Genomic DNA, 144,179 nt, shown 5'->3' on the forward strand with positions numbered 1-144,179 from the left:
TTTTGTTGGAGATGAATTTGGCATAATTATACTTGACAGCAGGGGGTTGTCCTGGGCTAAATGCAGACAGCATGACTAGTATAGTTTCATCAATGTGCTCACTTGTTTTGAAACCTAGTACATAGGATATCATGTCAACTAGTAACTTGCCCACCTCATTGAAGCACACATAGAGAAAAGGAGGTGGCCCTGTTGGCTGGCGATCTGCTCTCATGAATACTTTGGCAATTCGGGCTATCTCTGAGCTGGAGAGTTTAGGACCTTCATCAAGCAAGAATTTCATAGAGAGAGGGACCAGAAGCTTACTTTGCTTGAAGTTTAGCATTTGGTTGATTGAGTTAGGAGTTATATGGAAGAGAATGCTCCCGGATGGAGACTTGACTACCCTTTGAGTTGGGCCATAGTTTTCACAGTAGAGGCGAATAATTTCAGGGAAAATATTGACAGAAGGGAGGAAGTAGATAGGCAGGTTTGATTCCCAAATGCCATAAATGTCACTGTTGTTCAGGTAACTATTCCTCAGCTGATAGAAGGTCTGCAAATGATTTCTGTCCCCAACCAAATCTTGAATTAAGTGGTCCCTATCAGCCAAAGGCAATGCTTCAAGTTCCTTGTGAGGTGCATTGAGAGGAGTGATGTTCAAGGTTGTTGGAGTGGCCATTCTGGAATTCTAAGTGTTTATGACCTAAAACTTAGCTTGAGTGCAACCACTAACAATAGAACAGGGATTATGAAAGTTTCCCCAAGGAATCTCTGGATTGAATTTTGATATGAAACGGGTTCACTGGGTAAAAATTATCAGGAAGAACAGATTGTGCAGAGACAGCTTAGGAGACTGGTTTATACAGAGAAAAGGGACTCTTGGCAAAGAAATTTGACCAATGCACTTAGTTGATGGGCAGCTTGGAGACTCTGCCGGCAAAAACGAGCTGAAAAACGCGTTTTACTAGTGAATTTGCAGAGGAGGGCAAGTTTGTCGGGTTACTCTTGAACAGGGGGTCAACAAGTGAATTAACAGGTGGAATTTCAGGTGCTGGAGTGCTTTTTGGTTTGAATTTGCAGATGTTCAAACAACTTTAATGGAGAAACTGCGAAAAAACAGGGTTTGGAGGCAAACAGATGGGTAAATACCTGTTTTAATGGTGCAGAAGGCAATTGACAGGCGCAATGTTGAGCTGAGGGACCGAATCTGCGGGAGGAACTCGCTTGGTTGACAAAATTTGGAGTTCTGGCGGCAATTCGTCGTAAACGGCATGCAGAGCACTTCACCAATGAACCAATAGAATTAAAACAAAACGGTCATTTTGCGCTTTTTAACGAAATTTGGACATTTCGGTGCCTTTTGGCGCGTTTAGATGATGACATCAGCATGACGTATTTTGGCGCGTAGCGGGTACGGAGATTGACGTGGCAGCTGACGCGGATGGTGATGTGGAATGTGACACGGCGGCAGGGCGGTGACGTCGGCGGATGATGTGGCAGCACTGCAGAGGGCTGGGGATTGACGTGGACGCGTGGTCATGCGGTGACGTGGGCCTAACGTCAGCGAAAGGAGGCGGGCGGTTTCTGGTTTTCCCCGCACCGCTTTTGGCCCGGGGCGGTTTTACAAGGGGGGGCTCCGATCACGCTGGGAGATTGACGCGTGGCGGGGGTATGGCAGCAATACTGCCAATCCCCCGGACGTTAATCTTCGATGGATAAGGGGCTCCGATATGGCCACCAACCGTTGGATTGCGAGCATTGGATCGTATGGCGGTCGGGAAGCGATGGGCGGCGAGCAACTTTGGCGCGGGATCTGCTGATTATTTATAATATAGTTTAACGCGGCGGGGTTTAATACTTTGGAAAAATGGGTTTAATGTGATTTTGAACAGGCGGAACGGGTTATTAGTTTAACCAAATATTAAACCAACCCCTTACATACATGGGCGCCAGGGTTAGGAATGGTTTAGATGGAGGGTTTAGAATAGTTATTAATTTAACCAGGCATTAAATTAATCCCAGGTAATTGGACGCGGAAGGGTTAATCATAGGTTCCAAATGAACCAATGTTTCCCGAACTTTAGGTTATATAGCTATAGTGCTATGGGGTAGGAATATTTACACTTTTTGGGTTTTGTTTTATATGGCTTTTGTACTATAGGGATAGGAAAATGATTAAGGGAGATAAATAATAGAGTTAGAGGTTAATATGACCTTATGAATTGAAATTGCATGGGTGAATGCTAAGTATATAGAGTGAAAACTTTGGCATAGGGAAGTGAAAGGAATATGGAATGATCATTTTTACACAAGAAATGTGGCTTCTTTTCACTAAGTGGAGTCAAGATTCAACTCAGCATTTGTCATGAAATGAAGTGAAACAGGACCCTTGGGCAGATCCGAAGGTCCTTGAGGGAATGTTAGTAAATGATCTTTTGGGGAATGAAGGGGGAAATTAGTCAAGCTTCCACTGTTATGCAACCAGACAACTGCCATGGTACCAATGTCATTGATGAGATGATTTTTCCTTGACAAGGAAAAGTGATCACAACCTTGTTTCTGCAACCTCAAACTGCCTACCCAGCCTAATACACCTAGCATTTTTTCTTCCTTTGGATTGGGTGCATTTGGACTAGCAAACCCTGATTGTCCTCTTTTCTTTTGACTGCCCTCCTATCTAAGTCTACCCTTATCTCCTCCAAGGGCCCAAATTAAGCAGTTGGGCTCCTTTGTTTCTCTACCTATCTACTCATCTGCCAAGCTTGAACTGTTTGGACAGGTATTCATTCTCTATTCTACAACAGCAAATTTAAATGAAACATGAAAAATGAAACCTATTGGTATAGGAACCTAACAGAAGCTACGGCAAAGGCTTTGTGGGACAAGTTAGGGACTTTATACCAATCTAAGTCTCTGGTGAATAAACTGTTCCTATGGAAAAAGTTGTATAACCTGAGGATGAAAGATGGAGACTCGGTGACAGAACATATGAACGCATTTAATACTGTGGTAAGTAAGTTATTATCTGTTGATATTAAAATTTCAGATGAAGATAAGTGCATTAGTTTGTTGTGTTCTCTACCAGATTCGTGGGATAGTCTGGTTATTGAAATAGGTAGCAATGCAACTGCCTTGCAGTTTGATGAAATAGTCTCATCCTTGCTGACGGAGGAGATGAGACGGAAAAATATGGAGAGCCAAAATGGTGATGCCTTGTCTATACGAGGACGGTCCCAGAACAGAAACAAAAATAAGTCATCGAGTGGGAGATCTACATCTAGAGGTAGATCTAAATCTCTAGGAAAACCTGTAAAGGTGGTGTGCTGGAAATGTGGAAAGGAAGGGCACTACAAAAGGGAATGTAAATCTAAAGCTCCTGACAAAGGAAAGGGATCTGATGATACTCCTTCTGCAGAGGCGAAAACCACCTCAGATGAAGGTGGGGATGTGTACTTGGCTTCTTCAAGTACACATGTAGATCATGAAGCATCGTTGATTGACTCAGGTGCATCCTTTCACTTCACTCACCATAGAGAGTGGTTCTGCGAGTATGAGAAATATGATGGTGGTGATGTCTTCTTGGGGGATGACAGGAAGGCTAGAATCATTGGTCGCAGAAAAGTAAAGTTGAAGCTGCAAGGTTGAAGGGTTAGAACACTTCCGGGTATTCTGCATATTCCTGCATTGGCCAAAAATATGATTTTTGTAAGCAAGTTGGATGATGCAGGTGTAAAAACAGTGTTCGAGAAGGATACCTGCAAGATGGTTCGGGGAGCACTGGTATTGATGCCGGGAGTTCGGATTGGAACTCTGTACAAGCTACAAGGTAGCAATGTTGTTGATGGGTGCAACAGTTTTTTGGTTCCTGAAAGTGGAGCAGAAAATCTAGTGGTCTCTGGAGAGAAGACCATGTTGTGGCATTAAAGGCTTGGACATATTGGAGAGAAGGGCCTTCGAATACTTCATGGTAAACGTATGGTAGAAGGTATGAGTAATAGCTCTCTGGATTTTGATCTCTGAGAAAATTGTGTATATGGGAAGCAGAATTGGGTGAGTTTCTTGGTGGTAATAGGGTGAAACATATATTAGAACTTATGCACAGTGATGTGTTTGGACCTGTGAAGGTTCCATCACTGGGTAAGTCTGTGTACTATGTATCATTTATAGATGACTTCTCAAGGAATACATGGATATATTTCCTTAAGAAGAAATCTGAAGTCTTTTACAGGTTTAAAGAATTTAAGGCTCTGGTGGAAAACCAGATAGAGAAGAAGATAAAGGTGTTGAGGACAAATAACGGTGGAGAGTTTTGCAGTAAGGAATTTGAAGAATTCTGTAAGAAGTGTGGTATAGCATGGCAGAAGACTACTCCATATACACCTCAGCAAAATTGAGTTGCAGAAAGAATGAACAACACGTTGATGGAAATGGCAAGAAGCATGCTCAGTGGTGTTGGGTTACGACAAGAATTCTAGGCAGAGGTGGTGGAGACTGCATGTTACCTGGTCAATATATCACCTTCATCAGCATTGGAAGATAAGACTCCACAAGAGTTATGGACTGGTAAGAAACCTTCTCTTTCACATCTGAGGGTATTTGGATGTGACGCATATGTACATGTTCCAAAGGAGAAAAGAACCAAGTTGGATAGTAAATCTGAAAAGTGCATCTTTATTGGGTATAAAGATGGTTTAAAGGTTTATGAGCTTTGGAACCCAGTAACAAGGAAGGTTGTGTATAGTCGAGATGTGGTGTTCAGAGAAGTGAAAGATGTTACAGAACATGAAGTCCAACCAAAGGAACCTGAGAAGATAGAGTTTGAGCTAAAGGAGGAAGAATCAGACTCTACAGCAGAGGAGGAATCAGAAGATAAAGAGCCACAAACTCCGGGTGTGAGAAGATCGGTTCGAGAAAGAAGGCAGCCAAAAAGGTATAGTCCATCTGCTTTCTATTCAAATTTTGCTTTATCTATTACTGATGATGATCCCAGAACTGTGAAAGAAGCAGTAGATTCAGAGGATGGAAAACTCTGGAAAGAGGCCATGGTTGATGACATGGCATCTTTGCACAAAAATGAGGCTTGGGATCTGGTGGAGTTGTCGGCTGGAAGGAAACACATTGGCAGCAAATGGGTGTTCAAGAAGAAGACAAATGTAGAAGGAGAGGTGGAGAAATACAAAGCTCAGTTGGTAGCAAAAGGTTATTCCCACGTGTCGGGAATTGATTTTGGTGATATTTTTTCTCCTGTTGCCAAGGTAACTTCTATTATATTACTTTTATCTGTTGCTGCTACCTTTGATTTTGAGGTAGAATAGATGGATGTGAAGACAGCATTTCTTCACGGGGATCTCGAAGAGGAGATCTACATGAAGCAACCTGAAGGCTTTGTGGTGAATGGTAAGAAAGAACTGGTATGCAAGTTAAAGAAGTCTCTGTATGGGTTAAAACAGTCACCAAGGATGTGGTATCATAAATTTGATACATTTATACTGGGACTTGGCTTCACCAGAAGTAAAGCAGATCACTGTGTGTATTTTAAATTAATTGGTGACCGTGTTATTTATCTAGTCTTGTATGTGGATGATATGTTGCTGGTTGGAAATGACAAAGAAATTATCCAGGATTTGAAGACCCAATTTTCCTCCAAATTTGACATGAAATATCTTGGTGCTGCAAACTATGTTTTGGGCATGGAAATTAAAAGAGATTGGACAAAGAGGAAGCTCTGGTTAAACTAGAGGAAGTATGTCGAGACAATATTGCAGAGGTTTAATATGCAGGATAGTAAACCGGTGAAGGTTCCTATTCATGTAGGTGTAAAGTTATCTGCTGAATAGTGTCCCGAGACACAAGAAGAGGAAGAGGACATGTCTCGTGTTCCATATGCAAGTGCAGTCGGTAGCCTGATGTATGTGATGGTCTGTACTAGACCAGAAATTGCACATGCAATGGAAGTATTGAGCAGGTTTATGTCAAAACCAGGGAAGGAGCATTGGACAGCAGTGAAGCGGGTTTTCAAGTATTTGCGTGGCACTAGTGATTATGGTTTGTGCTACCAAGGAAGACGAGTATTGGACAGAGTGTTGGGTATTCGTGGCTTTGTTGATGCAGACTGGGCTGGAGATCTAGATCAGAGAAGATCTACAAGTGGGTATGTGTTTAACCTATTTGGAGGTGCAGTCAGTTGGATGAGTAAGAAACAATCTGTAGTGGCACTATCAACTTCAGAGGAATAATACATGGCAGCCACTCATGCAAGTAAGGAAGAAGTTTGGTTGCAAAGATTGTGTTCAAGTATGGGGTTAGTACAAGGAGCTATAAGGATAGACTGTGACAGCCAAAGTGCAATTTTCTTGGAAAAGAACCCTGCATATCATTCAAAGACAAAGCACATTGATTTTCAGTATCACTTTGTGAGGGATATGATAGAAGGCAAAAAGGTGTTGCTGGTAAAGGTGGACACTTTAAAGAATATTGTAGATGCATTGACAAAATTTGTGAGCTCTGAGAAGTTATCTTGGTGTAGAGAAACAATGGGCGTTGCAGGGCTGGATAAATGACTAAGCTCTCTTGTGGCCCCCTGTGGAAAAAAAAACAAGTGGGAGAATGTTGGGTTGTGTAATATTCTTTCCACGACTAGCCCACGTAGTTAACCAAGGGGTTAGTAGGGGGGCAGAGCCCCCCCTTCGTTGCGCCGATTGTGTAACGAGGGGGGGTCACAGGGGGTTTGAGGGGTGCGGGTAACCCCACTCTATGGGGTCCAGGGCAGCGCCCCGGAAAATTTTGGTTTTGGACGCGATGGTTTTTGGTCCATGGTATCGGATGCTTCAGCATGTATAAATATGTATTGTAACATTGAAAGGAAAATAATGAAAAATCAATATGGTAGTCCCGGTTTTGGGATCCAGGGGAAAATCTTTGTGTATATGTGTTTTATGTGTTATGCTCTCGCATTGTTTATTTTCTGTGTTTTAGAATTCGTATGCAGGTGATTTCTGTACGGGGTTAAAACCTACAAGAATCTCGAAGGTGGTGGTACATTCCCAGGGTCCCTATGAGCCCCCTCATGCTCATAGGTAGTAGGTACGTCCCCTGTCGGTACCATAAAAATGAGATTCGGTATCAGTGTACTTTGGCATCATATGAAACGCAAACTTTGCATATAAATTATTAACAAAATAAAAAACCACCTTGTCATGGTTGGGGAACTTTCCCCAAGCTCCAATGAATATATCATACATAAAGGGGGTTTCATGAACATTACTAAAATATTTCAGTGGGATCAGACCTTTATGTCTAGCAAGGAGATCCAGAGGGATCGATGCTGCACTCTGGTCCTCAGCTTCGACTTGCTAAGAACCTGTAAATCGTAAACATAATTTAACGTAGATATAATTAATAAAATAGAAGAATAATAACATAACTATTAAATTCAAACACATCAATTGAAGCATCAATTGAAGACAATTTAAAAATTAAAGACAATTTCAAGACATAAACACATCAAGTTTAAAGATGATTTAAACACGCACAAGGTGTACCTAAAATGGGCGAAGAAGGTCCCCTGGATGTACAAGCATGGTCATCAATAGAGACAGAAACACTCCCTCTGACATTTTGACTAGCGTCTAAGGCAAGATCTACTAGGGGAACATGAACTCTCAGTGGGCTATGTGATTTATCACGAGCCCAACCATGTACAATAGACCCACTCACACTACGATGGCCTACAGTTGAGGTGAGTATATGGGATGCCTCAACATATTACATATAATTCATATAAAATAATCTAAGAAAAAAAATGTTCACAAAAACACCATTTCTAAACTCAAGCAGAATAATCTAGCTTGAAGTCCTAAACTTTAGAGTCAAGTTTTTGATAATATATCAACCAAAGTACATCGAGTTCCATGTAAACACAATCAAAAGAAGTGATCAAATCTACCCTCACACTTTTTCTCATTTTTTAATAATGCATTTTATTCATAGTGCATAAATATGTAAATATATATGTAAAAATTTGAAATAAACCTATTTAAAAAACAATAAAATTTCATAACATATTTTTACAAATTTCATTCGAGTTACTCTGAAACTCTCGATAGAGCTCATGTGGTTTGTGCAAATGGAGCACATAGACCGAAAGAATGGTATATATTAAAAAAACGGCTCGATCGAGGGTTAGTTTTTAAACTTCGATCAAGCTACCGTTTTAGCGCCCAAGGAGCTCAATCGAGCGCTTAAAAAAGGATTGATCGAGCCATTGTTTTTTCCACCCAAACGCACCCTCTCTCACCAAAAAGTGTAACCGAGCTCCATGCTTTTTGCCTACTATTCCATGATTTTATAAATCAAAATCTTATGAAAATATATGTAGTATCATATAAAGTACATGGTTTTCGTGGATGATTTCTCCGTGGAGACTATATGTTGTTGGTGCATTAACTACTTTGGAGGATTCAACAAATAAAACGCTTACAAACAACTTGAAAATAGTTGACAAAAATTTGAAAAACAACTTGAAAGACAATCCACATATAATGGAACGCAAATAAATCGTCATAGTATGGAGAAGATAATCCTTGGACAACATACTCATTACTTATTTATGTTCTCATGGATTCCAATGTGTTCTAAAAAAACATGAAATTCCATTAATGATTATAAGATCCACGACTGGATAGTTTTTTGTCAACTTTTTGAAACCCATAGTCCAATCTTCATGATGAGAAATCAAATGATAGGGAAATGGATCAAGATAAATATTAAATGATTTAAAGACAACAATAGATCCAAGTGGTCGAACTTCTATTGAGAAAGCTCGCAATGAGCCTCAACCCACCAACAACCATAGACTTGGAAAGATTGCTTATCTACCTTACATCCAAGGGGTCATCAGTCAAAATTTCTAAAAATAAAAGTGATCCGAACTTAAACAGGAACGCAAAAAATTATGGATATAACCATAAATACAGAGATGCAGCAGAAATAACACTTCATTTCATTAATATCAAAATACTGAAATATGCTTACAAACAGAATGGAAATAAACTAGCTCGAGTGATGGTAGCTTATCTCTGAGAAGAGATGTGGCGGCTACATGCCTCTGAATTGTGTTACAATGAGGCTAAAGGGCCTATTTATTATTGAACAATAAGAGAAAACCCTAAACAACCAAAACGCTAACCCCAAGATATGTAACACCAATAGTTTGTGAGCCTCGTTGGGGTTAGTTGGCCAGCCAACTTCCCAGGGTCGTAACTTGGTCAGATACCTTGTTGGAAAGGTCTCTCTGAGTAATATAGGATTTGCAGTAGACCCTTGCCAATGGCTACGGTCCTGCAGCAAACCTCAAAAAAACGACGTTTAGGGGGTTAAAACTGATCCAGAAATTCAGGACCCGAAAAGCTGCTAAAAATAGTAAATGTTGAAATAAACAAAGAAATAGATGAAACCAACTGGAGGTCTAAGTGGAATTGTAGGTTTTAACCCCATATAGAAATTAACTGCATGCGAATTCTAAAAATAGAAAATAAACAATAGCGAGAGAATAACACATAAAACAAATATACACAGATATTTCCCCAAAATCCCAAAACCATGACTACCAGCTTGAATTTTTATTATGTTCCTTTCAATGTTACAATACATATATATACATGCCGAAGCATCCAATACCATCGACCGAAAACCATCGCACCCAAAACCATGTGCGAAAACCATGCACAAAACCATAGGTAGGTTCGCCCCACCTAATATAGGGTCCAAAAAAAAATTCCCCGAGGCACTGCCCCAGACCCCGTAGAGGGGGGCTACTCGCCCCCCTTCTAACCCCCTGGTTTACTAGTCATGGAAATAATATAACACAACCCAACATTCTCCCTCTTTTTGTTTTCCTTCCACAAGGGGCTACAGGAGAGCTTAGTCATTTATCCAGCCCTGCAACGCCCATTGTTTCTTTACACCAAGAGAACTTCTCAGAGCTCACAGATTTTGTCAATGCATCTGCAGTATTCTTCAAAGTGTCCACCTTTACTAGAAACACCTTTTTTTCTTCTATCATATCCCTCACAAAGTGATACTGAACATCAATGTGCTTTGTCTTTGAATGGTAGGCAGGATTCTTTGCCAAAAAAATTGCACTTTGGCTATCACAATATATCCTTATAGCTCCCTGTACTAACCCCATACTTGAACACAATCTCTGCAACCAAACTGCTTCCTTGCTTGCATGAGTGACTGCCATGTATTCTGCCTCTGAAGTTGAAAGTGCCACTACAGATTGTTTCTTACTCATCCAACTGACTGCACCTCCAAATAGGTTAAACACATACCCACTTGTAGATCTTCTCTGATCTAGATCTCCAGCCCAGTCTGCATCAACAAAGCCATGAATATCCAACACTCTGTCCAATCCTGGTCTTCCTTAGTAGCATAAACCATAATCACTAGTGCCACGCAAATACCTAAAAACCCACTTCACTATTGTCCAATGCTCCTTCCCTAGTTTTGACATAAACCTGCTCAATACTCCCACTGCATGTGCAATGTCTGGTCTAGTACAGACCATTGCATACATCAGGCTACCGACTGCACTTGCATATGGAACATGGGACATGTCCTCTTCCTCTTCTTGTATCTTGGGACACTGTTCAACAGATAACTTTACACCTACGGGAATAGGAACCTTCACCGGTTTAATATCCTGCATATAAACCTCTGCAATATTTTCTCGACATACATCCTCTAGTTTAACCAGAGCTTCCTCTTTGCCCGATCTCTTTTAATTTCCATGCCCAAAATATAGTTTGCAGCACCAAGATCTTTCATGTCGAATTTGGAGGAAAATTGGGTCTTCAAATCCTCGATAATTTCTTTGTCATTTCCAACCAGCAACATGTCATCCACATACAAGACCAGATAAATAACACAATCACCAATTAATTTAAAATACACACAATGATTTTCTTTGCTTCTAGTGAAGCCAAGTCCCCATATAAATGTATCAAATTTCTGATACCACATCCTTGGTGACTGTTTTAGCCCATACAGAGACTTATTTAACTTGCATACGAGTTCTTTCTTACCCTTCACCGTAAAGCCTTCAGGTTGCTTCATGTAGATATCCTCTTCCAGATCCCCGTGAATAAATGTTGTCTTCACATCCATCTTCTCTACCTAAAAATCAAAAGTAGCAGCAACAGATAAAAGTAATCTAATAGAAGCTACCTTGGCAACAGGAGAAAAAATATCACCAAAATCAATTCCCGGCACCTGGGAATAGACTTTTGCTACCAACCAAGCTTTGTTTCTCCACCTTTCCTTCTGCATTTGTCTTCTTCTTGAACACCCATTTGCTGCTAATGGGTTTCCTTCTAGTCGGCAACTCCACTAGATCCCAAGCTTCATTTTTGTGCAAAGATGCCATTTCATCAACCATGGCCTCTTTCCAGAGTTTTCCATCCTCTGAATCTACTGCTTCCTTCACAGTTATGGGATCATCATCAGTAACAGATAAATAAAAATTTGAACAGAAATCAGATGAGCTACACCTTTCTGGCTTCATTCTTTCTCGAACTGATCTTCTCACAACCGGAGTTTGTGGCTCTTCATCTTCTGATTCCTCTTCTGTTGTAGAGTCTGATTCTTCCTCCTTTATCTCAAACTCTATCTTCTTAGGTTCCTTTGATGGGACTTCATTTTTAATAACATCTTTAACCTCTCTGAACACCATATCTCGGCTATACACAACCTTCCTTGTTACTGGGTTCCAAAGCTTATAACCCTTTAAACCATCCCTATACCCAATAAAGATGCATTTTTCATATTTACTATCCAACTTTGTTCTTTTCTCCTTTGGAACATGTACATATGCATCACATCCAAATACCCTAAAATGTGAAAGAGAGGGTTTCTTTCCAGTCCATACCTCTTGTGGAGTCTTATCCTCCAACGATGATGAAGGTGACATGTTGACCAGGTAACATGTAGTCTCCACCGCCTCTACCCAGAATTCCTGTCCTAACCCGGCACCACTGAGCATGCTTCTTGCCCTTTCCATCAACATCTTATTCATTCTTTCTGCAACCCCATTTTTCTCAAGTGTATATGGAGTATTCTTCTGTCGTGCTATACCACACTTCTTACAGAATTCTTCAAATTCCTTACTGCAAAACTTTCCACCGTTATCTGTCCTCAGCACCTTTATCTTCTTCTCTATCTGGTTTTCCACCAGAGCCCTAAGTTATTTAAACCTGTGAAAGACTTCAGATTTCTTCTTAAGGAAATATATCCATGTATTCCTTGAGAAGTCATCTATAAATGATACATAGTACACAAACTTACCCAGTGATGGAACCTTCACAGATCCAAACACATCACTATGCACAAGCTCTAATATCTGTTTTGCACTCTTACCACCAGAGGGGAAACTCACCCGATTCTGCTTCCCATATACACAATTTTCACATAAATCAAAATCCAGAGAGATATTAGTCATACCTTCTACCATACCTTTACCATGAAGTATTTGAAAGCCCTTCTCTCCAATATGTCCAAGCCTTTGATGCCATAGCATGGTCTTTTCTCCACAGACCACTAGATTTTCTGCTCCACTTTCAGGAACCATAGAACTGTTGCACCCATCAATAACAGTGCTACCTTGCAGCTTGTAAAGAGTTCCAATCCAAACTCCCTGTATCAATACCAGTGCTCCCCGAACCATCTTACAAGTATCTTTCTCGAACACTGTTTTTACACCTGCATCATCCATCTTGCTTACAGAAATCAGATTTCTGGCCAATGCATGAATATGCAAAACACCCAAAAGTGTTCTAACCCTTCCACCTTGCAACTTCAACTTTACTTTTCCGCGACCAACGATTCTAGCCTTCCTATTATCCCCTAAGAAGACATCACCACCATCATATTTCTCATACTCGCAGAACCACTCTCTATGGGGAGTGAAGTGAAAGGATGCGCCTGAGTCAACCAACCATGCCTCATGATCTACATGTATACTTGAAGAAGCCAAGTACACATCCCCACCTTCATCTGAGGTGGTTTTTGCCTCTACAGAAGGAGCATCATCAGATCCCTTTCCTTTGTCAGGAGCTTTAGATTTACAGTCCCTTTTGTAGTTCCCTTCCTTTCCGCATTTCCAGCACACCACCTTTACAAAATTTCCCGGAGATTTAGATCTCCCACTCGATGACTTATTTTTGTTTCTGTTCTGGGACCGTCCTCATACAGACAAGGCATCACCATTCTGGCTCTCCATATTTTTCCGTCTCATCTCCTCCGTCAGCAAGGATGAGACTATTTCATCAAACTACAAGGCAGTTGCATTGCTACCTATTGCAATAACCAGACTATCCCACGAATCTGGTAGAGAACACAACAAACTAATGCACTTATCTTCATCTGAAATTTTAATATCAACAGACAATAACTGACTTACCACAGTATTAAATGCATTCAGATGCTCTGTCACCGAGTCTCCATCTTTCATCCTCAGGTTATACAACTTTTTCTGTAGGAACAGTTTATTCACTAGAGACTTAAATTGGTACAAAGACCCTAACTTGTCCCACAAATCCTTTGTCATAGCTTCCCCTGATACATTCAACAACACTGAATCTGAGACACACAATCGTATTGTGCTCTTTGCCTTCCGATCCAACTTCTTCCATTCTTCATCGGACACTCCCGTCAGTTTACTACCTGGATCTACCGCGATCCACTGATCTTTATCTACCAACATATCCTCCATCTTGAGTTTCCATAACTCAAAACTCTGACCATTAAATTTCTCGATCTCTATCTTTCCACTGCTCGCCATCTTCTTTCACCACCAGAATCGATCCCGTAGATCTCCCACTGAATAGGGTCTACCACAGGCCCGAGCGAAACCCCTTAGCAACAAAGGCATCCCCTTGAAGCCAAAACAACTCTGATACCAAATGTAGGTTTTAACCCCGTACATAAATTAACTACATACGAATTCTAAAAACAGAAAATAAACAATAGCGAGAGAATAACACATAAAAAAAATATACACAGAGATTTTCCCCTGGATCCCAAAACCGGGACTACCAGCTTGATTTTTCATTATGTTCCTTTCAATGTTACAATACATATATATACATGTTGAAGCATCCAATACCATGGACCGAAAACCATCGCGCCCAAAACCATGTGCGAAAACCATGCACAAAACCATAGGTAGGTTCGCCCCACCTAATATAGGGTCCAACAAAAAAAAAATCCCCGGGGCGCTGCCCTGAACCCCGTAGAGGGGACTACCCGCCCCTCTCAAACCCCCTAGACAGGGGGGGCTCCGCCCCCCCTCTAACCCCCCAGTTTACTAGGTGTTCTAGTCGTGGAAAGAATATAACACAACCCAACAAGAATAGGTGGGTGGTCACCAATATCCACCTGGATCATTCCTTCCCCCTTAGGAAGCAATGGTCGCCATTGCAAGAAGAGTCTCCATGAGGTGAGGAAATTTTTGTTGAACCTGGTCCCTGGTGAACCACTTGCCCTGGTGAAGGATTTGGTCTGATTTGTCAACTAAATGTAGTTGGATTCTCTATTGGCGAGTTTTCTTGATCTATGTGTCCATGAGATGATCAGTTTGTGGCATATTCCATGCAGTCTCGGTTGAGCTCTGTTGGGGTGAGTTGTTATTCAATGTCGGATGTGTCCAATAATGGTGGAAACTATGGCCGAAGGCGGTCTACATTGAACACTCGGTGTAGACCAAGGAATGGTGGGATGTTGAGTTCAAAGGCATTGCCACCGATAGCCTTGGTGATGGTGTATGGCCCATATAAGAGTGGTTGAATCTTGTGGTGGGGTTGCCCACCTAGAACTTGTGCGGCACTCGATGTTGATCATGGTGTTGCTTGTACTTAGCATTGGCTCTGTCCAATATATCATAGACCTGTTGGCAGATGTGTTTAATGCGCTCAATGAAGTTGGTAGCCTTGTCGACTTCGAACTGGACGTGAGTCGAATCTGCCTGAGTGGTTGCATATGGTATGGCCACATCAATGGGACATAATGGCTAAAATCCCAACCCTACCTGAAAGGGGTTGTGGCTCGTTGAGCTGTGAAGAGCTCTATTGTAATTGTGTTGGACATAGGGGAGAATTTCATCCCATGTGTGTGGATGATTCGAATTGTACATGCACAAAATGTGTACGATCATCATGTTGATAACCTCTATTTGGCCATTAGTTTGGGAATGGAAAGTCGTGGACTTAGTAAGTTTTGTAGCCACCATCGACTAGAGACTTGACCAAAATGCACTCAAGTAACTTGTGTCCCGATCTAAGATAATGGACTGTGGGATCCCAAAGTGTATCCACACTCGCTCAAAGAAGAGCTTAGTAGTGACTGTTGTTGTGATACTCTTATTACAGGACGTCATGATGGCCATCTTAGAGAATATGTCAATGACCAAGAAAAAGCGGTCGTGTCGTGCTTAGTAGAAGGAAGGCCCGACATGTAATCCATGGAGATAGATTTCCAAGGTCGACTAGGAGTAGGTAGAGGATTATATAGGCCTTGCTTCTTGATGGTTGGTTTGGCAATGGTGCAGGCGGTGCAAGATCTAATGTACTTCCCAACATCCTGACGAAGTTTTGGCCAATAAAAATACTTCTGCAATACTGCCACTGTTTTCTCTACTCCAAAATGTCCAACGACCCAACTATAGTGCGCCTCCCAAATCATCTTGGCATGCTCGCTTGAACACAGATGTGTCCCAGGTGGAATAATAGTCCATCCTGAGGTGAAAATTTGGAACTTTCTTACCTTCCAAGAGTGTCTGGTATGTGTTACCGAATTCTGGATCGCTCTGGTAGAGATGTGGCCACCCTGAAGTCTCGTGCCTAGAGGAGTCGAGCACAATGATCAGCACCATGACTGGTGGTCGGTTGAGGCAGTCTGCAACATTATTTGTGTTTCCCTTCTTATACTTAATGTTCAAATGGAACTGTTGCAGGTAGGTGGACCGTTTATGATGGTGATCGTTATGCAACTTTCCTTGTGTCTGTATGAACTGCAGAGGTCGATGATCTGTTTGGATGATCGTTTCCTCCCCCATAATGTAATGCTTCCATTGATGACATGCCTGCACAATAGAATACATTTCTTTGTCATAAGTGGGATACTTTTAGACTGTGTTTGAAAGTGTCTCACTGTGGTAAGCCACTGGATTCCCATGCTGACTAAGAATTACGCCAATAACACAATCAAAGGCGTTTGTCTTAATCTCAAATAGTTGTTGCAGGTCTAGTAATGTGAGCACTAGTGCAAAGCAGAGGCGATGCTTCAACTCAGAAAACGCCTTCTGTTGGGTTTCAGACCAAAAAAACTTTGTTTTCGCTCTGCCCTTGGTGACTTGACTTAAAGGCCAAGAGATATGAGAGAACCCCAACACGAACCTATGGTAGAAATTGGCAAGGCCCAGAAAGTTGTGTAGCTCTATTAGAGTGGTTGGGGCTAGCCAATCCCGAATGACTTGTATCTTGGAGGGGTCCACATGCACGCCCTTCTCATCAATGATGTACCCCACTTATTGAACCTGGGTCATGCCAAAAGTGCATTCTTCCAAATTAGCACACAACTTGTGTTGTCATAGGGTTTAAAGGACCTGTCGAATATGGTGGACATGCTCTTCCCAACTCTGGCTAAAGATCAAGATGTCATCTAAATACACCAACATGAATGCATTGGTGAAGGGTTGCAAGATGTCATCCATCAATCTCATGAAGGTGTTGGGAGCATTCGTCAACCCGAAAGGCATGACCAACCATTCGAAAAGGCCCTCCTTGGATTTGAAGGCAATCTTCCACACATCATAGGCTTCGATAGGCATCCGGTGATAACCGGACTTCAAGTTAATCTTGCTAAAATATTTGTCCCCCTTGAGCTAGTCCAAAAGATCATCAATCCATGGGATTGGGTACCTATTCTGGACAGTGATCTTGTTCAACGCCCGATAGTTAATACAGAGTCTCCAGGTCTCGTCCTTCTTCTGTACCAATACAATCGAGCTCCCACTAGGTGATGAGCTTGGCCTGATGTGCCCGTTCTACAACAGCTCCTGAATCTACCTCTTGATCTCATCATTCTCCATAACAGATCGATCCATTAGGTAGTGGCACGCCTGGGGTCAGATCAATGGAGTGCTTGGCCTGACATTGTAGAGGTACCCCTGTAGGTGAGGCGAAGATGTCCTTGTACTCCTCCACGACCTTGTCCATCTACTATTGTTGTGCGAAGGAGCCTTGTCCGAAAGTCTTGTCTGCAATCTTCTCCTTGACCTGAGGGAAAATCATAAAGAAAACAAATTTCCTAGTCTAGGAAATGATCTTACTACATTGCTTTGCAGTTATCAAAGAGATGGCGGTAGGTGGGGCTACCTCTGGTATCCTGTACAACTTATTACCCAAATTAATAATCATGGAGCGAAGTCTAGACTCATATATAGCATGTCACTTCCACAAGTATGGTTATCCTAATAATACATCACAAACTTAAAGAGGAGCAACATCACGCAATACCTCGTTCGTGAAGGGCTTGATGTTGTAGGGAAGGCGACAATGTTGGATGACATGGAGATCTCGTCCTTGGTGAAGCCACCCAATGGTGTACGACTATGGATGTGTTGTCATCGGTAGGCCCAGCCGCTTCACAACCTCTACTGAAATGAGGTTCTTTTGACTCTCGTTGTCGACAATGAATTGTAGCGGAGAACCCTTCACCCACATCTATGAGTGGAAGAGGCATTCCCCCCCCCTCTAGATCTTCAAGCTCATTCTCCTAGATCTTGGTGGTGTCCATGGTGGAACTAGGCTCCGCGTCAATTATCTTCTTCCCTTTATCGTTCCCCTTGTCGGGTTCTGACTCAGAGTCAGAACATGCATCTGAATCGGAACCCTTCAGCTCAGCTATCAGTGACTGCTTGGCCCGATGCTCACTTGTGTTGTGAGTGGAACTCTTATGGAACTCACACCATTTTCTCATGTCCTTCTTTGTCTTCATGGTGTTGTTCTTTCCTTGCAGCTTCGATGGGTTATCCTGTGTCTCTCTACCTTGGCTTTGGCCTTTGCTCTATGGTTTGGGGGCGCATTTTCCTTGCTTTAGATTCGCATATCCAAAGTCTTGCTTCTTCTGTTTAAACTTATGCTCAATCTTGAAACCGTATCGGTATGTCGTGCTGAGCGAGGAGATGTCCAGGAACTCCATCTCGTCCTAGATGTACTTGTGTAGACAGTTGCAGTACTTGAGTACCAAATGTCGCTAATAATCCTTGACACCCAACTTTGTGTGGAGGGTATGGAAAATGTTTGTGAACTCTGGCACATCTTGGTCCCTCCCCTGTCGTAGCGTGGTCCAATTTATGTATTTATCTTCATAGCTCCCGACAGGGTAATATTTTTCCTTGATAGCATCTCAGAAAGAATCCCAAGTGGGTGCGGCTAAAAACAGTGAGGGTTCCTTCTCGTCCTTTTCCTCGCAGTAGGTTTCCCACCAGTCCTTGATGTGTGGGGTGGCTTTGAGAAGTGAAAAAGTAATATTTTCCCAACTGAAAAATATCCTTCCAACAAATACAACCATTTATCTACAGCGTCTGGATCTATCTGGCCCTCAAATATGGGAATATCAAAGTTAACTTGTACCTTAAAAGGAGTGGCGCCTCCAGAGTGGCTGCTGGATGAAGATGCGTCGCATGTGGGTAGCTGTTGGAGGATCTTGGCAAAGTTATCCATCATCGCGTTCCTCTGTCGCTCGAGAGATTCCTCAAGTAATATTTTGAAAGGATCTCCCGCCCCTTCGTTTTTCTTTTCTTCCACCATGGGAGGCCATCGGGGTTTGCAAGGTTGGTCTTGCAAAGGTTCAACCAGTTCGAGCCCTAAATCCTTATACCCAGACCTCGTTGGGGACATGCAAAGAAAAACATAGAAAGAGCAGACTGCTCTGATACCCTTGATCCAAAATTAAATAGGAACACAACAAATTACAAATATAACCATAAATACAGAGATGCAGTAGCAATAACACTTTATTTCATTAATATCAAAATACTATAATATGCTTACAAACAGAATGGAAATAAACTAACTCGGGCGATGGTAGCTTATCTCTTAAAAGAGATGTGGTAGCTACATGCCTTTGAACTGTGTTACAATGAGGCTCAAGGGCCTATTTATTATTGAACAACAAGAGAAAACCCTAACCCCAAGAGATGTAACACCAAAAGTTTGTGGGCCCCATTGGGGATAGTTGGGCAGATAACTTGGTCATATTATCTTCATTTTGCGCGTACAATACCTTGTTGGAAAGGTCTCTCTAAGTGCTCCAGGATTTGCATCAGGCCCTTGCCTTTGGATATGGGCCTGCAATGGACCTCAAAAAAACGTCGTTTAGGTGGTCAAAACTGCTCTGGAAGTTCAGGATCCGAAAAATTGTAAAAAATTGTAAATGCATAAATAAACAAGGAAATAGATGAAACTAAATGGAGGTGTAGGTGGAATAGGTGAGTGGTCACCAATATCCACCTAGATCAAAAAGAGATCAAATCATATTGCAAACCACTAGATGCCATCAAGCAAAAAATGAGGTATGTGAAAGAAAACTCTATCCATCACCAATACAAAGGAGTTCACATGGTTGAATGTTCATGTGGAAAATGTTACCTTGAGGAAGAAAGTGTTGTTTTTATGTAGCATAGTGTTGATATTAGGTATGAATGTACATGTATCTAAACACTTGCCAAACTCTTCCTAACCACCAAGCACTAAGTATGACTAGAAAACACAAAAATCCTTACTAGAGAAGACCATTATTTTAAATGTTATATTAAAGAAACAATGGAAATTTGAAAGCACACCAACAACATCAACAAATATGGGAGTGTGGAGATGAGTGAGAAATAGCTCCCTCTAATCCACTCCGAGGGAATAAGGCAAATTTTAATAGATTTTTTCTTTCCCTTCTTTGTCTCTTTCTATTGTCTTCTACATTTATTCTTTTAGGATTGTGTCTTTCCATCTTTATTTATACTCTTTGTTTGCTCCCTTGGCTTGATCCCTATATTTTTTATGGTCTCTTATAGCATTTTTGTTTTGTCTATGTCTCTCCCTCTAATTCCTTCTCCATTATGTCCATTATGTCCATTATGTCTTCCTACCCTTACTTCTTATTCCTTTCTTTCCTAAGTTTCCCTTGTTTCTCTTGTTTGCTTATTGTTCTTGTCCTTTTAATGCCCTCCTTCATTTCTTTGGTTCCTCGTTTTTACTTGCTCTTACCTTGTTTGTCTTTGACTTTGATCTTGATTGGCTTCCCTTTTTCTCTTCCTATTGGACCTTTTATTATCTTTCTCCCCCTTTTCTTCCCCCCTATTTTATCCTTTTTTTATTTTGTTCCATTTTTTTTATTAGTCCCTATTTCACCAAGGATTAAAGCATTCATCTCACGGTCAAAGTATGTTGACTCAATATTATTGTGTTGGCTTTTTGCAATTTTAACCAAAATTTCAGGGAAAATGTTGAATATTTCCATTTTCTATAAATTCAAAAATAAATTTCTAATTTCTACTTTCCTGGAAACCTTATTTCTAATTTTTTATTCGCTCAATGAACTCTGATGGGATATAATTCCCCTTGTGGAAGGTGTTTTATTTTCTATATTTTTCAATGGCTGACAATTCATTAAAAAAAAACCTAATTTTGTGAGTGACCATTCCGTAGGTGAGTGCTCTTACACTGTTATGCTACTACTCTGCCCAACGGCGCCTGAACTGACACGGTTGTAGGTCGTTTACGTAGGCGAGGGAGGGTTGAACAAATATCCAATTAATATTATTATGTTTCATTATGGGGAGCTTTCACTATGCAGAGGAATCTTCCTCCACACAAGTAAAGATCTGTGTAGTGCTAAGATTCACTCCTTCATTTCTAAGGCAGTGGAATAATAGAGGAAATGTCAGAGATTGTCAAGAATCAACTCTGTGGTTTTTATTTGCTTCTTGAATTTTTAGACACTACCATACAGTGCTATGACCTTCACTACATTGGATGGAACTTTGGAGGAAGCACAGGAAAATGTATTTTCTATCTATCTCTGACCGAAAATCTTCAACATTATTTTGATTTTAATAATTTCCTTGAATTTTGACTAGATCATTGTGACACTTTCCCCCAGTGACTTTGCTAACACTGCTTATTTGCACATTGTCCGGTGTCATTTTCAGTGGTTCAAATGATTAAGCAGATTCAAATATGCTATGTACTTGTCAACTCACAATATTCGTCTATGAAAAGGTGAATTAAGATAGGACTATGAGTAATTGGGGCCTACAACTGCAATTTCCATATTTGGCTATAAGAATCAAAAGAAAAATTGTGCCTCCACACAGGAACAAATGATCGAATCCCAAGATCCCAAGATTCACGAGGTCACAATCAAAGAAGAAGGATCAACACGTCTTGTCTCTGGTTTTATTCTCTATCCCTGGCTAGTGACCAAATATACCTATATAATGTAGAATGGAGAAGTTAAGCTATCCATAGCTCTAGCTCATATTTCTCTTTTGTATGTGATGGATGTTTTGAAGCTTGATTGATTCTAGTAGTGTGTGTCACTAGTAGTGAAGGGTGAAATGGGTGTGCATGCTTGTATCTAGTGATGCATCATGGCTCACATCTGCGATCTTCCCATATCAATTTAGGCAATATCGATCTGACATCGTCAGTACAATTACAGTAGGCGGGTTCCATTATAAACAGTTGCAATGCTGCAAGAGAAGAAGTGATAACAAGAAATCGTTTAAAATTCACCATTGAAATTTGGATAATTAGAATAGTGTTCCAATTATATAGAATTTTAACACTACGTTCCAATTTCGTCCTAAAAATATTATATGTCGTAGATATCATTATCACATAGTTATAATTTTGTATTATTCAACCCGTATTAATGTTCATTCTATTTTTTTCTTCTTAAATTGATAAGAATATATTAAAAACATTGTGCATAAGTTCATTGTATGAAGGTCCTTATGCGGAGGACCCTCGCACAATGAAGTTCATTAAAAACATTATGTCGAAGTTCATTGAAAACATTATGTCAAAGTTCATTGTGTAGAGGCAGAGGTTCTCCGCACAATGAACTTCCACACAACGACCTCTGCACAATTATGGACCTCACTAAAATGGCGGTCGTTTTGAAACAAAATGCTTTGTCATGAAACTAGCGGCCTGGAACCTCTGTTTTTGTCGCATATTCGATTTGGAGTTCATTTCATGCTTCAATACAATCCATGGATAAACGTGAAGCTTTAGCTAGGCCCTTCTTGGGTGTCGTGAACACCTAACCCTAGCAACAAATATGGTGCCATTATAATATTTGTGTGGATGGCTTTGTTGTAATGTGACTTTGGTAGTTGGGTAGTGATCCTCAAACTTAGCCCCCTTTCCCACCCTTACCTAACTTTCTCATTAATGGTTGCAATGTCTTTATATATTGTAGTATAGACTATAAAACTTCATTTTTATGTGCTTTGGTTGCGTAGAACTTAATCAAACCCTGTTTTGGATTGAGCTTAAACAAACCCTATTTAGTTTAGTGTACTTCATTTTCTAAGCAAACCCTATTTTGACTCTATCGTTAATTTACTACATCCAACGTCCAAGTGAATTTGTGATGTCAGTAGCCAATGCCCAAGCTCTAGTAATTGGGAAATAGGCTTATGATATTAAGGTGTCGAAGTAGCTTGCCAAAGTAAGTGGCTTCTCATATAAAATTCTATAGCGTCCCCTCTCCTTTAAGGAAAGTCGATATTGGACCACTCCTTTTTAGATCGACAGAAAGGATGAAATAATGTGTAACATATTTTGATTACCCGTGAGATTATATGCATTTTAGTTCTGACCAGGGATTAAATTTGATGGGTCACCCTACCCATCATGAAATTTTTTTTGACATATTTATTTTTAAATTACCCTTCATATGAATTTTAATATATTCTTTAACGTGGGTAATATTTTTCCTATTAAACCATAATCAATAAAAATTCATCATTTTTTTTTTTCAAGACTTTTTTATATAGAATATTTATATAATAAAAATAAATTATTGTTGGGCATTGGATAACCCAATGCTCCCCGTGTGTTTTGTGACATGGACTAACTGCCTCTCGTGGATCCTTATCTCTGGCAATGCAATCATTGACTAACACCTGCGGGTTTTGGTCTAACGGCAATCATGATTCCCAACAAGTGGTATCAGAGCCAGTACCTTCACTCAAAGCCTAACAGCTTGAAGGTTGATCCTTAGAACACAAATGGAAAAGCCAAGGAAGAAAGCCTCCAATCCTCCTAAATATGTCTCTTCCTCAATCGTGAAAACTAAAGACAATCAAATTGGGAAGGTTCCATTGTTCAATGGAAACTTTGATGTATGGAAGGTAAGAATGAGAAATTTCTTAATGGCTCAAGGTGTTGAAGTATGGGAATCAGTGATTACTGATAACTTGATGAATGGAGAATCCAAGGAGTACAATGCAAAAGCGATGAAGACAATCTTGAATGGGCTACCAAATTCTATAAAGGCCAATTTGGAAAAATGTTTGTCAGCAAAGGGTATATGGGACAAACTTCATGACCTTCACTCAAAAGGAGCATTGACCATGACCACTAGTAAAGAAGATGATGGAAAGAAAGAAGGAAATCCAGAACGCATTAAGGAAGCTGAAAATAAAAATGATGGCATCAAGGCCAAAGAATACATAGAAGAAGAAGAAAGCAAAGAAGACTTTGACGAAGATCTCCTGACTAAACTTATAGCTACCATGGAAGAGACTAACAATTTGAAAAAGGAAAATGAAGAACTTAAGAAAGTGCAAGATGGTAACCAGGATAAGACAAGGAAGGAAGTCAACCTTTTCAAGCGTCAAGTACAAGAAAGAAATGAGGAGCTCACCAAACTTAAGGAGTAATTTCATCAAAACAAAAGAAAGCATCATGAAGAAGTCATATCCATGACAAATCAATTAAATAAGGCAAAGAAAAGGGAATAAAATGTGTCAAGCCACCTTGAACAAACTTGAAGCAGAGATTGGTCAATACAAGAAAAATGTCTCCTCCCTTAGATCTCAACTAGAAGGAGCAAGGAAACAAGGACAAGGAGCTGAGAAGGTGATGGAAGCTTTGGCATTCATAGAAGGACAAGCTGATGAAGCAAAAAATGAGAGAAACACCATGATATGCCAACTAGAAGAAAAGGATGATGACGTCACCAAGTTAAGATCAAAAATCACTTCTCTTAAGGCCCAATCATGTGAAGCAACCAAGATGAAGGAAGAAATGGAGATCATTTATCAAAGAAGGATGAATAATGCAAGGAAATGAGAGAAGATTTTGTCTTTCTTAAAAGGGAAGTTGACTTGCTGAATAAGAACTTGAAAAGTTCTCAACCCCTAGATGACATCCTAAGTCATCAAATGTATCCCCTTGATAACTCAGGTCTTGGCTATGCAGGTGAATCCTCAAGCAAGAATGATAATGCTTCAAACATCAAGGATGTGAGAAAGCCTAGAAGAAATGTTGATGCTCCCAGTTCCAGCAAAGGAAAGGAGAAGAATCAAGACAACATTAGAAGAAATCCTACTCCAAGAAGACTTGCAGATGGTGTCAAAAATACAAAAGGCAATGAATATCACCAAAGAATCTCAAGGCAAAAAGACTTCAGAAGTACATCAAGGAAATCTTAATCTCCCAGGTACCAAAGTAGATTTATTGGTTATTGTTATTCTTGTACAAACTTTGGGCACATGGAAAAAGATTATAGAGCATATCACAAAGACAAATATAATGGTCCCCGTCAATCTCCTAGAAGCAATTTTGCAAGAAGAAGTCATGATTCCTCATTCATGAATAAGATGGAGTGCTTCAATTTCCATAAAATTGGACATATGGCTTGTGATTGTAACTTGACTTGGGTCCCTAAAAAGCGAAAACTATAACATCCAAGCTAGAGAAGAAAGTTACACAAGTATGGAGAAGGAAGCAAATTGGATCCGAAAATCTCTTGATCACTCCATACAACAACACATGTTGTTGATCTGATGAAGTCATCCTTGATATTCCAAATGTTTGATAATAAGACTCTGCCAAAGGATACCATGCATATTGTTAGGGGGAGCTTATGATTCTTAATCATTCTTGCAAAAGCTAGCTATGAATGGGCCCTATGAAATTCTTGACGAGTCACACATGTACAATCATATTTTGATAGATCATCTCTTGGGAGAAACTCCATTGAAGAACATGATTCCTAACTTATTGGATTGACTATTGTTGAAGATTTCTTCCACTTGATCACAAGGAAGAAATATTTCTTGTCTAAAGAAGCTACTAGATTTTATGCAGGCAGGGGGAGTTGGTTCATCAAATGAATAAATGTAAACACATCTATCATGGACCACAATTCCATAAGGTAGATCACCATGACTGGGGGAGTAACATACCTATGAAGAACTACTATTGATGAAAAAAGAAGCAGCTTGAAAAGGGGAGTACTTGGGCATCCCATTTTCCATTGATGTCAAAGGGGGAGAGAATTTTGGAAGGGCAAGAATATTGCCATCAATGACAAAGGGGGAGATTGTTAATCAAGGTTGTCATTGATGTTGTTATCACTAGGCTAGAAAAGGTTAGGATGTGTCAACCTCCAACCAAGTGTAACTATTTCAGACCACTTGAACTGGAATTTAATCCTTCCAATCTGAGAGGGCTCTCTCAAAATATTTATAAAATCACTGTAATAAACTCAAAATTCAGATGACTAACTCTGATCTCTTTTTGTGGTTTTGTAGGTGAAGAAAAATGTGATGACTGCCACCATTGGGCATGGAGTCAAATTAAAACAAATTATGATCAACAATAGTGTTTAATGGAAGATGAGGCATCTATGGCTTTGAAACTAATACAAATGAACACTCACAATCATATATAGTAAATGAAGGAAATTGGAGTAGTTTGACAAGATTTCCAAGTAATCAAGATACTATGTAAAACTTGAAACAATATGATAAAAACCCATAAAATCCATGACATGAATCTCAGGTACAAAAACAGAGTTGCTGCAAATTTTCTATTAAAAGATCAAAATATTACAGAAGGTCAATTCTTCACATTCTCCATCCATCCTTCTCAGAGTCGAAAATCTACTTATTTATAGAGAAAAGATCTCTTTACATATCTTACCACCTGGGCCAAATTTGATTCATTGTTCTAGAGACATGTTTCTACTTTTCTTCTAACTAATAGAGTTTTCATAGGGATTTTCTGTTTTAACAGAGTTTAAATACAAATAGGAGTCACATCTAAACATAATTTATCTAATTGTTACAATAATTTAGGAAAATTGCAATTATTTGTAGTGTTGGCACTGTATTTGTGGAAATTCAGAACATCTGGCCTTTTGAATCATGTTGTGTTGTTTCTGGGCCTTCAAATGAGCAATGTTATTTGTCTTGGTGGTAGACGTGTTGTTTGTTTATAAAATCGTGTTTAAAAGTGTCTTCACTGTCCTCTGTGTCTCACTATCCTCTTTTCTCTACATTTTGTTTGATGATTATGCTGCTGGATATACGCCGAAAAATACCCTCGTCATCCCACTGAGCGGAAGCGAAATAGACATTTTAATGTTTGTTGATCTGGGCTGTTGATTCGGGCCGATTTAATCTGGGTCGTTGATCCGAGCCTGTTGGTATCGCAATCGCAATACATGAGAGGGTATTTTTACCATATTTCATAGTGCTTGTCGATTGTCCGGACACGAAACTTCAATAAAGCATGATACATAAAATATCGCATCTGTAACCAGGACTTGCATATCGCCATAGGAAAGGGAAAATGGGCTTTAACACTAATTTATGGTGATTTCCCAATATGTCGGACTTGAAATTTCTCAAAACCATAATACATAACTTTTCGGGTCCATCGCAATCACAAGTTGGAAGGGAGTTCAGCGGAAAAGGGATTTATGATTTGTGTGATCCCTGATTGCGATATTGCAATCAGCGAGGGGAGGAGTTATCGCAATGGCGAGGGGGAGAGAACTTTGTGATATCAGCGGAGGGACTTTGCAATATGTGGTATCGCAATCGCAAAAGTTAAAAAGGGAGACGGGAGGATATATTTCACAAAAAGGGAAGGGGCCGATAGCGATTATGGTTTGTGGGTCCCGATGCTTAAAAAGGGGTTCGGCATGATTTTTTAATGTTTTAAAACATTTCAAAGGGGAATGAGAAATACCACTAGAGTTGGATATACAAAGGGATTTCGGCTAGAGTTAAAAATGGGTCACTGCGGCTAGAGTTTTAAAAAACAAACGAAAAAATGAGGTTTGTGAAAAAAATGGGTTTTAGAGAATATGTGAATTTCTACAAAACAATTTAAACAGGACATGTTCTTCCTCCCTTAATCTCCAATTTGCAAAGCACAACAAGCTCTTTCAGAAAAATAGTAGATAGATGCAAATGATTAATCAAACTAAAAATTATTTATAGGGGTTATCATGGATAACAGATGTCAATATGGCATTATTGGGATAACAAATATTCTTGTGATGCATAATATGATGTCCTTGCTCATGATGACAAGTCCCTCTTATTTGATAAGGATGACATTAATGAAGATGTCAAGCTATTAATGATGGCATTATGATGTCAAGCCACTAAGAAGATGTCTTGTCCTAGATGCTTGAACTAACCATGAAAACACCATAACATCATGTATCCTTGCTCTTGATGAAGAAGCCCTAGAAATCATGATGATGTTCTTACTCTTAATGAAAAAAGCCTAAAACCCGGATGATGTCCTTACCCTTGATGGACACTGCACTATTGGAGGACTATACATGAATGACCACACATGATATTGATGACATACATGATGACACACTATGATGAAGAGCTTGGAGTCATAACAATAAAAAAGCCCTAATGATCTTGATATTTGAAAAGAAATATTGATTCATCCCCCCTCCCTCAATGTTTCCAACAATTGGTATTAGAGCGTAGGTCACGAGTTCGATACACACCCCGCTCGTGTTGAGGGGGAGATTGTTGGACATTGGATAAACCAATGCTCTCCATGTGCTTCGTGACATGGACCAACTGCCTCTCATGGATCCTTATCTCTGGCGATGCGATCATTGACAAATACCTGTGGGTTTTGGTCTAACGACAATCATGATTCCCAACAATTTAGATATATATGAAATTTACTTTAAGCCAATGTGTCCAGATCCATAAGACATGATTGTTAAGTAATAGTTGTTAAAGTTGGAAAGTCAAATCAACTTCACCATTTTACTTTCACTGGTAGCCTATGTCCCAGAATTTAGAATATTCCAAACATTTTAACTAAATTTTTTATTAAAAAACAAAAACAAAAACAAACAAACAAAACAAAAGAAAAACCTTCTTTTTTAATTAAACATAAAAAAGAAATATAAACAATTCAAGAAAAAATGAAAAAAATACTTCCCTTATTACCTTTGCCATCAAAGTTGTCTTACCAAAACAATATTCTTTTTTAATTAAACATAAAAAAAATATAAACAATTCAAGAAAAAATGAAAAGAATACTTCCCTTATTACCTTTGCCATCAAAGTTGTCTTACCAAAACAATATTTAATAAAGGTTTTTTTCCTTGAAATTCAGGTTAAAAAGTAATATTTCAGAAATTCAGAAATTAAACAAATTTGAAGATAAAGAGGGAAAAAACATAGAGATAGGAAATATGACGTTTCCAAAACTTTTATGTGAGTTGCTTTTATACTCAATCATCATCACTATTTCTATATTCACTTAGCAAGAAATTTAGAATAAATTTTATATTTTTAATTACACATTTTTAAAATTACAAAACAAATTCCTCGAATATTATTATCAGATTGTAAGTAACAAGAAGATATTGAAAAGCACTGCACTGTGGGTTACCTTCGGAATATTGCTCCATAACAGACATGTTCACTTTGACGAATTGTGAAATCCTAAGCCGTATATCAGCTATCGATTACATTAGCGTCTTCACAGTCATTGTGAATTGTTTCATTCTCTAGTCGCTGGAATTGGCGAACATGGCGAGAATGATGCAGTTCAACAGGAAAAACAAATATGGCGGGTTGGCCAACTGGTCTCCGTAACGACCACTGCAATGTCAGCGTGGCCGAGGGCCTCCATGGGCAGAGAACAGGGCATTCATGGTGGAATATTAGTCTCAAAACTCAATATGACGACGAGGACATATCAATATGCACTGGTATGGCCTTCTTTCTCTCACGGGACTTTGTAGGAATAGTGGGTTTTCCTAATTAAGGTTATAAGAGTGGGACTACTTGCAAATAGATTTTAAACACTAAAATTCCATATGCCGGATTTAGTGATGGGATTTGCATTCATATTTTTTGTATCTTTAGGGTTTGCATTCATATTTATTGTATCTTTTTACACTACATGCGTGGATGACGCCTTCAGAGATTTGAACACAGGTGGTACGCGTAGTCGATCAAATTTAATAATAATAATGTTATTTCATTTGGAATTTTAATGTAGAGGATCGAAAATACGGAGGTGTTGAGTGTAGAGAAAGTTTATTGTAAGGAGTACTTAAAATTTTCATATTTTTTATAATAATATTTTTAACATTCTAAATATTGAACACGAGTAAGAATACGATCAATTGAACGAACAAATTAAATAAAATGATATATTAATATTGTGCGGGGAGTGTGGAACTCTGCACAATAAAAACTAAATTTATTATGGAACTCTGCACAATAAAAACTAAATTTATTATGCGTGTCTCCATACTCCCACACACAATAAATATACACTAAAACATAAATAACAACATTGCAATTGCTTAATGTTACACTCATTTAATGTTACTTATATTCTTATTCATTATTATCATTTAATATTATTTATATATTTTTTTAGTATTTATTATATCTATTATATATTTTTATTGAGATTCATTATTATTTTTCAATATTATTTATATATTTATTATTACTGTATTTTTTAAATTATTTTTATAATTATAATAGAATTAAACAGATAAAATATTTTATCTATTTTTTTATTTAATTTTAAAATTATAGCAAAATTAAATAAGATAGAAATTGAACTATTTTATTTATGAGGAACATTGATATTTTTTTATTTATTAGTGAGCATTAATTTATTATTTTTAAATGGAGTTGATAAAAATTAGTCCTTAACTGAGCAAAATAAAAAATTTAACTCTCTAGGACATATTTGGTCTCTATGTATGTTTTTAGTTGATGTTTATAAGTGGCATTAAACACTTCAATATAGTATTTTTTCTTTCTTCCTAGTTCCTTGTCCCAAGTACACTTGTGGAACTTATCCATAACAAAAAAATTTATCTCTTTGTTATTTATGAAACATATGTTCAAGCAAATGCAACCTCATACTAAAAAAACATAAAACATCATCAGTTAACAATATTATGCTAATAACACCAATAAAACTACTACGTTGCTAATAATGCCGATAAAACAAAACACAACCAGTGTTGAGGCTCCTTATAGTGAGCAATACTTTGCTAATAATACCAATAAAACTACGTTGCTAATAATGCCGATAAAACAAAAAACAACCAGTGTTGAGGCTCCTTATATACTACAGGCCCATTTGTCCACCAAGCTTCTCTTTCCAATTATTTATTTTCTACAAAGCCTCAGTTTTTTTTTTTTTTTTTGGTTAATCTTCAATATTGCTGTCATACTGATGAGTTTTTGTGTCACCGCTGCTTTAAATTTTTGTTTTCGTAAACACGGAATCTAGATTTGTACTTTTTTTTTTTTCAGAGGGAAAATCAATATGGAGGAAGCCCGCAGATAATTACATATGGCCGAAGCCCACAAATAAGCAGAATTTTGGTCGAAGCCAGCAAATGAGCAGAATTACAACATAGCCGTCACAAATACACCATAACGCGGGGCCTCAACCACCGCCGCAGGAGTCGATCCTGGCTGGGGAAGCGAAAGCCATCCGCCCCAGCCATCATGTTTTAAACCTTGACTTTCTAATTTTGAATCGACAAAACGTGGAAAAGAATGGTAACCAATCTATAATAGGAATGGTAACCAATCTAGGATAAAATGCGAATGCGAACGGCTAGAGATGGTTGTGTAATAGGAATAATGTTCAATCGACAACCTCAAGAAATTGAATTTAGCCTGGTCCCATCCTATCAAGAATATACTGCTCGTTTACACAGTAAATCGCTGGAATCCAAGTGGATTGCATATCATGGGAAAGAGGAGAGAGAGCAACAAAGTATCCACGTGTAAATCATAAAACAGTTAAATAAAAATAACATGTATTCTCAATATTGTTTCTTATATTGTTGAGGCCCTCAAAGTGACCAGTAATTTTCTGAATTATATTGAAATTACAATGTGACTATTTCATCTAGACTGACCAAAGTTTATATTTCAGGTGCAATGCAAGAAGAAGAAGATAGTTTATATTTCAGGGGCAATGCAAGAAGAAGAAGATAGTTTATATTTCAGGGGCAATGCAAGAAGAAGATAGATAAGATATTTGAAATAACAAGCATTAGTCACTTCCTTTAACGAACGATCACATAGTAGCATTACAGACTCGCTTCTTTTAATGAACAATCACATAGTTTCCATCTTCAGAAATCATGCAACAAGCATTACAGACTCTCTTCTTTAATTGAACAGTCACATAGTTTCCATCTTCAGGATCCATGCAACAAGAAAATCATTATATCAAAAACAGTTATTTTTTCATTTCAAAGTAAATTCTTTAAGTGGTAGTTCTTAAGATTCTAGTTCATCCAAAAGACACACAAGCTTTTTAAACACAGCTAGTTGAATTTCTTCACCTTCCCTGCCTCCATTGTATCCAAACCAGAAAATCATTATGTCAAAAACAGTTACTTTTTCCTTTCAAAGTAAATTCTTGAAGTGGTAGTTCTTAAGATTCTAGTTCATCCAAAAGACACACAAGCTTTTTAAACACAGCTAGTTGAATTTCATTATCTTCCCTACCTCCATTGTATCCAAACCATCCAAACCATCACAATTGAGGATTAGATTTTTCAATTTTAAACAATACTGCATATAATTTAAAATCAGGAAAATATTAGTACTAAAGGAAACATCCAAGACACTACAATCCATTAACATTGTCTTGTTTGTCCATCCCAATAAAGGAAATATCCAAGACACTACAATCCATTAAACATTGTCTTGTCTATCCATCCAAAAGACACAAGATTTTTAAACACAGCTAGTTGAATTTTATTGTATTTCATTATCTTAGAGACAAGATTTTTAAACACAGCTAGTTGAATTTCATTATCTTCCCTACCTCCATTGTATCTAAACCATCCAAACCATCACAATTGAGGATTAGATTTTTCTTGTCTATCCATCCAAAAGACACAAGATTTTTAAACACAGCTAGTTGAATTTTATTGTATTTCATTATCTTAGAGACAAGATTTTTAAACACAGCTAGTTGAATTTCATTATCTTCCCTACCTCCATTGTATCTAAACCATCCAAACCATCACAATTGAGGATTAGATTTTTCAATTTCAAACAATACTGCATATAATTTAAAATAGGAAAATATTAGTACTAAAGGAAACATCCAAGACACTACAATCCATTAAACATTGTCTTGTCTATCCATCCAAATAAAGGAAACATCCAAGACACTACAATCCATTAAACATTGTCTTGTCTATCCATCCAAAAGACACAAGATTTTTAAACACAGCTAGTTGAATTTTATTGTATTTCATTATCTTACCGTCACAATTGAGGATTATATTTTTCAATTTCAAACAATACTGCATATAATTTATAATTTAAAATCAATTGTATTTCATTATCTTCCATGCATCCATTGTATCCAAACTGTCACAATTGAGTATTAGATTTTTTCAATTTCAAACAATACTGCATATAATTTAAAATCAAGAAAATATTAGTAATAAAGGAAACATCCAAAATATTCCTAATAAATGAAACATCCAAGACACTACAATCCATTAAACATTGTCTTGTCTATGACATATCCAAACTGATCAACACTAAATATAGCCTCTTAGTATTCTTGGCCAACATTTACTCTGAGAACATGCCTGAACATAAGCATTAATATCCCTCAATCTAATATACTGTGCTGTACCAAAACTGGGTTGTAATGACAATTAGTCACCCGGTGAAGTCCCTAAGCTCCCTAAAATCTTTGAATATTTCCTGCAAAAGAAAAATACACGCTTAGAACTTAACACTTAACTGACATTAAAGTTTTTTCTTCATTAAAAACTTGAGGCCGTTCCAGAATTCACAAAAACAGATTTCTGATAAAAAGTAGCTTGATCTTGGCATGCAAAGAGATGTTGAATTTCAGAAAAAGCAGCCATCTCCATGATCGCTTTCAAAGGGAAAATTGATAAAGGTAATCCTATATACCTTTTATCAAAAATAATGATTTATTTTTAACTGTGTGGAATTTACATGGTGCGTGACCCTAAGGGTACTCCAACCGTGGCACGTGGATCATTAACTTGTAACCTAGGCAAAACATACTAAACCTCTACTATAGAGCAATGTTAGTATTCGCACAATACATTCTTGATAGTTACTCACAAGCCGTTGCAGTCCTCTAACAGAAAATGGTAGAAGATGTAATGGCTGTATGTATCTCACACATTTATTTTCTGGGAATTTCTTTACCTGCATATTGGCAGGCAGCATACCCTGCAGCTCCAGAGCAGATAAAGTTATATCATGTTCTAAAGGTGTGCCAGCGGATAATGTTATCACTGATCATCAGTTAGTATTGGACAATAATTCTTTGCGACGCAAGTATTCAGTATTGAACAAATGCAGAAGAAAGCAAAACAAAAGATACAAAAAGGTATTTGCACTAGTCTCTAGACAAATTTAGCCCCCTATCATCTCATGAGTGCATCATCTTCTTAGCAGTATACCTTGTTGCAACAGGACGATATGTGATGGCACTTGTGAATATGCACTTCGTTAAAAGGAATAATGAATTGAGTTGACATTATGGGGCAATACTAGCAACTTGCATGTATACGGGGCAATGCTAGCAAAGTGTATAGTGACCCCTGTTATATCAATTTACATCACTATTCCTTTTATAAGTTGAAATGCATTTGAGACCATCCTTGTGCAATTATATTAAGAGATATGATTAAGATTCTGCCACAGTAAAAATATATAAAGACTAATTGGAAGGAAATTACCTATGTATCATAATTTCAAACTGCCTGCAATAATATCTTTGAGTATCCACAGCTAAAAACATCGAATAAAAAATATGTAACATTTGAAAGCAAAATGTATCAAACCACAAAGTACTTTTCAGAGGGGAAAATAGAGGGCTAGAATTTCTTAACAGTGCATTCACATAAGATGATTGCAGAGACTGCAGATATGATACAGCAGAGAATGTGGAGCCTACAAATCATGTTTTAATCAAAAAATAAAGCTTAAATAAATACTTCAATTCCATCCCTTTAAAATGAATTAAACATCACTGAATATTTTAACAGAAATGCTAACATGCATTGATGTGTACTTTTGACGTGATGCATTTTATCATGTTTACACATGCAGACTTACCTGCACAATAACATTTAGTGTGTATATCTATTCGCTTACCAGCATAATAATATCTAGAGCATATGCATTTTGTTAAGACTGCATATCAAAACAGATTAATGCTAACATGCATTGCCGCATCCTACTCAATTCCTAATCAACTCAATCTCAGTTTCATAGAGAACAACAAATTTAAATGAGCAGGACTAAATGAAAAATATAGCTGAAACGATTGAAAAAAGGATCATAATTTATGAATTCCGCAAAAGTGATAAACATGCCTTAAATATCTGATTGTATGCTATGCCGTCTCTGAACAAGTTTTTAAGAAGTAACAATGAAAAAGTTTTCAAGTAACAATGAAAGACAGAGACTCTAAACGCTGAGAGACACAAAATGACGGCACTCAGAATACCAACTGTTCGCCACACTGACACATCTACTAGAGGTCACTAATACTCCATCAAAGGAGTCGTCAAGTTTATCACTCCATCAAAGGAGTAGTCAAGTTTATCAAGTTGTTACAGGAGCTAAGATGATAGAATATTGTATGCCATATTAAGCAGCATGAAAGATCTAAAGACAAGCCACATTTATGAAAATCAGTGAAATTAGCTTAGCAAAATTAGATATGCAATAGAATGGAGATTCAACCAGAAAAAACTTCTATTGAAAGCAACATTTAAGGTATAAGTAGCAGCCTTTGCATGTGCTCGTGCCAGAAGTAGCAGCAAAGATCACGCAGTGAGAGAAACTGGTACCATTTTCCAGCCCATAAACACACAATTTCAACGCCATGAACCAAGGAAGGACCCTGAATCCTTAATATCAAAAAACAAATATGGGGTACATTTCGAGCAGAAAAAATGGATTCAGCAGTTTCTATTTCTTTCACAAGAGAATTGAGAAACCATTATGGGCAGCATAATTCCGGTACAATTAATTACTGTAAAACTATAAGGAGATTACAACAAATTTGCAGTATCAAATAAAAAAGAACTGAATTTATTTCCCTTTGATTTCTTCTTTCTTTAGACTCGAAGAAAGGGTTAACGAAATTACAGGTGCTGGACAATTCAAATCCTGTCATTGATTGGGCTTCCAGAAAAGGCAGTGAATTGTGTCCACCTGCATCCTCCGCTACAGGAGGGAGGCAATTACTTCTTTCAAATGGCTTTCTTTCAGTCATGTTCTCAGGAACTCAAACAAAAGGCCGATGAGCTGTCTAAAGAAACTCTCTTGTTGCCAGTTGGTTCTTTTGGTATTTATGAGTTCATGGTTGGTAAGGAGCTCGATGCTATGGAATTTCTGCTATAGTCATCTACTTGTTTTTTCAATTATTTTTCTTTGACTGTAAATGTTTAATTGGACTGTTTAGTTTTGATGTCCCTCTTTTTGTAGGGCAGGGGTATGTATCTGAAATATTTTGAACAACGAGGTAAGAGTGATGTAAATTCCGTAGTAAAGGTGGAGCGGATTGTTGTCAGTTTTTTTGTTATGCTCTTGGAAGCCAGATCAGTCACATTCAGGACCAGAATATGTATATTCACTTCTCATGAATATAATAGATTTTTTCCTTTGGGATTAAATTACAAGTATGTGTGTATGTGAGAATTGGGGTTATCCCAGGTCGTTGGGAGGAATGAATGGAACGGCTCCCACCCAGGTTCAATTCTCCTAGGTGACATGCTGAACGAAGAGGTTCAATTCTCCTAGGTGATACGAAGTTTGATGTAATGATGAACGAAGTTTGACGTAATATGGAATATGTATATTTCATATTGATGTAATAGACGGAATATGTATATTCCATATTTATGTAATAGACAGGAAACGTATATTCCATATATGAAATATAAGAAAACAAAAAAACAATAGCAAATAAATTTGAAAATAACTGGGAGGGAAAATACCTGTGTATCCCTATTTTCATACCATCTGCAATAATACCTTTAAGAGCAGTCTGCATACACAAGACAAATGATTTCATCAAATAAAACAAACAACGACAAATGAAATCAGTATATAAATCAAACAACGACAGTACACAGAGATATGTGAATGCAAGCATGGGCCCTGCATGGCAGAACATACGAAACAATTACTATTTCGTTAGGGGTAAGACATGGCCAACAATTTCACAAAAGGAAAACACAGCAAAAGACTACAGTTATGACACATCATAGAATGCAATGCCAAGCCAAGGGAACATGGTTTGTTGCACAGATAAAGAGACTTATAAAGTTATTGACTTTACATCCTTCTAAATTGCAGATCAATTCTGGCCTCTTTTACCTGTCTATGTACCTATCAGTATCGGAAGTGAACGCATTATCATGAATATTAATCAGATTAGTATAATAAGAGTAAAAAACCAAAACCTTGTTAAGTATGGCACGAAACCTCTCTGTAGCCTCCTGAACGACATGTACTTCTTAGGTTCCTTATTTACGGTACATCTCTCAAGTAATTACATGATAACAGAAAATATAAAATTTGACATTTCAAAAGTCAAAACCATTCATCTGAATGTCAATAGCATTCATCAGAATCAGCAACATTGATCAAAAACATAAACTGAGACATCCCTTTATTTGAGATTATAAACTGAACAGCAGACACGTGATTAAAAAAATGAGAGAACATGCATGGCAGCACATCTCAAGGTTATCAGAAACTCATGGCTGCAAAAGATAGTATAAATTAACTCCCTAAACAAAATCCAATGAAAATCTCTTTCAAGAAACTCGTGGCCTGTTCTTATCATCTGCATACCTCGTGGCATGTATGTACCAACTGAATCTAATCAAAAACTACTAAACACAATCACTATCCGTGCTTTTGAAAAACATATTGCATTGTGTCTAGCTTCTGCACAACTGGGATAGTAAACAAAATTCTGCCAACTTCATCTAAGAGAAGTACAGAGTTCAGCTCACTAACAAGAGTGTGCTGACCATGAAAACTGGAACTGGAAATATTAGCTGCTTTACCAGACCAATATCAATATATAAATTTGAACTCACAAACGACTCTGCAGATTACTTAAATAAACAAGATCCTAAAATGGCGAAAAAGTATAGTGAAGTTTATAACTGACCTTAAAATTGAGAAGAAACACCTTCAGATTAAAGCTGCAACATTAGGCTTCAGACTAGTTGCTAAATTCTCAAAGCTTCGAGCTAGCTGCACTTCATCAAGACTATGTTGGAAAGAGCCATTACCAATTCGTGCCATTTTCTGCAAAATAGCGACTGTAGGATCTGTTCCAAACATGATTGTATGGAATATCATCCCTGGTTCTATCGTATTCAGTCTATTCACAAACTCAAGGGGATCTCTCCGATCATTGTTTCCACCATCACTCAAAAAAATAACTGTTGGCTTCTTCTTGACCACATTAGGATGCTTGGATCCTCGATAAATTACCTCCTCTGCCAGTTTCAGACCACAAGAATAACTGGTTCCACCTGCTGCGACATATTGAATAAGACTGTCCACTCTATCTTCCTTCATCTCTTGCATTTCTAGAGCAACTATTGTTGTATTGTCAAAGAGAACCACAGATAAAGAATCATCACTACTAGTTCTACGCCTGGCAGTAATGAATCGAACGATAGCCTCATACACACAGCCCAGCCTACAATTGTGTCGAGATATAAATTTGGCCATGGTTGGTTTTATATCAGGACTGGACATTGAACCAGACTTGTCAATAACAAAAACCACATGATGTGGTGTGTTCTTGGAATGATCACAGTCAAAAACATGACCATCTGCAGTTATGTGACCTGTAGAGGATGCCATTGAGGCAGTTTTCTTCACTGGAGCATGCCATAATTTCTCTGTGCAGTAAGACCTCGTGGAACTAGCATCAATTTCATTATGCTCTTCTGACCTGCAAAGGTGATTACACAGAGCAAACTCTTTCTGATCTTCTTCAGTACAAGGATCTTCAAACCGCATTTGCTTCCAATAAGTCTCATGGGTAAGTTCATCTTTAGGCACATCCTCATCAGGGCCATATTTTCTTGTCTCATGCCGAGAGCCATCATAGATACGACTTGTGCAATTATCACGCATAGGGCAGTAAATTAAATGAATGTGTCCCCGGCCTTGCGCTTTACAATGCATGTTACACATCTCTGCCACACCAGATTCCCCCCAAGTATATTTCCTACCCTGGATATCAAACTCTTCCTGATCTGATGCAAATTGGACACTCCTCATATTCCCATGAACCGTATTATGTAAACCAGAATGATTGATGGGTCGTTGACAAAAATATCCACAAGCTTGACATCTAACCTTGCAATAATGCACAACATCTGGATTTAGTGTGTGAAGATGGGCACCATCATGGTATTTTTTAAAAGGTGGAATGGCAATGCAACAATCCTTTTGCAGACCATTTTGTTCAGAGACATGTTCATACTCAAAGGAGCCTCTTCTACCCTGAAATGAACGTGTTTGTCTCACTAGTTCAGTGAAGATTTCACAAATTCCATCTGCTTCACATTTCTTATGACAAGCATGCTCATTACCACAGAGATGTTCAGCACTTGTCATTGCATGGAAATGATCTTTGTAACCGCAGCTTCTAGGACACCCCTCCATGATGCATTTTTTGGGACAATACCTTTCATGACAAGCATGTTTTTCATGATCCCCAAGCTCAATTTGTATCGTACAAGGATTTTTGCAGCATGGAAGAGAACACTTCATCTTGCACATGTGCTGTGGTGAATTGCACTTATGAAGACCTTCATGCCCAACCTTCAAGCAACAGGATTTGCTGCAATTGGATGATTTGTCAAATAAGGAACAAATCTCCATACACGTATGATTTTTCTTTTTGCAATCATGACTCCCATCATGACCTGCAAAATTCTGACATTCCTCCACTTCATTTCCTGGATCTATTTCGTGAGAACAATATGTGCACTTCTCAACACAAACATGGTTACTCATACAAGAGTGATCGGAGGAATGGCCTTTCTCTAGAACACATCGCCAAAAACATACTGAACATTTACAACCACATACAGAAAGTCCCTGCTTCAATTCAGCTAGGGCTAAAATTGCCTCCAGTTGCAACTTTTGTATATCATTATTGCCAGAAAATTCTGCGGTGTTGCTGCAAAGCCACTTCTGAACACGATCATGCCGTCTATCAGTCAATGCCTCTAAGAAGTCTTGAAATTTAGAGTGCCATAGATCACCATTTTTTCCTCTTCTTTCCAAGACACTTTCTAGTCTTGATCTGAGACAACACAAAATTTTATCATTTGATGTAGTTTCATCTAGAGCTGCAAGCTCAAGACCTGTGTCCTGGAGATCAATGTAGAGATCCCCAAGTTCTATTGGAGCATCCCCCACCACTTCCTGAGTGTCAAAATTCATAAGCACCTTGTTGGTACCTGGCACAGAAAGGCATCCTGCCTTAACAGCAGAAACCAAGTTCCTGCGAAGGATATCAACCTTCATAGCAACACGCTTCAAATCTACAGGGGTCCAATCCTTCGCTGCTATCTGGGCAATAACAAGTTTCAAATCCCTCAAGAAGGCATGGCCACTCTCATAACTATGTCCCAGCTCTTCCTCTACAGCCAAAGCTATATCATACAGACTTTCTTGATGATATTCTCGTCGAGTAAAAGGAGGCATTGCAGCCAGTTCAACCATTCCTCCATACATCTTTGTCAGGAAGTTTTCACGAGATCTTTTACAAATTTGTAGAAGTTTTACACGGAATTCATCTTTTAATTCCTCTACATCAGAAACATCCACATCCTTAATAGCGATGTAAAATAGTCCCTTGAATAGCTTTTCATCATTCTTCACCAAGTTCACCCCACTTTGGAAACGCTGGAAGATAGCCTCTGTCTCCTTGTCAAGATGAAAATCCTGATTAAGGAAAAAAAATATCAGAAATGGTAATTAATCTTTAAGTAGCCATCACATTTAAAGGAAAGAGCTGAGGCCACTAAAATATGTGAAAATCAACAAGAAAAAGCAAAACAAATATGACCACTTGCAAAACAAACCTTCTTGTTGAATATTGTTAAATTACTCAAGGCAGCATTTAGGACTGAGAGTAGCATATCTTCTTGTTCCGTTCTCTCAAAACTCCCCAATCCCTCAAAGTCCATCAGTACATAGAGGCAATTTGAATCCATCCGCACTGTCATCCACACTCCATCAGTGCATCTGCCCCCTGCTACATCAAGAAGGGAGCCGGACAGATGGTTTAATAAGTAAGACTTGCCGCTACTTTGCTTTCCCATTGATGAGACCACCATGATTTTACCATCCCACTGACTCAACACAGCGTCATATAAGCCAAAACGGAGCAAGTTTGCTAGAGATATGCTATCTGCATAAGTGTGATGGGGAGGTATCTGAAGCCCATCAAGCAAAGGATGTAGTCCATTGTTTTCAGCCCGAGCTATTTGGATGGGTACAAGACAAATAAGTTGACAGATCCAGTTTCCCAAAGGCCTCTTTTTATAAGAAGAGAACAAGACATCTACAACATTTGAGTCCCAGCTTTCAGACATGATAACTTGAAACTGAATCCTGAGATTTGAAAAATCCTTTCCTTTTTCTTTCTCTAACTGCTCAATCAGAAGCTGCAAGTATTCTTTACATTTTCTTCGTCCATCATCTTCTCCAATCGTATTTCTTGAGTTCAACAAAACATGGAAGGTAAGATCCCTAATACTTCCGCTACAGAGTGCAGAACTAACAGCATACTTATCAAAAATGTGATAGATGTAATCTAATGTAGCACAAGTCTTCTGAGAGCCATGGTCCTTGGAATATTTACAATCTCCCTCTGAATTTGACTTGTGCTTTGGTAATTCTTTAAACTCCAGAACTTCTGTGGCTGAAACTAGACTCAATATGTTAGAAGAAAGAAAGCTAGCAACAACATTGGAGTACACAAGATGAATCTGACAACCATAATATACAAGCTTAACCTGGAAATCACCAACATCTTCAGCGATTTTATCCAAGGAAATGTTCTTCAAAAAGGACATGGCATCACCTAGCATGTAAACTTTGAGCTCAAATTCTGATGAAGCCTTGCTTAGTTGAGAATTTTTTTGAGCAGTTTCTCGAGAAGAACATGAGATGCATTCCTCTTTGTGATCTGAACACACTGTAGATGTCTGGAAAACAAAGAGAAAGGAACCATCTCCCGAAATGCTTGCATTTAGAAAACCTGAAGAGAGAATAATGTGCTTAGGTTTCATCAAAGGCTGATGATGAAGTTCTACCACCCTAACCCTGTTCATGTCATCAACTAGAAGCAATTCTGCTTTCCCAGGAATACACTGCATCCATATTATACTTGTACTCCCAGAAAACAATTCCAACATAATTTCAACACCTGTCCAGTCTATATTCCGGAATGATTCATCAAACCTGTATATTAAAACCTTGGATACTTGTGCATCATATAAAGCCAGGAATCGGGTACATTCATCAAAAGCTATCAAATCAAAACCCCGTTTAAATGTGCGAATAGGATTGCTCCCACGCAGAAATGGTCCTAGCTTTGGGGACATGTACAAGTTTAGCCAATTACGTACTTTGTCATGGATAAAAATCAGCAACTCACCAGATCTCAGAAATGCCACCTTTTTAATATCTTCTATCTCAGGATCGCAGCACACTAATTCAAATGGATCCGAAAAAGACGGGACAATGCAATGCATGGAATTTGAATTTAACTCATCCAAGTCTTTTTGCTTTGGTGCCATCTCTACAATCAACCATTGTATACTGGGCTTTTCCTCTTCTTCACTTGAAATTTTCAAGCTTGCCTCCGAAGATCGTAGACCCATCCATCTTCCAGTTGCAACAGAACAGCTTTCAATATACGCACGTCTTCCAAGAACTCTTTTTTGGGACAGATTTTCCTTCGTTTGAGTAAGAAAAATTTCTCGTTCATTTTTGAACTGCTGCTCCTGAAGCCTTTCCGCTGCTTCCCTTTCGGATTCAATATTTTTCATCAGCCAGGGTAGCATCTCTTTCCTAATCACTGACAGGACACTCTGGCTGAATTCTTCTTTACCATCTCTGTAGATGGATGAACAAAGCTCTTTCAATGTGCCAATGGTAAAAACAACACTGCTCGAGGTCGAATCAAGGTTAAAATTAGAGAACTTTCTTTGCCATTCCAGATATGAATCTTGCAACTCTGGTGAAAGGTCTGCTTTCACAGATTCTAATTCAGACAAAATAATATCAAGGCTAGCAGATGTCAGAAAATTCTTCATCTCAGAAATACCAAAATTCTTTACTTGATCGAAAGTATCATCGCTCATGAGTAAAGCCAACAGAATCTGTTTTTCAATGAAATCTCTTTCTGTGTTCAAAAGCTTCTCAATAATAGGCTGACCAAAGCTCTTCATTTGCTCCAAAATACCGTTGCTCATAAGGAAAGCCAGGAAAACAATATTCTGTGTTACATTTTGTAATTTTTTAGAAACTAAAGATTTTATCCAATCATGAACTGCATTGTCCGAAACACGGATGACTTCTACAACCCGTTCTAACAGCGTGCTGTTGCTTCCAAATTGAAGAAAAAGCTGCTCACCTGATACTACTGGGCGTTTCCTTATAGATCCATCTTTTATAATAGGCAAAATCTTTGCCTTCTGTTTTGTATTGTTTGTATTGTCAACTTCACCTATGGGCCTCAATATAATCTCTTCTTCATATAAAATCAGGTGGCCAGACTTTTCAGATTTTTCAATTATAAACTCTGATTCCATCCCAGTCGAGGGTTGAAATTTAATCTCCGCGCCACTGAAAACCAGTTTCTTCTTACCCGAGTTGCCACCCAAAATAGCAGCCAGCTGATGTTCCAATTGTTGGAACCTATTTATTTCAAAATGAATCTCATCATCTCCAATATGTTCCCTGTCATCAGATGTTGAGTCAGCGATATATCGAATGAATCTGCAGTACTCAGGTAGAACCTGGAGAAAATCCTGCAAGAGTTGCTGCTCTAATTCATTAAGCTTTGATTGGATGTTGCACTTCCGACTTTCCCTGCGGCGATCTTTGATAGAATTCTCCAAATCTGTATAACCCTGGAACTCTGGCAATGCAGAATGCTTTAAAAGAGAAACAAATTCTTCATTACTGAGCCGAGTGAAATCAAGATCATAGTCCTTGGACAGCTTCTCGAACTCAGACCGAAGGGAACTGACATTAACCTTTTTGAATTGAGGACTAAAATACTTTCTGGACTGTTTATATTTAGCAGTGAGAAAAGCACATCTGTGATATCCTTCAGCAAAGAACAATGTATGTTTCGGTATTGTCAGACCTTCAGGAGGGGTCGTACTGATATACTTTCCTATGTTTACGTTGAACCCGGGCGAAACCCTGACATCATTTTCAGAATTCTGGACATGACTTATCTTGAGCCTCTGAGTTCGTTTCAATCTACGAGAAGTGGTTGTGACAGAAGCAGACATAGATCCCAGAAGGTTATGCTCTTCAACGCACACAATAACATCATCACACAAATCCACTACATAACGTATGAAATTGCAAGAAACCTGTTTCCTTGATGCATCTTTGAGATGGCTACCTTGATGCCAATAGAAAACAATTATGTAACGCTTCAAAAGACCAACATACAAACCTGGTTCAAATTTGTCTTCCTCCATTTGCGCATGAACGGAATGATCTATAACACCCATCTCCTTCAATATTCTACCCATCGTTCGCTTGTCCCCATAGAAGCCAATTGTCGGCAAAGATTGTTGATTCAAGGAGTTGAAACTGATTCTGATATCAGGGTACTGATTTTCTGCAGAATTAGGTACAATTCCATTACAGAGACGAAGAATCTGCTCTTCTGGAAGATTAACCTTCTCTACAAAGCTCAAATCCTGCTTGTCAGATACAATTTTCATAACTTGAAAGAGAGAGACCTCCGAATCCTTGCTTGAGGCTTGATCAGTGGCAGTCTGGTTCGGTAACTCAGGTTGAGGGCCTTCAGAATTCATAAATGCGATTGGGGATTGGTTACTGGTGGTAACCGTTTGTACTAGTGAACCCAGCGTCTCATCTGGAATCAATTCTGTAGGGCTTTCAAATACCGAATTTATCAATGCACTTGGGTTTTGGTTATTGATAAAAACTGTATGAGGTGGTGAATACAGTGTCTCATCTGGAATGGCTTTTGGGTAGCTTTCCATTGCAGATTCTATCACGTTACAATAATCATGCTGTAAGGACGTCGAGTCCTCCAGCATCTCTTCATTCCCCACCCATATAGTATCATCAGAAGTAAAAAATTCAGGCCCAGAGAACATTTCTTCTTTATTTGTAGGTGAAACAGGGCTATTCTCTGCTTCCTCTGTGATTCCGGTGTCTAAGACCTCAGGTGAACTGAGAATTGCCTCCTCCTCCATTTCATTAGGAAAGGGATACCCACCACCCATTTTAAGTAAAGATAATCTGCAGAGAACAATAATAAAATTGCTCAAAAAAATTTCTCATCTAACAAACACCCACAAATGCACTTATATTTTATAGAACAACGCAGAAATGATTCCATTCAAATATGGCGAAGGCGAATATATTGAAGCATAGCGATTAGAAAAAAAATACAAAACTCAACAGCAAGTTTCAGTTGATTAAGCCTGGTCGCAATTACACCATTGATACAAAATGTATTGACGACTGGTAATTTAACTGCATGACAAACAAGAAAGAAAACCCTGGCAGAGGAGCGGTTGCATGACCAACTAGAAGAAAAGAGCCTCATAGAGGAATCGTTGCATGGCCAACTTGAAGAAAAGCACGCTAGTGAAGGACCAATAAATAAAACCAGACGAGCAGAATCTGAAAACAAAGTAATTATTTTATCCGCGAAGCATACCTTACAGCTTCTTGATACCTTCGGAGAAGCGACGAACCAGAGTTGGTAACATAAGGCAAGGCAGTACACCAATTCAACGAAGATAGTGCGTGTGATTTTATAGTGTGTATAGCGTATTCGTGAAGAGAAAAATCCTTTTGGCGCCAAGAGCATGTCCTGGCTTTTCTCGAGAAAGGAGAATATTTAATGAAACAAAAGGTGCCACCTCTTACAAATTTAATTTAAAAGATGCCACGTCATACCTAATTAGGTATAGTTACTATTATTAATGACCACGCGTACAAAATCTTCGTTCTCATTGAGCGAGTGATATAGTCCATTAATATTCTCGGCATTCATTACGTGGGTATTAATACCCGATAGTTAGTTCCATAAAGTATGTTATTACTGTTGGTAAAAAATTTTACTAGAAATATGTATGTTATTACTGTTGGTAAAAAATTTTATTAGAAATATTTTTTATTGGGATAATATCTACGGAGTTGTTTTTAATGTGATTTTTTGAAGATTTTGGTGTCGGAATCCGACGGAAAAATTTGAGGTGAAATCTTATTTGTGTTATTTACATTGGTCTTTTAACTGTATATTTAGATTCAGTACCCTCAAAAACCTCTAGGACACTTTGATTGTGAAGGGATTACCCATCAAACTTGTGATTTCAATAAATTGTGGCCGGATTTTAGAGAAATTTGACCAGAAAAACCCATTGAAAAAGCCTCCAAAAAGTCGCACTAAACACAACTCTAATATTTACGACTTAATAATCAGAATAGGCTGTAATTAATAATTAATTACCCAAATTATTAATTAAGAAAATAATTAAGTTGCGAATCCCAAAAAAGACCCTATCAGGGTAATTAATAATAACCATGATTGAAATAATTAATTAAAAAATAATTAAAACCTATGATTGAAATAATTAATTAAAAAATAATTAAAACCTAATTATTAATGACCACGATTGAAATAATTAATTAAAAAAATAATTAAGTTGTGAATCCCAAAAAAACCCTATCGAAGTAATTATTAATGACCACGATTGAAATAATTAATTAAAAAAATGATTAAGTTGCGAACCCAAAAGGGAGACCCTATCGCCATAATTATTAATGACCACGCGTGCAAAATCTTCGTTCCCATTTAGCGAGTGATATAGTCCATTAATATTCTCGGGATTCATCACGTGGGTATTAATACCCCATAGTTAGTTCCATAAAGTATGTTATTACTGTTGGTAAATTTTTTTATTAGAAATATTTCTTATTTCTTATTTCTTGGGATAACATTGACCGCTCAATGATCAGAATGGGGTGTAGCGCGAAAGCCAAATAGAGTTCAGTGCGAAAGCCAATTTTACAGGTTTAGTTTAGGTACCTTAATGTAGATTTATTTTAATTTTTTTATTTATTGAGTGTTAAAAATTTGTGTTAAATGTCAATTTATTTTTATTTGTAAAATTTAAAAAACTTGTGGATATTTTTAGAAATTAATTAGTTTTAATGTTTAATAAATATAAAATTAAGATAGAGGTATATGGTAAAAAAGAAAGAGAATGAGAGAAGAGACTAGACCAGCTTAGTTGTACAAAGGCAGACACAGGGAGGTCCCATCGACTCCCACTTTGCATCATGTATTTTACTGTATCTATTAATATAAAGTTTCGCTGAACCTTACAAAAAAAAAAGATAGAGGTATATGGGTTTCTAATTTTATATATATAGAAAAAAAAAAAAAAAAAGAAATTATTTTAACGTTCATGAGGCTAAAGATAGCCTATGGGACAGATTGCTTTTTCATCTGCTTGATGTATTCTGCCCATTTTTTATGAAGCTTCACAATAAATGCTCCGAGCTTCTCGACAAACCCCTCGCTAAATAGATTATCCCAATAGCTAGCTGCTAGGGTATCTGCATAACTTTCCTTGTTGTCTTTGAAAGCCTCACATTCTAAAATAAAACGTTTTTCTGTTTCCACTTTTCCGGAAAAACAAAAAATGCATACCCTTTCCTCCCACACTTCCTTTGGCCTTTTCCAGCGCCATGTTTCACAACGGAGTTGATGAGAATTAGTCCTTAACTGAGCAATAAAAATTTTGGCTCTCCAAGAGATATTGGCCTTTATGTATGCTTTTCGTTGATGATTATGAGTGGGATTAAACACTTCAATATAGTAATTTTTATTTCTTCCTAGCTCCTTATCCCAAGTACGTTTGTGGAATTTTTCCATAACAAAAGCTTTTATCTCTTTGTTGTTTATGGGACACACGTTCAAGCAAATACCCCATTTATTAAACCATTTGTTATTTTGTTGCATCCAAGTTTTTTGCTCTTGCACAATCTATCATTAAAGACAACCTTAGGCCATCTACCCTCTTCCATTTGCTCAATTTTTTTTAAATACCTTGACTCGCACCATAGCAATTGCTTCAATACTAGCAGTCCCTGTTTCACTTAACAAGATATCATAAGGAACTGCACTTTTAATCTTAAATTTGTTTGTAATCAAATGCTTCTGAATTTTCTCAATTTGTCTCCACTGCATGTCAAAGGTACTGCTAGCCCACAGTTCACAACCATAGAGAATCACCGGAATCACTAGAAGCCCAAAAAGAGTTTGAGTGGTCTTCTAGTCCCATAACTCTGCTTCTCTACACCTATTTTGAAAAGCATAAAATGCTTTCCAACCCCCCAAAGTTCTTTTCTTTCTACAACCATTCCAGCTTAGATTTTTGTTGAAGTCAATTTCGAGGTATTTGTAATCCGCAACTTCTTCCAGAATGTTACCTTCAAAGTAGAACTTATGCTGGTTATGTTTTCTTTTGTTAAAGAAGACCACTACTTTCATTTTGCTGATATTGACTTGCATCCCCACACTTCTGCAAAAATGCTCAAGGGATAGTAAATGCTCTTGCAAACCAAGAGTTGATTTAGCAATCAAAATAAGGTCATCTGCATACAAAAGAAGCCTTATAACAAACTTGCACAAATAGATACCATCACCCCCTTGCGAATTTAACCACTCCTCAAGCTTGTCGATATATAAACCAAAAAGGGTAGGACACAGTGGGAAACCTTGCTTGACCCCAATATCGCTTCTAAAACTTTCACGAAGTTCTAATTTTGACTTTTACCTCTTCATACAACCTATGCACAACTGCTCTCAAATGTTTAGGAACCCCAAGTTCCTCCATTCTCTGCCAAAGTTCATCCCTATGAACCGAGTCAAACACTTTTCTGAAATCAACAAAGCAACAAAAGACTTTTTCCTTTTTCTCCCAAACTTTTTCAATGATGTGCCTTAAAGTTATGCAATGATCAACTGTGAAATTATTAGGTCTAAAACCTACTTGCCCTTTAGCACGCTTATCTCTTTATTCTACCCACTTGCTAATTTTGTTTTCTAGCATGCTTCCAAATAGCTTTGCAAACAAAGGGTTTATCATGATGGTCCTATAATTAGAGGGATTATTGACATCACCGCTCTTGAAAAGAGGTATTGCCAGACTAGTTGTCCAATATGTGGGGAGCCCTTGTTGTATGATGTTGTTGAAGATTTTTGTAATATGAAGTGCAAGAATCTTTGAGCCCCACTTTAGATATTGTGCTTGGAGTTCAGCTAAGTCTTTTGCTTTTTCAACACCCAACTTCTTGATACCCATCTCTACCTCTTGTACCGTGAAGAGTTCAGTATCAGCGTTGACCAAGGGGGGAGGGTCAACCATAGGAACCTGCTCATATATTTGTCTTGCATAGTCAAACTATTTAGAAGCTGTAATATTATTTCCAATTTGTATCTTTTTCGGTTGGAGCTCCTTCCAAAATAATTTGGGATTATTTTTCCCAAGGAAGATTAGTTCTTCCCTCCTTGAGACCATGAAATCAGCCTTTTTCTTGTTTAATAACTGCTTGTAAGATTTGAGCTTTATGTTATCCTTGTTTGACTTTTTCCACATTCTCCTTGCCTTTTTGCATTCCTCATCAAACCAAGCATTAACTCGAAAGCAATTTGTTTCAAACTTCTTAATTTTTGTTATTTTGCACTTTGCAAGTGCACATTGAATTAAATGTGTTAATTCATGACTATGAAGGTTGTGAATTGTAATTTTCTCCTTCTCAAAGAGCCTCTCTAGTGTCATTTTGAAGGTATTGCAATTTTCTGGGGTCAAAAGAATTTTGCCTTGTGGGAGATTTTGTTGGACATGCTGAATTTTTTACTCTAATTGTTTCTTTCCAATCCAAGAGAAACATAAATAAATTGGTTTGTGATTTGATTTCAAATCCCACAACTGATCTCCAACCAAAACTTCTTCCATTTTTCACACAGACCATGCGAGCAAATTACATAATCTACCACACTTGCTCCATTGTAAGTATTGCAAGTGAAATTACCGGATTTTTCCCATGTAGTCAAGCCATTACAAATGATTAAATCAAAGGCCCCACATAGAGTAAGCAATTGTTCACCAAAGAGATTGCAACCCTTGTCCTCTGAAATTCTTTCCACTGATGATTACTTTCTTCTGTAAGCCAAATAGGGTCACAATCATCTTTACAACAAAGAATGCTAGCTTGCTCACTTGCAGTCCTAGCATTGAAATCAACCACTATAAGGACTTCACCTAACTGCGAATATGTTGCAATATCCGCTTTTAAAGCTGCAAATGGATCTTTGTGGTCAAGCCCTCTACCTTTGTAGATTTTTGAAACCTGTGGCGCAAAATAACATGTTGCAATTCTAATGTGGTTTCCATTTTCTGATATTTTAAACCAAATGAATTGCTTATTTGAGTCTTCTTTTTCTAACTGAATGAGACGGCCTTCTTTCTCCCTTACTAAAACCATGATACCCCCATGCCCTTTTCCATTCCCTGCTGCCTTGTTCCACGCTGCCATCTTCTAGTATCCTTCAAACAAAGGTGTCTTGCACCCTTCATGCTCATGTGTTTCTATGAGGCAAATTATGTCTCTATTTTCCGCAATAGGCCCTAACCCAGGTCCTCGTCTCCATGGGTAACCTCTGCAGTTCCAACAAACTAATCTTAAGGAAACCTGGGTATGATTTGATTTCTATTTATTTTGACATGTACGACTCACATTTGAGTCTTTGTCCCTGTTTTCCCATACCGACCTTGCTTTCTGATTTCCTATTGAAGAGTTTGTTGCCTCTTCTTTATTACCATCTTGCTGCTCTGTTCTAGAAGGAGGTCCAAATTGCACTATCACATCTTTGCCTTTATAAATCCATGCTCTCTTTCCTTCATCTCTTGCTGTCCTAACCTTTAAAGTTTCCTCCCTTCTTTCCTCTTGTTGTTTTACAATTAAATCTTCTTCTAGGAAAAAACGAGAACCCCTCAAGAGATGTTTCTTGCTTAGAATAATATATTTATCACGCAAGCTAGGCATAATGACTTTTATGGGCCTGGCTCTCTCCCCGTTAAACTTACCCACCCTCCATGCTTGGCATATTTGTCCTTGTCACAACAACTTGTCTTTCAAGAAGTCTCTTGCAAGGTCAAAAGTACATTCATTTTTCCCATAGTCTTTCACCCCTTTAATAATTATGTTTGCTGCCCTATTTTGTCTTTCCTTACCTTCGCTATCTTGCATGTTGTCAACCTGAATATTTGTTTCTCTTTCCTTGTCGGGAACCACACTTGTCAGCCAAAAAATTTTCTCATGTGATTTCTACCGAAAGACTTTGTTTAATTATTTGTCTTTTTTTTAATATAATTTATAATTTATTTAATTTATTTTTTATTATGGCATATATAGCATATTTTATAGTTGTAATCTAAATGGATTTAGCACCTTACAAATTTTGTTGGGTATTGTATTTCTACATATTAAATAACTTAAACTCAAGTTTTCGTAAACAGTACTCTACAGACTAGAATGGGAGAGATGTTGTCACGTAACATTAGATTTAGAAATAGTAAAATCATAATTTAAATTAAAAAACCTCGATCGGGGTGTGTGCCGGAGGATGGCAGGGACTACAGACAGTTATGAAGACTAAAGGCAAGGTATGCCCCACGGCCCCCCACAAGCTCGAGGCAATGGGTGTGATGGCCCTTCGCATGAGTACATGCAAGGGTGGTGGGAAAAGTGGCAGGCACGACAGGGACGAGGTGAGAGGTATAGCAGTTAAGGCAAGACAAGTGAGGGTGAATTGTATTATGGTTTGCAGAGTTTGGCGCTGGAGCATCAACGCAAGAAGGCGTCAGCACCAACGACAACATCTTTGGAGCAAAAATGGGTATGTATCCTGGCCCTGCGTCTCCCTTGCAATGTCGACATGGTTTGATTTTTGCTAGGGGGGATGGGAGAAACCTGGGAAGGGAAATTGGGGGCAATGCTGGGGAAAAGGGTGAAGGCATCGCGTGGTTGTAGTATGGCTCTGTGTTTTAGCTTTGAGGCAGTCAGGAACTAATCTGGACAGTGGTTGTGAGGTCCTTCCTTAGGGTAGCATTGAGACCCCGAGCTTTACTTGGGGTGAACTGGGAGAGGCCGAGTATTGGGGAGGGGTAGATGACAACCTAGTAGAAGCTAAGGGTAGCAAAGAGCAGTCAAATTGTTGCGTTGGTGGGTGGAGCAATGGAGGTAACCCCAAGAAGACCTAGGGAATTGGGAGTAGAGGTCGCACGGAGAAACTTGCTAGGATTCATTGGGGGGAGGAAGGGTATGACAAGGGCAGAGGAGCGGTGCTGGCTTACTGGGCATAGTGGAACGGGATGGCATACCAAGGCACGGGGATACTTTCATGGCCGAGGAAGGGGACCGCCAACCATACAGGGTATGTGAGGTATCGGAGAGGGAGGAGAGCGAAGCTTGAAAGGATAAGGAGACCAGCCTCATCTTATGACTGGGTTGTCACCCAAACTGGCCCCTGTTCTAAGCATAATTGGGTTAAGATAAGGAATAGTGAGAATGCTGGTAATAAGAACTCCAAGAAAGACAGTAAAATGCACCAAAGACAGAGGTTAACACCTCTTTCGTTTAAACAGGTTTCGAACAGTGCGTAGATGGCTCGACCAACGAGAGGAAGGGGTCACAGAAGACGAGGGAGGGGCCTACAAAGGCCAAAGATCCGAGCACATCGGAAACACGAAGAGGAAGGAAGTCAATCGAGCACCTCATTAGTGAAGCCCCTACGGCATACCGGGAGGGAACAGACGAAGGAATCCGTAATTTGTTGGAAGAATGGGAGGAAGAAACCAAGCAGAGAAGTGAGACAGAGGAAGAGATAGAGAACTGGAGGACATTAGTCCCGGACCCTGGGAATACCAGAAGAAGGATAACCCAATTCAAAGAGACCTTATACCTCTACTGGCTTATGAAAATCCTGCTGGGGAAGGCCATGGGACAAATCTCGGTGGGGATGGCTTTGTCCCTCCAAGACATGCCCAACTACAAACAGGATTTGTGGCGAATCCAATTCCAACTCCACAAGCAGGACATCTGACTGGACATAATTCAAAGGCACATCCAATGCATCATTGAATTGATTGAGATGCCTGGGGAAACTATCAAGGATCTAGCACCAGTGGAATCGACATTGTAAAAGCAACAGGGATAGTTAACCTAGTTTCTTTTTGCTTTTATATGTGGGTAGCATTTACTTTACATTATGCATGTTTATGGATAGATAAGCATATAGCGTTTTGCATTGAAACAGAGACATACGTAGCTTGGTTAAAAAGATTGAAATTTTAATGTTTTTGGATGGCCTATAACGAGGATAGGTGGCCAACAGACTTGGTTTCCCAATGGGTAAGTTGAGGCCACCTAGCATACATATGTGGTGTAAATTTTCCATTTATAAATAGAAAATGAAGAGTCCTGCCAAGCTTAACAAAAAAAAAATTAAATTAAAAAATTAAAAGTAGTAATAACAAAAGAAATTAATGTCGTCATAATTAAAGCACTTCAATTTGCACCTTATTTTTACATAATTTTTTATAGAGATATAAAGTAATCGAAAGTTTAAAAAAATAATGATGATGATGATGATTAACATCCACTAAGACTAATATGGTCTATCAGACCTTAAGAAAGAAGCGGTTAATTGGGATTATTTAAAATTTTATTTCTGTGATAAAAAATGAGGGAAAGAAGTGTTCTGAGGTCACTGTAGTTTTGTTGACTGAACAAGTCGAGGAGGTTGGTCGTGGGGAAAATGTTTTGGAAATGAGAGCGGATGTGAGTAAGGGTTGAACAATCCAAGAGAAAGTGTTTTTCATCTTCGACTCTCTTAGTATCGCAAAGGAGGCATATTCTCTCATCCCAAGGTATCTTGGGAATAGACCAACGTCCAGTTTCACTCCGGAGATCATGAGAATTAGTTCTAATCCTTGCAATTGTAACGAATAAAATATATAAATAATATAAATATAATGTAAATGATAATAATCATAAATAATAATTAGTTAAGTAGTAATTAGGTTGAAGAGGCATGTCTAAATGAGACATGACTCTTCATGAAGAGACACTTGCGTGGTATATAAGCAAGCCTCTCGTTCTCATTCTAAATCATTATCATTCTTATTCTTATTCACATATTTAATATAATATTTATATCCTCAATGGATAACGTCATATTGCAAGTCTTTTGGAGTAGTTAATCTGTAGAAGGAACTTTGTTCACTTCATTTGGTATCAGAGGAGATCAGTCCTCCAGGTTGCTTAACCGGTGCACAGAGCTCGTTCTCCTATCCAGGTCCTTGGCTATCGAAATTCATCAACCTTGTTGCCGTACAATTGAAGCATTTTGCTCAGAATTTGGGAGTTTCTCCTTTTCTCCATTTTTTAGGCCTTTGGCCATAAAAAAAAAAATAACCAAAAAAAAAATTTATATATAAGTAAATAAATTAAAAGAAGAAAAAGAAAAAAAAGTAAAAGAAAAAACAAAATGGATACAAAATCTCATACCAAGTATATTTAAAACTTTTTACATAGAGAAGCTCGTGGTTTTAAAAACAACCCATGGTAATTGCCCATGGTATTTTAAAAAGTTAAAGGAAAAAAAAAAAAACAAAAAAAAACAAAAGGAATCGTTTTACTTTTTACGTGGAGAACATTTTAGCGGAGGTTTTAAAAACAACCCATGGTAATAACCCATGGTATTTTACAAGTTAAAGAAAACACAAGGATACAAAAGCTCTTATGTGAAAGGTAAATATTACTTTTTACAGGAGGTTTTAAAAACAACCCATGGTAATAGTCCATGGTATTTTAAAAGTAAAAGATATTTTGATAACATTGGAGAAAAAAGGTGTGATCTAAATAATTTTAATCGTTCAAATCTAAAGATTGTGACCGTACCAAGAGTCACGTCTCATCCAAATTTTCTGAGAAAAAAAATATTATTATAATTATAAAAAAGGATACTATATAAGCCTTATATAGTTACATATAAAAGGAAAAGTGGGTCTCAAAAAAGTATATATAAATTTTATATAATTATAATTTTATAATATATATAAATTAAAATTATATGATATATATAATTTATAATTATATATATATAGATATATATATAAATTTATTAAACGAGTGAAAAAAAGAAGAGGAAGAAGAAGAGAATATTTGAAATATATATATATTAGATTTTTATAAGAGAGAAGTGGAATATATTTTATAGATTAAAAAAAAAGAAAAAGAAAAAAAAGAGTGATTTAAAAAGGCATTTAATATTTAAAGAGTAAAATGGAGACTAGTAATGAAAGGTTTCCTAAAACCTTTAGTATAAGTGTTGATACATTATTTAAAATCAAAGGATCGTTCGAAGGAAGAGATATCATAATCACTATCAGTCTTGCTGAAAAAAATAATTATGTTAGTCCTAAATGTGCTAACCAATTGGTGATTCCTGAATCAAATATAGTTGAAAAGAATACTCTTGGCGAATATGACAAACAATATGACATAAGCAATCTACACCTAAGTATTGGAGATTACACTTTTACCTCACAATTCACTGTGAAAACCTTATATTCTAATGATAGTGACATTGTTTTGGGATCACCATGGATGGAAACTCTAGGTTCCTTTATTCTAAATACAATTTTTTTTTTTTTGACATTTTCTTACAAGAAGAAGAAAATAACGCTCCAAGATTTTACACTGAAACCAAACTCAGTAACGCCAGAAGATATCTCAGATATTTCAAAAGTAATTTCTCAAGAAGGTAAAAAAGTATTACAAAATATGCAAAATGAAATTAATAAAATCACTGTTGACAAAAATGAAGAAGTTTCTCGACTTAAAAACCATAGTGAAAAATTGCTAATGCAAATTAAGAAACTTAAGAAGGATAAGAAGTCATTAAAAAGCCATGTACAACAACTTATCAAGAAGGAAGCATCAAATGTAGGAATTCAAGTTGATGACAAAACAACAAATATCGATTCAGTGAATGTCACAACTCAAGAAGAAGACAAGCAAGTTGAAGAAAACATGCGCTTGGATGTTGGAGTTCAGACAATGAACATCCCAAGTGAGAGTTCCATAACCAACTCAACAACGTCTTCGCTAGAAGAAAATATAAAAATTGCCACATGCCCAATAAGGGAAAGTCAAACCAAAAAAGTTCCCTATCAACATCCAAATCGTGAGAATAGACAACTCAACCAATCTACGTATCAGGACCATTCAGACTAGAAACAACAAATTGATGTTTCAGAGAATAATGACGTAAAATCAATCCAGTCTTATGCTAACAAGTCGTTACAAAATTCCAGTGATCAAAATACTATATAGAAAATTAATCTCGGATGGTCTGATCTCTTCTCAGTGCGACAATTTTGTATCAACGAGGATGACTATTCCAAGAGAGAAAGACTTTCAAAGCCGAAAAAGAGATCAAACTTTTTTTCATCGACAAGCTTTAAGGACAAAGCTTTTTGAGGAAGGAGGCAATGTAACAAATAAAATATATAAATAATATAAATATAATGTAAATTATAATAATCATAAATAATAATTAGTTAAGTAGTAATTAGGTTGAAGAGGCATGTCTAAATGAGACATGACTCTTCATGAAGAGACACTTGCGTGGTATATAAGCAAGCCTCTCGTTCTCATTGTAAATCATTATCATTCTTATTTTTATTCACATATTTAATATAATATTTATATCCTCAATGGATAACGTCATATTCCAAGTCTTTTGGAGTAATTAATCTGTAGAAGGAACTTTGTTCACTTCAACAATATTCACCCTCTTCTTAGCACTGGTTAAGACAAAAAGGTAATTATGGTTAGCAAGCATGGGGTTGATAACCTCCTTATAGTATCTTAACTTTTCCCCCCCTCTAACTCGTTATCACTCCGCAACTTATCATTAAATTTGGAAGTAATGACATTTTTAATATTATCCTTATTCCCCAAGATGATCTCCTCCTTTATCTCCCAATGGTCGAGCCAAGACTTGGCATCCTTATGCCACCCTTGCTTGAGTCGAAGGTGGTTTTGACTAGAGTTAGAAGCAATTTTTTGGAGTCTCTTGGCTTCCATGTTGTACAACTTCTTCTTATACATCAAATACCTAAACATAGTCATGCATTCAATGGGGGAAAGGCTAGCCTCAATTAAGAGAATAGGGTAGGGAGTATTACCTTTAATCTTGAGGTTGTAGGTTATGAATTTGCTTCTGGATCATTTCAATCTTTCTCCATGAATCTCTAGATAGACTGCAACCCCACACCTCACATCCATATAAAATAACAAGGGTGACGAGAGTCTCGAAGAGGAACTTTTTTTACTCCAAACCCAAAGATTAGTCATCTTACAATTGTTTTCAAGCTCATAGTAAGCTTTCCAACCACCTATAATCCTTTTCTCAATGTTATAATTTCAGTTGAGCTAATGGTGGATGTCAATACCTAAATATTTGTAAGAAGAAACATTCTCTAAGTAATTGTTATCATAAATGAAATTATCATAGGCGATCTTTTTGGATTTAATAATCATAACTTTAGTCTTGTCAGTATTAATAGTCATACCCATCTTGGAACAGAAATCGTGGAGGGTTTTAAGTTACTTATTGAGATTGTCGGGGCTCCTAGCAAGAAGAACAATATCATCAACATAAAGGAGAAGAGTAATGACTATGTCAGCGAGCTTGGGTCCTTCACACCAACAACTTCTAAGCATTCCTCAATCTTGTCAATGTAAATGCCAAAAAGGGTAGGGGATAGGGGACACCCTTGCTTAACACCGATGTTGCATTTAATATCAGTAGACCAACCCTCAATGGTCTTAATCTTGGAAATAACATTCTCGTATAATCTAATAACAACAACCCTTAACTTGGGAGGAACCATTATCTCATTGAGCCTTTGCCATAACTTCTCTCGAGGAACCGTGTCAAAATATTTTCTAAAGTCAACAAAACAGCAGAAGAGACCAGTGTTACTGTTACGACAATCCTCAATAATGGTCCTAAGAGTGACAAGGTGGTCAATAAAATCTATAAGAGTCCTAAATGCAAAAGAAATTTAAATTAATTTCGTCTCATTTGATTATTATTATCACATTATACAAATCTGTTTTTTTTGCTATATATTTTATGTACTTTGTAACATGTAATGTTGTATATAGAAAGGCACATGGAAATGTATATAAACATACGAAACATTACAAAACAATGTTTCTGTTTCCTATCCCATAGAACCGTTGTTTCATACAAAGAGGCAGTTCATTTAATATTGCATAAAATTTTGAATAAGAGCACCACCGTTCCATTTTTTACAAGCACTAGCAAATGTAAATTTTTCAGTGATGTCTGCTAAAACCAGCTTGCCCAGTGGCTCTTTTACCATGGATTTCAAGCCAAGTGCTAATCTTCTTTTCTAGAATGAGCCCATACAACTTGGCTAAAATGTGGCTAATCATGATAGTCCTATAGTTAGAGGGAACGTTTTTATCCCCACTTTTAAATATAGGCATGATAAGGCTTTGCGTCCACAGCTTAGGGAAGCCTTGTTTAACTGCCAAGTTGAGGAGATTGTGCAAGTGCGGGGTGAGGATGGAGCTCCCAATTTTGAGAAGTTCAGCGCGATACCCTTCAATATCCCTAGCTTTCCAGATCACAAGCTTCTTAATCTCAAATTCCACTTCATCCAAATAAAAGGTATCTCCCTCTATAGAAGTGCTTTTGATGTAGCTCATGGTGTCCGAGGAGTCATAGAGATTCCTAAGATAGACATCCCATTCCTTTAAGGGGATCAAATTATTTTCTTTCGATTTACGGACAAGAATGTTCCTCCAAAAATTTCTAGGCTCAACTTTAGAGAGGTTAAGGAGATGATCTTGCCTCTTGTTTATATACTCTCTTTTTTTCCTTTTGATAAGAGATTTGTACACCTTGATTTTTTCATCCTTAATAGTTTCGTTGGGAGCATCTCTAATCGCTTTCCTGACAAATTTACAATCATTGTCATACCATGGGTTGGAAGTCCTATTGTTCTTATTATATGATACCTCCTTAGAGAAGTTGTTAATGGTAGTGGAGAGGATAGTAGTAAAGTTGTGGTATATGTGATCAATGTTGTCATTATATGTTAAGGAACTCAGATCCCTTGTTAAAACTTTTAAGAAGAGATCCATTTTACTTTTGTCAAAATGCATGTGTCTTGGAATCTCATCATTTTTATGTGTGTGGTTGGTGTACATATCAAGGTTAAGGGTTAAGGAGAGAGGTTTATGGTCAGAGTCAGGCTCATGGTCATTTAAGAGGTCAAAATTAACAATACGGTGGAGAACCTGGGTATCAAATATTGCATAGTCCACAACACTGCTACCATGCCCATGAATACAAGTCATCTGGCCAGAGGAAGGCCACCTATTGATCCCATTACAAATAATCAAGTCTTGGGAACTGCAAAGCTTAATTAGCTCAGTGCCAAAAAGGTTCTCGGTAATGTCTTCGGAATTTCTTTGGAATCTACTAGCCATAACACAATCCTCATCAAGCCATAAGGGGTTAGGGTTAGAGGTATTACTTAATAGAGTGGCTTTGTTATTGGTAGTATGGCATTAAATTCCCTAAGCAAGAGAATGTTTCCCTCATTCCTTAGGTGATGGATATAACACTCTAAGTTAATGAAGGGACAATCCTTATTTAGGTTGTTCTTCTTATAGGAAGTAGAATTGAAGGGAGCAAAGTAGCAAGTTGCAAGGAAGATTCTATTGGTATTAGAGTCAGAGATGTCAATCCAAACGTACTGATTAAGGGGGTCAATCTTATGAAGCCGCATATGGGAAGAAATGTTATTTTTGATATAACAGGCTATACCACCAACCCCTCGGCGAGAAGATCTCTTGTTCCAGGTAGACCAAAGAGTGAACCCATCAATGTGGGGAACCCTAGATTCATCATGCTCCCAAGTTTCGACTAAGAGAATAAAATTAGTATCCCTCGATATCCAACTTAACAAGGACCTTTGTGCCACAAAAAACCATGGCAGTTCCAGAAGAGGATCGAGAGTGTTCTTCTATTTATCAATTTTATTTTGGAATCTATCTCTAATAATCACTTTTTTATTTCTAATGATTTCCCATTTGCCTTCCTTTCTTGCCTCTTTTACCTTTTGGACCTCTTTCCTTAGTTCAACTTGGTCTTATGGAATAAGATCCTCATTTATAAAGATTCCTGGCCCTTTTAAACTGGGAGATTTTCTAAGTATCTAATTTGTGGTCATTACAAGTTACATTAACGCAGATTAATTGATGCTTACGCTCAAGAATATTTCCCACCTTTTGTGCTTCGTTAGATATGTTGTTTGAATTTGTGAGTGGGTTTTCAATTGTTCTTTTAGTATTGCTAATGTGTCCTCATCTTCTTGCTCTTTTATACCAACAATACTAAGATTTAGGGCTCTTGTGTCGTTCATAATCCAATTCAATTAATTTGTTCATTTATTATTCTATGGGTTTGATATCAAGTTGATTCATTGTGTTGCTTAAGGTTGAGTTATCATCTAGGTTTGCTTGTAGACCTTTAATCTCCTCTCTCAAGGTGCAATCTTCTTCGGTGATTGATTGTTTTTCATGTTCTAAATCTTGCATCCTATTTTTAATTTTTTGAATTTCAGTGTCGAATGTCATAATTTTATCTTCTAATGATTTGTAGTTATTGGTAAGAATTGTGGATAATTCATCTTTATGTTATGTAAGCATTTTGGACAATGCTTGTTTCTATTTCTTTTCTCTTTCTTCCCTTCGTTGTTCTAAGGACTCAATGTGCTCGTAGAGACTCTCTAGCATAATTTTTCTTGGCCTCCCTCTACTAGAGGAATTCTTAGAAATGTGGGGAGAAGTACTCATATTCTACCTAATATAATTTAATAAAAGGAAGAGAGAGAGAAACTAATGCACCTGGAATGTTTGAGGAGACCACCTGACCTACACCATACGAAGCCAGATAAGAACTCTCACCAAGATCCACAAATAGGTTGTCTTATTTATGCAATAATTGAGAGAAACTAGTGAGATATATTGCGAACCATCCAATTAGATGAACCACAAAGTTTAGGTTCATGCAAGATATATCGCAAACCGGAAACCACCATGCGAGATATATTGCATATTCATGCGAGCCCCGCAATACCGAGATAATCCAATAGCAGAGATTATATTACCATGCAATATATATTGCAGACCATCCAATCAAATGAACCACAAAGTTTAGATTCATGTGAGATATATTGCAGGCCGAAAACCACCATGCGAGAACTGAGAGAAACTAGCGAGATATATTGCAGACCATCCAATCTAATGAAATACAGAGTTTAGATTCATGCGAGATATTGATATCAGGTTCAAAGGCGAAACAATCTCCACTAAGGAAGCTCAGAAGACCCAGTCATTCACTACCAACCTTCGCCAAGGAAGATCGTGCAACCCAATCGTTCAAAAAAAACCTGGAAACCACCATGCGAGAACTGAGAGAAACCAATGAGATATATTGTTGACCATCCAATCAAATGAACCATGACATTTAGATTCAGGTGAGGAAGAAACGTAATTTTCTGATATGGAGATGAGTAAAAAAAATTACTTTTTACTACAAGGAAAAAATGTTATTTTCCCATTACTTAATATGGAGATGGCAGTCCACGGGGTCTTGGATAGACGATGATCGGGTGTTCTGTTAAGACACTCCTTAATGTGGTCACCGGTTCAATTCCCCGCCCCGATCAGGGTGATATATTGGACATGATGAAGATGTATTCTTGCCGAGCTTACAAAAAAAAATATGGAGACGACAAGAAATAGTATTATTGATATTACATGATGTGTAATTCATTACATGTGATATTTAAAAAAACAATATATTAATAACAAAAAAATATACTAATAACAAAAATTATTTTACTGTGAATAAAATAAATATGTTATAAATGAAATATTTCAATACACAAGTTGGGTAAAAGATTTTAACATAAAACATATACAGAGAGAGAACGATTAACAGAATTCATATTCCATTAATATTTTCTTTCTAATTCAATGTATGTATTCCATTAATATTTGCTTTGTAATTCTTTCAATGCTTAATATGGATTTGATATGTAATATTTTAGAAAATATTAACAATAAAAATAATTAAATGTATGCATACAGGGAAAAAATATGAGGAGCCATGTTTTAATATTTTAATGTGGAGAACGTGAATTATAAATAAAATATTTCAATGTCAACTACATATATATTATACCAGCCTAGATCCATCTAACTCTGGATCTACCAAGCTCCAAGAGGTATCAAATCTATTTTCACTCTAAAAGATGTTTGCATCTCAAGATATTTGATCCCTCTCGGCCCTTGGTAGATCCGGAGTTAGATGGATCTAGGTTGGTTAAAAATCTCTATCAAATTTTGATTAAAATTAACGAGAAAAAAAAGCTCTGAAAAAGAAAAGTCATTTCATCTATAAGTTAGACTAGGCCTATCCTATATATATATATATATATATAAGAGAAAAAGAGTTTATTATAAGTATTGGGTTTTTATATACTTATTAATTAAATTTAACTATAAAGTTATTAAATATAATGGTTACAAATATGAACTATAAAATGGATTTTAATTTATATTTATTTTTTATTTTTTATCCATACATTTCATATATTTACATCTAAAATTGTTCTAATTTCTAATTTTGTGTTTATTAGTTAAATTTATGAGGTTATCATATGTTTTATTAGTTATATGTTCTAAAATTTCCCTAGATGGGATGATAGGGAGGGAAAGGATGGGGGAGGTGTGTGGCCACCACCCAACCAAGCTTATAGCTGGTGGGTGTAACATAATGCCCCCCGCCTCCACATAATACCATACTTTTGTGCATTATAAATGCACTAAGTTCTAAGCATGGGGAGATTTATGAGACACTAAGGTGATTAATGTGCAATCACAAGTTATCAAATCAAACCGAGATGGTGAGGGGAGAATCGAGAGGTGATGTATTTGAGGTCCTTTCAGGTTTATTTCTCTAAGCAGAAATCGCACTATGCATGCTAGGAAATGAGGAGCATGAGCATAGGAAAGTCGCTACATGAGCTGGGAGGCAATTACAGTCACAAACACTGCACTAGACAACTCATGTTGTCACTCATGGCCTATGGATTCCAATTACATGTTTCATGGTTGGAGAAGGCGAGCTTTCCCATGAAGTTCAGGCTCCATCACTAGCGTGGAACATGCCCATTCATTTTCTTCTTGAGCACTCATAGTTCTTTGTTATTTTGTTGATGTTGCTTCTTTCTCTCCCTCATCAAGTACTGTCTAGTTCTCCCCTCCTCCTTTCTTTGCTTCTTTAATAGCTCGACATTGGAATTTCCTTAGTATATCCTTGAACTCTCAATTGCTCTTTCTTTACATGGTATTTGGGGTGGTATGGAATTATGGCTCTTCCTTAGAGACAAGTTCAGTTCTATCAACATGCCCCACCATCCCCATTTCCACTACCCTCACCTCACGGGGTAAAACTGCTCCAAGAGAACACTTGACCACCAGTATGTCTAGAAAAGGATCCAGGGTAAGAAGATGAGCAACGTATTATAGGGAAATGAGGCACACTTGCACCTAGTAAGTGCCAAGTATTCGACATGTAAATACAAAGAGAGCACACCAACATTGATACAAGAGGAAATCGCCTAGGACAAGTGGGAAATCATTGTTGAGAGAGGTTGTAGTTTGTCCTTCAGACATGGAAGTTGTTGGTGAATTTAATGATTGGATACCATATGTGGGTCATACCAGAGAGAGTTTTAATCACTACATGCATTCAATTAACATATATTGGCATCTCAATATGCTCACAAGATGTGTTCAAATGGATAGGAATGTAGCAATCGAGGAGTTATTGCTTATTATGGATGAGATTCAACTCATGACCCAAGGGTGTATTGATAAATGGAATGCATAAAAGATTACTTGGGTCTTTCTCCAAATCCAAGCTGCTCATAACAGAGCAACAAGGAATCGATAGTGCTGAAGAGTCAAACTTTCCAAAAACTAATTGATGCATTCAATACTTTCTACTTCTGATACTCTTTTTATCTGGGTTTTCAATTTAAAGTCCATAGTTGTTTTGGTTAGCTTAAGGCCACATGATGGTAGTTTTTTAGTCTCAAATTTTTATGACATTAGTGTTTTTTTTTTTTTTGGTAAAGAAACTTTGGCACTACCACTTGTCTAGTTTCCCTAATGACATAGCAATGTAGGCCACAATGTATTTTTTATATGGTATTATGAAATGAAGAACCATTGCTTACTAAAAAAAATATATATGTTTTGAAATATCATCGTTACTCATTTAAATAGTTATTATTTTATTTTATTTTAATATAATGTGTATGTTATAATTTTTTCTCGAAAAATAATGTTTGTTATCTTATTACTAAAAACAAAATTACAACATAAAAAATAGAATACAATAGATTTATTATTTTTATCACTTCTTTCTTTTTTATCACTTTGTTGATTGAGTGGACATTATGTTGGCGTAGTCTAATATAAAGATGAAATAGTCTTTTTCACCAGAATTTGAGCATACAATTTCACACAAGAATTTGATTTTTTGTTATTCAAAATACATTTTTGAATGCATAAATAGATCCAACATCCCGAAAAACCCTTATGGCACTCAAATTCTATAGATCAAACAACTTAAACTCAAGTTTTTAAAGATATATGTCAGATTTTGGTTAAAATTAACCAGAAAAAATGTTGTGAAAAAGCCTAGTTCATTTATAAGTTAGACAATGCCCATTATGTTTATTACTATTTTTTTTTTCTAATGCTTCATGTAATGTGCCACTATAGTTCATATCATCATATTGGACTGTGGAGTGCCTCTCAACGCAATGAAAGGAAAATTTGAGTCAAGTCTTCATTTCATGTTTGATTTTTTGTATGAAGGAAAAGTTGAGGTTCATCTAATGAATGAGATGTGTAATGCCTATATATTTAAAAATAAAAATTAAATTCCCTAAAAAAGAGAAAATTTAAAAATTAAATGTGTCCAATAAAGCCTCCCCCCTTACGAATTACCAATGGCTAATTCCAAGTGGCATGGTTTTCCTTAAATAACGATGATGAGTTAGCCTGCATACACAATTAACAACCATTGATGGTTGTTGTCATTGTTAGTTTGACAATTTAGTTAGGATAGGTTTTCTCACGTTGTTAAAAATGTGTGTGTGCAAGTGGGTATGTGCAATATATGTGCGATGTATGTGTGTTAACATTCTTTAGACCAATGTGGTGTGTGGGACCTTTTAGCCCCTGAGGTGAAATGCTGCTATTTTTAACGGAAATGTCCCCTATTTTAGCTTTGACGACCACGTCTCCTCTTGCTCTGTTCAGGCTATAAGACAGACTTCAAAAATATTAATCTTGCATCTATAATTGCATCGGGTCCTGATCCAAATGGATCCAAATATGCTCTCTAAGTCTTCAAAATCTCGTAAAATCATGTTAAAGATCAAAACAATCGCATGAGAAGAGCCCTTAGAATGGCGGAGAAACGCTATCGAGAGGCCAAAAACACGTAAAAATAGTGAAAAACAGAGTATCGGAGGCATAAACAAGTGAAGGCACAGTACTCGTCAGATCTGGCTGATCAACGGTCCAGATCTGATCGACAAATCACAATCGGAAACCACAATAGAGCGCTTACAACGGCCTGGGGCTATCGCAATATGTGATTGCGACTAATCGCATCGCGATATCACAATCAGAGAAACATTATGGAGCGGGGCCTATACCCATACATGTATGCGATGCGATTAGCCGGACCCGATGGCTATATAAACATTATTGCATAGATTTTGAGATCCGTCGAAAGGCGTTTTTTAATGTATTTTCACATATTTCGTTATTTAACGAAATACAAAGAAATAGTGCCGATGCGATAAGACCCGGACCCGAAAGGGTTCGTGAAGGGAAATATATAATATTTGAAGTCTGGAGGGAGCCAATTTTCATGTATTTTTCCCGATTTTTAACGTATTTTTAAAATACAAAGGAGCAAGGCCGAAGCGACTTGTGATACTGATGAGGACGGACCCGATAGAGGAATAGACCGTATTTAAGGAATTTTGAAGTTTGGAATGAATAGAGTTTTGGTGGAATTTCACAATGTTGCAGTGTTTCTCTGTGTAAAACAGAAAACAGTCGTTTTTTGTATTCGAAAGGATTTCAAAGGCTCGAAGACCCATTCCATTATAGTACAGGTGACCACCATCCTTAGAAGCGTTTAGCAATGATTGCTAATGCTAGAAGAGGGATTTGAGCGGATAGAGGCCGGGAGACAGAAAACCGAAAAGGGGAAAAAAGCCACAGCGCAACACAACCGAACCAACAAAAATCATGGAGCATCGCTGGCACGAGCGAGCTACCTGACAGCGCGGCAAAATTACCAGAATTTGGTTACTATGCTGTTAGAAAAAGAGACCTCTGAGCTCATGCGTGTCTAGTCAGGGCATCAAGTAATTAAAAAGAAAGAGGGGATAGATTAAGACCTCTTGAGCCTCAGAGGTTTCGAGGACATTGTAAAAGGCCTATAAATGGTTGAAAGTTCAGAGTATCAAGGGTTCAACTTTTGGGGACTGTGGATACCCTGTTCCTCCCAGCATCTCATCTTCATTCCAGTAATACAAGCTTCTTTTGTTGTTACATGTTCAATCTCCATCTTCTCCTCTGTTCTAAGCTTGCACTTGAATAGATTATTCATGTTTTCTTCTATCTCTAATGCCAGATAACTGTCATCTTATCTTTGTGTTGATAAATTAGATTTGTAGGCTTCATTTACTTTCTATAGCTAGCCATTCATATGTGTTTATATGTGTATCTGCTGGTATAGTCAGGATTATCCATCTATCCATTGAATCTGTAAACTATTGAGCATTAGTGGTCTAAATCCTTGTCAAGTTGAGGGTGTTCATGCATGTCCTGAGTGAAAACAGAGTTGAAACAGTCATCTAACTTGATCCAAACCATCATCCATTCCAATAGTTCCGAGAACGATATTGAAGATTTATATGTTACCAAGTATCTCGGAGCTACAACCTAGGAGAGTTTCCTGGAGTGCTGACATAATTGGCGCTGCTACCAGGGAGAGGAGACTGAAGCTCAGCTTCCCCGGGGAACAACACAAATCCATCTTTGATGATAGACAAAGTCTGGATACTATTTTGCTTGTAATCATCTATCTGGTGACTCTACTGGAGGACGAACCTCTTGGCGACTCCACTCCATAGTGTTGGCTCAGTTTGTGAGGCATAGTAGGAGAAATCCTTATAAGCCACTAGCTGACCCAGTACCTGATCCTGAAAAAATCATCAAAGAAAGAAAGGAATTGCAGAAAGGAGCATCAGGTTCAGGTAACTCTAAACAATATTCTATATCTCTTCAAGAAAATCCTGTAATAGAACAAATACATGTTGAGAGTATAGCATCTAATACTAACAGTGAAGGAAAAATCTCAAAGACTCATAGAGCTCCTTATTCTTTAGGTTCTCCTTTTGTTGTAAGCCCAAAGGAAACCTCTCCCCCTATCCATCATACTCCTTTAGTCCTATTAGTCACTCCTCAACCCTCTGTCATTCAGACTCCCAACACCCTTATAGCCATCATAGCTATGGCAGGACCACAAGCACCTACGAAAATGGAAAGAATCATAGCTGCTAGGTATGGACCCCTAATACTGCCCACTCCTTTGAATTCCATGCCTACTGAAGAATATCAGAAGTATATGCCCAAGTTCACTGGGACTGAAGGTGTTACAGCTGAAGAACATCTTGAATCATTCTATAGCTATGCTGATAACTCGGACATTAAGGAAGATGATGTGTGGATGAGAGTCTCTTTGTCCAAAACCTAGATGGAGAGGCTAGAAAATGGTTCAGAGAACTGACCCCAAGGTTTATAACAGATATTGAGGCTTTAGATGATGTATTCCTAAAGCATTGGGGGGATAAGAAGGATCTACTCTACTACCACACCGAGTTTGGCAACTTAAAGAGGGAAAATGGTGAGTTGTTGTCTGATTTTAATAAGAGGTTTAACCGTATGTACAACAAGATACCAGTTGAAGTAAAACCCACCACTACCTCTACTAAACTCACCTATGTCAATGCCTTTGATTCTGACTTCTGTCTACTATTGAGGGAGAGAAGATGTGCTACCGTGGCTGATATGCAGGATGCAGCCTTGGAAGTAGAATCAAACATCATGGCTGCAGAGAAGCTCAAGGGAAATGTTGATAGAAGGAGACAGAGGGGCGAATCCTCATCATCCTCAGATCCCAAGATAAATAAAATGACCAATATGATAGAGTCATTAGCCTTTGAAATCTCCAAATTAAAGGTTGAGAAGCACCCTGGGAAAGGAAGAGTTCCTAACACCTTTGCTCCTAGAAATCCAAATCCATATAGAAGAACTAATGAGCAGTTGCAGATTCTGCAAAGAAGAAAAGATGCCAATGAAGAACAAAGGGTGAAGACCCTTTCCAGAACGTAGTCATGGAAGAAGAGCAGTTTGAAGAAGATGATGAGATCTATTGTATGGAAGACAAAGGCAGTGCCTCATTTTTTACCTTAGTTTCCTATGAAAAGCCATTATTCAATGACCAGATCAGCCAAGAGTGGAACGGTGAAGTTGCTTGCAAACAAATGATTAGCACATATATGATCTGAGGTCGAAGATGAATAATGCCAAGGAAACTCCTGTTCAAAGAGCTGTTGTCCCTGCAATATAGCAAGCTAAAAAGCAGAAACGACCAGCAGTTGATCCCATCATCCTCAAAGCTCTAGCTCACGAGGTAAGAGGCCTTGACAAGTCTCCTTCTCCTTTCAGTTTTGAATCAAAAATTCAAAAGCTAAGCATACTTATACCTCTAATTGAGCTAGTGAAGAATGAGTCCTTCAAGAGATCTATCCTCGAGGCCCTTGAGCCTAAAGCCATCCAAGCCTCCACTGACTATGTAAATCTGCAAGATGACAAACCAACTATTGTTCTCAGCCCAATGCTTGAAAACTGTGATGACAACTCCCCATCATTCTACGTCTCTTTGACTATTCATGACAAAATCCTCCACAACTGCCTTTTGGACACAGGAGCCAGCCATAATCTAATGCCCAAGGCTATCATGGATGAGTTGGGTCTTGACATTACCAAGCCTTATCATGACCTGTTTTCTTTTGACTCTCGAAAAGTGAAATGTTTGGGATTAATCAAGGACCTAGCCATCACCTTGTCTCAGCTTCCTATGAAGAGAATGATGATAGATATTGTGGTAGTAGATGTACCCCCCAAGTTTGGCATGTTGCTTTCCAAAGGCTGGATCAAGAGATTAGGTGGAACATTACAAAATGATCTATCATATGCTATTGTCCCAGTTTTTGAAGGTGAGAGTAGGAGATTATACAGAGAAGCTCAGTTGGCTTATATCATCGGTGATGAAAGGAATCCCACTAATCATCCCATCTATGCTGTTGACACTGATTTTGGAGCCTGTATTCTTCAGATTGAAGAATCCCAGTTGGCCTCCATGCAGCTTAGGAAACCGGTTTACCAGATCACAGAGGAAGGAGGCCCGCAAATTTGGGACATGTTCTTTGATGGAGCTTGCTCTAAGGAAGCTGCAGGGGTAGGTGTAGTCCTTGTGCCCCCCACACAAGAATGCATTCATTTATCTTTGAAATTAACTTTCCAGGTCACAAATAACATAGTAGAGTACAAAGACTTGATATTGGGCTTAAACCTTGCTAAAGAAATGGGCATCAAAGGTCTGAAGGTGTCTGGAGATGCAAACCTCATCATTCAGCAGGTCAACAAAACTTTCCAAGAAAAGCATCCAAGGCTGAAAGAATACAGAGATGAGGTATGGAACCTCAAGGTTTCTTTTAATAGTTTCAGCATTTCTTACATCCCTATAATGAAGAACTAATTTGCTGATTCCCTTTCTATGTTTGTTAGCACGTTTATTCCTCCTTTGCCTCCTAAATTGACTATGAAGTTCAGGTGAAATATAGACCATCTCTGCCTGACAATGTCAAAAACTAGAAAGTTTTTGAACATGATGATGAAATTAATAGGTTTTTACAGGTCATTGATGAATTTTCTGAAATGCAAATTGACCAAGAAAACGAAACCATTGAAGAATGCAACCAGTCCAAGCTAAAAGATGAGATTGGCCAAGATAGCATTGTTCAGCTACCTAGTAACCATATACCCAAAGGATTGGTGCCCCTAGAAAAGTTGTTTGATCATAATGATATACCTTATAAGCCTGCCAAAAAAGAAAATGAGTCTGTTGTTCATAGACATAATGTAGGGAGTCCAGCCCATCCAAAGTACATAAATCTGTCCACTCACTTGTCTTCTGCCCAAAGTTCCGAGTATTGCACCTTGATGAAACAATTTGCTGATATTTTTGCTTGGGAGTATAGTGATCTTAAGACCTATGACACCAACATCATTCAGCATAAGATTCCACTGGAGAAGAACACCATCCCTTTTAAGCAGAAATTAAGACCTATCAGCCCTCTCTTATTGCCTTTAATTGAAAAGGAAATCAAGAAGCTGTTGGATGCCAAGATCATAGTTCCCCTAAGGTATTCAAAATGGATAGCTAACCTTGTGGTAGTAAGAAAGAAGAATGGAGAAATCAGGCTTTGTTTTGACTTCAGGAATCTGAATAGATGCTCTAAAAAAGACAACTACCCCCTGCCTAAGATGGAACACTTGATTTAAAAATTTTCTGGGGCTAGAGTCATGTCTTTCTTAGATGGATTTTCGGGTTACAATTAGATTGATGTACATTCAGAAGATCAGGAAAAGACCGCCTTCACTACTCCTTGGGTCACTTTTATGTACTCCAAGATGCCTTTTGGACTGATGAATGTTGGGGCTACTTTTCAGAGGGCCATGGACATAGCCTTTGTGGGAGAGAAGGACAAGTTTGTCCTTATTTACCTTGATGACATAACAGTCTTTTCCAACAGTCACAAGGACCATTTGCAGCATTTAAAGAAGGTGTTTCTAAAGTGTAGACAGTTTGGAATTTCTGTAAACCCAAAGAAGTCACAGTTTTCTCTAGAAGAAGGCAAACTTCTGGGACATATTGTTTCTGCTGAAGGTGTGAAGATCGATCTAGCAAGAGTTCAAGAAATTCAGACATTGTCCATCCCAAGGTCAAAAAGGGACATTCAATCTTTCCTGGGTAAGATTAACTTTGTCAAGAGGTTTATTCCAAACTTTGCAGAGCCAGTGAAGCATGTCACTTCCATGCTGAAGAAAGGATTAGAAATAAAATGGACAGATGGCGCAAGAAGCTCTTTTGAATCCATCAAACAAGTTATCATGGAAGCTCCCACTTTAATCAGTCCAGATTATACCAGGGAGTTTTATATCTTCTCTTTTGCCTCTTATGATACACTTGCAGCAGTTCTATTGCAGAAAAATGATGAAGGTGTAGAGCACCCTGTGGCCTTTTTCAACAAAACTTTGAGGGATGCTGAACTAAGGTATGACCTTATTGAAAAACAAGCTTATGCTCTCATAAAATCTTTAAAGGAATTTAGAATTTATATTCTGCATTCCAAAGTGGTTGCGTATGTACCTTCAGCCTCAGTAAAAGATGTCCTAACTCAGCCAGATATTGATGGAAAGAGAGCTAAATGGATTGCAAAATTCATAGAGTTAAACATAGAGGTGAAGCCCACCAAGCTTGTCAAAGGCCAGGGCTTGGCTAAGCTTATGGCTGAGGAAAATTGCAATTTGTTAGACATCAATTGCATGGGTTCAAATTCAGGTGGTGAGCGGATAGAGGAAGCAATAGAAGAGCAAGAGAAGAATCAGTCTTTGGCTGAAAATCTAGCCACCTGTGAATGATATTCCAGTGTGGTTCATTTTTTACAGAAGCTAGAAGTCCCTCCAGGGCTTAGCTCAAGTCAAGCCCGGGCCATTAAGCTCAGATCAACCAAATTCTACATTAATAAAAACTTGCTTTATTGGAAAGACCCATCGGGGATCATCTTGAGATGTCTAGACAAAGGACAATCTGCGGAAGTCACGCACCAGTTCCATTCTAGCATCTGTGGAGGGCATCATTATTGGAAAACCACAACTCACAAGATCCTGAGAGATGGGTATTATTGACCTACTATGTTTTCTGATGTGTTTTCATTTGTGAAGTCTTGTGACAAATGTGAGAGGTTTGCAAGAAGACAACGGCTAAAATATCTGCCCTTGAAGCCAGTACACGCTAATGGTCCCTTCCACTAGTGGGGCTTGGACTTCATAGGTGAGATCAATCCACATTCCAGTGACCATCACAAATGGATCTTGGTAGCCACTGATTATTTCACCAAATGGATTGAGGCTATACCCACTAAAAATGCTAATCATCAGGTTATCATAAAGTTCTTGAATGAGAATATTTTCACTAGATTTGGTTGCCCAATCAAACTAGTCACTGATAATGCTACAACTTTCAGGGCAGAAGAATTGGTGGACATGTGTGAAGCCATGGGCATTCAATTGCTGCATTATACCTCATATTATCCTCAAGGCAATGGCCTGGCAGAATCATCTAACAAGAGCCTTGTAAGGATAATCAAAAAACTGTTGGAGGACAACAAAAAGAGTTGGGATTCCAAGTTGAAGTTTTCACTATGGGCTGACAGAGTTACCAACAAGAAGTCCATAGGAAATTATCCATTTAAGCTGGTTTATGGCGCTGATGCTATTTTTCCTATCCAGCTAATTCTCCCTGTGGCCAAATTTTTGCAAGAAGAACAGGATGAAGAGAATGACATAGCGAGGAGAATGAGTAACTTGGTTGAATTATAGTAGATCAGAGAACAACTGGTTGAGAAGTCAAGAATTCATCAGAAGAAAATCAAAGAAACCTTTGATAGGAAGGCAAAAATGGACAGTTTTCAGGTTGGTGACTGGGTTCTCAAATGGGATGCATTGAAGGAAAAGAAGGGAAACCATGGTAAATTTGATGCCTTATGGACGGGACTGTTTGTCATTACTCAAGTTCAGATGAACAATACTTTCATTCTGCACAATTTGGAGGGGGAAGGTGTTTTTGATGGCCTAGTCAATGGGCGGTTTTTGAAACTTTACTTCATATGAGGCTTTAAGGCCTTAATATTGTAATAGGTTTTTTCAGTTTTTGTTTTCCATGCAAATAAACTCCATGCCCAATGGAACACTAGGAAATAAGTTTGTTTTGGTTGTTACTAGAAAGGCAGTAGTCTGTAGTTCTTGAAACCTCACAGGGAGGCTTTCATCCCCAGAAGGAGCCAGTGTTAGCCCCTGAGGTGCAGTGCTGCTATTTTTAGTGGAAATGTCCCCTGTTTTAGCTCCAACGGCCACGTCTCCTCTTGCTCTGTTTTGGCCATAAGTCGGACTTCAAAAATATTACTCTCGCATCTATAATTGCATCAGGTCCTGATCCAAATGGATCCAAATATGCTCTCTAAGTCTTCAAAATCTCGTAAAATCATGCCAAAGATCAAAACAATCGCATGAGAAGAGCCCTTAGAATGGTGGAGAAACACTATCGGGAGGCCAAAAACACGTAAAAACAGTGAAAAACAGAGTATCGGAGGCATAAACAAGTGAAGGCACAGTAGCCGTCAGATCTGGTCGATCAACGGTCCAGATCTGATCGGCAAATCACAATTGGCAACCACAACAGAGCGCTTACAACGGCCCGAGGCTATCGCGATATGCGATTGCGACTAATCGCATCACGATATCGCAATCGGAGAAACATTATGGAGCGGGGCCTATACCCATACATGTATGCGATGCGATTAGCCGGACCCGATGGCTATATAAACATTATTGCATAGATTTTGAGATCCGCCAAAAGGAATTTTTTAATGTATTTTCACATATTTCATTATTTAACGAAATACAAAGAAACAACGCCGATGCGATAAGACCCGAACCCGAAAGCGTTCGTGAAGGGAAATATATAATATTTGGAGTTTGGAGGGAGCCAATTTTCACGTTATTTTCCCGATTTTTAACTTATTTTTAAAATACAAAGGAGAAAGGCCAAAGTGACTTGCGATAACGATGAGGACAGACCCAATAAAGGAATATACCGTATTTAAGGACTTTCGAAGTCCAGAATGAACAGAGTTTTGGCGAAATTTCACAATGTTGCAGCGTTTCTTTGTGTAAAACAGAAAGCAGCCGTTTTTGGTATTCGAAAGGATTTCAAAGGATCGAAGACCCATTCCATTACAGTACAAGTGGCCACCATCCTTAGAAGTATTTAGTAATGATTGCTAACGCTAGAAGAGGGATTCGAGTGGACAGAGGCCAGGAGATAGAAAACCGAAAAGGGGAAAAAAGCCACAGCGCAACACAACCGAACCAACAGAAATCATGGAGAATCACTGGCACGAGCGAGCTACCTAACAGCGCGACAAAATTACCAGAATTCGGTTACTATGTTGTTAGAGAAAGAGACCTCTGAGCTCATGCGTGTCTAGTTAGGGCATCAAGTAGTTAAAAAGACAGAGGGGATAGATTAAGACCTTTTGAGCCTCAGAGGGTTCGAGGGCATTGTAAAAGGCCTATAAATGGTTAAAAGTTCAAAGTATCAAGGGTTCAACTTTTGGGGACTGTGGATAAGAGACCTCTGAGCTCATGCGTGTCTAGTTAGGGCATCAAGTAGTTAAAAAGACAGAGGGGATAGATTAAGACCTTTTGAGCCTCAGAGGGTTCGAGGGCATTGTAAAAGGCCTATAAATGGTTAAAAGTTCAAAGTATCAAGGGTTCAACTTTTGGGGACTGTGGATACTCTGTTCCTCCCAGCATCTCATCTTCATTCCAGTAATACAAGCTTCTTTTGCTGTTACATGTTCAATCTCCATCTTCTCCTTTGTTCTAAGCTTGCACTTGAATAGATTATTCATGTTTTCTTCTGTGTCTAATGCCAGATAACTGTCATCTTATCTCTGCATTGATAAATTATATTTGTAGGCTTCATTTACTTTTTGTAGCTATCCATTCATATGCGTTTATATGTGTATTTGCTAGTATAGTCAGGACTATCCATCTATCCATTGAATCTATAATCTATTGAGCATTAGTGGTCTAAAGCCTTGTCAAGCTGAGGGTGTTCATGCATGTCTTGAGTGAAAATAGAGTTGAAACAATCATCTGACTTGATCCAAACCATCATCCATTCCAATAGTTCCGAGAATGATATTGAATATTTATATGTTACCAGGCATCTCCGAGCTACAACCTAGGAGAGTTTCTTGGAGTGCTAACAGGACCCATAGAGAGAAAGAGTGAACAAAAAACTATGAGATGAATATCGCAGAGTGGAGAAAAGCGATAGTTGAGTGGGGGAGTAGAGCTTCCAACATAGATCCATCTTAACTCTAAATCTATCAAGCATCTAGAGGGATCAAATCTTTCAAGGTGAAAACCTATTTTTCATGTGCAAAACCTGAGGAAAGGTTTGCACCTCGAGAGGTTTGATCTCTCTCTGTGCTTGATAGATCTAGAGTTAAGATGGATCTAGATTGGTTTGCCAAAATTTGGGGCCCAAAAACCACCAATGGTAAATTGACTCTATGAAATCAATTTTACGTGAACTACGGTAACAATATTTACAAGCATTAGTTTGTTATACTTTTTTAATTTGAATTTTATTTTAAATAATTTGACCTCTCCAATTTTATTTTTTAATTCTAATTATGCAGATGACATTAATAATTAATAATTATAATTATTTTTATTGTTTTTTAATTTATTTTATTGTTTACATAACATAACATTACATTACATCTATTCTCTATTGGGTTGGAGAGAGCCTCTACACCACAATGGGTGTTTAGAAAATTTTAAAAAAATCTACTTGGTGGAGATCAATGTCCTTTTCAAAAAAAAGGTTGAGGGATTTCCTTATAAAATAGGCTCGAAAACCCATGGGCCTTGCCATTTGAAATGCTATAATAAAAAAAAGTGAATCCGTAAACTACATTGGATATGATGAAGATCATTCCCTTTCCATCCTATGATTGAGGGGTTTTATCTACAATTTCATGGGTCTTTAGCTCTTGGAAAAAACATTAAATTCATGGATATTTACACACTCTTACTCAAACCCAAATTTCAATGTATATCGTTCAATATTTCTTCTTGCTCCTATTTGAGTCAAATTTTCTATGCCATGGGACTTTAGTTTTTTTTTCCACGAGAAAAAACCAAAAAACTTTCAATAAAAACAAAAGTTGTTACATTTTCAACAATCTAATGATATTTATTTCTTGTATGAAACAATAGTCTACAGGGGAGAGAATAAACAAGGAAAGAAAGAAAAGCGAAATCTCAGAGACACCCTTGCTAAAAATCCTAAAAAATAATTGTGTTCTTCACTACACTAAGTCCTATTTGACAGGACTAATTGCCAAAAGCATCTCATAGAAATACTACACATATAAGAATATACTTGCGAGCCAAAAAAAAAGAACCATGAGCACCTTATACTAAATAAATGATCCAAAGCTTGATATGGTCACTGATGCCAATAATAGAAAAGTTGAATGATGTAGAGCTTTAGATCTTGAAACTACCAGAGGTATAGAGAGAACCGACGATAAATGATTTGCAACATAATTCACCTAGCATTGTAGATCGAACACTTTTTGAGAGGTGATATACCACCAAAATTTTCTTTTATATATATATATATAGAGAGAGAGGAGAAGTTTATGCGCTAGAAAGATGTTGACATAAGAATTTAGTTTATGAATGAGATGAGTTTATTCATGCTACGTTAGTCCACATGATTTGATCCTTGCATGAAATTTTTTAAAACAAGTGAAGCATCCATTTCTTTCAATAAAATTATGGAATGAATATTGTTTTAATTTAATGGGTGAATATTGTTTCAAATTAATGAGGAACATGACAATGATCTATCAAAGATTTTCATCAACATGGATCTTACTAAGCCCATCCATGATAGTTCCTTGGTCAAATGGGTCAGATAATCCACATACAAATTCTAAATGATGAAGTGATTTCTCTCAAATGCATATCCCACCATGAGTACGAGCACCTAGAGAACAAGCATCCATCAAAACCCCAAAAGCCTAATGCGAAAGTCGTTAACATTCAAGCAATACGCGGATTCACGAAAAGGTAATGCATGATTTTATATACAATGTATATGGCATATTAGAGAAGTAGAAAGACTCCTTAGACATAAGAAATGGTCTGTCCTTTCTCAAGTAAGGAGAATATTTATTGAAACGTAAGGTTCTTCCTCCTACAAATTTAATATAAGTATGCCACCGTAGATTATAGTAGTTATTGTTATTAGTCACCAAGTTTACAAAATCATCGTTGACATTTAGTAAGTGATCATTAGGTTCATCATGTACATTAATGGTTCTAGGGATTCATTATGTTGATTTTGATTTATTGGTATTTGTTATCACTTAGAAAAAAACCCGGCTGTAGAGGGAAAAAATGAAGGTAACCTCTAACCTCTTTGAGGTTGAAAGCTGACCCTTTCAAACTAGAAAGGGTTTTCTCCTAGACTCTACTACTATAGGTCACAATTGAAGCAGGCCCTCTTACGTTCAGAGGGAAGTGGTGAGCTCCAGTATTGTAGCAATAATGCTACAACTCCTGGGGCTTCCTGTCTCTCATTTTATCAACCCGGTAGTTCGTACAAACTTGGAAGCGACGGTGCTGTATGCACAAGTACTAGCTCTTGTCGCAGCTGTCACTTGGTCAGCTGGCACAAGTCCGCTAGGGCTCAAGCCAACTTCTATAGGCTCTCAGAAGAAGCTTGTTAAATGATGGACGAAAGCTAGCTCAAAGAAAACTAATCTACTTGGCAAAAATGAACTGAAAGCAAACCAAAGCATGGAAACCCTAGGAAACCCTAATCTGACTAGTCTAACCTCTATGATGCAAAAATGTAAATGAATCTTCTACCAATGATGCCATTACCTCTAGGAAGTGCAATTACATGAATCTAAGCTACTTGCATCTGAAAAGACATGTTTTTGTATTTTTTTCTTAAGTGAATGGAGTGATTGTGATTTTGTTCTTATTAGGGTTTGGTTGTGCAGAGGTGGTGCAGAAGGAAGGAAAGCTTGGGAAAGGTTGGGGAGGCTAGGAGAGGTCCCAAGAGATCCTTAGCATCAGTCCACAGAGGTTCCTCACGTTCAGAGGCTCAGCAACCGAGTGAGTGGCCTCCTACAGGATGTCTGCAGGGGATTCTACAGGAAACTCAGGGAATCCTACAGGAAGTCTGTGCAATTCTACAGGATGTTTGGCCGTGGAGGTTTTGGGAGATGGTGAAGTGTTGGAGTGGTGTGGGAAGATAGGTGAGATGGAGATGGAGCTGGTGATGGCTCAGGAGCAGAGAAATCAGATGGAGGAAGAGTGCATGCAGTGGGTTGGTGGATGGAGGGCCTAGAACAACGAAAAGTCAAGAAAATGAGACTATGTGGGAAATGGAGGCTAAATGAGCTGAACAGAGGTCAAGGATGTGGCTTTAGGAGTGGTCAAGATGAAGAAGACGGAGATAGAATGATGTGGAGCAGTGTAAATGAAACAAATTGCTTATGACTGTAACCAAAAACGAGAACTCACTAACCTATGCTATAAACTCAAATGAACAGCAATGTAAATTGTGAAGAGAAGTGTGCATGAAGCTGTGATGAAAGCGTATGACTCAAGATTGAAGTGCATGGAAAGATCTATCATAACCGTGACTGTGTTGCAGCGTTCATAGAAGTAAAGGACTGCGTTTCTTTTTGGTGGCTGATTATGGACTGCACCCCAATCCCTAAGAGAGATGGCAGTGAGCCTTAACAACCTTTTGCTGGAGCTCCAATAGATTATATCTATCCTCTTCTAACCTAAGCAACTGGAAACAAATTCACCATAAACGAATCCTATCTAAACTCATGAAAAAGACTAAATTAACAAACTGTAAATTCGAATTGCATGTTAAAGTAAAAACTCAAAGTGCTGGAACGAAATGCAAACAACATTACAACACCGAGGAGATCTATTTCTCTCAGGTTGGGCCCTAACCTGAGAGCTATAGCTCCCTTAGAAAACTCAGAATGAGATCAAAATCTGCCTTCTTTATTCATAACCAAAAATCTGATGTCATGCCAAAACTGGCTTACAAAAAGAACTAACACCGAGCTGTGCTCAAAAACTACAATAGTAACATGAAAGTTTCAACAACCTATCAAAGGCTACGGCCTCTATATTTATGCAAAAACGATGATCCAACAGGTGTCCTTGATTTGTGGAGCTCGGCTGTCCAACTGAGGGTTAAACTGCTGATCCTGTAGGACAGTTATGACTGCTGTTCCTGTAGAACAATTATAACTGCTGTTCCTGTAGAACAGTTGGCTGCCTCTAAGCTCGGTGGGGAGATGGATTGGAGCTCGGAGCTATGGTGGGAATTACGAGGAAGGTCCCCAAGACCGTGGACATCCTCTCCTAAAAACCAGCAGTGCCACCTCATTGTCTCCTTGTCTCCTTTTTCGTGGTCTTTGCTCCCTTTTAATGCCAAAACCTGAAAGCATCATGCATTAGTCACGTAGATAAAATGTCTACCCTTCTTCCTACAAAAAACACGAATAAACCAAGAAATGAATGCATAAGCAATAAAAAATGAATGGTTTGAGCAGAGCAAGTAGGCCAAATGAGCCCAAATTATACCAAAAATTGGGGCTCATCATCACCCCCCAGCTAAACTATTTGCTCATCCTTGAGCAACTTCGCCCTGGCTCCTCGTCTTTGGCCGAGAGCTAGAGCCCGGAGCATGCTTTTCCTTTCCTGTTTGTGGTGGCCTTGCCTTTTCTACCGAGGGTGGCGCTTCTTCCTTTCCCGTTTTTGGCGGCCCTGCCAGGAAGTTATTTTTGGGCTCCCCTTCTCGGGGGTGGCTGATGTTTTAGAGGGGGTTCTTGCACTGGGTGAAGTAGGGACACCTCCTAAAATGGTTTGGCTGCTGGGTGAAGGCTGTGGCTTGCCCGTGTCTATCCTCTTGCTTCTCCTGGCTTCAGATGGTAAAGGGGTCTCCCTCTCCCTCTTCTCCGCTGGCGTTGGAGGTGTACTGAGGGCAGCCAGCGCCGCTGCTGCCTCCTTTTCGAGGACACCAGCCTTCTCTTTCTTGCGTTTTGCTCTCTCAGAGCTCCTTGTAGAGGGCCCCTCGTTTTTAGATTCCGGGCTTCCTATAGAAGCCCCTGCTTTGCCCACTTCCGGGCCTCTTGTAGAAGATTCTTTCTTTCCCGATTTTGGGCTTCCTGTAGAAGACCCGGCTTTAGCCACTCCCGGGCTTCCTGTAGAAGCCCCTACTCTGGTAATCTTCAGGCTTCCCATAGGAGACCCTTTCTCTGACTTTAGGCTTCCTGTAGGAGCCTGTTTCTCAACGATTTTCGGGCTTCCTGTAGAAGCCTTGGTCTTTGCTTTTGGGCATCCTGTAGAAGCCTGCTTCTCAATGATCTTCGGGCTTCCTGTAGAAGCCTTCGTTTTTGTTTTTGGGCTTCCTGTAGAAGCCTGTTTTTGCTTTCCTGTAGACACAGGTGTCTCCTCCTCTACTTGCTTGCCTGCCTAAGTTTTGCTTTTTGCTTTGATTGCAGGTGCTGTTGAGGTACTTGGGCTGACGTGGACCACCTCAGCTTTGTCCATTCTGCTTTTCATCCTCTTTTCCCTTGCTGACAAGATTGGTGTGCCACCTTTTTCTTTGTCCTCCTTTTCCTCATGCTTCTTACTTCGTTCTTTCTTCTGTACTGTTGTCGGGGTCTCTTGGCCTTCTTCTTCCTGTTCCTCGCCGCTGGAGGAACCCGTTTCCTCGATCAACATTTTAATGTCTCCATCTTTTGTTAAATTCCGGAAGGATTCCCATCAGAGGGGAACCTTATAAGAATGCAGCGCATCCTCCACAAGAAGCTTGATTAACCCATGTTGGGCTATCTGATCAGGTATGCCCTCTCTTAGCTTTGTAGCACACTCCATTAGAGACTGCAGGAGGTAATAAGGGATGCTCAGTTTTTGTTCTACAGGAAGGTCAATTCGGTGCCTCAATTCAGTGAGCAGCCGAAAGTGATATGCATATACGATGCTGAAACGGCCCTCACAAGTGATATATTTCATGATGTGCAAACTGACTTCATTCCAAGGTGGCAACAGGCTCGTTCTTCGTACCCCATTTTTATCCTCCGAGAATTCTTCCTCAGGTGGGAAGAACTCTTTCTTTGCCTGCTGGCTCAGCTTTCTCTCTTCTTTATCCCACGACAGACCCATAGGAAGTTCTGTGATCCGACTGATGTGTTCTGGGGTGAGCTTGAGGCTTAGACCTCTGAAGTTTACTGTGGCCAGTGTCTGGGATTTAGGCTTCAGAGCCTGCAAGAATTCTTCGGCCACTTCATCATCGTAACCCTGCAGCTTATCACAAAAAGGCATCCATTGTGCTCTGGTGAAGAGCTCTACCACTGCTGGGTTTTCCCTTAGTTTAGTTGAATCAGTGGGTTCCCGTCTTATAAACCCACCCGGCATGATGAACACGGTTGTTTTAATCAAAGGTGGCAAATGCAAAAGAGATTTGGTCTATTAAGACAGAGCATGCATATAATCCACAAAATTCAACACAGTCTACTTCACATCCTGTAGAACGACAACACAGGCACAGCAAATAACAATTCCACCAATATTTTTATGACCCGACTGTGGACGATGGTCTTGCCACTTTTACTAACCAGTTGCATGAAGAGTTCAGGGTTACCTCTTTAATTGGCCACCTTTTTTCGTGAGGCACCCGCTTCCCTGTAGAAGACTGCGTTCTTGTAGACTGCGTTCCTGTAGAACTGCGTTCCTGTAGAACTGTGCTCCTATAGGAGCAGTGCGCAATTCTCGGGGAGGACTGTAGTTGGCCTGCGTTCAAAGTGTGCTTCACCGGCGTTCTGGTAGCCAACAGCTCGGCGTATCAAAGTGCAGAGGAGATCAGAATAGCCACCCGAGTTTGAAGTGTTAGATGATAAATGCATGCGCATGATCTAGCCGATTAGATTTTGAATCGGCGCAATCCGTGGCGCGGGGGATGAGCTGTCCCCGCCGGACCGTTGGGCGACGTCATCCAAAACTCGCCTGCGTATTCACTTGCTGCCGCATTCATTCCCACAGATTTGCCGCCGCCTTTTCTTGTTAAACTCATGCTTCTGACGAGAGTGTTCTCACGTGCATGCCGTTCATTCTCTTTGTCGTGGCCGCCACCCAAACATCCAATTACACTTTAACTAGCCGATGTGGCCAGTCGACTGGCCATACGGCCGCTCAACCATTCAATTTTACGCTATGAAAACGATTTCAAAGTAAGATTCATGCGATTTGATGGAAGGAAGGGTTGAGACACTTACTTGCGTGGCTGCACACGATTTTTCCAGTTCTTGGACGATGGTGAGTGGATCTACCTGCTGCATGCGACTTACACAGACCCAGAGGCTCGTGGTTACAGGCTGCCAACGATGGAGTGGATGTGTTGCTTGCATGCGGCCGCGTTTCATTTCAGATGGCGGTGCTGTGAATGGTATCCACTCGAGCAGGTTGAACTGTTACAGGATTCCCGCGAGGTGTCTCGTAACAGTCCTTTCTCCTTGGGTGCATGCTGCACGACGGAGGTTCTGGCCTTTCAATCACGTTCCCGGAGCTCTTGATGCCTGCGGTATGAGATCCCAGCATTTGTTAAACTTTGAAAATGGCTCTTCCCGCGAGAACTCATCGATCTTCTTTGTTGGTGCAGGGAACTTGGTCGCATGTCGACAAGGATGGTGGAGCAAGGTGACAGCAATGTGCAAAGGTGCTAACAGAGGCTTGCATGCATCCAAACCAATCCATAGTCGCTAAATCTCCTTTTAAGATGAATTCTGGCCGTCCAAAACTCCTATAGGAAGTTTCCTGTAGAACACAGAGCTTCTTGTAGAAAGTTCGGCCTTCCTGTAGAAAGACTGTACTTTCCTGTAGAAAATCCACGCCTTCCTGTAGAAAGACTGCATCTTCCTGTAGAAAGACTGCATCTTCCTGTAGAAGATTCAAACCATGATAAAATTGCACATACCTTGAAAAAACATGGGTACCCTTGGAGGAGGTGCTGGTGAGGTTCCTTGACAGCATGATAAGGACCCTGGGCTTTGAGTTGAAGGCTTCCTCTCCTCCATAGAACATCTGCAACTTGCATGCAATTTTACCATATGTTGCTTATTGTTTTTTTTTTTTGAAAGATAACAGGGGCGCCTCAAAGAGGTTTTCACCCGTGCCATCTGCCCTGAGCGCCTCAGAAAGGTTTTCACTCAAGGATCTTTTGCAAACCTTTTTTCTTCTTTTTTTCTGAAAGACAATAGGGGCGCCTCAATGAGGTTTTCACCCCTACTACCTGCCTTGGGCGCCTCAGAGAGGTTTTCACCCAAGGATCTTTATTATTTTCCTTTTTTTTTTTTTTTTTTTATGTCCTTCAGGGTATGCCAAAAGCAGAGGCAGAACCCTTCTCTATGACCAATACAGATTTCTCCATAGTCTTGATGAACTCTTGTCTTGAGAGAGGTCTCCTGTAGATCTTCAACCGATGCCCATTGACAAGCATGGGAATGGATTCCTCATCAATGGTTCGAATGAGGACAGATCCATTGTCATGGCATTTCTCCACTGCATATGGTCCTAGCCATCTGGTTCTCAGCTTCCCCTTGAAATCTTTGTATCTGGAATCATACAACAAAGCCCAATCTCCCGGCTGAAATTGCTTGTCATGGAGATGTTGGTCATGCCACACCTTTCTCTGAAGTTGAACCACTTCTGAGTGAAGGAGGGCCTGCATTCGGTGCTCATCCAGGCCATTCAGCTGCAGTAGCCTTTCTTGTTGTGCATGGCTGAGATCTAGGTCCAGCTGAGCTGCCATCCTCAAGGTGTTGTATTCAAACTCAATGGACAGCAAAGCTTTCTTCCCATAGACCAGCTCATATGGTGTGAAGCCGGTGGTGGTCTTCCAAGTGGTGTTGTAAGCCCATGTGGCTTCAACCAGGCGATCTGCCCAGTCCTTTCTGCTGCTGCTCACCACCTTAGTCAAGATCCCTTCTAATGCTCTATTGGTGACTTCCACCTGCCCATTTGCTTGAGGGTGATAAGGGGTGGAAGTCCTATGCTTGATCTTGTGATGAGCTAGTAGATCTTCAACCAGGTTGGAGGTGAACTGGCTCCCTTGATCGGTGACCAGCTCTCTTGGATAGCCAAACTTATAGAAGATGTTTTCTCTTAGGAACTCGGCCACCTTTTCTTCTGTTGCTGCTTTGATTGCTTTGGTCTCTGCCCACTTTGTCAAATAGTCAGTACACACAATGATGTAAGACCTTTGCCTCGAAGAGGGGTTGATTGGGCCCACAAAGTCCATGCCCCACTTCTCAAATGGCTCAAGAGTCACTTGAGGTTGGAGAGGCATCTCATCCCTTTGGGTCGGTTTCCCCATTCTTTGGCATTGGTCACACTGACTGACATATCTTCTGACATCTTGATGGAGTGTGGGCCAATAGTAGCCTGCCTGCAGGATTTTGAAGGCAGTGCTCTTTGCTGCAAAATGTCCTCCACAAGGCCCATCATGACAAGTGAGGAGGATATCAAAGACTTCCTCCTCCCTCACACAACGCATTAAGATCTGATCGGGGCCAAGCTTGAACAGATTGCCCCCGATCCAAGTAAATGAGGCACTTTTTCTGATGATTCTGCTCTTCTCCCTGGAAGATAGGTGTGGAGGGAACTGTGCTGAAACAAGATAGTTTGCTATATCAGCAAACCATGGAGAGAGTACTGAAATAGAAAACAGATGTTCATCGGGCATCTGGTCATCCACTGTTCCATCCTCATCTGCAGACAAATCCAATCTAGATAAAAATTCAGCAACAACATTTTCTCTACCTGGTTTGTCAACAATGGTCAAATCAAACTGCTGCAATAAAAGTAACCATCTAATAATGCGAGCATTCACATCTGGCTTATTCATTAAATATCTAATTGCAGCATGGTCAGTATGTACAAAGGTCTGGTAACCGGTAATATAATGTCGGAATTTGTTCAGTGCATGGACCACAACTAAGAATTCTTTCTTGGTTACAGTGTAATTCAGCCCAGCTTTGGACAAGTTTTTGCTAACAAAGTAAATGGCATATGGAAGTTTTTGCTCAACTTGTCCTAAAGCTGCACCTATGGCTTTGTTCGAGGCATCAGTGTGGATGTGGAAAGGTAGGGCCCAGTTTGGACCTCTCAGGATTGGAGCTGACACCAACTTGTCCTTCAATTCATTTAAAGCCCTTTGACAATCGTCAGTCCATTTAAACTCCACATCTTTTGCCAACAGACCAAACAATGGCGAGGCTAACTTGCTGAAATCTTTAATGAATCTCCGGTAGTATCCTGCTAATCCCAAGAAACTCCGGACATCCCTAACCTTTTGAGGAGGTGGAACCCTCTTGATGAGAGCAATTTTGTTAGGATCCACCTGCAATCCTTGGCAAGAAATGGTATGGCCTAGCACGGTCCCTTCAGTCATTAGGAATTCACATTTTTCAGGACTAAGGGACAAGTTCATCTCGGTGCATTTAGTTAGGACTTTTCCCAGGTTGGACAATGCTTCCTGGAAGTTGGCCCCGTAAGGAGTAAAGTCATCCATATAGATTTCTACTGCATCATGGACCAGCTCCGAGAAGATGCTCAAGACAGCTCTCTGAAAGGTAGCAGGAGCATTGCATAGCCCAAAGGGAAGGACTCGATAGGCAAAGGTACCCCAAGGACAAGTGAAGGTGGTCTTATCTTGGTCTTCCGGGCTGATTTGGATTTGGTTGTACCCGCTAAACCCATCCAGGAAAGAGAAGAACTTCTTTCCTGCCAGTCCATCCAACACTTGATCTATGAAAGGTAGAGGGAAATGGTCTTTCTTGGTAGCTTTGTTCAGTTCTCGGTAATCCACACAGATTCTCCACTTCCCATTTTTCTTGGGAACCAACACTAGAGGGGACACCCATTCACTATCTGAGATGGGGTAGATGAATCCGGCATCCAACAGTTTTTGCAATTCTTCCTTGACAATGTCCTTAAGGGCTGGATTCATTCTCCTCTGAGGTTGCCTAACCGGTTTACAATCCTCTTTGATGTATATATGATGGGTACAGACCGAATGATGGACTCCTTTCATTTCCTTATAGCTCCAAGCAAAAGCATCTAGGTGGTTGGCCAACAGACTACACAGCTCCTTTTCCTGGGAAGGAGATAGGGAGGAGCTGATCTTCAATGCTTTCTCAGGGCCAAACTCCACATTCTTGACTCTGGGAGTAACAGGGTTGGTTGTACAAAGGTCCACTAAGGTGCTAGCTTGGGCATCCTCCACCAATTTCTCTAAGGGTAGTGCACTGGAAGGTGGATTCTGGATCAGGGTCTCGATCAAGTCATCCTCGGTTGGGGGGTCTCTTCTAGTGGTTTCTAAGGTGCACAGAGGTGCTGAGTACACCTCGTCTTCCTCTCCTTCTTCCAACCAGAGTGGTAAGTCATGCTCTAAGGAGGGTTGGGCAGGAGGGTATAGGACTAGCTGCTTGGACATAGGACCATTTTTGATGGTCATGTTTCCTGCACGACAACTTATGTAAGCATCTGTAGTAGCTAACCAAGGCCTTCCCAAAATGAGAGGATATCCAGTAAGCTTTGCCTTTGGTTGCAGAACCAGGAAGTCTGCAGGGTATTCCCAAGAAGCAATAGAGACCAAGACATCCTCCACAATCCCTTCGGGAGTCACGGTGGACCGATCTGCTAATTGCAGTACTGTCGAGGTCTTCCTCAAGGAACCCTGAAGATTAAGCTTAAGCATGGTATCCCTGGTCATCACATTAATGGTAGCCCCCAGATCAATCAAGGTGTGAGGTATAATGGTGCCATTGATGTGAACATCTACTACAGGACTTCCAGGATCTAGGTACTTTGGGCAGATGACTTGTCCTAACATAAGGTCAGACAGTTGTCTTATGACATTGATAGTTGAGGCATCTTTCTTCCGTCTGCCTGGGTGTTTGAAACACTTCTCCTTAACCAGTTTGTTGTATATTGGCACATCCTTGATGGCTTGGAGAAGTGGTATTTTTACACACAACTGCTTGAGCTCACCCAGAAGCTCATCCTCCTCTGGGTTGGGTTGTGTGGTGGCTGTTAGTCTCTCAGGAAAGGGTGGAATAGCCTTTGGTTCACTTTCCTATTTATCTTCCTCATCCTCTGGGGGAGGAGGTTGGCGATCTGGTAGAGTCTTCCCAGATCGAAGATTGATCTCCTGGATCTCCACAGCATAGGTAGGGCATGAGGTCTCCCCAGTGTATACCTGCTGGGCTTGTCTATTGTTGTGGTTCGGGTTCGGTTGAGCAGGCATTTGAGGTTGCCTTGGAGGAGCAGGAGGTAATGGCTGAGGTTGAACTGGTGGTGGAGGCAAGATGGCAGGAGGAGTGTTGTATTGGGGCCTCCACCCCGACTGAGGTGCATTCCATTGAGGCTGTGGCTAGGCATGTGAGTGATATGAATGAGAAGTAGGTTGAGTGGGGTACTGAGGTGGATAAGACCATGGAGGAGGCATAGACCATGAAGGATGAGCAGGGGGACCCCAGGAAGGCATAGGAGTCGATTGGATGGGGCTGTAATAAGCTTGAGATGCCCCTTGCATCCCCTGCTGATAAGGTCTAGATCCCTGTGGCCTCCTTTGGTTAAGGTAATAGAGAGGCTCTGTGGGAGCTTCTGTCCCTTGGTACATGGCTTTAAACCGAGGTAAGGTTGGACACTGATTTCTGGGATGGTCCTCCTCACAAACGAAACACACTTCAACTGAATGTAATGGACATTCGTTCTTAGGGTGTCTCCTTGTGCACCTAGGGCAGAAGACAGCCAAGGCTCTCTCAGCTTCTTCTTTCTTTTGCTGAATCCTAAATGTGTCAAGCTGCATGGCAATGGTCTGTCTCACCTCACTCTTAAGATCTTCTAATTGATTTGCAAGCTCATGTTTGGAGAAAGGGACACTAGTTGAGAGGTGGTTTCCTCTACCTCGTTTCCGAGCTGCCCTGGAGTGGTTTCTAAACACAGTCTTGATGTCCTCATAAGGCAGTTAGTAAATGTCCCCCCTAGCTAACATGTGAAGGGTATCTAAGAGGTCTTCAGGGACTCCTCGGAGCAGGACCAACTTGAGGGATTCAGGGTCAAGTGTGCACCTGGCCCGCTTATAGCTTAGTTGGAACCTCTCCTCATAATCCTCTAAGGACTCATCATTTCCCATGGTCATCCGAAAGATCTCCCCCTTTGTTTCCTTGGACCTACAGTAATCCCGGTACTTGGTGTTGAAAGCTTGCTGCATCTGAGCCCAAGTGGTGATACTATTCCCAGGTAAGCCCATGAACCAGCGTAGTGCTGCATCCTTAAGAGTGGAAGGGAAAAGTTTCAACTTTTGCTCATCTTCAGTATAGTCATAGGTTCTACAAAGGACAACAAACTCAAACAAGAAGGTATCCGGATCTTCAGTGGTCAGCCCATGGAAGTGAGGTAAGGCGGAGGGGCTAATGTTCTTCATTTTCATCTCTCCATTGGTCTCTCGGATGGGAAAGGCACCTTCTATTCTCTCATCTTCTCCTCTATTGTCAGCCATAGCTTCAGATGGAGTGGTCTCTAACTCTTCTTCTACTATAGGATCTTTGGATATCTCAGGATGTTCACCTATAGGTTCTTCTGGGTCACTGTCACCAAAGAAGAGAGAAGGGTGACTCAGTGATGTGGTGGGGGTGTTTGGTAGGAATTTGCCTGATCTATCTCGGTTCCTACGAGGCATGAAATGGAAAAGACTTTCTTTTTCTTTTGATTGCTTTTGCTTTGCTTTTCTTTTTGGTACCTGCAAAACTGAGATAGATTGATCTACAACTAACTATGAAAGATGCAGAATTAAACTGAAAGCAGGAAAGAACTAATCTACTTTGCTCAAATGAAATTGCAAGAATGGAAATGCTAATCTACGCTTGCAGAAAGGAAATGCTAATCTATGAAAGCAGGAAATATTAATCTATGAAAGCAGGAAATATCTATGCTACTTTTGCAGAATGGAAATGAAGTAAACTACTTAGCAGAAGGCGAGAGTAAGAAAGTAGAAGAAAAGCAACAATTACTAATACTCTGACGCTTCCCCGGCAACGGCGCCAAAAACATGGTGAGCTCCAGTATTGTAGCAATAATGCTACAACTCCTGGGGCTTCCTGTCTCTCATTTTATCAACCCGGTAGTTCGTACAAACTTGGAAGCGACGGTGCTGTATGCACAAGTACTAGCTCTTGTCGCAGCTGTCACTTGGTCAGCTGGCACAAGTCCGCTAGGGCTCAAGCCAACTTCTATAGGCTCTCAGAAGAAGCTTGTTAAATGATGGACGAAAGCTAGCTCAAAGAAAACTAATCTACTTGGCAAAAATGAACTGAAAGCAAACCAAAGCATGGAAACCCTAGGAAACCCTAATCTGACTAGTCTAACCTCTATGATGCAAAAATGTAAATGAATCTTCTACCAATGATGCCATTACCTCTAGGAAGTGCAATTACATGAATCTAAGCTACTTGCATCTGAAAAGACATGTTTTTGTATTTTTTTCTTAAGTGAATGGAGTGATTGTGATTTTGTTCTTATTAGGGTTTGGTTGTGCAGAGGTGGTGCAGAAGGAAGGAAAGCTTGGGAAAGGTTGGGGAGGCTAGGAGAGGTCCCAAGAGATCCTTAACATCAGTCCACAGAGGTTCCTCACATTCAGAGGCTCAGCAACCGAGTGAGTGGCCTCCTACAGGATGTCTGCAGGGGATTCTACAGGAAACTCAGGGAATCCTACAGGAAGTCTGTGCAATTCTACAGGATGTTTGGCCGTGGAAGTTTTGGGAGATGGTGAAGTGTTGGAGTGGTGTGGGAGGATAGGTGAGATGGAGATGGAGCTGGTGATGGCTCAGGAGCAGAGGAATAGGATGGAGAAAGAGTGTATGAAGTCGGTTGGTGGATGGAGGGCTTAGAACAACGAAAAGTCAAGAAAATGAGACTACGTGGGGAATGGAGGCTAAATGAGCTGAACAGAGGTCAAGGATGTGGCTTTAGGAGTGGTCAAGATGAAGAAGACGGAGAGAGAATGATGTGGAGCAGTGTAAATAAAACAAATTGCTTATGCCTGTAACCAAAACGAGAACTCACTAACCTATGCTACCTGTGCTATAAACTCAAATGAACAGCAATGTAAATTGTGAAGAGAAGTGTGCATGAAGCTGTGATGAAAGCGTATGACTCAAGATTGAAGTGCATGGAAAGATCTATCATAACCGTGACTGTGTTGCAGCGTTCATAGAAGTAAAGGACTGCGTTTCTTTTTGGTGGTTGGTTATGGACTGCACCCCAATCCCTAAGAGAGATGGCAGTGAGCCTTAACAACCTTTTGCTGGAGCTCCAATAGATTATATCTATCCTCTTCTAACCTAAGCAACTGGAAACAAATTCACCATAAACGAATCCTATCTAAACTCATGAAAAAGACTAAATTAACAAACTGTAAATTCGAATTGCATGTTAAAGTAAAAACTCAAAGTGCTGGAACGAAATGCAAACAACATTACAACACCGAGGAGATCTATTTCTCTTAGGTTGGGCCCTAACCTGAGAGCTATAGCTCCCTTAGAAAACTCAGAATGAGATCAAAATCTGCCTTCTTTATTCATAACCAAAAATCTGATGTCATGCCAAAACTGGCTTACAAAAAGAACTAACACCGAGCTGTGCTCAAAAACTACAATAGTAACATGAAAGTTTCAACAACCTATCAAAGGCTACAGCCTCTATATTTATGCAAAACGATGATCCAACAGGTGTCCTTGATTTGTGGAGCTCGGCTGTCCAACTGAGGGTTAAACTGCTGATCCTGTAGGACAGTTATGACTGCTGTTCCTGTAGAACAGTTATAACTGCTGTTCCTGTAGAACAGTTGGCTGCCTCTAAGCTTGGTGGGGAGATGGATTGGAGCTCGGAGCTATGGTGGGAATTACGAGGAAGGTCCCCAAGACCGTGGACATCCTCTCCTAAAAACCAGCAGTGTCACCTCATTGTCTCCTTGTCTCCTTTTTCGTGGTCTTTGCTCCCTTTTAATGCCAAAACCTGAAAGCATCATGCATTAGTCACGTAGATAAAATGTCTACCCTTCTTCCTACAAACAACACGAATAAACCAAGAAATGAATGCATAAGCAATAAAAAATGAATGGTTTGAGCAGAGCAAGTAGGCCAAATGAGCCCAAATTATACCAAAAATTGGGGCTCATCAGGAAGATTAATGATGAAATTATTGGGATTGGTCAAAGTATGGGAGGAAAACATTGGGCAATGAAGTCATAGTGAAATCAAATCAGGCTTTCAAAATAGTTAAGAGGGAGTAAATATGAGAAGCAAGACAGTCAACTATTATTAGACTTACAATGTGCAAGAATAATAGATGGAAAGGTTTTATTCAGTCACAATAGAGCATATAAAGATGAATTTTTTATTTAATATATCATACTGAACATATGAACATCAAGACATAATAGTTATAGAGCATGTAATATGAATTCCATATCAGTGACAAACTTGAAAAGGTAGAAATAAAACTAGAAAATAGACTGCAATAAATGACAGATGAATCTCTGGATAATATTCTTGTACCTCTGCTTCAAAATACTTTCATTAACTTCTCAAAAAAATCTGCAATACACAGTTTCATTTCCCAAAAATCGAACCCCCAGTCTATTTTCCATAATAGCTTTATAGAAAAGTATTTACAACTACTTCATATTTCCAGGAAAACTTAACTATAATGTAACTTTAGGCAATAGATCCTATCTTTAATCTAATTAAATACATATTTACAAAAATAAGGTTTGGCTCGTTGTCTCTTTATGATAGATAAAACCTGGATAACCAAAATGAAACTGTAGCTGAAAGAATTGTTGAGGATGAGATAGAAAACATATTATTGATCCTCTGTCACAAAATATGGAAAATACCTAGTTTCATGCCTTGTAATCTGGGTCCCACTTCATCCTTTGACAAATAATCTTATGTTGACAAGTTTTTTTCCACCTGTCGATTTGGTGCCTAAGTCAAATTGATGAGGTCGCTCATCAACAGTAGTTCATGAGATTTTTTTGGAGAAATCATGTTATGCAACCAGGTCACAAAATAGAAGAAGAGATAGATCAACGACTTCAAAATCAGCCTCTTCGAGGGGGCAACATCCTTTACATTACACAAATGAACAATTACTGAATGATTCAAATGAAAAAACCTCCTTTCTATATATAGGAGTCTAAGGGGTCACAATATAATTAGAGCCGACATAACAATAATAATGTAAGGACACAACAATAACAATAGTGGGCTTCTATGGGGCACAATAATAACAACATGGGGGCAACATGGGCACAAAAATAACAATAAGGGGCTACGATGACAATAATAATGGGGGAATACACTAGTATTATAGGGACCTAATGTGCCCCTCTCCTTCAAAAAAGTGTTGTCCTCAATGCTTGAGTAGTTCTGGATGCTTTTGTATAAAATTCTGATCCTCCCATGTGGAATATTCAGAGAGTAATTTATTCCACTTGATGAGATACTTTGAAATTGATCGATTTTGTAGTTGTGGATTCCTTGTTTCTGTGACTGCTTCAGGTTCCAATATGATTTTTCCTTCCTCATCAAGTTTTGGCAATATTGTTTGAACTAGGAACTTGTCACCTATAACCTTCTTTAAGCATGAAACATGGAAAACTGGATGCACTCGGGAAGATGCAGGAAGCTCCAATTTGTATGCCATAGTACCAATCTTTTGCAGCACCTTGTACATGCCATAATACTTTGGTGATAATTTATTATCCTTCTTAGCTTTCTCGAGGGACATTTGTTTGTATGGTTGTAGTATTAGAAATACCCAATCACCTACACCTAAACTTCTTTCGTTGTGGTGTTGATATGCTTGTTGTTTCATTCTATTCTGCGCCAAAGTGAGGTTATCCTTTAAGAGTTGGAGAACTTGTTGTTGATGCTCGATGTCATCTTCCACTGCTTGAACCTTAGAATTTTCTCTTAAAGAGATGTGATGGACGATGGAGGATATCCATAAAGTTCCATAAATGGGGTCATTTTTGCTACAATATGGAAGGAAGTGGTGTACCACCATTCAGCCAGTGGCAACCACTTGACCCATTGTGTCTGTTTATCAGATACAAAGCAACGAAAATATCCTTTCAAATATTTGTTCACTATCTCAGTTTGCCCATACCAGCTCACAAATTATAAGAATATATATATATCAACGACTTCAAATTTAGCCTCTTTGAGGGGGAAACATCCTTTACATTACACAAATGAACAATTCTTGGATGATTCAAATGAAAAAACCTCCTTTCTATATATAGGAGTCTAAGGGATCACACTATAATTAGAGCCGACATAACAATAATAATTTAAGGTCACAACAATAAAAATAGTGGGCTTCTATGAGGCACAATAATAACATTATGGGGACAACATGGGCACAACAATAATGATGCATAGCTAGTACTTTAACCCAACAATCATGTAAGGTTAACACTAAACCCCGCTGTATAACCCAGGTTAATGCTTTGATTCTAGGTGATTAATCATTAATATATTACAATGGTTTAAAAAAGAAACCCCTCTCCAACCCAACACCTGATTCTTTTCAATCAATTCTATAAGCGGAGACTTTTCAACTAAATTAATTTTATTAATCGAAATATTCCGCAACCCTTTTCCACGTGGTTTGTGGGAAATCCCAGCGTGAATACCCATAATAGAACTTTATACCATAAATTAAGTGTTGAGCCAACACGTGTCCTCCTCGTTTTAACATTGCAAACAAATTTGTTTACTTTGCGATGACTTAACACTTTTCTCATAAACCTTGCCAATTGCGAAGTTGATTCCGATGCCAAGATCTCCACCGTTGGTTCAGTGCTGATCCAACGACTATCGCGCTTCAACTAGCCTTATAGTTAGTGTTTTGTAATCGCGTGAGATAAGCGGTTTTGGTCCCTCATCCTTGTGCTACGTGGCATCACCATGGTTCATCGCGCACTTCATACAAATACCATTTACCATTTTATTACCCACGCGATATACCACTTACCATAAACGTTGTTGACTGCTAACTTGTGAAGTGTTAAACGATTTAACATGCGATCTGTGCTTTAATCTGAGCCACCCATCCTCCATTTTCAACGATGCGACCTAATCTCCACTGTCCATTCACCTTCATTGATCTCTTCTGAAATCTTTGGAAAGTTTGAAAAACAACCTACGTTCTTTGTTTTAGAAGATAATTCTAAGTCTTCCTTTGTCCATTGTAACAACCACTGCGCTTGCTTCCGCTAATCAATTCATCAATTCAAAAAGACAACTCAGTTTATTACATGTCTGTGCACGGTTTCAAACATTCATTTAAATACTAACTCCGCACAAGAATTCCAAGAGTTTTATCAATGTTGCTCAAACAGAAAGATCACAATATTTCTCAGAATCAGAATCGATACATTTAGGGTTGGATAATACACACTCAGGCATATATCATTTACACATACTCACCTTGTTTTTGGTATTCTTAAAATAAATATTTACATAGAGACAAAAACAATCCTATTCGAATACTATTAGTCTTGCTTTACAAGATCTAGTTACTGGTTCTGGACCAGCCATTCTGCCTCTCTCTTACTCACTCTTGCTCTTACCATCTTCTCGCTTTCTAACCCCTAGCTAGCTTTTTTTATTATTCAAAAATCACAATTTATACAAAAACGGATTCATGAACCAACTTAGTTCAGATCCAACGATCTCTCACTCTCTCCTAAAGTATCTCTCCAACTCCACTCTTTTCTCAAACAGAATCCCAAATTAATCATTTAAAATCCCTTTAATCCTCACTCTTTCCAGGATTACTCATTTGTCTCTAGGATCTCTACATTCACAACATGTTCTTCATAAATAAATTTTCAACTAAAATCCCCTCAACTCAACTAAACTTAGGAAAATAAATAAAATGATTAAGGGAACCCACTCCCTTTAGTAAATTTGAAATAAGAGTCATGGGTCTTATAAGTTTTGAATAATGATCCTGCATCAGACTTCCCAGGTTGAAATAATTCATGGACTCCTGTTCATGAGTCACCCAATTGTTCCTGTTGCAAACTTCGTCATATTTCATCTTCCAATTGGCTGCCTGACCTCTTTCAATTGTAGGTGCATTTACTGCCTTCTCTTTTCCTCCTGGATGCCAAACTTTATGTTGTGGATGTCCTTTTTCTTTGTTGTATTTTTTTTTTTTGCTGAAGCAAGAGACGATCCTTCTATTTCAATAAACCAAAAGTAATGTTACAACATATACAAAAAACCTGACTTCTTCATGGACTCAGGAGATATCAAGGGCATTCTGCCATAGATATGACCCTCCCTTCTACAAAAAGTAATGCTAACCTCTCAAATAATACCTTCGGTTGACCTTTATGATTTTTTAACCCAAAGTAAAACTCCGCTAACCCTCACGTCACTGTCTCGAAAGGCCTGATAGGACTAGCGGCCCCACAAAATAGCACGACCAAATCTGACCGTCGATTCACTCTGCAAAATTGAACGGCTCGGAGAGAAATCGCATTGCCAAGATGCTCACTCATTAATGCGCGATGGAGGGTGGTATTCCTTACCACACCCTTGCCACGTGTTGGGAGCCTAATGGAATCGCTCCCAAAATTCCAATACCACTTACCATTCAAAAGCCATGCGATCACCTGGAAACTGCTTTGCGCCTGGTTTTCCGTTCCGTAAGAGGAATGCCGGAAAATATCCGCTGCTGGAAAGATCCAACTGCCCTTCCCGTGAAAGCATGCTTTGGAACTTGCATCGAAGACTGCCGCTGACTGTATATTGATCCCTGTGTTGCAATTCGAAGGAAAAAGGAGACTGGTCAATTTACACCAGGGTATTATGTGACCGCTCTAAGCTTGCCTTTCTTCAAGGTACCAACCGGAGTAATGTGATTGAACTTGCTTAGAAAGCTTCATTCCGTACCTTTCCCTCTGGCCCAATGTCTAAAAATTTCTCTGTCCTCTACCGCTTGTTCATTGTAGAGAGCTTTTAATCTGCTTTGAGGCGTCTCCTTCCACTTCATCTCAATCCTGAAATCTGAATTCATCACTCCTTGGTTGGCTAGTATATCTGCTAGTTTATTGGCTTTTCGTCGAACATGGTTGAAGCTAACAGTTCGAAGACTCAGGAGATGTTTTTGAATTCTTTGGTACACTTGTATTAGTCTCCAGTGTTTTGAGACCTTCTCCGGCACTGTTCCACAACTGATTCTCTTAACCGCGTTAATGGAGATCTCTGAGTCTGCTTCTATAATGACATTTGAGCTATGATTTAGTTTTAGAAGCTCTAGACATTGTTCCAATGCCATTAATTCAGCCATATTGTTGGTGGCTTTACCTAAATGGCAGTGGAATGTAAAGATTATGTTTCCTTCTTCATCTCTTAACACCCCTCCATAACCTGCTGTTCCAGGGTTGCATTTTGAAGCCCCATCAATATTGCATTTCAGATAACCTTTCGGTGGAGGATGCCAGAACTCCTTTTCCATTTCCAAATCTCTTTCCTTTCTGCTTAGTCCATGGGGAATGATCTCTTGCATTCCTAGATGCCTGAGAGTTCTCAATTCATTCTTTGTGGGAGGATTCTTGGGATAATTGCGCACAGTGGTGCAAACAGTCTCCTTAATCTGTTTCAAAATCAGATCCATCAGGCGAAGAGGAATAGTTTTTTCTTCCTTGAAAATTCTTTTATTCCTTTCTTTCCAAACATTCCAGATAATGAAGCTTGGCGTAAAGGTCCAGGCCAAATTAAGGAGCTCATTTTCTAAAAAGTTTTCTCTCCACTTGTTTAGGGTATTAATGATACTTCCTTTATCTCTGTCTGTCTGTTGAAAAATGGTGTCAAAAGAATCCCACAGCCATGTGGTGTAGGTGCAGCTGTTGAGAATATGCTCCATTGTCTCCTCTTGAGCTTCACATAGCTGACATCTAGAAGGCCCAATAACACCCCTTTTCCAAATATTGTCCCAAGTTAAGATTTTCTTGTGATGAACTAACCACATGAAAAGCTTGATCTTCATCCACCCTTGGTGGCTCCAAAGTTGTTGCCAGGATTTCGCCGAAACACAGGGATCTAGGTTCAGGATAATTCTTTTTGCTTCCTTAATATTAAAGGTGCCTTCTTTATTGAGGCCCCATCTTAACTGATCCTGCCCATCTGTTACCAAGATCTTCCTTTGTTTTAACATGCTCATGAGTTCCTCTGCTTTTATTTTTATGGAGCTGTCATCTCTGCAGTCTATGCTTCTCCAGTTTCTCCAGTTTCCAGAGTTATGAGGAAGACTCCAGAAATATTTAACTTTGATTAATCCTTGGGAGTCTGTTTCCTGCTTGAGGCTCATAAAGTCCTCTCTTAACAGTGTTGGTTCTTGTTGCCATTTGTCTTCCCAGAAGAGAGCTAGATCTCCTGCTCTGATTTCCCAGAAACTGTTGTTTTGTACTAGGCTTCTATTTTCCCAAGCTTTATTCCAGATGTAAGAGCCTTTTATGTTTCCAGACATTCTTATAAGATCACTTGTTTGCCAGGAGCTTGCATATTTTTCTTTCTAGGTTTTAGCCCATTGAGCTTCTGGTTCTTTAACCCATCTCCACCAGAGCTTGGCTCCTAAAACGTTACTCAGAATCTCCTGATCATCTAAGCCTAGACCTCCGTGACTTTTGGGTTTACAGATTTTATCCCAAGAAACAAGGGCCCATTTCTTCCTTGTTTCCTCCTTGCCCCAAAGGAAGTCTCTCTGGATATTCCTGAATTGCTGTAAGACCCCTTTGGGAGCTGGGAGGGCTGATAAAAAGAAAACAGGGATTGATTGTAGAATGGCCTTTGTCAGAATCAACCTACCCGCTAGGTTCAACGATCTGATAGTCCATTTTTTGACTTTGTCTTGCATCTTGTTGAGCACCAGTTCCCAAATACTTTTGTGTAATGGTCTGGCTGTAAGGGGAATTCCCAAATACTTTGAAGGGAGGGAATCCCTTTGAAAGCCCAGAATTCTGGAGATATTTCTCTAAATTGCAATGTTAGTATTTAAGAAAAAAATATTTGATTTGGAGAGATTAACTTCCATACCTGTAGCCAAGGCAAAGTCATTTAGGATTTGTTTGTACGCTGAAGCTTCTTTAACTGTGGGGATACCTTGCAGCATGGTGTCATCCACAAATTGTTGGTGAGTCATTGCCTGACCGTTCTCTGTTAATTGGAGTCCCTTAATCTTTCCCAAGGCTTTGGCATGTTTAATGGACCTACCCAGTCCTTCCATCATGAGGATAAAGAGAAAAGGAGAGAGTGGGTCTCCCTGCCTAAGGCCTCTAGAAGGAGTGAAGATCTCTGAGGGCGAGCCATTCACCAAAATCGAAAAGCTGGAAGAAGTTACCAGAGCCATAACCCATCTGACCCAGTTGTGATCGAACCCAAAAGCAGTAAGGACCTTCTTGATATAGATCCAGTTCACCTTGTCATACGCTTTGGAAATATCTAATTGCATGATCATACCAACCTGCCTCTTGTTGGTTAGCATGTGAACTACCTCGTGGGCTTGAATAATGTTATTTAGGATTTGTCTGCCTTCCACATAACCAGATTGTTCCCCTGAAATTAAAGAAGGAAGTAGAGGTTTGAGTCTGCTAGCCAAAATCTTGGATATAATTTTGTATACCACATTGCATAAAGCAATGGGTCTGTACTTATCAGCAGTCAGGGATGAATCCTGTTTGGGATCAGGGAGATGAAGGAGGTGTTGAGGGCTTTCAGAATAGTCTTGTTTCTTCTGGAATCCTCCACAACATTCAGAATATCTTGTTTGACAACATTCCAGCAGGCCTTAAAAAAGTCTACATTGAAACCATTTGGTCCTGGAGCTTTGCCATTCTGCATATCTTTGATGACCTCACTGACTTCCTCTTCAGTTACTGGTTTATTCAGGTTAAAATTGTCCTCTCTAGACACCATCTTAGGGATATTTTTTGTAATTTCCTTAATGCATTGCTCTCTGTCTAGATTATTTTCCTTAGTGATGCCTCTGAAATGCTGTACCAACACAACTTCGATATTCTTATGAGAGGTCTGAAGCTCCCCATTCTCATTCAATATCGAAGAGATTCTATTGTGTGCTCTATTGGCCATGGTGGATCTATGGAAAAATCTGGTATTACGTTCACCTTCTTTGAGCCATTGAACTCGAGACTTTTGTCTCCAAAATATTTCCTCTTGTTTGCATAAATTCTCCCATTCTTGGTTGTGTTTATCAGCTTGCTCACTTTTGACTTTATCAAAACCATCAGTGATCAGTGCTTGATTTAGTTCCTGTAGTTTGATTTCCACTGATTTTTTGTTCACAAAAATGTTACCAAAATCCTTCTTGTTCCATTCTTTGAGTCTGAGTTTCATGTGCTGTAGTCTTTTATGTAGGAGGAACATTTTAGTGCCCTGGATCTGCAAATCTTCAGACCACCATTTTTCAATGTTGCTGATGAAATCTGGGTGGGAGAGCCAGATATTCTCAAATCTGAAGGGTCTATTCCTGGGAGAATCGATCCCCTTGATTTCTAATTGAATCGGCCAATGATCAGAGCCTCCAAAGGGGAGAACTCTAGCTGTTATTTCTCTATTTGTGAGCATCAACTCCTCTGAGATAAAAAATCTGTCTAACTTGGAGGTGACCTGGGCCTCACCTCCTCTTTTGTTGTTCCAAGTAAAAAGGCCATTGTGCGTTTCAGAGTCAACCAGTTTCATATCTTCTATGAAGGATTGGAATGCTACAAAATCTTTACTTAGCATTCTGGTACCTCCTTTTTTTTCCGAAAGAGATTTAATCATGTTGAAATCTCCTCCCATGACCCAGGGTATTTCTTCATGTCTACTTCTAAGATCTACCAGGGAGTCAAGAAAAATGAGTTTCTCATCTATTCTTTGAGGACCATAAACATTTGTGACCAGGAAGGTGTCTGAAACCCCCACTGGTTGAATGATTACTGATAAATAATTTCTTGATGCCTCCGCATCTATTATGCTGATTTTTTGGGGGTTCCATAGAGTGAGAATGCCCCCAGCTGTGTTCTCTGCTTTAACTTCTAGAAACTCAAATCTATTAAGCCATTTGCTATGGATTTGTTTTAATTTCTGAATGGAGCATTTTGTTTCCTGAATGAAGATTATGTCTGGTATTGCTAGTTTCATTCTGTTACTTAACATTCTTTGTTTTCTTTTACTACCTAGACCTCTGATATTCCAAGATATGAACTTCATAATTAAAGATTTGTAAAGGAGTAACTGGTTAGATCTTTCATCTTACCCGAATCTATCATTAGCTTTCCACACTCCATCAAGAGCTCATTTTGCTTTTTCCTGCCCCTCTTCTTTCCTGGATTTCTAGTCGCTAATCCTAGAGTTGATTTCATTGTTTTCACACCTCTGTGCTCCTGCTTGTGAATGTTTTTACCTTTATCCAACCCTCTTTCCTGAGTTTTCCATAAAAACAACTGTTGTATTCTGTTGCATTCTTCTTGAGGCAGTGAATCTATTCCTCCTTTGGTTCCCTGCATCAAGAATCCTTCCAGATCCAGGTTTTCCTTATCGAGAATTTCTTGTAGTTCATGATCTTCTAGATCTGTTTCACTTTGGGTCATTTCCTGGTCCATCTCCATTTCTGTTTCACTTATCATTGTCTCTTTTTGAGAACCAATATCTTGATATTGTTTGTTGTCCTCTTCTTTCTCTTTTTCATTAGGACCTTCCTCCTGAGATTGGTTTTCTCTTGTGATTTCTTCATTCTCTTCCAGCACTTGAAACTTGTTTTGACTGACCTTCTGCCCCTCGTTATGTTGTTGCTTTAGCCCCTTTTTTCCTCCTTTTCCTCTACTTGCCACTTTCTGAAAGCTTTCTGAGTCCTTCGTTGTATTAAGTTTACCTTTGTTGTCTGCTTTACTGAGAGGGCAGTCTCTGAACAGATGTCCATGTTCATGGCATCTACGGCATCTGAATGGGATATGCTCGTAGTCCACTGTCTGCACCCACTCCTCATCAAAAACTTCCAAGATAACTTCATCCGGAAGCGCTCCTGATAGATCCATTTCCACACATATCCTTGCAAAGGAGGTATATTTCCCTCTTCTTGTGGCTTCAGAAGCTTTGAAAAAACGTCCTAGTTTATTGCCAATGGCAGCTAGCAATTTAGTTTTCCAATAATCAAGAGGTAGAGAATAGAGCCTTACCCAAACTGGAACCGAAGAGAAAGTCTCCCGCTCTGGGACAAAGTTCATCCTCCAAGGCCTCATATAGAGACTGGCTGCTGCATAAAAGTAGGGTCCTCCTTTGAATATTCTATCTTTATCTTAAATGTTTGAGAACACCACTGTGAAGAATCCTTTTGACCCCAGATGTAGGTCAATGCTTCCTTTGGGTCTCCAGTGATACTTGATCCACATTTGTAAAGCTTTTTCAGTGGGCCATAGTCCCATGAATTTACAGATAATGGCGTAGGTCCCCATGTGTTCCTTGTGCGCCTGCAGAGTAGGATCATTTAATATTACTCTAGGAGTGATTTCTGCTTTTGGTTTGCAAGGTCCCTTTTGTTTTTTGTCTCTTGAACCCTAACTTTTGTCTTCTTCCTCCTTGTCCTTTGTGCTGCTGTTTTCCTTGGTCTTGGTCCCATCTGTCTCCTTTTCATTATTCCTGTTCCTTTCATCCGCAAAACCTTTGTTGTTCACCATCGATGTTTTACCTCTGCTGGCAACAACGTCTTTGTAGGAGGGAGTCGAGCTCCCTCCTCTGCCACCCTCCATTAGAAATGATCCCTGCAATTTTCTGTAACCCTAACTGATCACTTCGGCTCTCCCTGCACTCTCCAAAAATATAATCCGTCCTTTTTCTTTGTTGTCATAAGCATCTCCTTTGCATAATGTTTTGGTGTTGATATCCTGCATAAACAACTCCTGAAACAACATAAATTTATGTTCCTTTGTCTGCTATTGTCTTGTCATCATCTCAATAGAATTGAGCTCCAACTTTATGTATTTTCCACTGTCTTGTACCTGACTGTTCATTCTGATTTCTGACCCAATCACCAGCATCCTCTTCTATCTATAAACCATTTTCTTTATGTTGTCCTGTATATCCTTCCATCTTTCCTTGACTTGTTGACTTTGAAAATTCCTCATGCTCATCACCTTTGTAGTTTTCATCATCCACCTATCCAATATCTTGAGTAGAATCCTCTCAATCTCAAAAGAAGATTGTTTCTTGTTTGATACAAGAACATATAACCTTTCAACCACATACTGTCCATCAGTTGCAAATATTTTAGTTATTGAACCTTGTTCAATTTCCTCCATATTCCTATTAAATTTAACTGAACTGTTCATCCCAATTTTCAATTGCAAATTCAAAATAAACTCTCGATATTCAAATCTTCTTTGGATTAAAAACAAAATCTATTTGTGGACTATACTTTCACATCCTCTGTAATTTTCTTTCTCTTCTGCAATGACTTGGTTAAGAGCTATGCCAACTTTCCTTCCTTCATCCCAAACTTCTGAGTCAACTAGTTGCTTACTCTCATCTTCTTGTTTCCATAAGGAAAACTGACTTTTTGCATTTCCAGAACTTACATACTTATTTATGTTTACTTGTGCAAACATATCTCCAAGAGTAGTTTGTCCTTCATCCTGAAAACCACATTCAACAATTAATAATTCAAAATCAGAAAATACATTACATTCCCCACTAACTCTGCTCCTTAATTTCTCTGATTTATCATTCTTTTGATGCACATATGACATGTCAAACTTGTCATATCCTCCTCCATATTGTCTTGTCTCAAAAAAGTCTTCTTTTATTTTTACTTTACTCTGGATGTTGTCTAGTTTCTTAATTATGTTCTCTTTGGCCTTCCTTCCTTTCACACTTCTTTTCATTCTTCTTGTTTCTTCCCTACAAATATGTAAGCCACTACGTTGCCTTTTCCATGCCCCTTCCTTTTCAACCAAAATCTGCCATTCTCTAATTTTCTTTGTTTCTATACAGGAAACAAAATGACCTTATACAATAGATTTTTCATTCCACTGTAGAGTCCCTTTTACAACAATAAAAATTACTGTCAACACCACGAATATCACCTTCCATTGAACCCCTATTTTTCGCATTGAATATGCATAGTTCATGAAAGCATCCTTTTCTTCATCCTCTGATATTGCATGTCTATTTTCAGTTTGTTGATTACATTAACCTTTACTCTTTTTGGAATTTGTACAAATAACAATGTCTTCAAATTTCTGTTGTGCACTAGCCTCTGGCAACCTATTCCTAAGTTCTTGGTTGTCCTCCTTTCCTCTCCTCTTCATAGCCTTTTCTGGACTAACTGTTCCTCCTTGGGCTGAATTCTCTTTATAAATCTATGTTCTACTATCTTCCATAGTACACTCTTTAGTAAGAGTCCTTTCCATTAATGTTCCACTATGTCCTTCCAAGACAATTTCTTGTCCATTAACTATCAATACAAGTTCATAATTTTTGAATAAAAATTTAAGAGATAATTCCATTACCTCAAGTGTTTGTACTGCACATATACTCTTGTTTGCTCCTGTCTTAAGGTTATATTCATACCTCTTTTCTATTTATCCTTTTGCAATCTGAAATTTCCTTTTGTCTTCAGGCCGTCTGCCATCTTTTTTCCAAGTCTTACTAGATTCATCATCCTCAGCCTCCTTAGTAGTCTTCAACATTTGTCCATCTTTAGTGTATTTGAATACATTTTCAATCAAGAACTGTTCTATTACAACCATCTCTTCTAACAATTTCATTTCTTCAGCAACTTGCATAAACATATCTTCTAAAGGTTGTTCATCACCTGCATACATACACAAATCATTAGTTTAAAAAATACTAGGCTCCTCTTTCTTTGATGTTTCAATCATCACATCTCTCTGCTGATCTGAACTTGTCCAACAGTTCAGAAAATCATTCATAATTCCTTCCTCAACAAGGTAATCTTCTTTCTCAGGTCTATAATAGTCATCTTCCATCTCTAACTCAGCTGCTCTTCTTTCTTCTCTTAATTTTATATACATTCTCCTCTTTATCTGTTTCTGCAACAAATTCCACTTTATCTTATTTCTTTTCATAGTCCAACCATAAATTTGGTTCTTTTCACATTTTTCTAGCAGCATTATTATGGCATCCATACTTGCTTTCAGTTCTGCAATGTCTCTGTCAAATATCTCTTGACTCATCTCCTCTCCTTTGCCATTTTCCTTGGCATCTTTCCTTCTTCCGTTGTGGCTTCTCTTTGAACCCCTATTATGACTATGAGTAGTCATTTCCTCGTTTCTTTATGAGTTCCTCACTCACTATGAGCTGCACTAAGCTTCTGCAACAGCAAGTCCTCCCTACTGTCACTTACCTCACCAATCCCCTCTCTGGACTTGGTCTTTTGGAAAGCATTGGTTCTCTATCTCTGGAACCTCTTGAGCACTCTCTTCTGCTCTCTTTAGGCTTATATCCTCAACTCACCTTCTCTTGAGAATAGTTTAATTGTCCTCCCTGTTCAACCTTCAACCATAATATTTAGGTTCGCTACCATGAACACTGTAGAAATTCCCACTGTATATCACCTGATAATGCAATATACTAAATAAAAATACCAGATCTACTTCTACAACAAACTTGCGGTAGATTAATCGAATTTGAGCAAGATCAAATCGAACACATATAACTAAGAATGAGAAATCAATCACACATGAACACAGAGGAATACTCTGGGGAAAGCCTCAGCTAAAAACCCCGATCTTTGTATTATCATACAAGTGGAAATATGTCCGGATTACACAAATATTTAGCTCACAAGCTATCCAGCTCTCAGTAAAATCCCTCTGCTGCTCATAGACAGTCAAAGGCTTCTCACAAACCTTCTTCTCTGCCCTCCAAACCTCCTATTTCCTTGTGCAGTTTTCCTTGGGGTCCGGTGCTGCCACATGTGTGAATTGGCCTCTTCACACACTCACTAACCTCTGATCTAACTGCGCAATCCTGAAGGAGATAATTCCTTCTGCATGGATGAGTTTCCTATATAGGTAAAATCCTCCAACTGATAGTACACTTGCCCATCATCTGATCTCAACTGGGTCTCTGACTGAACTGACATGCATGAGTTATTTATGAGAGAATATTTAGTTATCTGAAGTGCAGCAGTTACATGCATGCATGCATTAACTAACTGAACTCACAATTAATTCCACAAACTATTGGAACTAATCTAACTGGACTTAACTCAGTTAACTGAGCTAACTAATTACAACTCAATATTACAACTCATCCTTATCTCTTTAACTAAGGGATAAATTCCTCAATTAATGGGATAACTGTTGCATGTCCTTACATAGAATTCATGTTTGATTTTCTACAACTAATTAACTCAAGATGAATTAATTAATTATTTTTCAAACAGATGCTAAGATCAAATTCAAATTTTACTTCTCAATTTTAGTTCAGGGACTAACTAAAATTGGAATCTATCCCGAAATACTATTTATAGCAATGTTGTTTTTAGCACTTCCATTTTTCATTCCTTGTTGCTATGTCCAACACTGGTACCCAAACTACTATTTATAGTAGTGCTATTTTTAGAACTTCTATTTTTAGCATTTCTTGTTGCTATTTTCAACACTCCCTCTCAACAAGTAAGGCATTCAACTCAAACCCGATCCTGAACCTTTGAAATGTTCTGCATGCAACACTTCTCCCAAGTGTTGTTGCTCCAGCAACTCTAGAAACAAAAAATCTCCCAACTTACCTCTCTGTTGGGTTAGAAGAATCCTCTGATGCTGAAGCTTCCTCTGCCGCTGAAAAGTGCTCCCTCTGTGACCTCTAAGCTACTGCAACGTTCCATGCATCTCGCACCGTTGCACAACTCTCTGTGTCATCCTGCACTAGTGCAACACTCCTGTGCCTCTCGCATTGTTGCAGCCTGCTAACTATGCACTGTCTTGGGATTCTTGCACTGTAGCTCTCTTTGCCGCTCCATCCGCATCTGTCTCTACCCACTCAGCCAGTCCTGTTACTCCTCGTTAGGGCTCTTGTAGCAAGGTTTAATCAAAGAGGTTGGGTACCTCAATGATCCTACCCCTATTCCAGCCTTCTTGGGACTGCCACTCCACATCGCCCCATCTCTGACCTGGAGGTATGGATGCATGTGATCCCTCTACCCACTTGGCTCGAAATTCCCCCTATTGGAGGTCTCTGCATGAGTAGATGTCTCTACTCGATCTCCTCTCAGCTTCTCTAGTTGTGGCTGCTCCACAACCTCCTAAAGCCGCTTCACCAATTGTGGCTCCTCCACAATTGTCTTAGACTTTTTCTGGCGCTGCATGTTGAGAGGTAATGTACTCTCCCTCTAAACCACCAAGTCTCCATCAGTTGCCTTGCTCCTCAAGGCTTTGCATGCATCTTGAACCTCAAGAGCATACAGGTTCTTGACTCGTGAACCGATCTGCTTCACCTATCTCGTGGTGATGTGTCTAAGGAAAACCTTTCCCTTACTGAAGACTACATCATAGCCTTTGTCTTCCAACATTGCGATTGATACCAAGTTTTTCCTCAGTCCTGGCACATACTTCACATCTGTCAAGGTAATGTGAGCTCCATGCTCCCTCTGAAAAACAATTGTGCCTACTCCTGAGACACTATACTTTTCATCATTACCCATCGCTATTAGTATCTGGAGATCTTTCTCCTCCAAGGTACTGAACAAACTCTTTGTTGGCATTATGGCTAAAGTATTGTCCTTGATGGCAACCCATACAGGTGATAGATCACAGTACTTCAGGTCAGTAGCAGAGATTGATGATCAGCTCTCAAATATTGAAGAAAATAAGGGGTACGCAGGTACACCGTACAGAAGGTGCGTACACGCAGGCCTGTCTTACATAAAGTGCGTACATACCCGCAGTTATCCCGTTCATGAGGTGTGTACCCCCAGTTCACTCACTTCAAGGCAGAGAAGCGCGCTCACGTGGGGTTTCTTATGTTTGGCCCGTGGTATTTAGCCCGCCGTTCTTGATTCTATGGTTTTGGCCCATGGTATTGTTTTATATTATTATTATTATTATTATTGAGCCCCTATTGATCCATGATTTTAGGAAGAGCTTGCCTATATAAAGCAAAGGAGATCATTTGGCTAGACACTTGTGAAATAAGAAGATCTTGAGAGAAGCTAGATCTGAAATTCTAGTGATGGGTTTGTAAGAGATAGCTAAATCTAAATCAAGGAGAAACATGAGGATTACAAGTCGGATCTACTAATGGGTGGAGATCTCTTCGGCGCATGATCAGATCTGTAGATCTGACAGTCTGGGTTATTCTTGAAGTCTTGAAATTATCTATACCTGCAGGTACGCAAGTACAATGAAGGAAAAGTGCGTAAGTACACAGGCCCAGAAGCGCTGCAGATGCGGAGGGGCGCAGGCAGTTCATTGGACACAGAGCGGAGGTATGCAGGAAGTCAGTGAGGCATAGTGCGTGGGTACGCAGCGATGCAGTAGGAAACAATGCGTACATCTACGCAGGGGTTCTATGGGTGAAGCTGCGTACTTCTCATGAAATCTACTTAGCTGTCCATATTTATCATTGCTGTGTTCTGGGTTTTGAAGTGATGTCCTGTTTCTGGTATTAAGTTCTGATAACAACAGTGATTGATTAAATGTTTATACATTGATGGATGAATGGATTAGGTTCTTATTGACTCATTCTATGTGATCTAATGGACTAGATCTGATTGATGACTCACTTGTATATGTATTGATCTAGTGCTTGGGTAATTCAGAAGGTTGTTTGATTATGAGCTTCAATGTTGTTGGGTCCAGTATGAAAATTGGATGAAATGTGGCCTTTCAGATTATGTGTTGTGCTTCAGTGTATCCAGTCTGAAAATTGATGAAACATGGTACCTGGAGGAGAGAAGATTGTAGGTCAGCACCTACGTACTAGTATCTAAGCTAGTACAAGAGCTAAAGGAAATCTTTGGAGCATTGTAGCAGGTAGTAGCCTGCGTACTAGTAAATGGATCGGCTAGTACAAGAGCAAAGGGGGTTGTAGCTCCCGTACTGGTATAAGACTGCACCAGTACAAATATTGTAAAAGGATTTTCTTATTAAGAAGAAGATTGAGATGACTTGCAGCAAGTGGTTTTCTCCCGCATTGGGTTTCCACCTTATATCATGGTGTTCATGTGTGTGCCTTATGTGTGATGATCTATTCTATGTTACTGCATCTGTTAACTGATAATATGGTTGATAATGTTCTAATGCACTCATTGAAGATCAATTAACTTAATCATAAGAAGTTGTGGAAGTAGCATATATGAATATGATTATGGAAATGAAAAAGTTTTATTAATGTGATAATACTGATTCACCCCACCTCTCAGTATTATTTCCAACAATTGGTATCAGAGCAGGTCCTTTGGTAGAAGCTTGATCGCTTGAAGGAGATCCGTGGAACTATGGGAAAGAAGCTTAAGAAGAAAGCTCATAAGAAGAAGAAGACATCTCAGAAGAACTATGACAGTGGGAGAATCGATTGGGGATTAGGTAGAAGAAGCTCTTCAGATTCAGAATCATTTCAGAATGAAGATGACCATTCAGGTATGAATTTGCTATCCTCTGATGTTCCAGCTATCTTTCCTTTTGGAAAAGATGAAAGTGATAGTGAGACTACTGAATTTTCTCTTATGGGTGAGCAAGAAAGATATCAAATTGAGGCAGAATTTAAAAGTCTTATAGACAAAATTAGAACTCAGCAAGATCTGTTGGACAAAAGGAACTGTGCTTTTGAAAGGGTAAATGCCGATCTAAAAGCTCATCTTGAGAGAGGAAGCAAGGTAAGAAAGCTATTTAAGGACAAATATCAAAAGTTGTTTTTAAGGACAAATATCAAAAGTTGTTGGATGAAGCAAAATCTCTAAGAAATGAAGTCATTGAAAAGAACACAACAATCAAGGAGCTCAAAGATTGATCCAGTTATTATGAAAGTCTTGAAGCCACAATCCTCTCACTAAAGGAAGATCTTGAAGAATCAAAGAAGCAGAATGAAGATCTACACCAAGCAATTGAAAAACAAGACAACGAAGCCATCAGCTTAAAATCCCAGCTAGAAAGTGCCTTCAGAGTTCGTCAAATGCAGCACAATCTGAATGAAGAACAAGAAAAGGAGATACTCAAACTAAAGCAACAAATGGAAGAAGGAAGGAAAGCTGAAGAAGATTTGAAAAAGCAATCTCTTGAAAAGGAAGAACAGCTTCAGGTTGAGGTAAATATCTTGAAAGGTAAATTAGAAGAAAAGGATAAGCTTTTACGATTTCAAGATAGTTCTAAAGTCTTGGATGATATTCTTAGTAGTCAAAGGTCTCCTGCTATAAAGACTGGTCTTGGTTTCCATGAATCTGTTGAAGGTGAATCTAGTTCACAAGGTGAGGCAAGGAACTCTAAAGAGAAATCTAAAGTGATCAACGAAGAAATGAAAGATCAATATCATCATCAACCAAGGAAAGAGATTCCTCAAAGAAAATCCTTTACTCCTCCTATGAATAATGTTGAATGTGTTATCACTCAGGTTGTCCCTAAAGCTCCTTAAAGGGATACGGCCAAGGTAACCACAAACCAATCTTTGGACTGCAGGTCCTAGCCTACCTGCAATCAGAGAGGGCTCTCTCTTTATAATTTAGCTTTGTTTTGGGTTGATATTAGGCTAGTTATGATTTTCTTGGGTTTTGTTTTGATTTTGGTGGGATGGAGGATTCTTTCAAACAGGGTTGGGATGCATAGTGTGAGAAGTTCAAACCATTGGGCATGGAGTCGTGGATTAGGCTTGCTGTTGCGTTTTCTTGGTCACAAGAGGAATACAGAGCATGATAGCTACACGTAAAACAATCTCAAGCTGGAATAAAGATGAAATGAAGGTCAGTGAATGAAAGGTAACTAAGTAGCTCTCATTATGCTAACAGAGGGAGGGTGAATGAACATTTATATAGGAGCAATCAAGGATTCCTAAACCACATTCATATATGAAGGAACTAGTGTAAATATGAGCCAATCAGTATTCATATTCAGGACTAATTCAGAGGAAAAACATAGATAAATCACAGAAATTGAGAACAGAATACAACTAAGTGAGCTCTGAACTATTCTTTCTTTTTGTTATTTAGATAGTGAAACAATGATGGCATAAAACATATAAACTGTAAACAGAGATAAGAAACACTTATTGGGCTATGTAGAAGTGTTAGGATTCCATAGTCACTCTTCAGCCAATAAAACACAACAGTCAGTTCATCTCCCAAACATACCAGCGATCTTTGATTATAGAGACTCTCAGAAAATACAATGCAAGTCTCGAGAGGAAGTTATCGACCAACCAACCCTTAAAACAGTGCAGAGGGTGGTTTAAATAGAAAATATTTACAAACATCAGATCTGGGATAGATCTCCTCAAATAAATGCCTTTAACCTAATTTGTACAGAAGTAAATGGCAGAAATATCTATCTAACAGCTGCGTTGGGGTAACTGGCATCTCAAAATATCTATTACAGCAGATCTTAGGCAGATCTGAGGAAAATGAGTGCTTTAATCTATTTTATCTTGAAGTAAATGCTTAAAACATTTATCTAAGTGCTGCGCTGGGGCAGCTGCCTCAAAAATGGATCAAAAGAGTTCCTTGAGCCACGCGCTGTCCTCTGTGTGATAACTGTGCATTTAAGGAAGCAGTGCTGCCCAAAATATAACTGGGAACAATGTCTCTACAATAACTCTGCCTTGAAAACCTTCATCTATGCCTTTAGGTTGCTTTAAAGCCAAAAAAAGAAGTGTTGGTGAGCCTTAATGGCCAAATGATGCTTTGTTGACTTTGCTGGGCTTGCCTTTGCTTTCATCTGCTTTAAAAAACTGGACTGATACTCTTTGCCGCATCCTGATACTCTTTAAACTGTCCCATCGCCCCCTTCTGCCTTTTAATGCAAAAATAACTGCTGCTAATGTCCTCCGTGGCCATTTGGAATGCTATCGGCGCTCTGACCGATCAAAACTAGCTTTAAACTTTGAAAAATGGTGCAAACAGGAGGAAAAAGTGTTGCTGACTGTGCTGAGGCCGAGACTGGCTTCTGGAGCTGAACAGGGCTTTAGAGCAATCCATAATGGCTTAAGGATGCATGAATTTCTTTAACTGGAGCCGGGCGCGGGCGCTAGAAGAAACCCTGTGAAAAATGGTCGTTTTCCTTTTATAAGGCAAAAATGCCTTAAAACATGAAATTTCACCAAAACTGGGGCGGGAGCGATCACTGTTCATTAGATTAAATCATAGCCGTTGGATCTGGCGCGGGCCGATCCAATGGCTGGCGCTAACTCGCATCGGGGCGGACCATTGGTCCCTACATGTAAAACCTGCGAACTGTCGCGAACCCGAAATGCTTTGTAGGCCCTTTCTTTATTGAGATCAGGTCCGGCCCATCGGCGAGTTCAATCGACGGATTTTAATAAAACATATAAGCGGACCCGAAATCCTCTTAACTGCCCTTTAATTTTATTTCGGCTCCGCTGGTCGGAGCCATATACATGGGGTGATCGCCGATATAATATGGGCTGTTGATCTGGGGCCCTCATGGATGGCTGCGATTTAATCGCTAATTCGCTATCGGCGGGGTCATGGGATTTATATGCGTGACCGCCGAAATGGGCGATCGCCGATACGATGCGGATCGTTGGATGGGCGGGGGCGATGGACGGCAACGATTTAATCGCTATATCGCAATCGGGGAAACCCAAGGGGCGGGCCTTTATGTGTATTGCGATGCGATAAAGCGGGACTTATGTCAAAAAATGAAAAATGCGGGCTTTTAACGTTAAACCCAAGTTTTATGAAAAACTAAGGTTTAAACGATAAAGCGGGTTATAACGATCAATGCGGGGATATATGTATAAAGGGGAATATAATGGTAGGGGGCCTCCGATAGCGATATCGCATCGGAGGGGAACCAAAAGGACCCATTTTTCATCGGAGCTATTTATTTATACAAAAATGCAAGTCTTTTGAATTCGGAGGGGTCTCCTTTATGCTTTTGAATGGTTTATAAGCCATCGGAAGGGGTCCGATGGCCCAAAAAGGAGGGATTTTTTCATTTGTAGAAGGTTTTTTAATGATTTTTGCATGGTTTTTGGCAACTCTCATGCCTTGGAAGGAGTCCAAAGGCATTTAGGAGGAATGTGATGTGTTTTGAGAGGGTTTAGTGGCCAAAAAAGGGTTTCATGCCTTATAAAGGCAAAACAAGGCCCAAAGATGGTTTTTAAACATGCGAAGGGGAATTATGCAAAGGAATGAGTCCTTATGCACTTGGGAGATAGTTAGGGGGGATGAAGGGTTCTATGCATTGGAAAGTGTCCAAAATGCATGAGAAGATGGTTTGAGGGGGCAAATGAGGGTTTTTGCTGAGTTTCAGATAAACTTAGCAATTCCCAAGGATGAATATGGTTATTTTTCAACCAGGGGGAGGGATAAGTATATAGGGGAGTTATGTACATAGTTTTAGTAGGGGAAGGGGAAATAGATAGGGAGCTACGTAGTAAAGTTAATAGTTAATATGATAATGATGAGAAAAAGCGCTAAGAATGATGTCTTAGGCTATCAATGGGGAAAATGACTGATAGAAGGAGTGTGAACATTCCTTGAGTGAAGCAGATCTTCACCAAGGCAAATGATATGGAGAATGATGAATCTAAGAGGTATCAAGCAGATCTTGACCTCTTTAGGGGAAGTTAGTGAGTGATTTGGGAAAGAGGGAGAAGGGGAAGTTAGACATGCATTTCTTGAAGTCCTTCAAATGGAAAACTGTCTCAAACTTGTGATATGAATAGATATGACACTTGAAAATCTGAAATGGATCACAAGTCATGATTCTGCAACCACAAAGCTACCTACCCGGCCTATTCACCTAGCATTTTCTCTTCTTTTTGGTTTGGGTGCAGTTGAACTAGCATACCCAGCTTTTTGTTCTTTTCTTCTTACTGTCCTCCTATCTACATCCACACTTATTGCATCCAGGGGCTCAGATTAAGCTGTTGAGCACCCTTGTTTCTCTACCTATCTACAAATCTGCCAAGATTAAGCTGTTTAGACAGATGTTCATTCTCTATATTCTACAACAGGAAATTAAAACCTAGGGAGACCATGATTGAGCTGTTTGGACCTCCCTTAGCTGAAAACTCATCAAAAATGGAACACAACAGTGGCATTTAGACTAGCACACTCTCATGGATACTTCTCTGGCCATCTGTAGCAAATATGGAGCATTGCAGCAAGCAAAGTATGACATATTTGGCATGTAAAAATGTCGATCATGAAAGATGATTAACCTGCTGCAGCAGGAAGCTAACAGTGGCTCCACTTGGGGATGGCTTTTCCTTGTGACAAGCCAAGAACCGCAGGTCAGAATGCCTTGGTCCTCTGTAGTTGCTGTTAATTGAAAATTTCTTCTGCGCTAACTGCTGAATGACTAGAACTTTAACTTCTGAATGCAGCACTCCTCCTTAACTGAAAACACTATGAAAAATAAAGCATCGCCTGCTTTCTTCTGCGTGCTTGATATTGCCTACACTTTTACTTGAGCACTGTTTTGTAAAATAAACAGAAAAAGGGAACAAAACTGGAGCTCTTCTTTTCTTGTCTTTGAAAGGGTGCTGAAGTAAACTGAAAATCCTCCTTTCTTTTTGATACTGTTGACTTGAAGACTACAAGCTGCAAACAGTTTCTCTTTAACATAAAACGATGTGATATGACAACACTGCTATTGCTGTTTTGCTGAGATTTACTGCAGAGACAGAGCTTAAAAATAGAGGACTTGCATTGGCTGTGTCTTTACAAACTTTGTTGCTGCTCCTCTAACAATCAGACTGTTTATACAAAAATAAAAACAAAAGTGCTGATATATACAAATATCAATGTACAAAGAGATATATACAAAGCTGCATTATGTTCAACAAAAGGGATCATGATAATGATTCCGCATACGGCCATTTACAGGGCCTTCTTCAGCAGTGCTGCCCTCTATAGATTTGAGGAAATATGTGTTATTTCCCTGAACAGCAGAAATAACAAATGGCCCTCTCCACAGGAAATCAAATTTTGCATGTTTTCCCTTGTCTTCTCTTCTTGAGTCCCACCTTAGAACTTTGTTGCCAACATAGAAATTCTCAGCCTTAGTCTTCTTATCAAACATCCTTTTGAGCTTCTCTTGCATAATTTGAGCTCTGTCATAGACCTGCTCTCTTGTCTGCTGCAAATGGATTGTTTGGTTTATCCTCCTTTGTATATCATTTGGCTCAGCTTGAATCTCTTGCAGCAGCCTTATAATAGGAATGCCCAGTGATGAAGGAAATTTGGCCTCCATGCCATATACTAGCTCATAAGGGCTCATCCCAATGGATTTCTTGGTTGATAATCTGTCTGCCCATAGGGCATTTGTGAGCTTTCTATGCCAGTTCTTCTTGCTTTCTTCCAAGGTCTTCTTAATGATACTGATCAGGCTCTTATTAGATGACTCGGCTAAGCCATTACCTTGAGGGTAATAGGCTGTGGAATGGCCTAAAGTGATATGGAATCTATGGCAAAAATTGATCATCTTTTTGGATTTAAAAGCAGCGGCATTGTCAGTGATGATCTTCTCAGGGCAGCCAAATCTAGAAAGGATATTGCACTCAAGGAATTGGATAATGGTGGTGTCATTGGCTTGCCTACATGGGATGGCCTCAATCCATTTAGTGAAATAGTCGGTAGCTGTTAAGATCCACTTATGCTGGCCTAAGGAAGAGGGAAGGATTTCTCCAATGAAGTCAAGACCCCATTGTTGAAAAGGCTTTTCGGTTGAGATGGGTTTCAGAGGCAAGGGGAGCAGCTTTCTTTTGCCCTCAAAGGTTTGGCATTTGTGACATGAGATAGAAAACTTCTTTATATCTGCAAATAAAGAGGGCCAATAGAAACCAGCCCTTAAAATTTTATCAGCAGTGGACTTCCAATATAGATGTCCTCCACAGTCCCCTGCATGGAATTCTTCCATGACATTATTAGTTTCATTCATGGTCAAACAATTAAGCAATATGCCTTCATGATTCTTCCAAAATAAAGCACCATCTAAGACACAAAATTTCATAGCCTTCATTCTTAAAAATCTCTTCTTGGTCCTGGACAGTCCTGGGGGAGCACACAGGTTTAACAATACAAAGCAAATATCAGCATACCATGGGGATTGCAGAAAGGTGTCACTGATCTGTGGAGTCGCCAGCTCCTGTTCATTGTCCAGTTGGTTGATGTCTAAGGCTTTAAAGTTTGTTTCGGACATCAGTTTGGATAAACCTTGTCCCTTTATCAACTTGGTTGGTTTTATCTCTATGTCATACTCAAGAATGTTAGCAATCCACTTGCCTCTTTTGCCTTCTAACCCCTCTTGGGTTAATATGTCTTTTACAATAGCATTTGGCACATAAGCAATCACATGTGAGTATAAAATATAAATTCGGAAGTCTTTGATTGCTTTAACAAGGGCATAGGCTTGCTTCTCCATGATTGGGTATTTCAGGGGTGCATCTCTTAAGGCTCGGCTGAAAAAAGCAATTGGCTTTTCATTTCCTTGGTCATCCTTTTGCAATAGGACAACCGCTATGGTATTATCAGATGCAAATGAGAATATGATAAAGTCCCTATCAAATTGAGGACTTGTGAGGACTAGGGCTTGAGTTAAGGCAACTTTGATACTCTCAAATGCTTGCTTGGTTTCAAGAGACCATTTTACCTTGGCATCCTTCTTTAACATGTTGCTCAATAGTCTTATCAGCTCGGCTAGGTTTGGGATAAATCTCCTTAGGAAATTGATCTTTCCTAGGAATGCTTGCAGCTCTTTTATGTTTCTTGGATATGGGATTTGCAATATGGCTTGAATCCTTTCCGGATCAATTCTAATCCCGTCTTTTGAAATGATATGTCCAAGTAATTTTCCTTCTTCAAGGCCAAATAAAGACTTCTTGGGGTTCAAGGAAATGCCATATCTCCTACATGTCAGGAACACTTGTCTCAAATGTCTTAGGTTCTCTTGATCAGATTTAGAGAAAGGGGTAAGATCATCAAGATAGACAACCAAGAAATCATGGATTTCCTTGGCAAATGCAATGTCCATGGCCCTTTGAAAGGTGGCACCTGCGTTCTTTAGGCCGAAAGGCATTTTCACATATTTAAATGTTCCCCATGGTGTGGTAAAGGCTGTCTTGTCTTGATCATCAGGGTGAACCAGTATCTGATTAAAACCTGAAAAGCCATCTAGCAAAGAGATTCTAGATGACCCCACTACTCTTTGTAGGATGTGGTCCATTTTGGGCAATGGGTAGTGGTCTTTAAGGGAGACTTGGTTTAAGTTTCTCAAATCTACACAAAGCCTAACCTCACCTGTTTTCTTTCTTGTGGGAACAAGATTGGATACCCATTCTGAAAATCTAATGGGTGCTATGATACCTGCTTCAAACATTCTTTTCACTTCTTTCTCCATTAAAGGGAGCAACACAGGATTGATTCTCCTCAGTTTCTGTTTGAAGGGTTTTTGGTTTGGCTTTAAGGGAATGGTATGTTGAATAATTGAGGTGTCATAGGACTTCAAGTCCTCATAACTCCAAGCAAATACATCTTGGAATTCTTTGAACAAATCCACATATTTGGGCTTTTGATCGGGTGGCAAATTTTTGGACAGTTTGATCATTTTTGGGTTCTCTGCTGTCCCAATGTTATGTTCTTCTATCTCAGTGTTTGTGGGTTGCAATTTTGGTTTTCTGGGGACATCATTTGCATCAAACATGTCTTCTAGTGGAGTGAGGCCAACCGGGAGAAAATTGTCCTTTAGATCAATGATTTCGGCCTCTGTTTTGGCTATTTCCTCCAAATGCATCTGTTTAAGCTCTTCTATGTTTTCTTCATCAAAGATGGTTGGCTGTAGCAATTTTCTAGCTGTTTCAGCTGTTACAGTTTGCTGGATTTGGTTTATTGCTTGCAGTGGATCATCCATAGCATCCATATCAATGTTTAGGCCTGAAAACTCATGCTGTAAGGTAAGAAAATTGTTGATTTGAGCATCATTCTCAAACACTTGCCAATCTTTAACATTGTTAGGGATAGCAGGCCTGTGTTTTATCTCAGCAGTAAAGTGGTGATTGGGCTCAAAAGGAAGCTTGCAAGTGCTAGCAAAAGTAGCTAGGCTGTGAGCATGCATGTTATTGCTTCTAGAAATCTTAGCAAGTTTGGATTTAGTGAATGTATCAAGTATTGCAGTGGCAGCAGTCCTATAAGCTCTTAGCCTTCTATCATTGGTAACAAAGTTGCCTTTCATTTGTTGGATTACTAGGTCTGAGTCACCTAGAATGGAAACTTTGGCAGCTCCTAAAGCTTTGAGCAGCTTAAAGCCTAAAAGGAGAGCTTCATACTCTGCCATGTTGTTGGAGCATCTAAAATTCAGTCTATAAGCATGACCCTCTGCATGGTTGTTATGTGTATTGTGAATCCATATTCTTGCCCCTGCTCCTAACTTGTTAACAGAGCCATCAAACTCTAAATACCATGTGATTTCTTGCTTGTGGTTAGTATTAAGAGTTTCGGTCATTTTAGGATTGGGCAAACCTGGGTTTTGTGCTTCATGTGGTTCTTCTTGTATGCTGGTTGCACTGACTGTTTTGATAGTTTCCTGGGTATGAGCAACCGATTCTTCATTGATGTGTGCTTGTTGTACTAAAGCCATAGGCTTATCATCAGTTGGAGGACTTGTTTCATTATTAAACAAAATAAAAGAATCCATATCAGAATGGATTGAATAGATAGGGAAATTCTGGGGCTTTTCCTCACTACTTACCACATACTTCATCAGTGTTTCTCTATACAGCCTCTTTGGTTGCCCAAAGACTGAAATAGTGGCATAGGAGAGGTCTAATTGGAGAGATCCTTGGAGTTTTGCCCCCGAAGATCTTGACAATAGCATGCCATACTTTGGTGGTATGTCAGCAACCACCACATCCATTAGGATTGTCTTATTTGGGTATTGGACTAAGGAGACACACAAGTCTTTGATTAAGCCTAAACACTTGACCTGACTTGAGTCGAAGGAGAATATATCTTTGTATGGTCTTGTTACATCAAGGTTTAGCTTCTCCATTACAGCTTTGGGCATAAGGTTGTGTGAGGCACCTGAGTCAAACATTGAATTATGTAAAACTTTATCATGTATGTGCAGACTGACATAAAAGGGTAGAACAACTCCATGTACTGATTTGCCATCAACTTCTGGACCAAAAAGCAACTCAGGTGTATCATCTAAAACATTCATATCATCCCTATTCTCTGGCATTTGCAGTGATCTTTGGATTTGTTGCCTATACACATCATGCTTTGCAAGTTCAGATAAGGGGATGGAAATCTTAAGTTTGCTTATTTCTGCTTCTAAGTTGAATGTTTTCTCCAATGGAGTCTTTGTGTTGGTACTAGCAGATTGCCCCTTTTCAAGTGTATTTTCTGTGTTTTCCTCTTGATTATCAGTGTTATGGTGAGTGATACGTCGCGGTATTTCTATTTTGGGAAGGCTTTTAGGAGTGCTATTTACATTTCCCTTTGAGGACGAAGGTAGCAGAGGCTGATCATTAGAGGGGTGCATGTCTGGTGTGCCTGTTATATCCTCTATTGTGACTTCATTTGAATCTGGGATTGTTTGTTTGGTCGGTTCTGTGGGAGCAACTTTGTCCTTAATCTTCTTGGGCTCCTTTGATTCCTTCTGTTTTATGGGCTCAGTTACATCAATTGTTCTAGTTCTTAGTTTATATTGTTTGTGCACTTCATAAACAGCTGAATCATAACCTTGTTTGAAGTCAAAAGACTCATCTGACTGGGTCTGAAATTGATTAAAGTCATGCTCATCTTGGTCTTGTTGAGTTAGGAAAATTTGTTGCTCACCCTTCAAATCCACCAAGTTCATGTGAGTGTCCTCTATGGCATCACCAGATGTGGATGCTTTTGTATAATTTTCTTGGAAAGGAGGCCTTATATCATGGTCTGGGCTAGACCTACCAGCGTTTGGATTTTGATTTTTCCTGAAATTCAGGTTCCTGACAGTGTTAGCTTGCTGCCCGTCCCATGATGATTTCCTCTCAACACTCTCTACTCTGTCTCCCAGCCTGTGCATACCATTGCTAATAGCATCTAGCTTTTGATCTAAGGCTGAGGGCTCTTCCTTGAAGGTGGTTCTTCTCTCAGTTCTAGCTCTGTTTCTTTTGGCAATTAAATTTGCCTCCACAGTGACAGCCACGTTTTGCATGTCCGCAAGGCTGTTAGGGGCTCTTTCTTTTAATTGGTAGGCCATATCTGGGTCGAATCCATCAGGGAATTTATATAAGGCAAGGTCAGGTGGGGGCCTTAAGTTTTGTGGGATAGCATTATAAACGCTATTGAACCTTGCACAATATTCCAAGACTGTTTCTTGTGGACCTCTTTTGATTGTATCATATTCAGCTAGTATATGCCAAGGATCTTTCTTTTTCTCCCATCTGTTGATAAATGATTGGTACAATGCTTCTGGGTCTGCTATGGAATTGGCTGTGAGTGCTCTAAACCAAGTCCTGACATCACCTGTCAAGCTTTGGACAAAAATCTTCATTCTCACACCATCATCGTCAATCTCATAGCTTTCAAAGTAATCCTGCATTTTCTTTGTATGCTGAAGGGCTGTGCAGGCACTTGTGCCATCAAAATAAGTTATTTTGGTCTGGTAATCCTGAGGCATAGCCCCGGGATTTGCAGGCAGTTGTAAGGGTGCATATCTATTAGCCATATTAGCAGGGATAAGAGGGACAATAGGAACAACTGGGATAATAGGAGTAGTAGTGGTAGTATGTGCAGTGAATGGAGGTGTGGAAGGAGTGCTTTGAGAGGTGGATGAAGAGCAAGGGGAACAAGGGGTTGAACGAAATAAAACTTTGACAGGGGTTGGGCCACAGTGTGGGTGAACTACTTCAGGACTATTAACAGCAAAATCCTCTTTTCGCTCTAGCTTCCTGAGGTTCCTTGGGATTATATTGGGATTTTCAAAAGCTGTTGGGGGATTTGGGTCTGGATTTGACCTTGTATTTCGTGAATTCTTTTTGGGAGCCAGCTTCTAGCCTATTTTTCGGGGATTTTTCTAAGAATATAAGGGTTGGAAAGAAACTTTTGAAGGTCTGGTTCCTTCCCAGTGGAGCTTTCCACCTTGATTTGTGAAATTATCTGAGGATGTTCCCCAGTGGAGTCGCCATTATGTTATCACTCAGGTTGTCCCTAAAGCTCCTTAAAGGGATACGGCCGAGGTAACCACAAACCAATCTTTGCACTGCAGGTCCTAGCCTACCTGCAATCAGAGAGGGCTCTCTCTTTATAATTTAGCTTTGTTTTGGGTTGATATTAGGCTAGTTATGATTTTCTTGGGTTTTGTTTTGATTTTGGTGGGATGGAGGATTCTTTCAAACAGGGTTGGGATGCATAGTGTGAGAAGTTCAAACCATTGGGCATGGAGTCGTGGATTAGGCTTGCTGTTGCGTTTTCTTGGTCACAAGAGGAATATAGAGCAGGATAGCTACACATAAAACAATCTCAAGCTGGAATAAAGATGAAATGAAGGTCAGTGAATGAAAGGTAACTAAGTAGCTCTCATTATGCTAACAGAGGGAGGGTGAATGAAAATTTATATAGGAGCAATCAAGGATTCCTAAACCACATTCATATATGAAGGAACTAGTGTAAATATGAGCCAATCAATATTCATATTCAGGACTAATTCAGAGGAAAAACATAGATAAATCACAGAAATTGAGAACAGAATACAACTAAGTGAGCTCTGAACTATTCTTTCTTTCTGTTATTTAGATAGTGAAACAATGATGGCATAAAACATATAAACTGTAAACAGAGATAAGAAACACTTATTGGGCTATGTAGAAGCGTTAGGATTCCATAGTCACTCTTCAGCCAATAAAACACAACAGTCAGTTCATCTCCCAAACATACCAGTGATCTTTGATTATAGAGACTCTTAGAAAATACAATGCAAGTCTCGAGAGGAAGTTATCGACCAACCAACCCTTAAAACAGTGCAGAGGGTGGTTTAAATATAAAATATTTACAAACATCAGATCTGGGATAAATCTCCTCAAATAAATGCCTTTAACCTAATTTGTACAGAAGTAAATGGCAGAAATATCTATCTAACAGCTGCGTTGGGGTAACTGGCATCTCAAAATATCTATTACAGCAGATCTTAGGCAGATCTGAGGAAAATGAGTGCTTTAATCTATTTTATCTTGAATTAAATGCTTAAAACATTTATCTAAGTGCTGCGCTGGGGCAGCTGCCTCAAAAATGGATCAAAAGAGTTCCTTGAGCCACGCGCTGTCCTCTGTGTGATAACTGTGCATTTAAGGAAGCAGTGCTGCCCAAAATATAACTGGGAACAATGTCTCTGCAATAACTCTGCCTTGAAAACCTTCATCTATGCCTTTAGGTTGCTTTAAAGCCAAAAAAAGAAGTGTTGGTGAGCCTTAATGGCCGAATGATGCTTTGTTGACTTTGCTGGGCTTGCCTTTGCTTTCATATGCTTTAAAAAACTGGACTGATACTCTTTGCCGCATCCTGATACTCTTTAAACTGTCCCATCGCCCCCTTCTGCCTTTTAATGCAAAAATAACTGCTGCTAATGTCCTCCATGGCCATTTGGAATGCTATCGGCACTCTGACCGATTAAAACTAGCTTTAAACTTTGAAAAATGGTGCAAACAGGAGAAAAAAGTGTCGCCGACTGTGCTGAGGCCGAGACTGGCTTCTGGAGCTAAACAGGGCTTTAGAGCAATCCATAATGGCTTAAGGATGCATGAATTTCTTTAACTGGAGCCGGGCGCGGGCGCTAGAAGAAACCCTGTGAAAAATGGCCGTTTTCCTTTTATAAGGCAAAAATGCCTTAAAATATGAAATTTCACCAAAACTGGGGCGGGAGCGATCACTGTTCATTAGATTAAATCATAGCCGTTGGATCCGGCATGGGCCGATCCAACGGCTGGCGCTAACTCGCATCGAGGCGGACCATTGGTCCCTACATGTAAAACCTGCAAAATGTCGCGGACCCGAAATGCTTTGTAGGCCCTTTCTTTATTGAGATCAGGGCCGGCCCATCGGCGAGTTCAATCGGCGGATTTTAATAAAACATATAAGCGGACCCGAAATCCTCTTAACTGCCCTTTAATTTTATTTCGGCTCCACTGGTCGGAGCCATATACATGGGGTGATCGCCGATATAATATGGGCCGTTGATCTGGGGCCCTCATGGATGGCTGCGATTTAATCGCTAATTCGCTATCGGTGGGGTCATGGGATTTATATGCGCGACCGCCGAAATGGGCGATCGCCGATACGATGCGGATCGTTGGATGGGCGGGGGCGATGGACGGCAACGATTTAATCGCTATATCGCAATCGGGGAAACCCAAGGGGCAGGCCTTTATGTGTATTGCGATGCGATATGCGATAAAGCGGGACTTATGTCAAAAAATGAAAAATGAGGGCTTTTAACGTTAAACCCAAGTTTTATGAAAAACTAAGGTTTAAACGATAAAGCGGGTTATAACGATCAATGCGGGGATATATGTATAAAGGGGAATATAATGGTAGGGGGCCTCCGATAGCGATATCGCATCGGAGGGGAACCAAAAGGACCCATTTTTCATCGGAGCTATTTATTTATACAAAAATGCAAGTCTTTTGAATTCGGAGGGGTCTCCTTTATGCTTTTGAATGGTTTATAAGCCATCGAAAGGGGTCCGATGGCCCAAAAAGGAGGGATTTTTTCATTTGTAGAAGGTTTTTTTAATGATTTTTGCATGGTTTTTGGCAACTCTCATGCCTTGGAAGGAGTCCAAAGGCATTTAGGAGGAATGTGATGTGTTTTGAGAGGGTTTAGTGGCCAAAAAAGGGTTTCATGCCTTATAAAGGCAAAACAAGGCCCAAAGATGGTTTTTAAACATGCGAAGGGGAATTATGCAAAGGAATGAGTCCTTATGCACTTGGGAGATAGTTAGGGGGGATGAAGGGTTCTATGCATTGGAAAGTGTCCAAAATGCATGAGAAGATGGTTTGAGGGGGCAAATGAGGGTTTTTGCTGAGTTTCAGATAAACTTAGCAATTCCCAAGGATGAATATGGTTATTTTTCAACCAGGGGGAGGGATAAGTATATAGGGGAGTTATGTACATAGTTTTAGTAGGGGAAGGGGAAATAGATAGGGAGCTACGTAGTAAAGTTAATAGTTAATATGATAATGATGAGAAAAAGCGCTAAGAATGATGTCTTAGGCTATCAATGGGGAAAATGACTGATAGAAGGAGTGTGAACATTCCTTGAGTGAAGCAGATCTTCACCAAGGCAAATGATATGGAGAATGATGAATCTAAGAGGTATCAAGCAGATCTTGACCTCTTTAGGGGAAGTTAGTGAGTGATTTGGGAAAGAGGGAGAAGGGGAAGTTAGACATGCATTTCTTGAAGTCCTTCAAATGGAAAACTGCCTCAAACTTGTGATATGAATAGATATGACACTTGAAAATCTGAAATGGATCACAAGTCATGATTCTGCAACCACAAAGCTACCTACCCGGCCTATTCACCTAGCATTTTCTCTTCTTTTTGGTTTGGGTGCAGTTGAACTAGCATACCCAGCTTTTTGTTCTTTTCTTCTTACTATCCTCCTATCTACATCCACACTTATTGCATCCAGGGGCTCAGATTAAGCTGTTGAGCACCCTTGTTTCTCTACCTATCTACAAATCTGCCAAGATTAAGCTGTTTAGACAGATGTTCATTCTCTATATTCTACAACAGGAAATTAAAACCTAGGGAGACCATGATTGAGCTGTTTGGACCTCCCTTAGCTGAAAACTCATCAAAAATGGAACACAGCAGTGGCATTTAGACTAGCACACTCTCATGGATACTTCTCTGGCCATCTGTAGCAAATATGGAGCATTGCAGCAAGCAAAGTATGACATATTTGGCATGTAAAAATGTCGATCATGAAAGATGATTAACCTGCTGCAACAGGAAGCTAACAGAATGTTATGGACATGTTGCAGCTAGATGTAGAAGAAGAAGGGTTCAAGACTATTATGCAGAAAGATCATCTCATTCAAGGTACTTTAATGGATATTGCTTTGCTTGCAATATGTATGGTCACAAAGCTGCTGATTGCTACAAAAGGAATATGAAACATGTAAGATGTTATGCATGTAACAAGCTTGGACATATAGCAAAGGAATGCATGAACAAAGCACAGACATCACACCAAAAGAAGAGAACATCATCACGCTTGAAGATATGGAGGAAAAAGGAAGTACAGTCAGAAAGTGGCGGCACAGCACAACATACAGACATACCAGAATCAGAGGGAGCTGAAAGTATAAAACTTCAGTGCCCTGAATCTCATATGCAAACTCCATAAAGGGAAGTCGTGTATATACGCGAGTTGGATACTGCACAATCGCGTATATGATTGGTTGAAGAAAGGCAGTAGGGAAAGTGAATTTGGAAGTGAAGCTATGATCTCTCGAGCACAAGATCAGATCTGAGAATCTGACTGTCAGTGGCACAAAGGAGGACTGTTAATTGGGTTCTAATCAGAGGTACGCAGGTGATACACAGTGAAAGTGCGAGGGTACGCGGCGCAGAAATGGTCCAGGTGCATACGTACGCGGCGTAACAGAAGGGCAAATGCGGACAGACGTGGCGAGACAGAAGAAGCGGTGCGGAGCAAGATCAGAGGTACGCGGCGCGATAGAAGGAAAACCTGCGGAGGTACACAGAAGTACGCGGTGCGATAGAAGCAAAGGCTGCGTGAGGTACGCGGCGCAACTAATGGTGCAGGTGTGTGGGTACGCACTGTTATAGAAGGCTGTTTGCGTGTATACGGAGAAACACGGAAGGTCAGGTGCGTGGATACGCAGAGGAGCAAAAGACGAAGTGCGGAGCCACGCAGGCCATATAATGAGAAACTACGTACCTGTCTTAAGGCATTTATTGGCTGACTTTTCTTGTTGATAAGATCTGACAGATGGCACCGTTTAGGGGGAGCATATGTTCTTAATGCATTGTTGGCATTATGGTCCTTGGTGACGATGCTTATGATTCATCTTGCTATGGTTATGAGTTGTTCACATGGTGCTTGGATCAGATTTGTGGTTGATTCTCTAATGGTGCTTGCATGGAGTCTTTATTGTTCTTGGCACATATATGGATGAGGATTGTTGGCTGGATTCATGGTTGATTATTCAAAGTTGCATTGTTGGAGACATGATGATGATGAATCACTCATATGCTGCTGTTGACATGTGCATAAAGATCATATGTTACAGTTATGATGCATGATTCCTTTCTTGGCACAAATGGATGAGGATTGTTGGCTGGATACAGGGATGATTATTCAAGGTTGCGATTGTTTCATACATATGATGATTAATGCAGATTGTTGATACTTAGTCATGATGGCTATGGTGTGAAATTTTGTTGATGCGGACATACCTTGATGATTCATGCACTAATGCAAGTCGCTGATCTAGTTGCTGTTGACAGATACTATGGAGCAGATCATACAGTGTTGTTGCTGATGTTTATCTTAGGTGATTGGTCTCTACTCATGATGTAATAGTGTGTCTCTATTGTAGTCATCTCTTCAGGTCATGTAACGACCTATGTTGGTTTCCCCACTATGCCTGGGATGAATGATGTTATCATATGTAAACTTTTGATGTATCACCATTATGGATGTATGTATTGAGTCTTTTGGTGATAGGAAGGTCATTTATGATATATAGAGTCATGTTCTTCTTGTAGAACATCTTTTTGCAGACCTTGCTTACAGTCAGGGGGAGCTTGAGCATGAACAACACTATATAGCAGAGCAGATATTTCAGCTTGTTCTCAGAAAGAGCATTATCAGATTGGAGCACCATGGCATATACAAAGGGGGAGCTCATTCAGAGATTTCAGCAGATCTGGTTTATAGTCAAGGGGAGCATGTTCTTAGGGGGAGCATAACCCTTTGCCCTTGATGTCAAAGGGGGAGAGTGATTTGGTGTTGTTGCCATCAAGTCCAAAGGGGGAGATTGTTGGCATTATGGCTAAAGTATTGTCCTTGATGGCAACCCATACAGGTGATAGATCACAGTACTTCAGGTCAGTAGCAGAGATTGATGATCAGCTCTCAAATATTGAAGAAAATAAGGGGTACGCAGGTACACCGTACAGAAGGTGCGTACACGCAGGCCTGTCTTACATAAAGTGCGTACATACCCGCAGTTATCCCGTTCATGAGGTGCGTACCCCCAGTTCACTCACTTCAAGGCAGAGAAGCGCACTCACGTGGGGTTTCTTATGTTTGGCCCGTGGTATCTAGCCTGCCGTTCTTGATTCTATGGTTTTGGCCCGTGGTATTGTTTTATATTATTATTATTATTATTGAGCCCCTATTGATCCATGATTTTAGGAAGAGCTTGCCTATATAAAGCAAAGGAGATCATTTGGCTAGACACTTGTGAAATAAGAAGATCTTGAGAGAAGCTAGATCTGAAATTCTAGTGATGGGTTTGTAAGAGATAGCTAAATCTAAATCAAGGAGAAACATGAGGATTACAAGTCGGATCTACTAATGGGTGGAGATCTCTTCGGTGCATGATCAGATCTATAGATCTGACAGTCTGGGTTATTCTTGAAGTCTTGAAATTATCTATACCCGCAGGTACGCAAGTACAGTGAAGGAAAAGTGCGTAAGTACGCAGGCCCAGAAGCGCTGCAGATGCGTAGGGGCGCAGGCAGTTCATTGGACACAGAGCGGAGGTACGCAGGAAGTCAGTGAGGCACAGTGCGTGGGTACGCAACGATGCAGTAGGAAACAGTGCGTACATCTACGCAGGGGTTCTATGGGTGAAGCTGCGTACTTCTCATGAAATCTACTTAGCTGTCCATATTTATCATTGCTGTGTTCTGGGTTTTGAAGTGATGTCCTGTTTCTGGTATTAAGTTCTAATAACAACAGTGATTGATTAAATGTTTATACATTGATGGATGAATGGATCAGGTTCTTATTGACTCATTCTATGTGATCTAATGGACTAGATCTGATTGATGACTCACTTGTATATGTATTGATCTAGTGCTTGGGTAATTCAGAAGGTTGTTTAATTATGAGCTTCAATGTTGTTGGGTCCAGTATGAAAATTGGATGAAATGTGGCCTTTTCAGATTATGTGTTGTGCTTCAGTGTATCCAATCTGAAAATTGATGAAGCATGGTACCTGGAGGAGAGAAGATTGTAGGTCAACACCTACGTACTAGTATCTAAGCTAGTACAAGAGCTAAAGGAAATCTTTGGAGCATTGTAGCAGGTAGTAGCCTGCGTACTAGTAAATGTATCGGCTAGTACAAGAGCAAAGGGGGTTGTAGCTCCCGTACTGGTATAAGACTGCACCAGTACAAATATTGTAAAAGGATTTTCTTATTAAGAAGAAGATTGAGATGACTTGCAGCAGGTGGTTTTCTCCCGCATTGGGTTTCCACCTTATATCATGGTGTTCATGTGTGTGCCTTATGTGTGATGATCTATTCTATGTTACTGCATCTGTTAACTGATAATATGGTTGATAATGTTCTAATGCACTCATTGAAGATCAATTAACTTAATCATAAGAAGTTGTGGAAGTAGCATATATGAATCTGATTATGGAAATGAAAAAGTTTTATTAATGTGATAATACTGATTCACCCCCCCTCTCAGTATTATTTCCAACACTCTTATCACCGGTCATGTGGAATGAAGCTCCACTGTCAAGAAACCAACCACATCCCACCATGGATGAAACCATGCATGCGAAGAGGGTGAAATCCAACTCGAACTTTGAGGCCAATGCCTCACCTTCAGATCCTTCCTTGGATCCCATCTTGGATTTCTTCAATGGACAATTTGTTGCAAAATGGCCCACCTCATGGCAATGAAAGCATCGCACTTTCGATTTTTCAAACTTCTTCCCACCATAGGAAGAACTCGATTTGGGATGAGAATCCTTCTCCTTCCCTTTCTTTGGTTTACTCGCTAAGGCACAATTTTCTTGATCCTCCTTGGATGAAGAACCATCTCTGGTGCTTCTCCTTATCTCCTCCTGCATCAGATCCGACCAAAGTCATTCCTAATCTGGCAGTTTCTCTCTTCCATTTACCGAGTCTTGGTAGCTATTCCAGCTCTTAGGAAGACCGAGGAGAGTATGACTCGCCATGTCATCATCGGTTGTCGTGATCCCTACACTTCCAAGCTCATCCCTGTAGGTGGTGAGCTTGTTCAGATATGTAGAGATCGTGTCGCCATTTTCACACTTGATTTTTCGAAGCTTGTCTTTCAATGCCAGATTCCTCTCATCATTGTTGTTCTGATATAGATCTTTCAATGTTTTCCACATTGAAAATGGTGTCTCCTTCCCATGGAGGCTTGAGATAATGTGGTCTCGAACTCCCTCTAGGAGGATTCTCCTCACTCTAGCCACACATTTCTTCCATTCCGCCAATTCTGTAGCATTAGCCGCTGCTGGCTTGGGGACTTCTTAATCAATGAATTCCTTTAGACCGTTGTCCTCTAATACTGCTTCCATGCGATCCTTCCAGGCTATATAATTCGAGCTGCCATCATGGGCATAATCGAGCCTTAAACTGTTGAACTTCATTGGTGAAATTGAGATGTGATAAGAACTTGATTTCTATAATCAGGAACTTGAAACTTCGAACTTCTCCCTTCTTTGTATATTGTTCTTCGCTTTGATCACATTTGCTCCGATACCATGTAATAATACCCACTGTAGGTCACCTGATAATGTAATATACTAAAGCAAAATACCAGATCTACTTCTACAACAAACTTGCAGAAGCTTAATCGAATTTGAGCAATATCAAATAGAACACATATAACTGAGAATGAGAAATCAATCACACATGAACACATAAGAACACTCTAGGGAAAACCTCAGCTAAAAACCCCGATCTCTGTATTATCATACAAGTGGAAATAGTCTGGATAACACAAAGCTTTAGCTCACAAGCTATCCAGCTCCCAGTAAAATCCCTCTGCTGCTCATAAACAGTCAAAGGCTTCTCACAAACCTTCTCCTCTACCCTCCAAGCCTCCTATTTCCTTGCGCAGTTTTCCTTGGGTCCAGTGCTGCCACCTGTGTGAATTGGCCTCTTGACACACTCACTAACCTTTGATCTATCTGCGCAATCCTGAAGGAGATAATTCTTTCTGCATGGATGAGTTTCCTATATAGGTAAAATCCTCCAACTGATAGTACATTGTCCCATCATCTGATCTCAACTGGGTCTCTGACTGAATTGACATGCATGAGTTATTTATGAGAGAATATTCAGTTATCTGAAGTGCAGCAATTATATGCATGCATGCATTAACTAACTGAACTCACAATTAATTCCACAAACTGTTGGAACTAATCTAACTGGACTTAACTCATTTAACTGAGCTAACTAATTACAACTAATCCTTATATCTTTAACTAAGGGATAAATTCCTCAATTAATGGGATAACTGTTGCATGTCCCCACATAGACTTCATGTTTGATTTTCTACAACTAATTAACTCAAGATGAATTAATTAATTATTTTACAAACAGCTGCTAAGATCAAATTCAAATTTTACTTCTCAATTTTAGTTCAGGGACTAACTAAAATTGGAATCTATCCCGAAATATTATATATGGCAATGCTATTTTTAGCACTTCTGTTTTTCATTCCTTGTTGGTATGTCCAACACTGGTACCCGAACTGCTATTTATAGCAGTGCTATTTTTAGCACTTCTAGTTTTAGCATTTCTTGTTGCTATTTTCAAGAAACACAACTCCTTTTACACAGTCTGCTACTGTGTGTTGCTGCTATCATTCTCTTTCCCTATAAAAACAATTCAAATGAACCAAACATCAAAATACAACTCATACCTGAGAGATATTCAAATGATCTATCTCTTTAACCTTTCACTGGCTTGGGTAATACACATGTTGCTTTACTTTTCACTGTCTGCACTTCAGTTCTTCTTTCAACTAAATTTATTTTCTTGCTGAGTACATCCATATTCACTTTATTTCCTTACAGTATCTCTGCTGCAATTTCTTCATTTGCTTCTTTGTCATAGCTACTTGCTGAAACTTCTTGTTTCGGTTTGCATCACATACACATATCATTAAAGCTTTTTAAAATATGTAAAACCTTTACTTGATCCTGTCTTTCTAAATCCTTTCCCAAAATCTACCTTTGATGAAATGCTGAAATCCTAATTGTCTGCAACATCTCAGGTTTCCTCTATGCATAAATTATTGTGTCCTATTCTCCCTCTGTATCAGATCCATTACAATGCAAATTATATACATGCTGAGAATAAAATTCAATCTCTCAACCAATCTCCACAGAGCATTAGTCTCTGCTCTGATACCAAATGATGCAGAGCTAGTACTTTAACCCAACAATCATGTAAGGTTAACACTAAACCCCGCTGTATAACCCAAGTTAATTCTCTGCTTCTAGGTGATTAATCATTAATATATTACAATGGGTTAAAAAAATCACCCTCTCCAACCCAACACCTGATTCTTTTCAATCAATTCTATAAGCGGAGACTTTTCAACTAAATTAATTTTATTAATCGAAATATTCTGCAACCCTTTTCCACGTGGCTTGTGGGACCTCCTGGCGTGAATACCCATAATAGAACTTTATACCATAAATTAAGCGTTGAGCCAACACGTGTCCTCCTCGTTTTAACATTGCAAACAAATTTGTTTACTTTGCGATAACTTAACACTTTTCTTATAAACCTTGCCAATTGTGAAGTTGATTCCGGCGCCAAGATCTCCACCATTGGTTAAGTGTTGATCCAACAACTATCGCGTTATCGCGCTTCAACTAGCCCAATAGTTATTGTTTTGTAATCGCACAAGATAAACGGTTTTGGTCCCTCGTCCTTGTGCTACGTGGCATCACCATGGTTCATCGCGCACTTCATACAAATACCATTTACCATTTTATTACCCACACGATATACCACTTACCATAAACGTTGCTAACTGCTAACTTGTGAAGTGTTAAATGATTTAACATGCGATCTGCGCTTTAATCTGAGCCGCCCATCCTCCATTTTCAATGATGCGACCTAATCTCCACTGTCCATTCACCTTCACGAATCTCTTCTGAAATCTTTGGAAAGTTTGAAAACAACCTACGTTCTCTGTTTTAGAAGATAATTATAAGTCTTCCTTTGTCCATTGTAACAACCACTGCGCTTGCTTCCGCTAATCAATTCATCAATTCAAAAAGACAAATTATTTTATTACATGTCTGTGCACAGTTTCAAACATTCATTTAAATACTAACTCCGCACAAGAATTCCAAGAGTTTTATCAATGTTGCTCAAATAGAAAGATCACAATATTTCTCAGAATCAGAATCGATACATTTAGAGTTGGATAATACACACTGAGGCATATATCATTTACACATACTCGCCCTCTTTTTGGTATTCTTAAAATAAATATTTACGTAGAGACAAAAACAATCCTATTCGAATAATACCTGTCTTGCTTTACAAGATCTAGTTACTGGTTCTAGACCAACCATTCTGCCTCTCTCTTACTCACTCTTGCTCTTACCATCTTCTCGCTCCCTAACCCCTAGTTAGCTATTTTTATTATTCAAAAATCACAATTTATACAAAAATGGATTCATGAACCAACTTAGCTCAGATCCAACAATCTCTCACTCTCTCCTAAAGTATCTCTCCATCAACACTCTTTTCTCAAATAGAATCCCAAATTAATCATTTAAATCCCTCCAATCCTCACCCTTTCCAGGATTACTCAACTGTCTCTAGGGTCTCTACATTCATGACATATTGTTCATAAATAAATTTTCAACTAAAATCCCCTCAGCTCAACTAAATTTAGGAAAATAAATAAAATGATTAAGGGAACCCACTCCCTTTAGTAAATGTGAAATAAGACTCATGGGTCTTATAAGTTTTGAAGACTGCTCTTGCATCAAATGATAATAAGGGGCTACAATGACAATAATAATGGGGGAATACACTAGTATTATAGGGACCTAACAAATCCTTAAAAATAGGCTTCAAAGAGACTTTCGAATATCCAAAACTGTGATAGTTGTGCAAAATCTGAGAGAGTATTTTGTTAATAGCTATGTTCCCGACAAAAACCTTTTTTGTTTCTAAAAATTTCGTTCCCATTTGTTCAAAAATTGTTCCCTAAGTTACTGTCTTTTATAGGAAAAAACTGTGTAAAAAACAAAGTTTTTTCAAGTGAAAGCAAAACATGTTTTGGCACCTTTTTCCTTTGATTTTTGAGTTTGTGTCATTATGTTTGAAATAGTAACCTTGGTGAATAACCTAATATAATGAATTAACCCTACGCGACTCTTAACCCTGCATAATATAACTTCCATCGTCCAGAAACACTTGAGAGTAAATGTGACAATAAAACAATCATACATAACATGATTAATTACAACACTATTTTACCATGATGATTACCCTTAGGCTGCAGAAATTCAAACGAATTCCTATGTAAAATCATGAAACAACATGTCACTGTTTATTTAGCCAGCGGCCGCTTGTTTTGGTACCCTCTTCTTTGATGTGTGATTTGTTAGTGCTTTGATCTTGACATAAAAAAATATTTTTTGAATCCGCACTGACCATCCAACTATCAGTACCTTTAATTTTTTGTTTTTATTGAATTTTCGTTGATAATCCAACTATCGGTGCCTTTATTCGAAATTTTATTGGTGCTGATAATCCCACTGTCATCGCCTTAAATTTTTTTGAATAATAAAAAATGACATTGTTGAACTTAAAACTATGAAGCAAAACTGAGATAACAACTGGATCCATTAGGGATGTTTTCCTCCATGTGAGGTAGTAAAGAACTCACTAACCATGTTCTTGATCCATTGGGCTTCTCCCAACCTCTATCTGTAACATGTACTTGACCTACAACCTGTGTCTACTCAAACTAAAACCAAACTAAATGTTGAATGCTGAAAATCAGAACTGAAACAAATGCTTTCCCCAAAAAGCTTATTGCACACCATTTCCTACTCTTACCTGCTGAAAAACTATTGAAATTAGGTAATACAAGTGTCATTGAAGCCAATCAATTAGCTGCATAAATAATGTGGTTTCTTGACTAGGCGTAAACAAAATGAAAAATGGAACATAACACGACAACAACAACTCATAATGGATTTTGTCTACACAATGAAAATGTGGTTAAGGAAATAAGTTGAAAAAATACCTCCAGATAGTCTTCTATCGGATCAAATAAGTGATGTTCTATTTGTTGATCCTTAAGGCATTCAATGACTGGCTTGTCATGGATGAATTTTTCAGATGTATTTACAATGTCAAATGATCCGAATTGGATCCTAAAACATTCTCTAAGTTTTCATGACTGTTGCAAATTATGCTAAAATATTCAAGTCTTAGAATCATCAAAGCTATCAGAAGGAATCCTCGTAACAGTTGCAGCTGTGGCCAGAGCGGAGCAACGAGGACCCTCAGTCGAGCGCGCAGACCGTTGGCCCATGGTAACGCGCGAGGGCGCAAAACTAGCAAAAAAGGAGGCCAAATCAAGAAACGGGGGTGGTTTCTGATACACGATAATCGCCTATCGCAGGGCGTCCCCCTTAATGAAAGAAAGCCCCGAAGCGCCCGGATCAGAAATCACATAAAATTTGGAAAAGTAACTGTTTCGGTTCCGTAGCGCGGGATTCCCCAAAACCGGCAGGTTATCAGAAGGCTTCAAGGGGGTAAGTAGTTTTGGCTGAGTTTTTCTCGATGCCACACACCGAGTGACACACGTCCAGCGGAAGAGAGAAAAAACCGCCCGCATCGGATGGGTAAACGTCGTGCGACTTGTTCGCCCGATATGAAGGACAACTATAGGATTTGGGGGGCCCAGATCGACGGCGGAGATGTGTCCCGATGACTGACCAGATTTGAAAGGTCAAAAAGTAAGATGACAGAGTATTTGAAGTTCCACATGGACGATGAGTTGGCAAACGATTCGTGTTCGTGGGTGATTTGGAAGAAAACAGAATTAACAGCCATTCGAGTATGATTCAGGGAATTTGACACCCAGTTCGTTAGGAAACAGGTGGCCACCTCCTTGCGAGGCGTTACACAATGATGATGACGTAGAGCAGAGGGATTCGAACAGATAGAGGACAGGGAAACTAGAAGGCCGTGAAGCAAAAATGAGCAGTCAAAGACAGACTGGCTTTAAAGCCATGAACTGACAGAAGCAAAGGAGGCAAGAACAAGAGAGGCAGACATCGAAAAGACGCAGAAAGCCAATAGCAGAGAACAGAGAGTAGAAGCCGAGCTGACCTGAAGGCAACATCGAGCTGGATAGAGCCACAAAGAGTCAGAGAGTCTATGTACTCCATTGAAGGCTTCAGAGTTTCAAGCAAACTCCTCGGCATAGGCCTGTCATACTACTGTGACCCTCAGAGGTCGAGTTTCAGTAAGGAGAGTCTGTGCACTCCATTCCTACTGACTACTATCTGTTAGTGAGACTCAAGTCAAGCTCACTGTTGTAAAAACTTTGCTTGAAAACATAATAGAGAGGCCACCCTTGAAGGTTAGACTAGGAGACATAGCTCAGGAGCATTGGGTGAACTCCTTATTAAACTTGTTTTGTTTACATGTTTGACTGTTATGTTTTCTCTGATTGCCTCAGTGTCTATGTATTCTCGCAATCTTATCGATCCATTGCATAAGTAACGTAGGCACATCCATGCACATGAGTCTGTAATACCTTTAATTCTTTATCCTGATAAATTCCAGATCAAGTGGTATCGGAGCTCAAGTTTACTAAGGTTAGACAAGCTTGTACTGGATTTTGTTGTTGAATGCTAACTAGATCAAATCTTAAATTAGGAGAAGGAGAGTTGGCTGAAACTAACCCGGAAATTGGAAGAGTCTATTCTAAGAGGAAAATGTCAGAAGAAAATCCCTTGGAATCAGATTCCCAGTTCATGGATAGTTTTATAACCCTGAAATCCATGGTGGAGGAAATGTATAGGGACTTTAAGAAACATAGAGATGAAGATTCATCAAGCTCCAAACAAGACAAAGGAGTGGAAGAATCTCTCCTCCATGACCACTCTAAAGGCAAAGGGAAAGAAGAAAAATTTCTCACGCCTCCTAATAGCCCTGAAAAAAAAAGAAGACATCTTTGATTAAAGTAGATGTTAAATTTTATTTACCAATATATGATGGAGATTTGAATGCAGAGAAGCTGGATAATTGGATCAGACAGATTGATGTTTATTGCAGAGTATAGAGCATTGACTCAGACAAGAGTAAGATTCAGCTGGCTAGCCTACGCCTTGGAGGCACTGCCTTGGTATGGTGGGAAGGCAGGACATAAGCTGACATGAAGAAACATGGTAAGATTCTTTCTGTCTGGAGTGAATTTGTTTCTGCAATTAAAAAGAAATTCTATCCACTAGCCTACATGCAGCAAGCCATGATGAGCTGGAAAACTCTTCGAAAGCTAAAAGGGCAAAGTGTACAAGGTTACACCCAAGAATTTAGGAAAAGAGCTTTGATTCTAGGAATTTCTTTAGACTCACCTGAGACTCTGTTGAAGTATATAGGTGGTCTACACAGCTACATGAGGCACACTATCCTCATTTTTAATCCCACTAGTATAGATGAGGTATCTGTTCAAGCTACGCATCGAGAAGCTACAGGAAAGAATGGGAACCCAGAAGTTGGGGAATCATCCAAACCCACTGCAAGAAAAAATAAGGAGAAAAGAAAACAGAAATGGAAAGAGAGGAAGACAAACACTGTACAGAAGAGCAAGTCTTCATGCACTCACTGTAAGAAGGATGGGCATGATGATGAGCACTGCTGGATTCTGCATCTGGAGTTGAAACCTAAGAAGTTAGAGGGCAAGAAGAAAAAGACTGTTGCAACTATTAAAAAAGATTTGGGGTCAGACTCAGGAGATGAAGCAACAACCGCAGCCACATGTATAAAAGGTAAAAATTCTGAAGCATCTACTAGTAATTCTACACAATCTACTGATAATGAAGAAAATGAGAGAAAAAGACATGAGATTTTTCATATTCGAGTTATTTCCAATCATCAAAAGATTGATACTTTGTTTGATAGTGGATCACAAGCAAATTTAATTTCTGAAGCAATTGTAAAGAAATTTGGATTACTAACCACACCTCACAAGAAACCATATCCATTAGGCTGGTTATGTGATAAAGCATAGCTACAAGTGTCTAGAAAATGTAAACTTAAGTTTTCTTTTGGGTCAGCATTTGTAGATGAGGTTGAATTATATATAGATCCTTTGGATATATGTGGAATTGTTTTAGGAAGTCCTTACTTGTATGATATAAAAGATATTTTCTATAGAGATGAGAACAAGTATCTACTTGTTAAAGATGGAATCGAATATATTGTAAGAGCTCATAAGCTCAAGAATAATTATACTCTCATAAACTCAGAGCAAATGAAACGAATTGTAAATTCATGCAAACAATTTTTACTGATGGTTGTAAAGGAAAAGAAACCTGATAAAACCAATGTATTTGAGGGCTGTGATGCTAAAAAGCAAGCTGATTTAGAAAAATTTGTTTCAGAATATGATTATCTTGTTTCAAGAACCTAAAGGTCTGCCGCCCAAAAAGGAAATAGTGCATGATATTAATTTGCAGCAAGACGCTCCATTGCTTAACATCAGAATGTACAGTCTGTCCGCTTTAGAGAATGAAAAAATCAAGAAGTAGGTATAGGAGTTGCTCGAGAAGGGGTTCATCAGACCTAGCACATCACCATGTGGGTCTCCAATTGTCTTGGTGAAAAAGAAAGATGGCTCGTGGAGAATGTGCATTGATTACCAAGCACTAAATAAGATAAAGATCAAAAATCGTTATCCCCTTCCTCGCATAGATGATCTATTAGATCAGTTGAAAGGAGCTATTTATTTTTCCAAGTTAGACTTGCATAGTGGATATCATCAGGTCAGAATTGCAAAGCAAGATGCATGGAAGACTGCTTTCAAAACAAAGCAGGGATTGTATGAGTGGCTGGTTATGCTTTTTGGCTTAACTAATGCTCCTGCTACTTTCATGAGAGTAATGAATGATGTACTCAGACCTTTTCTTGATGATTTTGTTATTGTATATTTGGATGACATTCTTATATTCAGCAAAACGTGGGAAGAACATTTAAAGCATGTTAAGCAAACACTAGATGTTTTGAAAAGAGAAAATCTTTATGTTAAACTCTCAAAATGTGAATTTGGCAAAACATATTTGAATTATTTGGGACATATAGTAGGGGGTGGTGAATTGAAGATAGATCCCTCTAAGGTTGCAGTCATTGTAAACTGGCCTAAACCCAAATCTGCTACAGAAGTTAGAAGCTTCATAGGAGAAACACAATATTGGAGAAAGTTTATTTCTAAAATTTCCTTAATTGCAGCTCCCTTACATGCTTTAACATGATTGAACAAGGTGTTTCAGTGGGGAGGAAACCAGCAGAAAGCCTTCGACACCTTGAAAGAAAAGATTAGTACAACACCAGCACTAGCACTACCGGATCTTCAAAGACCATTTGAGATTCAGACGGATGCCAGTGACTATGCCATGGGAGCAGTGCTGATGCAGCACGGTAAACCCATATGTTATCATTCTGAGACATTTAATTCTAGAGTAGTTAACTATCCCACATATGATAAATAATTTTATGCATTAGTACAGAGTGCTAAAAAGTGGAAACATTATTTAATGGGCAAAGAGACAATTATACATACTGATCATCAACCACTTCAATATCTACACTCCCAAACTAAGTTACAGCAATCAAGACACTATAGATGGATGGGTTTTCTACACCAGTTTCATTTAGTCATCAAATATAAAAAGGGCATGTAGATATGTTGTCTAGACCAATTATAAATTCATCTACTATACTTAAGCATAATTCAGTATTGCATGAGAGCTACGTTGAACAATATGCTCAAGATATAGATTTTAAAGATGTATATGCAACTTTAAGTCAAGGCAAACGAGTAGAAGAAATTGATTATCATGTTAAGGACCAACTCTTGTATCATTTGGGAAAGCTATGCATTCCACAAACTCAAAGAGTAAAGATAATTCGAGAAGCACACACTTCTCTAATATCAAGTCACTTTGGTGTAAGTAAAACAGTTGCACAGCTGCAAAGATTTTGTTATTGGCCAAAAATAAATGAGACAATTTCTAGATATGTAAGAGGGTGTACCATGTGTGCTAAAAGCAAACCTAGCAATATAAAACTAGGTTTGTACACTCCACTGCCAGTTCCTTCTTATCCTTGGGAAAGTGTTTCCATGGACTTTGTTGGAGGACTACCTAAATCTAGGAAAGGTCATGTCTATTTATATGTTGTTGTGGATAGGTTCAGCCAAATGTGTATTTTGATACCTTGTAACAAACAGATTACAGCTGAACAAGATGCAAAGTTGTTCTTTCAGCATGTATGGGTTCATTTTGGATTACCCACTTCCATTATATCTGATCGAGATACCTGATTTGTTGGGAAATTTTGGTCAAGTTTGTGGGAATTGATGGACACCAGGCTGAAAAAGAGCACATCTTTTCATCCGCAAATAGATGGCGAGACAGAAGTGGTCAACAGGACAATGATCCAGTTGCTCAGAGGCTATTGCAGCAAGCATCCCAAACTTTGGGATGAACATTTATGTTATGTGCAACATGCTTACAACCGAGAAAAAGATTATTCTACACAGAGATCTCCTTTTGAGACCTGTTTTGGTTTCACACCAAGGTCTCCCTTGGACTTTATCTTTGGTAAAGACATAGCAGTTGATAGACACAATGATGTGGACAAGGCAACCAAGTTCATTGAACAAATCCAAGAGATTCACCAGGCAGTACAGGAACAGCTGGAAAAGAGCCAAGCCAAGTACAAGGTAAGGCATGACAGGCATCGGATGGAGCATAGTTCCCAAGTTGGTGACCAAGTCTAGTTGTATATCAGCAAAGACAGAATGCAAGGTGAAGGTAAGAAGCTGAAGCCAATAAGGTATGGAACTTTCAAAATACTTGAGAAAACTGGTGAGAATGCTTTTCACCTTGATCTACCAGCTTACATGCACATCTACTTAGTTGTTAATGCAGACAGCTTGAGACTTTTTGAACCTTCATTAATTGAAGATCCTGAAGAGCAGAGTCAATTGCCTTATATCGATAATCTGTTACCTGAATATCTTAATGAATTGTAGTAAGATACAGTTCTGGACAGGAAGGTAAGAACCACGCGCAGAGGGGGTGTCAAGTACCTCAGGATTGGACTCAAAGGTTCAAAACCAAGCAGTGAAAAATGGATAGAAATTGAGCAAGCAATGAAGCAATACCCTCACTTGATTGATGCTTGAAACTTTTGGTGGTCCAAAAGCTTTTTCAGTGGGAAGGCCGTGATCCGAATTGGATCCTAAAACATTCTCTAAGTTTTCATGACTGTTTCAAATTATGCTAAAAGGTTCAAGTCTTAGAATCATCAAAGCTATCAGAAGGAATCCTAGTAACAGTTGCAGTTGTGGCCAGAGCAGAGCAATGAGGACCCTCGGTCGAGCGCACAGATCGTTGGCCCATGGTAACGCGCGATGGCGCAAAACTAGCAAAACGGGAGGCCAAATCAAGAAACGGGGGAGGTTTCTAATACATGATTAGCACTAAAGCGCTAATCGCATATCACAGGGCGTCCCCCTCAGTGAAGGAAAGCCCCGAAGCGCCCAGACTCAAAATCGCATAAAATTTGGAAAAATAACTGTTTCGGTTCCGTAGCGCGGGATTCCCCAAAAACGACAGGATATCAAAAGGCTTCGAGGCAGTAAGCAGTTTTGGCTGAGTTCCGCCCGATGCCACACATTGAGTGACACGTGTCCGGCGGAAGAGAGAGAAAACCGCCCGCACCGGATGGGTAAACGTCGTGCGACTTGTCTGCCCGATATGAAGGACGACCGTAGGATCTGGGGGGCGCAGATCGATGGAAGAGATGTGTCCTAATGACTGACCGGATTTGACAGGTTAAAAAGAAAGATGACAGAGGATTTTAAGTCTAACGTGGACGATGAGTTGGCAAATGATTCGTGTTCATGGGCGATTTGGAAGCAAATAGAATTAATGACCATTCGAGTATGATTTAGGGAATTTGACACCCAGTTCGTTAGCAAACAGGTGGGCACCTCCCTGCGAGGCGTTACCCAGTGATGATGACGCAGAGCAGAGGGATTCGAATGGACAGAGGACAGGGAAACCAGAAGGCGGGAAGCGGAAACGAGCAGTCAAACACAGACTGGCTTTAAAGCCATGAACTGACAGAAGCAGAGGAGGCAAGAACAAGAGAGGTAGACAACGAAAAGATGCAGAAAGCCAATAGCAGAGAACAGAGAGTAGAAGCCGAGTTGACCTGAAGGCAACATCGAGCCGGACAGAGACAGAGAGAGTCAGAGAGTCTGTGTACTCCATTGAAGGCTTGAGAGGTTCAAGCAAACTCCTCGACATAGGACTGTCATACTACTGTGACCCTCAGAGGTCGATTTTCAGTAAGGAGAGTCTGTGCACTCCATTCCTACTGACTACTATCTATTAGTGAGACTCGAGTCGAGCTCATTGTTGTAAAAACTCTGCTTGAAAACATAATAGAGAGGCCACCACTGAAGGCTGGACCAGTAGACATAGCCCAGGAGCATTGGGTGAACTCCTTATTAAACTTGTTTTGTTTACATGTTTGACTATTATGTTTTCTCTGATTGCCTCAGTGTCTATGTATTCTCCCAATATTATCGATAGATTTCATAAGTAATGTAGGAACATCCATGCACATGAGTCTGTAATACCTTTAATTCTTTATCCTGGATAAATTCCAGATCAACCATGACTTCAACTCTGCATTGTCAAACTTGTATTCAAAATCAAAACATTCATGAATCTGAAAATCATAGGGAAGCACTACCTCATATCGTTTCAGCTGGAAAAGGTTCTCAAAAGATTTATTTTGACATTAGAAATTGTGGGACTGACTTTGAATCTCAAAGGCTTCAATATCTTTTTCTATGTCCTTGGAAAATTCTTCCAAAATTGGATCCTATCTTCTGAGCTACATTTAGATGAATTTAGATAAGAAGACAAAAATGAAAGAAATTTTTCTTCTACTTCGTCATCGGTGCACATATCATTCCATTCTCTAAAACCTTGAATGGAAGGAGAGTCTGCCACTAACTTTGTTTTCTCCATCCATGTTTCTAGGAAGATAACCCAAAAACCTATTATAGACTTTATAGATTTAACTGGTAAACTTTCAGACCAACTTCTACACTCTCCCTAGAACGAATCATAAAATAGTCTAAGGAATACATGTTATTTCTTGATTTTAAGGAGATTAGTAAAGTAAGGGTAAGTTTTTTTTTATGTTTCAAGGCCAGTCTCAGATCTTCACCATTAAATTTAGGACCATTCCTTAAAAAATATCCATATATTGGAAGAGGATTTGGAAAATCAGGAAGATCTGAAAAATCCAAGCATGCATACCTTGAAATAATAGTTGTGGCATTCGGGTCCTTCATTGAATCCAACAGAGTCACCAATACTTTTTTCAAACTTCAATTCTTTGTCTAGTGGAGTCACCATTTGTTCTTCGATCTCTGGATCGTTTAACAATGGACTCGTCAAGTGAATGATGTACACCTTCTTATTTGTGTCTAATTATTGTTCACCATCAGCGGATCAGAAATGATCCTTTATCGTTATACCCAGGTATTATTTTACATCAAACTTCACCTCCCCGACAATGGCGCCAAAATTTTATCACTTAGAAAAAACCCTAGTTGTAGAGGGAAAAAACTAAGGTAACCTCTAACCACTTTAAAGTTGAAAGCTGACCCTTCATCCAGGGGAGGGATTTCTCTTAGACTCTGCTACTCTAGGTCACAATAACAGAAGGTCCTTTTATGCTCAAAGGCTAGATTAATGATGAAATGATTGGGATTGGTTAGAGTATGGGAGGAAAGCATTGGGCAATGGAGTCATGGTGAAATCAAATCAGGATTTCAAAATAGTCCAGAGGGAGTAAATCTCATAGGCAAGACAACCAACTATTGTTAGACTTATAAAGTGCAGAAATAATAGAATGGAAATGTTTCATTCAGTCATAACAAAGCATCTAAATATGAATTATGGATTTAATATATCAGACTGAACATATGAACATCAAGACATCACAGTTATAGAGCATGTACTATGAATTCCATATCAGTGACATACTTGAAAAGGTAGAAATAAAACTAGAAAACAGACTACAATAAATGACAGATGAATCTCTTGATAATAGCCAATACCTCTGCTTCAAAATCCTTTCTTTAATTTCTCAAAAAAATCTGCAATACACAAAGTTTCTTTTTCCAAATTTTCAAGCCCTCGCTCTATTTTCTAGAATAGCTTTATAGAAAAGTATTTACAATAACTTCATATTTCCAAGGAAACTTAACTATAATGTAACTTTAGGAAATGGATCCTATATTTATGCTAATTAAATACATATTTACAAAAATAAGGTTTGGCTCATTGTCTCTTTATGATAGATGATAAAACCCAAATATCTAAAATGAAACTATAGCTGAAAGAATTGTTGAGGATGAGGCATGAAAACATATTACTGATCCTTTGTCACAAAATATGGAAAATACCCTGTTTCATGCCTTGTAATTTTCTTTCCACTTCATCCATTGACTAATAATATTCTTTTGACAAGTGTTTTTACACCTGTTGATTTGATGCCTAAGTCGAATTGATGAGGTGGCTCATGAACAATTGTTCATGAGCTTTTTCTCTCGAAATCATGAAAAACAGGCTTCAAAGAGCCATTCGAATCTCCAAAACTGTGATAGTTGTGTAAAATATGAGAGAGGGTTTTGTTAATGGGTCTGTTCCCGACAAAAACCTCTTTTGGTTCTCAAATATTTGTTCCCATTTGTTCGTAAATTGTGCCCAAAGTTACTGTTTGTTTAAGGAAAAACAGTCTAAAAAATAGAGTTTTGTCAAGTGAAAACAAAACATGCTTTGGCACCTTCTTTCCTTTGACTTCTAAGTTTGTGTCATTATGTTTGAAATATTAACCTTTGTGAATAACACAATATAATGGATTAACCCTGCACAACTCTTAACCCTACACAATATAAACTTCTACTCTCGAGAATCACTTGAGATTAAATGTGACAATAAATCAATCATACATAAAAATGATTAATTACACCACTAGTTCGACATGATGATTACCCTCCAGAGGTGGAAATTCAAACGAATTCCAATATAAAATCATGAAACAAAATGTCACTGTTTATTTAGCCAGTGCTCGTTTGTTTTGGTACCCGCTCCTTTGTTGATGTGTGATCTATCAGTGCTTTGATCTTGACATAAAAAATTTAAATTTTAAATCGCGCTGACAATCCAACTATTACCGCCTTTAGTTTGTTTTTTTAATTGAATTTTCACTGATAATCCAACC

General features: G+C 39.1%; 1 protein-coding gene across 1 annotated transcript; it reads right to left on the reverse strand.

Moving 5' to 3' along the window:
* Nucleotides 1-33,110: 33,110 nt before the first annotated feature.
* Nucleotides 33,111-104,720, reverse strand: LOC149255315 (uncharacterized). The gene is made up of 8 exons (XM_089455007.1): nt 104,351-104,720; nt 104,154-104,251; nt 102,854-103,070; nt 102,670-102,754; nt 40,762-45,202; nt 37,815-40,621; nt 36,628-36,677; nt 33,111-33,340 (listed from the first exon to the last, which is right to left on the reverse strand). Exons 1-6 carry the CDS (start codon nt 104,718-104,720, stop codon nt 37,838-37,840), a joined length of 7,995 nt encoding a protein of 2,664 aa, XP_089311133.1. The 3' UTR covers nt 33,111-33,340; nt 36,628-36,677; nt 37,815-37,837.
* Nucleotides 104,721-144,179: the final 39,459 nt, after the last annotated feature.

This window comes from Pinus tabuliformis, chromosome 7 (assembly GCF_031772625.1).
Source record: "Pinus tabuliformis cultivar Carrire ecotype Pingquan chromosome 7, CPIR1, whole genome shotgun sequence".
In the NCBI taxonomy this organism is placed as follows: Eukaryota; Viridiplantae; Streptophyta; class Pinopsida; order Pinales; family Pinaceae; genus Pinus; species Pinus tabuliformis.

What these genes read in the sequence shown, in the direction of transcription:
- LOC149255315 (XM_089455007.1), bottom strand. Translation starts at nt 104,720, where the DNA reads ATGACTACTCATAGTCATAATAGGGGTTCAAAGAGAAGCCACAACGGA. An exon ending in TATGAATGATTTTCTGAACT is followed by an intron (nt 104,252 to 104,350) that starts GTTGGACAAGTT and finishes GTATGTATGCAG; the next exon opens with GTGATGAACAACCTTTAGAA. An exon ending in GGACAGTATGTGGTTGAAAG is followed by an intron (nt 45,203 to 102,669) that starts GTTATATGTTCT and finishes TGTTCTCTGCAG; the next exon opens with ATTATCTTTACTTAAAATGG.